This window comes from Microtus oregoni, unplaced genomic scaffold (assembly GCF_018167655.1).
Source record: "Microtus oregoni isolate MIOR12 unplaced genomic scaffold, Mior012 000005F_ref0000423, whole genome shotgun sequence".
NCBI lineage: Eukaryota > Metazoa > Chordata > Mammalia > Rodentia > Cricetidae > Microtus > Microtus oregoni.
The window spans coordinates 32714122-32851906 of NW_024543064.1; the positions used below are offsets into that span (position 1 = coordinate 32714122).

Here is a 137785-nt window from a genome sequence, read left to right on the forward strand (position 1 = left end):
CCTCCATTTCTCCACATATAAAATGAGAAAGGCCATAAAATACACCAGAAGGGTCTTCATGCTTCTAATCCCTTCTGTGACCCTGTGACCTGCTCTCTAGGATCGGGGTAACTGTCTGTGTCCTGGAGCACATGCGTGAAGAGTCACATGAGCCTCATTGTGTGTGTGTGTGTGTGTGTGTGTGTGTGTGTGCTGGGAGGAGGGGAGGCCCCAGAACAATGTCCTGCCTCCAAACCTCCTCAATAGGCGGAAACTACTGGCTTCCTCCCTTTCCTGTCTCCGGTGCTCCAGCAAAACAGATGGAAGGGACAGAGGGGATGGGAGAAACCAGTTCAATCATCCCCAGATCTGTCCTTGTCATAACACACACACACACACACACACACACACACACACACACACACCCCTCAAGTGGCCCCCTTCCAGGAACTTCCAAGACACACCCATCCCCAGGCTGTGGGGGCTGGGCTTGGGAGGACGATAGGGTGGGAAGCAGAATGAGGCTTTCACCCCTCACCCCTGCCACCCTGCCACCCCTCCCACCCCAGCCATCATTTCCTCTTCCTCCCCAGCACCAAAGCACACTAAGCCTAACAGGCTGGGCACTCAGACCGACAGCAACTGACCCCAGGCCCAGCTGGCCTTGGCTGGCCTGGATCAGCCTCCGGAGTATGGTCTGGTGGGGGTCCCCTTTCCTATTCCCCGTTCTCTTCTTGGCCTCTCATGTTGGTAAGTCTGCCCTGGGTGCCTCCCCAACCCCTGATTTCCAGCTCTTACTCCCAGCCCTCCCCCAAAAACCCCAACATAGCATAGCGATGAACCTCACAATAGGGTGACTGCCATGGGTTGGCGGAGGGGAAGCAAAGTTGTTGTTTAATGGTTGTAGCATTTCAGTTTGACGAGATGAAAGAAGTTATGGAGTGTACTCCTTTAATCCCAGGCCTTGAGAGGCCAGGCTGGATTACATAGTGAAGTCCGTGTTAGTCACATAGTGAGACCCTGTCAAAAAGGAAAACAAAAGGAGCTGTGGAAATGGGTGGTGATGTTTACACAATAATATGGGTGTATTTATTAACACTGAATTCAATGTTTACAAATTGTTCTTCTGAGGGTAAATTCTAGGGTGTGTGTGTGTGTGTGTGTGTGTGTGTGTGTTTTGGTTTTTCGAGACAGGGTTTCTCTGTAGCTTTGGTGCCTGTCCCAGAACTAGCTCTTGTAGACCAGGCTGGCCTCGAACTCCCAGAGATCTGCCTGCCTCTGCCTCCCGAGTGCTGGGATTAAAGGAGTGAGTCACCACCGCCCGGCTGGGTATATGTATTTTAACACAGTTTAAAAATAGGAGGGAAAAATAGACACTCTGTCACCCTCATCATCACTATCATCATCATCATGATTTTGATCCATCAAAAAAATGAGATCAGGGTGGGGAAAACTCAGGCAGGTGCTAGAAACCACTGCCTGTGCGTGGGGGAGAGCAGAAGACCGCCATTGTTTGGGACCTTGGAAGTAACCCTTAGTCCATAATTCATTGACAGCTGGGCATGGAGGCTTCAGTCACAACACTCAGGAGGTGGAGGCAGGTGGGTCCCTGTGGGTCTGAGGACCCTGTCTCAAAATAAATAATGACAATAAGAGTAATTATGATGATGATGATGATGATGATGATAATGATAATAATAATAATAGTAATAAATCAAATGTGGCATTCTATTAGCAGAGTCTCTGGAGACTCCTAAACCTGCTCAGTGGAAATTAAATGATGCTGGCCTCCCGGTGGATATATTTGCTGTTTAAATGGAGTTGTGTGCAGAAGGCTTAGAGGAGGTTTCTGAAAATGGGTGACAGACCCTTTCGGTCTGCTGATTAGAGGACTAGAAGCCAGAGCTGCCTTCAAGTGATTCAGTCTAGCGGAGAGCACAGACCAGGGCAAGGGCCTAACAGAGACAGACGTAAAGAACTTGAGGAGCATTGACAAGAGAGAGCCTGCTTGCTCTGCCTCCTGTAGTAGGCCAAGAAAACAGGAAGGATTTCTTTAAGAGGGGTAGCTGCCTGAAGAGTAAGTGCAAGCTTAGGAGGCATGGAAGTCCATGGGAAAGAGGGCTCTGGAGGGAAAGCAACTGGGGGGCTAGTGTGTGCCACACAGATGCTCAGATTGTATGAATTACCCTGAAGGTACCTGGGAATCATGGGGCATTGTAGGCAAATGAGTCACAGGGTGTTTTTGAGTCTCGGTGGCATCACTTTGGAGAAGGAGCTGGAAAGGAAACTGTGGCTTCTGAAATGGTCTGAGTCAGTAAAGACAAGGGCTGAACCACGGTGGTGCGGAAGACAGGGATGGCCAACAAGGTTTAGGAGAAAAGCTATAAGAGTATGTGCCATGGGGGCTGGAGAGATGGCTCAGCGGTTAAAAGCATTGCCTGCTCTTCCAAAGGTCCTGAGTTCAATTCCCAGCAACCACATGGTGGCTCACAACCATCTGTAATGAGATCTGGTGCCCACTTCTGGCCTGCAGACATACAGACAGAATATTGTATACATAATAAATAAATAAATGTGTCTTTTTTTTTTTTTAAAAAAAGAGTATGTGCCAGATTGGGAGTTAAGCAACGAGGAGTTGAGACTTGGATAACCTGACTCTGCTGGTTTCTAACTGTATGACCTTGGGCAAGTCTTAAGCTTTTGTTTCCTGGTCATAAAATGAGAATAATAACACCCACCTTCCAGAACAGCCAAACTGGAAAGGAAGAGTATATCCCTAAAGAGCCCGGTGCATAATTGACATCCAATAAACATTAATTATTATGACACTGGGAATGAGATGACTCTGAAGTCAGTGTCTCAGGTAATGGGCGTTGCCTCTGAGTCAGGGAACTTGGGAAAGATGAGGGCTTAGGAAACACGACTGGAAATGCATTTGGAGCTGAAAGGCCACACCAGAGCTCCTGACTCAGAGGTGACAGTCAAAGCCATGGGTGTAGACAAACCAAGGAAGCCTGAGAATAATTATTACAGCAAGGAAACCAACTTCACTGGAGGCCGTGAGGATGCCACGGAGAAAGGGCATTTGGTACCTGCGAGGCCACCAGTAAATGCCAACTTCTTTTGCTAACAATAGACCGCCAAAGATATGCTGAGTGGCATTTAAATTGATTGATGACTTGACAGTTAACAGGCAGGAAAGGGGCAGGGAATGAGGGGCCTTGAGAGGGCTGGGGTCCCGGATCTGAGGCAGGCTAATTAGTTAGGCTCAGCTCCTTGGTCTTGCTCATTCTGAGATGCAAATTCTGCGATCCAGTTCCACTGGCCCTGGGCAGCCGTCTCTCCACACGACTCCTTTCTCATTTCGTGCTTTACTCAGGCTGTTGGCCCACAGGATGAGCCTCTCCCCATCTCTGACCTTTCTCCTCCTGTTCCTCCTCATCCATGTACCCTGCCTTAGTTTTTCAAAAGCCCTTCTAATGAAGACCGGCTCCACATTCCCTCCTGTCATCTCCCCTCCCCTTCCCCACGCATGTTAGGTGTTCCTCCCGCTGCCCCAACACCTGGGAGGGATATCTATGTCTGGTCCTCCAGCTTTTCCAAAGTGGGACCCAGTCCCACCTGGGTCCGTGTCCCTCTGGGCCAGGTGGGGCTGGCACCTTCATTTCTACCCCTAGCCTATACCTTCGATCCCAGTCAATTGTTTAAGCGACAAGGAGGGTGTCTGCATGACTCTCCAGTTTGAGTGAGTCTTCTAACCTACACCTCCGTGGTAGGCCATGGACAAGTGGCTTAGGGATAGCCGTGGTGGAGACGGTTCAGAAAGGAGCCAGGGCAGGGACTTGACAGGGATAAAGGAAAGGAGACTGTGAAAGCTCTGCTGTCGAGGGCCCCATCTGTCTGGGGTCCCAGAAGGATGTGCACCTTTGTTTATGTTTTAGGATGAAGAGCCGTGAGGGCAAAGGGCGAGCATGTGTGGAAGGGAAGGGAACGGGGTGGAAATCCTTAATGAAGTGAGGTTTGCAGAGGGCACAGTGAAACATTAGCACCGGGGTTACGGGTGGAGCTGCGGGTTTCCGGGGCTGTTGAGTTGGCAGTCTACCATCGAGTCGCCGCTGTCCCGTCCCAGGTGCAGCTGTGGACTTGACGCTGCTGGCCAACCTGCGCATCACGGACCCCCAGCATTTCTTCCTGACTTGCGTGTCTGGTGAGGCTGGGGCAGGGAGGAGCTCAGACGCCTGGGGCCCACCCCTGCTGCTGGAGAAGGATGACCGCATCGTGCGCACCTTCCCACCTGGGCAGCCCCTGCACTTGGCACGCAATGGCTCACACAAGGTCACGCTGCGTGGCTTCTCCAAGCCCTCGGATTTGGTAGGCGTCTTCTCCTGCGTGGGTGGCGCTAGCACGCGGCGTACTAGAGTCCTCTATGTGCACAACAGCCCGGGGGGTGAGTCTGGCTTGCCAGGAGGGGGAGTGGCAGAGGGAGGGGCCGCTGTCCTGGATCGCTGACCTTACCTTTCATCCACAGCCCACCTGTTTCCAGACAAGGTCACACACACGGTGAACAAAGGTGACACAGCTGTGCTTTCTGCACGTGTGCACAAGGCAAAGCAGACGGATGTGATATGGAAAAACAATGGTGAGGGGGCATTTGGTTGTACAGATAGAGCCATGGTTGTGAAGCCCCAGGACCTCCATTGCCCTCTATATACCCAGCTCATCACTGTGATAGACCTGTTGTCCTCCAGGCCAGCCTCCAGAGTCCTCCCATTCACACACCTCCTGTACTAAGAGGGCCAGGAGCCTGTGGCCAGCTACCTCTTAAACCCTATGTTAAGACCTCATCTTTGATTCTCCCCTGGGAGTTAGCAGGTACTGTCACACGACCCGCCTAAGAAGAGCAGTGGTCCCCATGGGAAAGAAGACAGCTGATAACAAGTGCCCAGCACAGGCCAAGAGAAGTCTAACCTCTCTCAAAGAAGTGCCAAGTTCAGATCCTTGATGCCCAAGGCAGGCATGTGCTGGAGTCCACATAGATATGTGGGTCTCAGCTCTGTTCCTGCCCACTATGCTGTCCTTATCCATTCCACGGAAGGACTCCCCCCCCCCCCCCGCTCCCCGAGTAACTCCCAAAATGCCTGCCTCAGCCCCCTGATCTGCTGACTGACTCTTGGGTACTTGGCTTCTCAGGGAGAAGATCCTTTTCCTTGGAGGGAAGGCTTGGCACTAATAGGGAATGTAGAAGTGGGCAGGAGACCCAAGTCTTTGCAGTCTGATTAGAGTTCTAAGCAGCAAAAGAGAGCCAGGCAGGACTTGAACCCTTGTCTAACAGTATGGGTCCCAGACAAAGAGGCTGGGAGAGAGCCCTGAAAGGCAAGAGAGACATTCTTGGAGGCAGGGCTGACAAGAGCAAAGGCAAGGAGGTCTGAAATACCAGATGATTCTAGAAGGCAAACAAGCATTTAGAAATAAGAGAAGGTCAGGAGTCAGGCAGGGCGTGATGAGGTATGGAGCTGGAAGGGCTGAACAAACTGGTGGAAGGAACTGCAAAGGGTGGGGGTCCAGCCTGGTATGATGGACAGCTCTGAGAGCCTACAAGAGGAGTAGGGGATGGACGAGTCTATTATAAACGCATCTCACTGGCTATCCAGGGGGAGGGTAGGTGGGCACATAGGGCTAGCACGGAAGCAGAGAGAACCTAGAAAAGGCATGAGAAAATGGACAAATTGTAAAATAAAGAGGTGGGAGAGGAAGGACTCAGAAAGCCCGAAGAGGATGCACTTCTGCTTCCTGGCTTGGATACTATATCTGGTACGCTCCTTTCCCCAAGTCGAATCAATGTGCAAAGCCGCATTGGTGTGACCAGGGCAGAAAGAGGTAACACCAGCCCCTCATGTGATGCTGAGGGTCCTGACCTGATTGTGTTTCCCCCTCCCCAGGATCCTACTTCCATACCCTAGATTGGCACGAGGCCCATGATGGGCGGTTTCAACTGCAGCTCCAAAATGTGCAGCCACCATCCAGTGGCATCTACAGTGCCACCTACCTAGAAGCCAGCCCCCTGGGCAGTGCCTTCTTTCGGCTCATCGTGCGGGGTGAGGAGCAGAAGACAGAGGCCGGGTGGTATGGGGGGCTGTGAGTCTCAGGATCCACGAGGGCCGCAGAGCTACCCTTAGTCCTCAGCAGCTGTGGACAGATAGGTGAAGGTCACCTACTGAAAACATTTTCCTCCAGGCTGTGGGGCTGGACGCTGGGGGCCAGGGTGTGGTAAGGATTGCCCAGGCTGCCTGCACGGAGGTGTCTGTCATGACCATGATGGCGAATGTGTGTGCCCCCCGGGATTCACTGGTACCCGTTGTGAGCAGGGTAAGTAGGAGAGCTAGGAGCTAGGCAGAAGAAGTTGCCTGACTGGGAATGATTCTGAAACCATGGGGATGAAGCTCAGGTGTGAGGCCCTATGGGGTCTGTACACTCTGTATACAGATACCACCTTATTTTCAGCCTGCAGAGAGGGTCGTTTTGGGCAGAGCTGCCAGGAACAGTGCCCAGGCACAGCAGGCTGCCGGGGTCTCACCTTCTGCCTCCCAGATCCCTACGGCTGTTCTTGTGGATCCGGCTGGAGGGGAAACCAGTGCCAGGAAGGTATGGACTAAGCTGCCTCCTATGGGCTTAATTGTGCCAGACCCTTCACTATGGCCCTGACCTAAACATAAGCCCTCTAATGCCCTACCAGGGTCCCACCACCACCACACCAGCCTACTGGATAGCTTGTGCCCCATCTGTACCCTGATGGCCCTGACCTACCCATTTTAACTATATCTCCTCTATTCCTAGCTTGTGCCCCTGGTCATTTTGGGGCTGATTGCCGCCTCCAGTGCCAATGTCAAAATGGTGGCACTTGTGACCGGTTCAGCGGCTGTGTCTGCCCCTCTGGGTGGCATGGAGTACATTGTGAGAAGTCAGGTATGTGCCTCTGAACTCCTCAAGACAGGTGATCCTTCATCAAATGCATCTCTCTGCTCTTTCTTTGGTGGTGCCCAAGTCCTCCCCTCAGGGAGTTCAGGTGTGGTAGGTAGTTCACCACTCAGGCACTCACATTGTGAAGGCTGACAGCATTGGGGGGGTGGGCACAGGATCTAGAAGAGACCCTGGTCCGTGTGAGAGTCTTTGGGGGAGGAGTCAAGATTTGCAATTGAATGTGAAAGACACAGGGGATGTTTGGAGAAGAATGTGGAGAAAAGTCCAGGGAGTTGAGACCCTGCTGTGGACTGGGCCAACGAAGCTAGGGGCTAGGAGGAGTGTTCAGGTCAAGTGATGGGGCCTTTGAATAGAAGCCAACGGTTGCTACTTAACGTGAGGACCTGAATAGCAATTGTTGAAGGGTGTGTAATAGTCAGACTTGTGTTTGAGGAAGAACCGCTCGTTGTGGGTGGAGTCCAGAAGTCAAGGACCAGAAATGAAGGAGTTGGCAGGTCTAATGGCTCATGCCTATAATCTTAGTACTCAGGAGGCTGAGACAAGAGAATTGCCTGGAGTTCAAGACCAGCCTATGCTACAAAGTGAGTTTCAGGCCTACCTAGGCTATAGCATAGAAAGAGAGAGGAAGGATGAAGAAGGAGAGAGAGAGAGAGAGAGAGAGACAGAGAGAGAGAGAGAGACAGAGAGAGAGACAGAGAGAGAGAGAGAGAGAGAGAGAGAGAGAGAGGGAGAATTCAGCCTGAATTTGAGCTGGGCTGGTGACAAAGGGCCTGCCTCTGCCTCTGGGTCTTAGAAGATCCTAGGAAATGTGATGGGAAAAATGAGGGGGGTGAACCCTACATCTGGCTGGATGTGGTGCACCAGGGCCTGAAGGAACCATGCAGGACCTTGCTGGTTTTAGTTTTAAGTGGCAGGGCAGACAGTGGGATCCTCTCTGAGATGCAGAGTATAGGACTTTGGTGGTCACTTGGCTGCCTCAGGATTGTTCAGGATGGCTGTTCTCTCTCTCTCTCTCTCTCTCTCTCTCTCTAGACCGGATCCCCCAGATCCTTAATGTGGCCACTGAACTGGAGTTCAACTTAGGGACAATGCCTCGGATCAACTGTGCAGCTGCGGGGAATCCCTTCCCAGTACGGGGCAGCATGGAGCTCCGCAAGCCAGATGGCACCATGCTCCTGGTCAGCCCCAGTCACCCCACCTACCGTCATCTCCCCCGTCTCACCAGCTTGACAGTTCATTTCTTTGGGCCCCTAACCCCCTCGGAACTTGTAGGCTCAGCCCACCGGCCAGGCCATGGCTTAAATGTGGCAGGCTAACCTGTGAGGGGAAGTCCCTGGGTCTATGTTCCAGCAATAGTCAATGCTGACTCCTATCTGTCTCGTGGAACATACATTCTCTACTCATAGGCTCCCTCTCTTGTCTCTCTTAGTCTACCAAGGCCATTGTGGAGCCAGACAGGACCACAGCTGAGTTTGAGGTGCCTCGTTTGACTCTTGGGGACAGCGGGTTCTGGGAATGCCGTGTATCCACGTCCGGAGGCCAAGATAGCCGGCGCTTCAAGGTCAATGTGAAAGGTTAGTGGTGTTCTAAGGCTCCAGAGGATGAATGGTGCTCAGTATCAAGGCTGGGACCCAGCCTGGTCCCACCAGGTCCCACCTGGAAAAGCCTTCAGGAACTGGGGGTATCCTCCTGTCTCCTGCATATACATGTGCCGTCTGCCACTGCACCCAGGGTCCCTTTAACTCCACCTCTGAAGTGCTGTTCCTTTACCTGAGTCACCTCACATGGACACATGAGGACAGCAGACAAGCAAACCTGCTTGCCTCCTCAAAAGGGATTCATGCACAGGAGTCTGTTGGGTGAATAAGGAGAGAATGACCGAGCGCTCACAGCAAAGCACAGAGCACCCTCTCCATGGACTAGGCATTTTTTCACTTCATCACTATAAGCCTTGCAGCCCAGTACCCCAGGCCCTGCTCTCCTTCTGCCCCCCCATTGTGTTTTCACCTCTCTTCTCCCTCTCTTCTCGCTCCCTCTCCTCATTTTCTTCTTCTTCCCAATCCCTCACCATCTCCATCCTACTACCCCATCCACCAGATCCCACTTTTCTCTTCTCGTTCTTTTACCAGATCCAGGCTCCAGGCCTCCACTCGACTTGGATTCCAAGCCGCTCTCTAGCACCTTAAGCAAGTTACAGCCCCTCTGCTCGTTTCTCGCTGTGTAACAGGGTCTAGGCTGCTTGGGAAGACTAAACCAGAAGATGCATTTAAGTAGTTAGCACAATGGTGGGCAGAAAGTATACTTGATATAAAGGACAAATGCCGTTACCTAAAATGGCATCTGGTGCCAAGGTGCGAACCTTTCTCTGGTAGTACCACTGTGTTCTGCAGTCAGGACCCCTCTCCTGATGCCAGCCCTGCATGGTGGGGCATCTTCTGCGAGGTTCTGATCCCAGAGCCAATGTGGAAGTTCATGTGTGTGTGTGATTCAGGGGTCCACTATATACCAGTCACTTAGCCTGAACTCTGATCTCCTGCCACAGGCACCGGGGACACCTTAGGAGCCAAACTGGACACTCATCTCCCCCAGACCTGTACCTGCCAATGACAAACTGTTGCCCCCTGACACTCCTTCACCTCACCATCCTGCATCTTCCACACTCCTCAGCCTCCCTCCTCTACCCCTTCCTCCCTTTCCCTCTCCCTCTCTTTCTTTGCTTTATGCTTTCTGGGAAAGCCAAGTCAAGAAACCTATTTGGGCACTAATGCAATAATCTAGAGAGAAAAACTGAAGCCAGATTGGGGCGGCGGCTGGGGAGGAAACCAGGCAGAAACACAAATACTATTTTAGGGTAGAACTGATTGACTTGAGGCAGCCTGATCAGACAGAGCGAGCTCCAGGTCTCCTAGCTGTGTGTCCTTAGGCAAGTTGTATAATATCTCTGAGTCTCGGTTTCTTCAGTCATGACCCGAGGGCTGCGGGAATGATCAGTTATACACAACAAGCGCCAAGTGTGGAGCAGGTGCCGCATCGCTGGCATGTTTTGTCTTTAAAATAAATGAACAGACCGGTGGATGATGAAAGGAGGGAAGAGAGCACATGACACCTAGGTGGTCGCCGCCTTGCCTCCCAGCCTCTCTCTGCCCACTATTGCAAGAACAGAGAGCTGTTTCCCAACCTCCACTTGGCCACTCACACTCACCTAGCATCTTCTGAGACTCCTATGGCCTATGGTCAAGTCCCTATGGCCCAAGCGACCCAAAAACCAGGACTCTGACGTTGGCCATCCCAGGCACATGGTGAACTTGGTCCCCTCCCACCAAACTAAATAATCTCCAGATCCCAGAGTGCTCCCTTCTTCCTGGACTCTGACTCCTCCCAGTTTTTTGGCAGTACCCCCAGTGCCTCTGACCGCTCCTCGGCTCCTGGCCAAGCAGAGCCGTCAGCTTGTGGTCTCTCCGTTGGTCTCTTTTGATGGGGATGGACCCATCTCCTCTGTCCGCCTGCACTATCGGCCTCAGGACAGCATGATTGACTGGTCTGCTATCGTGGGTGAGTGGGGGCTGTGTTAGGGGGTAGAGTTTATGTAATAGTGAGGGGATAGGGTGGAAAGAGAAAAGGAGGGAGGGGTGATACCTAAAGAAGAGGAGGCTGAAGGGGAATGGTGGCTTCAAGACATGGTTGGGACCAAGCGATGTGTGTGGCACACCTCACCTGCAGTGGATCCCAGTGAGAATGTGACGTTAATGAACCTGAAGCCAAAGACAGGATACAGTGTTCGTGTGCAGCTGAGTCGGCCCGGGGAAGGAGGAGAGGGAGCCTGGGGGCCTCCTACCCTTATGACTACTGACTGTCCTGGTAAGATGCCAAGAGTCTTCCCTTCCTATTCCCCCAGGGTTTACTGCCATGCCCACCCAGAATATGTCTATATTGGTCCACCCCCAAAGAATCCTGCCTTTCCCAGTAGAAGTTGTCCCAACCCTACCTACTGGGGATTATTATCCCGTTTAGTCCCCAAGGACCCATTGGATGATTCTGACCTCTCCTGACCTCTGGCCACAGAGCCTTTGCTGCAGCCGTGGCTAGAAGGCTGGCATGTGGAGGGTCCTGACAGGCTACGAGTGAGCTGGTCCCTACCCTCGGTGCCACTGTTGGGTGATGGTTTCCTGCTACGCCTGTGGGACGGGGCCCGGGGACAGGAGAGGCGGGAGAACATCTCATCCCCCCAGGCCCGCACTGCCCTCCTGACTGGACTCACGCCTGGCACCCACTACCAGCTGGATGTGCGGCTTTATCACTGCACCCTCCTGGGCCCTGCCTCACCCCCTGCGCATGTGCTTCTGCCCCCGAGCGGTAGGCCCACTGTGGGAATGATGGGCTAGGGCAAAGGGAGGTTACTGCGCATGTGTCTCTACCCCCAGTGGTAGGCCCACTGTGGGAATGATGGGCTAGGGATAAGGGAGGTTACTGCGTATGTGTCTCCGCCCCCAGCGGTAGGCCCACTGTGGGAATGATGGGTTAGGGATAAGGGAGGTTACTGCGCATGTGTTTCCGCCCCGGAGCGGTAGGCCCACTGTGGGAATGGCTAAGGGAGGTTACCGCGCATGTCTCTGCCCCCAGCGGTAGGCCCACTGTGGGAATGATGGGCTAGGGAAAAGGGAGGTTACAAGAGAGTGGAGAGAACCCAGGATGCATGGGGAAGATAGAAGATACTAGGAGGACACGGTCCAGGAGCATGTGGGGTGGGAATGTATGAGGAAATTATGACTCATGTGAAGAGCAGGGCCATGTGGAGGAGGTGGAGGGGGGTGGGGGTGGGGGTGAGAGGGACGCTAAGCGACTGAGGACATGAAGAGGACTTGGGATGCAGGGTGACCAAGGGAAGAAGCAGCTTGGAGGTAGAGGTGACCTGGGGATAGTAGAATCAGTGAAAGGTAGCTCGTGGCTCCTGTGCTGGGACCACAGAGAAGAAAGTGTGCTAGAGCTATCGCGTCTGGACCTACAGCTAGACAGCCTCGTCCAATCCATCCCTTCCTTCCCACTCTTACCTCCCCAGGGCCTCCAGCTCCCCGGAACCTCCGTGCCCAGGCCCTCTCAGACTCTGAGATCCAGCTCACCTGGCAGCATCCTGAGGCTCCATCTGGTCCTATATCTAAGTACATTGTGGAGATTCAGGTGGCCGGGGGCTCAGGAGACCCCAAGTGGATGGATGTAGACAGGCCTGAGGAGACAAGCACCATCGTCCGTGGCCTCAATGCCAGCACGCGCTACCTCTTCAGGGTGCGGGCCAGTGTGCAGGGTCTCGGCGACTGGAGCAACACAGTAGAAGAGGCCACTCTGGGCAATGGTGAGAGAATGGGCCCTGCAGGATCCCTAGGCCTCAAGACTGTACTCTGCATGCGCCCCTCCACCTTCCCTCCAAGTTAGAGCTAAGGATCACAAGCCCTGACTTTCCGACCTCAGAAACTGTTCTCATTAACTCTAGTCGTCCATGACGCCTCCTCACAGCATGGTACCAGGCTCTCCGACCTCTCCCTCTGTGGGATCCCACATTGGCCTCTGGGTCCCCTGACCCAGTCTGTCCTTCATTGTGTCTAGGGCTGCAGAGTGAGGGCCCAGCCCAAGAGAGCCGGGCGGCTGAAGAGGGCCTGGATAAGCAACTGGTCCTGGCTGTGGTGGGCTCCATCTCTGCCACCTGCCTCACCATCCTGGCTGCGCTTTTAGCCCTGGTGTGCATCCGGCGAAGCTGTCTCCATCGGAGACGCACCTTCAGCTACCAGTCAGGATCGGTCAGTGTCCCGCGCCCACATGATACCGCCTGTTGTGTGTGTTTGTACCCACATACATGTAAGCGCATATGGGCCTGCACATGCCTGTTCACGCCACAAGTTTAAAGCTACATTCAGTGACCCTCTAGGGTACAAAAATAGAGCGTTCTTTAGTTTTGTTTTTCAAGACAGGGTTTCTCTGTGTAACAGTCCTGGCTGGCCTGGAACTCACTCTGTAGACCAGGCTGGCCTAAAACTCACTGAGACCACCTACCTCTGCCTCCCGAGTGCTGGGATTGAAAGTGTGCGGCACCAGCGCCCAGCCACCCCCCACCCCCACTTCTTTAGAACTGAACTCAGCTCATGAGCACATTCATATTAATGGTTGAATAATTAGCAGTCTCAGTTAAAAAGAAGACAGTTTGTCCATATTTCACCAGGTCTCATTCCAGGATTGGAAGCCACCATCTGGACTTGTCTTCTTTACTTAACCACCCTCTGAGGGTACTATCAGCCTGGATCACACAGCAATATCCTGGCCCACGCTGGCCTCCGTCCTTACTTGGGAGCCAGTTTGTATCTATACGCATATGTGGTTAGTGTCCTAAATCCTACTGACTGTGAGCTCTCATTCCAGCCTCCAGTCTCTTATCTTTCTTTTTCCTTTGTTGAGACAGGGTCTCTCTATGGAGACTCGGCTGGCCTCGAACTCACCGAGATGACCTGCCTCTGCCTCCTGAGCGCTGGGGTAAAAGGCATGCACCATTATGCAAGCCCTCCTTTGAGAAACTGTTCACCCATGATTATCCATACCCCTTGAAGGGCATCCGTGTGTGGTCATGCCCTCCACATAGCCAGCCTCTGACCCTCTGACCCTCTAGAAGTGTGCATGGCCTGCAGCCTCACCTGCCCTCCTGGGGGAGAGAGGCTCACTCTTCAAACTCGTGTGGGATTTTAGTCCTCTTACAGCCAGGCCATGCCCTCTGGCCTTTGGGCCTACACAGACATGGATGGGGAAGGGCCGCTGACATCTCCACCTATCTTGTCACGGCCATCCCCTGGCTTTCCCAGCTCTTCTGAGAACGACCCGCTCTGTCACTCAGAGTCAGAACTCTAGCCTCGGCCCATTCTGCTTGCGTCCTTGCTATTTAGAGTCATTTAAAAGAAATTCGGAGTTACCAAAAATGGCAGAAAGAAAAGAGAGGGAGAAACACCTCTCTCTCTCTCTCTCTCTCTCTCTCTCTCTCTCTCTCTCTCTCTCCCTCGGGCCAGCTCTTGTATAGAAAGTCCAGTGTTCAACTCTGGTGTCTGCTGTGCCTTTAAAAATCCCACTGAGAGTCCAGAGAGTCAACAGGCTTCCTTGTCTGAGCTGTGTTGACTTTGCCTCTGAGGCCAGTTCACACAGGAAGTCATCACTGCCATGGGAGGCGGGGAGAAGGGAGCAGGGACAGGTGCTGAGGCAAGGCAGTGAGAACGCAACCTTTAGTGGACATACGATCATTGCACATCTCAATAGAGTTGTCTGTTCTGTGTGCCTGCACACAGATGCTCATGTTCATGTTTGTGCCATATAGTGGTGCAGACGTGCATCCCGTGTATGTGTGCCTGCGTCCCTGTGCTGGCACGCCTTCAGGCCCTCGGGTGCATGTGTATCTCTGAATGGACAAATGCACCTGCATGTGACGCAGCCGCAAAATGCACGTTTATTCTGATGTATGCCTCTGCTGCACACGCTCCATATGAGTCCACGTGACCTGTGTCCCCAGCGCTTACCCGTCAAACTGGGCACCCGCTCACTTAGGAAGGCCACTGCTTGGTCCATCTGGACCTTGCTTCAGTTGCAACTCTTTACTCCTGTTCAGCTGCTGCCTTTTCCTGCCATCAACCCTGCCCAGCATAGCCCTGCTTCGTAGAGGAAGCTGGGCAGTCCCCTCTGTTACAGTCCTTGAGTCTTCGCCTGGGCTTAGAGCTGTGTCTAGACACCAAGTCGAGGGACAAAGATCATCTCTGCTTCTTCTGCTGTGAAGAAGAAAACCTGCCCACCTGCTCCCCACTTCTCAGGGCTTTGCACATAATAAACCCTCAAGAAATGCATCCGTGGAGGCACAAGTAAATGAATAACTAAAGCCTCGCTGTAGGGTTTGCACAATAATGGGAAGCTCACTTTTTCCCATTACATCTCATTGCAATTTTCCATTTAAATATTAGAATGTTTTTGGTCCGTTGACCTATCCAGGATTTGGCAACTTACCCACAAGCCCTGAGTTCCACCTTGTAGCAAGCCCCACACACTAGACCCTTAGGCTGATGCCACTGGATTTGTCTTCTTACACACCTGTACGCCGGAAACTCATCTGTGGCTCTGTCACCTGTGATTCTGTGCGCTGTCTGTCTCTGTAGGTGTGACTCTGTCCATCTGTCTAATCACTGGACCCTCTTTCTGTGTGCCTCTCTGGTCCTCCTTTTACCCCCACATCTCTTGTGTGGACTGGTGGTCTATTCATCCCATTCCGTGAAGGGCGAGGAGACAATCCTGCAGTTCAGCTCAGGAACCTTGACACTGACCCGGCGGCCAAAGCCACAGCCTGAGCCCCTGAGCTACCCTGTGCTGGAGTGGGAGGACATCACCTTCGAGGACCTCATCGGGGAGGGGAACTTCGGCCAAGTCATCCGGGCCATGATCAAGAAGGATGGGCTCAAGATGAATGCAGCCATCAAGATGCTAAAAGGTCCCTGGATGTGACTCCAGACCCCAGCCTCTTTCTCTTCCTAAGTCCCATGAACACCAGGCCTACCTAGCTCCCACCAGCATCTGACCCCCTCTCCGAGTTATCCATGGCAAAAGCTGACACTGATTTCTTTATGCAGAGTACGCTTCTGAAAATGACCATCGCGACTTTGCAGGCGAATTGGAAGTCCTGTGCAAACTGGGACACCACCCCAATATCATCAACCTCTTGGGAGCCTGTGAGAACCGAGGTGAGCCCCTAATTCATGACCTGCTCCTTCCAGCCCTCTTCCAGGCCATTACCTGTACCACATTAGTGGCTTGTGGGGATCCCTAGGTTCCCCATTCACCACAGAATTTTCCTGCATCCTGCAGGCTGTCTCTTAAAATCGGGCACTGCTCATAACAACACATGGCCTGTATCTAAACCATCACCATGTGTCTCCTCACCTCCCAGGTTACTTGTATATTGCTATCGAATATGCCCCTTATGGAAACCTACTCGATTTCCTGAGAAAGAGCAGGGTCCTGGAGACTGATCCAGCATTTGCTCGAGAGCATGGAACAGCCTCCACCCTCAGCTCCCGGCAGCTGCTGCGCTTTGCCAGTGATGCGGCCAATGGGATGCAGTACCTGAGTGAGAAGCAGGTGTGTGCAAGTGCGGTGGGCAACAGTGGGAGAGGGGGGAGGCCTCTGCACAAACCTGGCCAGATGGTCAAACAGCAGGCTCGAACAGTGAGGAGGAAGGACCCAGCGCCAGGTTCAGTGCCTGGTACCAACTGACTGCCAATGATACGCAGAGGGAGAAGAGGATAGGAGGTAGATAGGGAGAAGGTGTTAGATTTGGAGTCCCTGAGAGACATCCTGGGTGGAGGTGATGAAGGGGCGAAGTATAGATCCCAAACTCGTACTCAAGAGACGGGCCTGCGCTGGAGACCGTGTAGCACTGCCATTTCAGCACGGAGACTCCAGCAGGGAGGGCGTGGAAATCCACTGAAGAGGGTGAGGGTGGGCTCCCAGATGAGATGAGCCGGGGACAGCTGCCAGAGGGGTGCTCCAGCCTGACCAGAGGCATTTTACAGGCAGCAAAAATTGGAGTCTTTGAAAAAAGAGGGGCATCAGGGAGAGACTGATGGGCAAACATGTCTGAGGAGGATGGAGGACTAAGGGGAGGACCTGGAACATGAAGGCCACTTATGGATTTTCATCAATAAGGGAGAGGGGACAAGACAGTAGGGGAACTGGGACAGAGGCGTTGAAAGAGGAAGGGTAGGATGGATAGTTCCTCGGATCCCAGCTCTTGGAAGACAGACGTGGGAGAATCAAGAGTTCAAGACCAGCCTGGGCTACATAATAAGTACCAGACTAGCCAAGACTACATAGCAAGACTCTGTTGAAGTGAAGGGGGAGGGTGGAAGAAGAGAAAAAGAAGAACAGGAGAGGGAGGGGATGGAGGAGACGGCAGTAAATCAATTACACCTGTCCCAGAAAGAGAGCTGTTATCTGGGCTTGATTGTGGCTGAAGTTGGGGGAAGGAATGAGAACCAGCAATGACTTTGCTCAGACCCTTGTCAGCTGATCTGTGACTGAGGCATACGTGGGTGGGAAGCTGCTGGAGCTCCTGCTGGCCCCATGCTCCGGGCCCCTCAGCCCTCTAGTCCCTGACTTCTGACATTGCCTGCAGTTCATCCACAGGGACCTGGCTGCCCGCAATGTGCTGGTTGGAGAGAACCTGGCCTCCAAGATCGCAGACTTTGGCCTTTCTCGGGGGGAGGAAGTATACGTGAAGAAGACGATGGCAAGTCTCATTCCCACTTAGGGCCCATGCTTGGGCCTGCCCTTCGAGCCTCTCAAATAGCCCTTTCTTCCATCCTGGCCTCTGACCCTTTTCCTCACAGGGCCGTCTCCCTGTGCGTTGGATGGCCATTGAGTCTCTCAACTACAGTGTCTACACCACCAAGAGTGACGTGTGAGTATGGCAGGTGGGGAGGGGCAGAGGGCGTGGCCCCCAAGGACACTCGGGCAGCGCCTAGATGCACCTCAGCAATGTCTTGGGTTATCGAAGGCATGACTCAAGTGTCAACAGTAGAAGCCAGGCGTGCGACAGTGAGTTCTGAGAATGCTTTGGGAGTTTCTGCCATCTTGGAGGGAAGCTCTGAGGCTTCCTAATACCTAGAGGGATTTTCATCTTGGAAGTGACTTCGGTGGCAGGACTGGGGTAGGAAGTATTTAGGATTTTCTTTGTGTAAGAGACCAAGGAATTCTTCAATAAGACCCAGAAAAACTGGGTGGTCACTAGGGAGCGAGGAAGAACACTCAAAGAGCAAGCCCACCTTCCTGGCAGAAGGGTAAAGTCATGGCCACCTGAGGCTTTTACCTGTGCATGGCCCTTCAGACCCCTCTGTGCCTCACACACACAGGCATAAGCTTCTGCACACATGTTCTCTCTCACACACACACACACAAGCACACATGCACACAGACAAGCATGTGCTCTCACACACTGGCACATACTACACACAGAGGTACGCACATATACACATGTGCGCCCTCTCCCTCTCCCTCTCTCTCTCTCTCTCTCTCTCTCTCTCTCTCTCTCTCTCTCACGCACACACACACACAGGCATGTGCTCACACACACAGGCACACACGCACACACAGAGGTACGCACACACACACGCATGCACTCTCTGTCTCTCTCTGTCTCTCTCTCTCTCTCACACACACACACACACACAAATACACCAAATGTTACTACAATTAGTTGAGTCTGGGGACCAGGAGTTATGAACTGGCTTCAGTGGAATAGAGACAGCAACTGCGCAAGGCCAGACACTAGCAGAGAAGCCACGTGCAGGACCTGGTATGGTTACGCAGCTTGGTTACGGGGAGTTAGGCCATGTGTCTCCCACACGAGTCACTAAGTGCCCCCTTCTCATTTCAGCTGGTCCTTCGGGGTCCTCCTGTGGGAGATAGTGAGCCTTGGTAAGCCTACACCCAGTTCTCCAGAGCATCCCAACTTACCGTGGGGCCCCAGACTGAGGGAGTCTTGTACCCTCTGCAGGTGGCACACCCTACTGTGGCATGACCTGTGCTGAACTCTATGAGAAGTTGCCTCAGGGCTACCGTATGGAGCAGCCTCGAAACTGTGATGATGAAGTGTGAGTTCATGGCCCCTGGAGCTCTGGGACCTCAACTCTGAGATGAGTGGCCTAGGCTTTGAATCTGTGAGCTACCCCCTGTCAGTCCCTCACCTTACAGCACCCCCACTCCCATCCACAGGTACGAGCTGATGAGGCAGTGCTGGCGGGATCGTCCCTATGAGCGCCCCCCCTTTGCCCAGATCGCACTGCAGTTGGGCCGCATGCTAGAAGCCAGGAAGGTAAGAGCTTGGGCAAGGTGGGGATGGGCACTCTCCAAGCTCACGTATGAGGCCACTATGTCTCCCACCCTCACGCATTACCCAAACTCCCTCAGCTGGGGCTGTCACCGCAGCTGATTGGATTTAGAATGCAGCCCATGCCGGGTTTAGACACTAGGCCCACATCTATACTCTTTCCAGAACTCTTATTACTTAGTCTCAACAGCAAATCCCTCCTCTAAATTCCAGATGGCTAGTCTGTCTCCCTTCAAGCCATCATCAGCCCATTCTCTCCCGGGACCCCTCTTCTCACCTGATCCAGGGCCAGAGAAAATGTATGAATGGTCACCCAAAATGGAGGAGGGGCTGAATGATACAGGAAGGGCTAAATAAATAAGTGGAAATAGTGGGTGATACAATATTCATATGAATAAACATAATGTAACAATAGCTGAGTCAAATAGCCATGTGAATAGATGAATTATCAAGTTAAAATGAAAGAAGAAATACTGTAAAATGTATAAATATGAAAACGGGTTTTTTTGTAGTTTTTTTTTTTTAGTGTTTTGTTTTGTTTCAAGACAGGGTTTCTCTGTTAACTAATTCTACAGACCAGTCTGGTCTTGAACTCATAGAAATCCTCCTGTCTCTGCCTCCCGATTAAAAGTGGGATTAAAAGTGTGTGCCACCACCCAAGAAAATAATGAATTGATTAAATAACTACCTTAAGAAGGAAGGAAGCTGGATGTCTGTGATGTGTGTCTATGTCCCCAGCTCTTGAGAGATAAAGTCAGGAGGACTGAGTTCAAAGTCAGCCTGGGCTACGGAAGAAGACTCTTGTCTCTCAAGTCGGGCAGTGGTGGCACACACCTTTAATCCCAGCACTTGGGAGGCAGAGGCAGGTGGATCTCTGTGAGTTCAAGGCCTACAAGAGCTAGTTCCAGGACAGGCTCCAAAGCTACAGCAGCCAAACCCTGTCTTGAAAAACAAAAAACAAAGAAGGAGGAGAAAGAGAAGGAGAAGAAGAAGAAGAAAAGAAGAGGAGGAGGAGGAGGAGGAGAAGGAGAAGGAGAAGGAGAAGGAGAAGAAGAAGAAGAAGAAGAAGAAGAAGAAGAAGAAGAAGAAGAAGAAGAAGATCTAAAAGCAGGCTGGGTGCGATGGCACAAGCCTTCAATCTCAGAAGCAGAAGCAGGAGGATCATATGGCCTGGGGTGTAGTTCAGTTGAGTGCTTGTTATTGTGCACCAGGCCCTGCGTTTGAGCCCCAGAACCCCATAGGCAGGACGTGGTGGTACAGACCTGTAATCTCAGCACGGAAGCAGGATAAGAAGTTCAAATCCAAGGTCATCCTCCTTTCCTACAAAGCGTGTTCAAGGACAGACTGGCCTAGACTATCTCAAAAGAAGGGAAGGGGAGGGAAAGAAGGAGAGGAAAGAGAAGGGAGGGAAGGGTCATATATAATCACATATACAAATGATCAAACCATCAACAACAGCCTTATGAGAGATGGAATCAGCCAGCCTTTTTTTTTTTTTTTTGACAGTGTCTCACTGTATAGCCTTGGTTGGCCTGGAGCTTGTTGGGTTGACCAGGCTGGCCTTGAACTCACAGAGGTCTGTCTGCTTCTGCTCCACTAAGACTTGTTCTTCCCACAGGCCTATGTGAACATGTCGTTATTTGAGAACTTCACCTATGCGGGCATTGACGCCACAGCTGAAGAGGCCTGAGTTGCCCACACTCTGGAACCTGGCTCTGCTGGCCAGAGCAAACCCTCCCACCTGTCTGTGACTTCGGGCCCTTCTAACCACAAGACCCAAGCTGTCTCAAGAAAGTCTTTTAACTCAGAGGAAAAAAGAAAAGATCCAAGAAACATGGGCTGAGGGAAACAGGGGTCCCCGTTCTTGGCAGCTGCTCTCAGAGCCACCCTTTTTATCCTTCCTTCCTGCTCATTCTGTTCCTCCACGTGTGTGCTCCCCATTCTTCTGCTCCCTACACCCAAACCCCACTTCTGATCCTCCACCAAAAGCAGAATACATGCCACTAACACCCCGCTTAGCCGCCCCCACTCTCTGCTTGACCTCAGTAAAAATAAACATGCTGAGTAGCCATGTGTCTCCATTTTACAGATGATTGGTCCAAGGTGGGAAGAGGTAATCCCAAGAGCGAAAGCTGGACTTCTGAGGAAAGAAGCGCTGTCCTGCCGCGCTGCCCTTCGGGAGGGGTGCCAGGTGCTCTGGAGCCCCCACTGCCCACATGTGCCACCAGTCCCCACCTCTATCCCAGTTGCATTACCATCTCTCCTTGTTCCCTTTCCTGCTTCCCAGCCTTCTTACCAGCATGTCTCCCTGCATCTCTGAGGAGTCACCACAGCCTCAGAATCTTTGCTCTGCCCAAAGCAGTCCATGCCAGGACTGGCTGAACCCTGGCTCAGCTTGAAGCGACATCCTACCCCAGACAGATGGTGGCTGGACTTGGGGTCATTGTTCCCCTCTCGCACTTGGCTTCCAGGCAGCCTTCCCTGGCAGGTCACCAGCTTACAGCCAGCTAATTGGAAGGAGGCAGCGGCCCCTCCCAACTTCAGCCAGATGAGGTGGATTCCTCCATACTGGTGCTTGGGGAGGTGTTTCTCTCTTAGCTGAAAGGGTGTCCCATCCCCCGCCCCATCCATGATGTGTGTGTGTGGCCTCTGACTGGCTTTTCCTTTGACTGCTCAGGACTGTCCTCAGATGTCTCTCCCACTGAATCTTAGGAAACAAACGGAATTTTTGTTTTCAGTGAATCAGATGAACACCCTCCTCCCCACTAAGAAAAACATAAACCTGGTATGACAGTGTGGTCAACAACACAGATGCTAGAATTGCAGGCCTGGGCTCAAGAGTTGCAAGGCACACATTATCTGTGTGGCCTTCATCGCATCTTTTAACCTCTCTGAGCTTGTTTTTCTCCTCTGAGAAAGGAGTGGACTTTAGCTGCCTCGTTGTCGCTGGTACTAAATGAGCTCTTCCGCAGCCCTAGAACTGGATCTCGTGCATCCTTAAGTGCTGTCCGCTGATGGTGTAATATACAAAGACAGCAAGATCTGTGGTGAACAGGGCTGAATGGTCAGAGCCTGAGATGAATCAGGAGGAAGAAATCCATTGTAGTAAATGGGAAGCTAATGCAGGGTAGATGGAATGTGCTAGAATAAAACTTCAGAGCTACTCAATGATTAAGAACATGCACTACTTTTCCAGAGGGTGGGAGTTTGGATCCCACCACGTACATCAGACCCTTCACCAGTGCCTGTAACTCCAGCTCCAGCGGATACAACTCCCTCTTCTGATCTCCACAGGCACCAGCACCCACATGATACACCCCACCACCACCCTAGACACACACACACACACATACATACCTAATTTTAAAAATAGAATATATCTTTTTTAAAAAAGTTTGCTCAAGTCTGAGGATGTAGCTCAGTTAACAGTTCCAGCCCAGCACACGCAAAGCCCTGGGTGCAGTTCTCAGCGCTATAGAACTGGACGTAGTATTATAAACCTGCAATTCGAACACCACGGAGGTGGAGGCAGGAGAGTCAGAAGTTCAAGGTTGTCCTGGTCTGGTTTCCCAGAGATGGAACAAAGAGAGCCTTCTTCCATCAAAGTCGTGACAAAGGCCAGGCCATCCTGGGCTTTAGAGGCAACCTCAAGGACATGGTCGTTAGCAAGAGCAGCTAGTGCAAAGGCAAAAATAAATTAGTGCTGGGAGATGGCTGGGAGGACCTGAGTCAGACTCCCGACACCCACAGGCGGCTCAGAGCTACTGGAATGTCAGTTCTAGGGAATCCAATGCCCTCTTACGGCCTCTGTAAGCACCCAACATACACAGTTTACACACATATACACATAAATTTTTTAAAAAAAGCTTAGCCAGGAGGTGGTGGCACACACCTTTAATTCCAGCACTCAGGAGGCAGAGGCAGGTGGATCGCTATGAGTTTGAGGCCAGCCTGGTCTACAGAGTAAGTTCCAGGACTGACTCCATAACTACTGGGAAACACTGTCTAAAAAAAACCTAAATAAATAAAATCTTTAAGAGCTGTCAGTAAAGGTGTGTCTGGATCAGATTTGCATTTTATTTATTTTTATTATTATTGTGTGTGTGCGTGATATGTGCGTGGACAAGTGTGCCACAACGAGTATATGAAGGTCAGAGGGCAATCTTATGGAGCCATTTCTCTCCTTCCACCTTGTGTGGGTTCTGGGGGGGGGGACATGTGGGTTGCTAGGGTGGTGTAGCAAGTGTTTTTACCCGCTGAGCCATCCAGCTGGTCCAAGATTGGCATTTTTAATTTTTTTTGAAGCATCAGTCTGGCTACCCTGTAGCACATGGTTATATAGGGTAAGGGGTGAAGATGAAGCACACGCCTGTTAGATTTAACGGGAGATTTCCTACGAAGACACAAACCACAGACTTACAACAAGTCATGGATTTAATTAGTAATGAATTTCCAGCATCCCGTGCACCATTGTTTAAAAACCTAAAAAAAAAAAAAAGAAAAAAGAACAAGGTGCCGCAGATTCAAAGATAGGAGGACATTGGTGTCTGATGATACTACCCAGGTGATCTATAGACTCAACATTCTTCTAACTGAATCTCGGTTACTCTCTTCATAGAAATAAACAGACATATCCTAGAATTCATATGGAATTGCAACAAATCCAGGATAGTCAAAACAAAAAAGAAGAATCAAAATTGTAAGGCTTGCAATTTCAGATTTCAAAACTTACCATAAAGCAACAAAAACCAAGCCAGTGTGGTACAAATACAAGGACAGGCAGGGTACAAAGCTCAGAGAGCCCAGGGGGGCTTGCAGCACAAAGCCCGAGAACCTGAGTTCAATACTCAGCACCCACACAAAAGTCCAGGTGTAGCAGTATACATCACAACCTCCCCGCTGAAGAGGCAGAGACAGGATGGTCCCTGGGGCCTGATGACCAGCCAGGCAAGCCTTGTGGGTGAGCGCTAGGGCCAGTTAGAGAGTCTGTCTCCAAAAACTGAAGGTATAGAGGGGCAGTTAGATGGCTCCATGGGTAAAGGCACTTGCCACCAAAGCCTGGCCACTTGAGATCAATTCCTGGGTCTCACATGGCGAAGAGAAAGGACTCCTAAAAGCTTTCCTCTGACCTCCGGACCTGCACTGTGGCACATGTGTATGCCTGTGTATACAAACATAGATAACTGACTGTAATTACAAAAAGAATTAGAGAGTGACGGTAACGAGATTAGTGAAAGCAGATGTGCAGAGGACACGAGGCTATGTGGTCAGAAGGAGCCAGAAGAAGCACTTGTGGAGGAGGGTGGGTGGGGGCTGGCCATGAGAGTAGGAGCAGAGGGAGGAGTCTAGGACTGGATCCACGGCTACCACTAAAGGAATGATGCTTGATAATGGTTATGTGTTTCCGTGTCGGGTACCGTGCCAAGCATTCCGCGCACATTAAGTCTTCCGGTCTTCAACATGCTCACCCGGAGGTATTTCCATCACCCTTACTGTGTAGAAGAGAAGGGTCTGAGAGGGTAAGCAACTTGACTTAAAACCTGACGGTGAGTGGCAAGGCTGCCATTCTGAACTAGAGGCCCTGGCTCCGGAGGATCTCTCAGCTTCTTCTCTGGCGTAGAGAGAGAGCTGCTCTGGGCCCGGTACAAATTCACCACTAAGCCTGCAGCACATCTTAGGGTGTCAAGAAGGCACCTTTCTCCCATAGGAGAGTCCTACATTGTCCCTATGGACTCTAAGGACCACAGCCCCCACTGAGAAAGACGAGCACAGTACACAGCCATAAATTCTGTCTCAACTGCCCCACCCACTCTCGCTTAGTGTCCCTCTACTTCACTCCTGGCCCTGATCTCACAGGACGTGGCCTGGGCAGGAGTTGGGACAAGAGATGGAGCCAGCCGTGCTACCTTGATTCCAGAGAAGCAATGGGAAAAGCCAGGAAAAAAAAAAAAAAAAAAAAAAAAAAGCCTTATCAGACGGACCAAGACCCCTGGGAAAGGCGAGGCTGATGGGCACCTGGTCGAAGGGTCTCACCACAGTCCTGGCTGTAAAATACGGAAGTCAAACCAATTTGCTCTGAGTCATTCACTCCCTCTAGCCCTCAAGGAAGGGGACGATTTCCTGCAAGGCCTTCTGTGCGGCGCAGGCTCCTTCCGCAGGCCTGTGTATCTCTTATCTCACCCAGGCCTTCTTCCATTGGCAACCCGAAGCTTCTGTAGGGGGCCAGTCTCCTCTTTCTTTGGATTCCAGCCTTCGATTCAGAGGTGACAGAGCAGCCGCCTAAGTAGGGCAGCTCAGGAGCCAGAATGTCTCGCAGAGGACAGGAGGCAGCACAGACGACTGTCCGGGCTGCACCCCTCCAGCCGTCTCCCTTGGAGATACTCCTGGGTACTTCTCCACGTGCTAGCATCACAGCCCTTCGGAGGGGGTTTTAGACTCAGCCTCCAACTTCAAGAAGCCCCCATGCCCAGTACATGATTCTAGATGAATAAGGAGAGCACAGGAAAGTGCTACAAGGTGATCTTTGGCCAAGGAATCTGTGTAAGATTTTTTTCTTAATGGCCTTTCGGGACTGAAAAGATGGCTCAGCAGTTAGGAGCACTTGCTGTACTTCCACAAGACCAGAATTCTGTTCCCAGCATCCCCGCCAGGCAGCTCACAATTCCAGTTTGAAGGGATTCCCTGCCTCGGGCCTACTTGGGCGCCCGCATTCACATGCACACATCTATATGCAGACACACGTGTCCACACATAATTTAAAATAACATTTGTTGTTTTTTTTTTTTAAAAAAAAAATAGCCATTAGTCCGGGCAGTGGTAGTACACGCTTTTAATCCCAGCACTTGGGAGGCAGAGGCCGGGGAACTCTGTGAGTCCGAGCCTAGCCTGATCTACAAGAGCTAGCTCCAGGGCAGGCACAAAAGCTACACAGAGAAACCCTGTCTCGAAAAACAAAACAAAACAAACAAACAAAAAAAAAAGCCATCAGAGACAAACAGATCTCAATTCAAGTCTCAGTAGTCCCCTTTCACAAGGACTCTGGACGACTCCTTTACTCCTTCTGAACCCGGATTCCCTTCTGGAAAGAGGAGGACAGGGTGTCACAATAGAGCCGTGGGGTGATAAGTACATTGCCCTAGTGCTGTCAGGGAGAAGTGTTTGTTTCTGGAAGCTAGAGGATAAGAGAGGGAGTGACCAGGAAGAGCACACTCCACCCTTCTAACCCCGGGAGAGTCCCTTCTTGGGGATGTCCTCTAGCTAGGGTGGTGAGATAGTCCGGTTACTCGCATATCAAAACACCCCAGCAGGCAAGGAACACCAAATGGGTAGTGAAAAAATGATTGAAACCAGAAGCAAGAGGCACAGAGCACACGCCTCCCTCCCCCACAGAGGCACAGTTCTGCCAGGACACAAAAGGGAAAGATGTGTTCTCCAGGTTTTCAGGGCTAGAAGCTCTTTGGGGTCATTTAAAAAATTATATCCAGGGCTGTCGCCATGGCTCAGTGGCTAAGAGCACTTACTGCTCTTATAGAGGAACCAAGTTTGGTTTCCAGCACCTATATCAGGTGGCTTCCAACTGCCTATAGCTCTAGTTCCATGGGATCTGACACGCTTATCTGGACTTCATGAGCACACATACACACACATATACATAAATAAAAATCATTTTAAACTTTTATCTCATTGTTAAACAGGCAATGTACCTCAAACATGCAATGTAATCCGGACTGGCCTCTGAACTCAAGATTTTCCGCTTGGATCTCCTGAGCACCTGGGATGACCTATGTGAGGTACCACTCCCTGGCCCTCTGCTTTTACCAAAGCCCTCCCTGGGCTCACATCCTCATCATCCTCAACCTGAACTCATGCTCTCCCTAAAGTTTCCATGGCTGCCAACCTCTCAGCTCCACAGGTGCCGTGATGCCTTTTTTATTATTCCCAAGATGCTGAGGATGCAAGATTTTGGGATGGGATACCCTCACTGGACATGCTGGAGGGAAGCTAACAGTTGCAGAATAGAGAGTGAGCTTAATCTGAGGAGTGGGCACCACTGTTTAAAGGGTGGGGCTTCAACGAATGTCTCATTGCTTCCCGTCCTCCTCAGCCTGGCTCTCCCTCTCCTCTGTCCCCTGGTTTGGTATATTTATTTCTATTATGGCCTCCTAGCAAAACTATGGCTCCCCTCATTTTAGAATGAGACCCATCGCATTGCTCCTGGCTGCACAGAACAGGGGGACCATGAAAAAGGTGTGAACTTGAATCTCTCTTTTTAAAAGATTTTCTTTTTTATTCATTTGTACATGCCAGAAGAGAATACCAGATCCCTTGGAACACCCCCACGGTTTTTACCTACCACGTGGGTGGTGGAATCCAAACCCTGGTCCTCTGCAAGAGCAACAAGTGCTCTTAACTTCTGAGCTAACTCTATACACACACACACGCACACACTTTAAAAAAAATAACATTTATTTGTGGGCTCCCATTTTTGTGAGTCATAGTGGGCATGTGAAAGTCAGAAAGCAATTTGTGGGAGTCTGTTGTCTCCTTTGTGAAGCACGATTAATAAAAACTCAGAGATAGAAACTGGGTTCAACCTAAAGGTCAGAAAAGCAAAAGAGCCGGCCACTGGCTCTTACCTCAACCTCAGTCCGAAATGGCAATCCTGCCTCCAGGAATCTCAGAATGGGACTGAGATCTGTCTCCTCCCATCCTAAAACCCTTTTTAGGGCTGGGATTAAAGGTGTGCACTTCTGGGATTAAAGGCAAGCACCACCTGGTTTCTATGGCAACTAGTTGCTACTGGGATTAAAGGTGTGTGTTACACTGCCTGGTCTGTAAGGCTGACCAGGGGCTGTTTTACTCTCTGATCTTCAGGCAAGCTTTATTTATTAAAATACAAATGAAATGCCACCACATCTTCCAGCACTTGAGCCCTAGGGATCTAATTCAGGCCCTCAGGTTTGTGACAAGTGCCTTCAACCGAGCCATCTTGCTTTCCCTCTTTTTTAGTTAGTCTGTTCCCTCATTACAAGCTGTTGGAAGATAAGAAAGGACTCCTAAGAGGCTAAACTTAAGAACGGGTCTAAAAACACAAAGAAAGTCCCTAGGAGCTGTTAAGTTGGGGAGGTTCTGTGCCTGGGGAAGCCGTGACAATGGGGGAGTCCTCAGTTTGGAACGGATTCCGGGACTAGAAAATAGCACATTAGGAGGGAGAGATCCCAACTATGGGAGATGCGAAGGCGAGAGGGCCCCAGGTTCCCTCATGGAAGGACAAGCCTAAGGACCATAAGGAGCTCTGAAAAGATTTTTTTAATTGATTTTTATTGAGCTCTACATTTTTTTTCTGCTCCCCTCCCTATCTCTCCCCTCCCCTTCAATCCTCTCCCAAGATCCCCATGCTTCTAATTTACTCAGGAGATCTTGTTTTTTTTCTACTTCCCATGTGGTTTTGATCCATATATGTCTCTCTTAGGGTCTCATTGTTGTCTAGGTTCTCTGGGATTGTGATTTGTAGGTTGGTTTTCTTTGCTTTATGTTTAACAACCACTTATGAGTGAGTACATATGAGTATATATGCCTTTCTGAGTCTGCGTTACCTCACTCAAAATGATGTTTTCTAGTTCCATCCATTTGCCTGCAAATTTCAAAATGTCGACATTTTTTTCTGCTGTGTGGTACTCCACTGTGTAAATGTACCACATTTTCCTTATCCATTCTTCTGTCAAAGGGCATTTAAGTTGTTTCCAGGTTCTGGCTATGATAAACAATGCTGCTATGAACATAGCTGAACACATGTCCTTGTGGCATGGTTAAGCATCCTTTGGATATATACCCAAAAGTGGTATTGTTGAGTCTTGAGGAAAGTTGTTTCCTAATTTTATGAGAAATTGCTACACTGATATCCACAGGGGTTGTACCAGCTTGCACTTCCCTGAAAAGATTTTAAGCAAGGAAAGAATATAAGGATATTTGAGCCTCAGAAAAGACACAAGATACCATTTGTAGATTATCAGAATGGCAAACTAAAAATGATGTTGCCTGGGCTAGGGAGATGGCTCGGTGGACAAAACCCTTGCCAAGGACCAGAGTGTCATTTCTTATATGCTGTCACCTTTTTTTTTTTACTGAGACATGGTCTGTCATTGTCCTGGAACTTGACAAGTAAGTCAGGCTAGTAGCCCAGGGATCTATTATCAATACATCTTTGGTACTGGGTTTACAAAGCATGCACATACACCATCTCACTCGACTTTTTCTGAATCTCTATGCAGTCCTGGATGTCCTGGAATTTGTTCTTCAGACCAGGCTGGCCTTAAACTCACAGAGATCTTACTGTCTCTGCCTTCCGAGTGCTGGGATCAAAGGCATGAACCACCACACCTGGCTCACCCACCTCCTCTCACAGGGAGTGTAAGGATGAAACTCGGGTGATCAGGCTGGCATGGCAAGCTCTTTACCGCCTGAACTATCTCCCCAGCCTGGCTTATGTAAGCCAAGCCTGCTGCTTTGTCCTGGGCCTCGGAGTCTTCAGGACTTTTTAATAAAGGGAGCAGAACTACATGACTTCCTGTGTCCTAGGCATGTGCCAACTCCTGCTTGATTTTCTACAGGAATGAAGTGTAGGCCCATATTTCTATATGATGTGGCATGCAGGCTCTAAAGCCATAGGTCCCACCTGAGGGTGGTCACGTTGTAGCCTACCAGACAGGCCCTCGCAACCTAACAAAAGGTCAGGATGTTGTTGCTCCTTCTTTATAACTTGGAGGATGCCTGATAGAAATGCTAATTCAAACCTATGTGACAGCTAGCATACACAGCAGACAGGTAGTTGTGGGTGTAACTGAAAGCCATTCACCTGGTTACCTAGGAGACAGAAAGCTAATGTATTTCCCCTAAGTTAAGTTTTGGTATAAAGAAAAATTCTTCAGGATGTGAACTCAGGACTTCATGAGGGACCACTGAGAATCTCCCTCCCGATAAAGCCATGAGAGCTGTGTCTTTATTTCTGCGCCTCCACGCCGGTCCAGGGAGAGATAGTTTATGTTGGGGTCTGGTCAAGAGAAATAATTGTGGATCTGGGCTAGCATTGGACCCTGACAATGAAGGACTGGGAACAGTAGCTCTTTCTAGTTGCACAAATGCAGAGGAAAAAGGACAATGACATCGACAGGTAGTTGAACATCCTCCTATGCAGGAACCAGAGGCCCCCATCTCAGCTCTCTGACAGTTATAGAGTCCCCAGTGGACTCTATGCTTAGTGTACCACCTCCCTTAGAAGTCATAGAACTTGGTAGGGCCTTGGATGCAGGAGTAGAGCGAGAAGGAAGATATAAGAATCACTGATGTGGGATGCCCTTCTGTATATGTATTGCTTTTATTGGTTGATGAATAAAGCTGTTTCAGCCAATGGCTTAGCAGAGTACATCCAGGCGGGAAATCTGAATAGAGATATATAAAGAGGAAGTAGGCAGAGTCAAGGAGATGCCATGTAGCTGCTGAAAGAGAAAGATGTTCGCCCAGAACCTTTACTGGAAGGCCACAGCCTCGTGGCGATACACAGACTAATAGAAATGGGTTAATTCAAAATATGAGTTAGCCAGGAATATGCCTAAGCTATTGGCCACATAGTATTTTAATTAATATAGTTTCTGTGTGATTATTCGTATCTGGGCGGCCAAGAACAAAGGAGCAGTCTCTGCCTACAAATCACTCTTGGGTTTCAGGCTCAGACGTCCAGTTAGCCCATGGGAGGTGCAAGAAATAAGAAGAGAGGCTCACAGGGCAGATGAGGGTAACAGTTCTGCTTGGGACCTGATGGGTTTGAAGTTCCAAGGAAGAACGAGCAGAGATAGATGTTCAATAGCAGCTAAGATTGATGAGGTCTTAGGAGTTACTGGTTTGTAGAAAGGGTTGAAGCAGTGTGATCACTCAGACAACACAAAGAGTCAAGCAAGGATACATGGGAACAGCAAGATTTAAGAGAAAAAGAAGGTTCAGGAGGACACAGAGAGAATGCTACAGGATGGAAAACCAAGAGAAGCTGACATTGTAGACCAGAAGGAGGAATACCACGTGCTGCAAACAGCTTGAGATGGACTGGGGGTAAGGCAAGAGCCACAATCAGGCTATGACAGCTGGTGGGATTGAAGAAGGAAACAAAAGGAGGTGAAGTTCAAGTCTGCACGTGCCCATTCGGCCGGGACCTGGTGTGCCATCAGGAGACATTTGCGGTGTATTCCAAATGCTATTGGGCACTTGTCCGGATATTTTAATGAGGAGCGAAGACACAGGATAGGCATGTGAAACATACCAGTCTGGGGCCAGTGAGATGGTTCCGCCAGCAAGAATGACTGGAATACTTAATGACCCGACTTCAAATGCCAGATCCCATGCTAGAAGGAGAGAACCAACTCTCAAAAGTTGTTCTCTGACCTGACATACATGCTATGACACATACATTTTATACTCACTAGCTAATAATAAATAAAACAACATAAAAATTCCTTTCTTTTAATTGCCCAAGGGTGATTCTCACTACAGCATCTGCCTGTCATGCTGACGTCTAGAGAAGGTTAAAGAGCGAAGCCAAGGACGTCAGTGCTGTGAGCCAAATATAGGATAAGGGGGTTGGAGGGGTTAAAAGTGTGCAGACTCAGATCACAGCACTTGCTAATTAATTGGGTGTAGGAAAGAATCAAGTACTAAAGTTTAGGGTTTAAACACTGAGTAGGTGGAGATGCCATTTACAAAGATGGTGAGATAGGGGAACACAAGGCACAGGGTTAGGGATAAGAACCAGAATCCAGACCTGGCTTGCTCCTTCCTTCCTTCCTTCCTTCCTTCCTTCCTTCCATCTTCCCTCCCTCCCTCCCTCCCCCTTCCCTCCCTCCCCGCCTCCCTCTCTCCTGCTCTCTCTCCCTTCCTTCTGAGACAAGGTCTCTCCATGTAGCCCTGGCTGGCCTGAAACTTACTTGTAGAACAGGCTGGTCTTGAACTCACAGAGATCCATCTACCTCTATTTCCCAAGTTCTGGGATTAAAGATGTGCTCCACTACACCAGACTTTGCCCCCCACCCGCCCCCATAAAGGCTCTTTCACTATGCTGCCAAGGCTAGTCTCAAACTCATGGGCTCAAGCAATCCTCCCTCTTCAGTCTCCCAAGTAGCTGAGATTATTGGCAAGCAGCCACTCGGAGTCTGGCCGTTTGTTTCCGTGTTTCGCTTTTAAAATAGGGTCTCCCCATGCAGTCAAGATTGATCTGGAATTCCTTATGCAGTCTAAGCGGGCCTTAAACTCACAATCCTCCTGCTCCCACCTTCTGTGCACTGGGCTTATAAGCATGCAGCACAGCTTGGGCATATTTAATATTATAGACACACAAGTAGAGAAGAAGCCAAATAAGCAGTTGGTTACCCAAATCTGGAGCCCAGGAGTGAAATCATAGCCGACTTTGAAGTCATCAGTATCCACCTCCTACCAAAAGTCTGGGACAGAAATTATGTGTGTCCCCTCTTATATGACTTGATTGAGCTTGGGTAGCTCTATATTTGGGAGGGGCATTTAAAGTGTGACCTCTGACCTTTGTAACCTGGGAGCTAATAGGACTAAGCCAGACTAACTGAATTGTTATAGCTGACAAGGAAATGGTGCCAGAAAAAAAAAAATGAAGACTGTAGAGGAACCCTAAAAGATTTCCCTCTTCCCATACCCAGCTCCTAAAATTTGATAAAATTAATTCACGAGGAAGAAGAAAGGAAGATGACACCGAGAACACTTAGTCTGCAGAGCCACCCCTGGGAGTCCAGATGAAGTCGAAGGGATAAGTGTGGGTGTTAGCATGGTCACTTGCTGCTCCCCTCTCATTCATCTCTCCCCTAAGCAGGAGCTTTTACACTAGTACAGGAACCACCATTGGTCCAGCATAGCCCAAAGGCCTGGCTCCCATGAAGAGAGCATATACCCTCCCCCGCTATGGCCTGAAGCAGGCACAACCGAAGAGCTGAGACCCAAGTCTTCCTCATTCTGAGCAAACCAGACAGAAATACTGAAGGCCCTACTTTCCAAACTTTACTGTGTACTGAACCATCTGGGGATTTTGGTAAATGCAGTGTTTGTGTGAGTCGAGGAAAGGGCCTGGGATTCTGCATTCCTGACACATTGCCAGGGCTTCTATCACTGCTGTCTATAGAGCACACACTAAGATTGCCGAGAAGACCACCTTTGATGGACAGGCCATTCCTATCCAGGAGCATGTGTTTGTTTATACACAGGGCCCCAGAACCTGCTAAGATGGAAATAGCCACCACCGGGCCTGTCTCTGAGGGAGACAGGCACCTCATGGCAGATCATCAAGAAGCGTGGCATGACTTCTTGCCATCACTCGGGTCCTGAAGTGTAATCTCCCGCACCTTCCATCTTCCTGGATATGTGACCTTGAGTAACCTTTTAACCTTGCTGTACCCCATCTTTCTCACCTTCCTGTTGGAAATAAGGCTACTGTATGGATGCTGAGTCACCCTGTGTAGCATGGTGAACACTGTCCCGATGACCATATGCTCTTCCACGGTAGTGCACGCAGCACCCACATGGTGCCTCCTTTTGAGTCACAGGCAAACACATACTACTATGTCCCTACCAAGAAAAGACTTGTCTTCTCTTTTGAATTCCTCTTTCCCTCCTGCCCACTCCCCCTCCCCTGGCCCCTGGCCCCAGTGTGGTCTGGAAGGGCCCCAGAGGGGCAGAGACAGGGACAGGACGTGGGGCTGTATCTGACAGGAACCTGAGGGGCTGGCCCGGGAGGGGATTGGGGCCCAGCTTCCTGAAGGGAGGATGGGCTAAGGCAGGCACACAGTGCGGGAGAAGATGCCCTCTTGGGCCCTCTTCATGGTCACCTCCTGCCTCCTCTTGGTCCCTCCAAACCAGGCACAAGTCACCAACCAAGGTGAGGTGTATAGAGGGTGGAGATTATCTATGCTTAGGCAAAGGGAGCCCTGGGAAGGGATGAAGAGCCCTGGGAGGGGATACAGGGTAAGAGACTCCCACTGGTCCCCTACTCTTACCCACAAACATGACTGGAAAAATCTAGAGCCCGACTCACCAACTGTTTCTCAGATGTCTTCTTGCTGGCCTTGGGCACAGAGCCCCTGAACTGCTTCTCCCAAACATTTGAGGACCTCACTTGCTTCTGGGATGAGGAAGAGGCAGCACCCAGTGGGACATACCAGCTGCTGTATGCCTACCAAGGGTAGGTTCTGGACTGAGCCCCAATCCCCATTTATCTGTCCCTATGTTTAGCTGAGTCACACTCTTAGCTTCCCTGTCTTTGGCCCTATCAGAGGATTACGCCAAGTGCATGCCCAATACATCACCACTCTATAAATGGGCCAGCTCAAGTCCCTATGGAATTCCTACCGCAAGCAGCAAGAAGAAAATGGCAATAGTGGAGACAGAAATTGGGCATAGGTTCAACCTGGGTTGTCGGGGATGAGCATGATGACTGTGTAGGAAGAATCTCTCCTGTGCCAACAGAGAGACGTCCCGTGCATGTCCCCTGCATTCCCAGAGGGTGCCCACCTTTGGAACCCGATACGTGTGCCGGTTTCCAGCCCAGGATGAAGTACGCCTCTTCATTCCGCTGCAGCTCTGGCTGAAGAATGTGGTCCTCAACCAAACTTTGACCCAGCGGGTGCTCTCTGTGGATAGTGTAGGTAAGGGTATCTCTACCACACTGTCCCTCCATTTGCTGCCTGTGAAAGCACCCAGAATCAGGCTCACCTGTAGTCTTTCGGGACAATGTGGGCACCTTCTTTGTCAGATTCCCAGAGGTATCTCAGAACCACCGCCCTTATTAATCCTTCCAGCCTTGGCACCCAGAACTAGATTTCTCTCATAAATCATTTCACATCAAGGATATCTTGCTCCTCTTATTAATATATATATATATATATATATATATATATATATATTCACCTGTTCAACAGTCAGATCACCGATGTGTGCCAGGCAACAAGGAGACAGGGATGGAAAGAGGTCCTTGCTTTAAGAGGCACAAATCTAGCAAACCATTACACCACAGTGAGCTCATTATTCTCAAGAGCCTAAAAGAGGACAGGCAGCTCCCTTTTTCCCCCTCCATGGGAATGAGAACCGGTGTCTTTTTTAGTTCAGGGTTGCTCTGTTCAGTCTTGCACAGCCCTCTCTGCGGTCCATGGGTTGAACCATAGACTGGCACTCAGCGATTTGATTGCCTTGTCTTGCCCTCAGGCCTGCCAGCTCCCCCCAGTATCATCAAGGCCAGGAGTGGAAGCCAACCAGGGGAACTTCAGATCCACTGGAAGGCCCCTGCTCCTGAAATCAGTGATTTTCTGAGGCATGAAGTCCGCTATGGCCCCGCGGACCCCAGCAACTCCACTAGCCCCTCGGTCATGCAGCTGCTCTCCACAGAAACCTGCTGCCCCACTCTGTGGATGCTGAACCCAGTTCCTGCTCATGACCGACCTCCATGTGTTCGGCCTACAGTGTCCCAACAGTACGGACCCATGAGGACCTCCCCAACTGGAGAAGTATTCTAGCTTTCTACTCCTCTTCCTATTTCCTACCCTAACATGTCCCCTGAAAAAGAAGGGTCATTCTTAGGGGACCCTGGGTAGGATTGGCCTTTGAGGGGCCACTGTAGACTCTGACTAGCCTTCAGGAGCCCTGTCTAGGAGTCCCCCACTTTGGATCATTCACGCTAACATAATAGAAGCCTTTCAGCCCTCCAAATCGAGACTTTGTAAAAATCCCTAAACACCACCCAAAATTTGCCAGCACAGTCCCTGCTTTGTGTGCGTATCTATCCAGCAAGGAGCAGAGGTTTGCACAATGGTTCAAATACAAGGTATGTGAGCCTTCTTAGCTGAGCAGCAAGCCTGGGATTTTTTCCCCCCAGGCTCCATCTCTGACAGTGAAGGGTGGAAGCTGCCTCATCTCAGGGCTCCAGCCTGGCAAATCCTACTGGCTCCAGCTACGCAGCCAACCAGATGGGGTCTCCCTTCGTGGCTCCTGGGGTCCCTGGTCCCTTCCTGTGACTGTGGACCTTCCAGGAGATGCAGGTGGGTCAGTAAAGGAATGAGGAGATGGGGAAGGGATTAAGACAGACCTCCAGGGAGACTTAAGCTGGGAATCATGGTCATTCCTGATGACCTCACACCTGGCATTGCACAGGACAGCTGTGCTCAGGCTGAGAAGAGGGGAGAAGGCTCTGCTGTGTGTGTGGAGACAGTTTAGGGACGCTCCTGAGTAAAAAGCCTCAGCCCTCTTCTTTGACCACAGTGGCAATTGGACTTCAGTGTTTTACCTTGGATCTAAAGAAGGTTATCTGCCAGTGGCAGCATCAGGACCACACTAGCTCCCAAGGCTTCTTCCACCACAGCAGGACACGGTGCTGCCCCACAGTCAGGTAAGACTGCAACTGTTGGGTGAGCCTGAACCTGCGGAAAGTCAACGTGGCTGTGGGTCCCCTCCAGGCCCTGCTCTGTTCTCTCGTACTCCAGTGAGTGTTTTCATTGTCTTTCTTCATTTCTGCTGGGAATGGCTTGCTTTTGTCAGACCTAATCATCTCATCTGGACTCTTGAGACGGCCTAGCAGGCTTGTCCAACATAGGACCCAAAGGCCACATGCGACCAAGGACAGCTATGACCTTGACCCAAATCAAAAACTTACTTACGACATGCAGTTTTTGTGTAACCTGATTATGTGGAGCTTAAGTTTGAATTTTTTATATAACCAGGTCATTTCACAATATCAAAAGGTCGGACACCCTTGGCAATTCTGTTTACCTTCAGCTTGCTCTCCATGATGCTAACCTCCCACATTGCAGAGCTTTGTGAAACTTACTGGTCACAACCTTCTGCTGCTCAAGTATGTACTGCAATATCCTGTGATCTGTGATCTAGTAAATCTATCCAAAACCCAACCTGGCCTTCAAGGACATCTACCAAAGGCCTCCCTGATCCTTCACCCTTTCTGAATTCAATCTATTACCATGTTGTTGGTTTTGCATACTAAGTGTTCCCAAAGTTGTGTCGCTGCCATTGCCCGATTACAACCCATCAGGTTGGGGAGAGAGAGTATTTGGTAAAGGGCTTGCCTGACATGCATACGACCCTGGGTTCAATCCCAAGTCCTGGGGGTGGGGGAGGAGGGTTATCATCTCCCACTTGTTCGCTGGAAAGAGTTCTTCACACAGGAACTGGGGAGCTCCAGAAGTTCAGAAATAAGCAGAACACCCCCTGCTTTAAAACCCTTGATAAGTTCCCACTGATCTTAACGAAGTCTGTCTGCTGTACCTGTGACTTCAGCTTCATCTTACGCTACCCTCCACTGATCTCTCTCTTCCAGCACAGGCTCCTTTCCTGCTCTGCTGACCTCTGATGAGCTGCTTATCTGGCCCTCTCTCCTCTTTACTGTCCCTTATCCTTCAGATCTCCGGAAGCAGCCCCTTCATTATTAGGTCCAATAGCAGAATTACGCATTTTTGAAAACCTTACTTACTTTGCCGCATGGGGTCAAAGGCACATCTGTGCCAGCATGAGTGTGGAGGTCAGAAGACAATGTAAGGGAGTCGATCTATTCCGCCACCATGTGGGTTCCAGGGATGGAACTTGGGTTGTAGGCTTGGCAGCAAGTGCCCTTACCAGTAGAGTCATCTTGCTAGCATGTTTATACATGCTTGTTGTACTATGTAACTTTCCTTGTTTTGTTGTTTCTGTTTTTGTGAGACAGGGTTTCTCTGTGCAATGTCCTGAAACTTGCTTTGTAGATGAGGGAGGTCTTGAACTCACAGAGGTCTGCCTGCCTTGTCTCCCGAGGGCTGAACCTAAAGGTGTGTACCACCACCCAGTCTCTCCTTTTTAAACACTAATCTCAGATGCAATTTAACATTTATCCTTGTTGTGATTATTTAATTAAAAATCTTAGTACGGGGCTGGAGAGATGGCTCAGTGGTTAAGAGCACCACCTGCTTGTCTAAAGGTTCCGAGTTCGGTTCCCAGCAACCACATGGTGGCTTACAACCATCTGTAATGAGATCTGGTGCCCTCTTCTGGCCTGCAGGCATGCATGTAGGCAGAATACTATATACACAATAAATAAACAAATCTTTTTTTTTGTTTTTTTGGGTTTTTTTGTTTTTTGTTTGAATTTATTTATTTTTTCCTTTTTTATTTTTATTTTTTTATAAATAAACAAATCTTAAAAAAAAAACCTTAGTACGGTGGTACATACCTATAACCTCAGCACTAGGGAAGTAGAAGCAGGAGGAACTGAGGTCAACCTTTGAATTTAAGGACACCCTGGGCTATATAAGATTGAGTCTTTTTCCAAAAACAGTAACACAAAAAGCTCTCCGTCAGATCTCTAGTCGAGAAACACTGACATTGACTATGTGTGACTCATGATGACAAAATCAGCATCCATCTTTCCTCACCAATACATTCTCATCACCTACCACAGTGGGCAATGAGCGAGGAGGGGGATGGCTGGATAAAGTCCTTGCCCTTCAACCAGATCCTTGGGGCCCATGCAAAGCTGGGCCCAGTCGAACACATGTGGGATCCCAGTGATACCACAGCAAGACAGAGAGACAGAGGATCTCTGGACATTCAAGGGCTAGCCTGCTGTACATAGCAGAGAAAAAGCCAAGAGATCCGTCTCAAACAAGGCGAACCTTGAAGACCAACACCCAAGCATGTCCTCTGATTCCGCATGCGCACTCACACTCACATGAATGTGCACACATACATGTACACACATACACAAGAACACATATGCAAGAAAAAACCCTCAACAAATGAATGAGAGTCACTCTGAAGAGTTTTGCTGTAGGTTGGGCAGTGGTGGCGCACGCCTTTAATCCCAGCAGATTAAAGGCAGAGGCAGGCGGATCTCTGGGAGTTCGAGACTAGCCTGGTCTACAGAGCTAGTTCCAGGATAGGCTCCAAAGCTACAGAGAAACCCTGTATCAAAAAAAAAAAAAGCTTTAGTGTATTCTCCAGATTTTTCATTGCATTTACATAGGTTTGTAAACAGTATTTAAGCTGGGCAGTGGTGCATGACTTTTAATCCTAGCTCTCGGGAGGCAGAGGCAGGAGGATCTCTGTGAGTCTGAGATCAGCCTGGTCTATAGAGCCAGTTTCAGGGCAGCCAAGGCTATAATAGAGAAACCCTGTTCTGAAAAACAAAGCAAATCAAAAACAATATTTAATTTTTAAATATAAATTATATCACACTATATATTCACGTTCACGGAATTTTTATTTATTTATTACCTATACTATTGATTGATTTTTGATACAGGATCTCACGATGTAGCTCAAGCTGGTCTGGAACTTGCTATGCAGCATGGGCTGACTTTGAACTTACCTGCTTCTGCCTCCTGAGTGCTGGGATTAACTCTGCCCAGCTCTGTTCTCATTTTTGTTTCTATGATGCTAAGGACAGGATCACAGGCTAAGCAAATACGGTACCACCAAGCTATTCCCCTTACAAACCTAAATGGGTCATTAGCTTACTTTTTTGCTTAAATGTTTGTTGGAATTCAGTCCAAAAGAAGTAGCTTGGCTGGATGGTGGTGGCACACACCTTTAATCCCAGCACTCGAGAAGTAGAGGCAGGGGGATCTCTGTGAGTTTCAGGCCAGCCTGGTCTACAGAGCTAGTGACAGGACAGACTCCAAAGCTACAGAGAAACCCTCTCTCAAAAAACAAAAAACCAACAAAAAAAAAGTAGCTATTCTTTTAAATAGTCGTACAGATTTTCATAGGGTGCAGCTCTAATCCATGGATGAATTTAAGGTGACAAAACCAAATTAAGCCAGGCATCGAAACACACACCTTTAACCTCACCACTGGGGAGGCAGAGGCAGGCGAATCTCTGCGAGTTTTAGGCCAGCCTGGTCTATAGAGCTAGTTCCAGGACAGCCAGGGCAAAACAGAGACTCTGTCTTGAAAAACAAAACAACAAATAAAATCGATTCTTCTTTTTACCCAAATTTTCTCTTGCTCTATTCTATCACGAGTCCATTTCCACACCTCAGTCGCCCTGGACTTTCCTCCTTCCTCTGCCCTTCAGGTCTAATCAGAAACAGCTGTGCTAAAACAGATGTTTTTTGCATCCTTTCACTCTGTCTCCACCTTCTTCTCGACTTCACTACTTTGCACAGGAAAATCCCGACAATGTCCTATTGGAATTCTCTGCTCCTCTCCCCTCCCAAGTCCTCTCCACAAACAGCAATTAGAAGAGTCTTCTGAGGTACAATGTGTTCGACCCTTCCCTGGTTATGATATTTGAGCGTTTTCCTATGCTCTAATCCCCATACTTAGGAAGCTGAGGCAGGAGGCTCACCTCTAGCTCCAGGCATGCCAGAACTAGGTAGTGTGAGACCCTCTTACCACCTCCCCCAAAAGTTCATGCTCCTTAAAGAGGCTGTCCATGACAGGGTCTGCAGTCCCATTTATCATTTCCTAGCAAGCTCTCGGTCCTAAAAACCACCCCTCATTCTAAACCATTTAGAATCTCCTACACAATTACCCCACCCCTATCACAAGTCGGGATGCAGAGGTGGATAGATCTCTGTGAGTTTGAGCCAGCCTGGTCTATGGAACAAGTTCCAAGACAGCCAAGGCTGTTACACAATGATACCCTGCCTCAGGGAAAAGAAATGAAAAATCACCCCACAGCACAATACTCCCTTTATGTCTGCAAAGCATGTGCCTGGAATAGCCAGTTGTCCCCCTCCCTAACCCATTCATAGTCTGAGCCTCAGTGTAAACACTGTCTCAGCCAGGAAGCAATCCTTGACCCCCCCCCCCCCAGTTAGATGCTCTGCTGTGATCTCTCCTGTCAGCCCGTACTTCACACAGAAGAACACGGCTGTTCGTGTTTGTGACTTGCTCTTTGACATGGAGGCACCTTTAAGATTACTTTTTATCTTTATAGTGTTCAGGCCTGGCACAATGCTTGGCACATGAGTATCAAGTATTTGTTGATTAAGTGGGTGGATGTGTGAATGCAAGAATGACCATTAGGGATGATAAGATCACCAAGGGATTAGAATCAAGAGGATTTGATTAAGAATTAAGAGCATTTGAGACCAGCCTTGCTATGAGTGAGACCCTGCCACAAAAAGCACACACCTTTAATCCCAGAAATCAGAGGCAAGTGCACGTCAAAATTCAAGGCCAGCCTGGCCTACTTAGCAAGTTCCAAGTCAATCAGGACTACATAATGAGACCCAGTGTTTTGTTTTTATTTTTTGTTTGTTTGTTTGTTTTTGAACCAGTCTTTTAAGAAAAAGAAAGAGGGAGGAAAAAAGCAGCCACATGCCCACCCATTAGAATTTACTTTAACCCACGCAAGCAATAATGGTGGCTTCACTTTACGTGGCAACAGCAAAGGTCAAACTGTGATATGTTCTGGGTGTTATTAACAAGTAATCAGTTTCGGGAAACAAATTCTGGAAGCAATGTCAGAAGGCTGCTGAATAAGAGCAAATTTAAAAATATAAATATGCTTGCTTCTAAAATGATCATCTCTTTCATCTTGGAAACAGCCTGCAAGGTAGGTATCAAAACAGTTCCTCAAAGGAAGGGAGCTAGAGCAGAGAGAAATCACGCCATTGGCCAAGGTCTGAACTAGGAGGCTGAGTGCTGACTCTATGTTCATGTCTTATTATTCTTGTTATCATTGATGCTGTTATTAAGCTAGTACACAGTGGCGGTTTCATCATATAACCACATTATTTTCACATAGCATGCCTGCCCTTTCCTCAAGGAAAGAGGCTAGACCTCATGGCATAAAGGCAGAGAGAGCCCTGGAGGCCTAAGGTACAGAGGGAGGACTTCAGTCGTGATCCATGCAGGACACAGTGCCCGTGTGTTGGGGAGGATGGAGAGGTGTCTGGGGCAAGCCTGACTCGGTGACTCTGTCGGATTGATTCTTAGAGATCCCACCTGGGAGAAATGTGAAGCAGAAGAGGAAGCAGAGCCATCACAGCCTGCGCTATTCTCCCGCTGCCACTTCAAGCCACAAAATGACAGTGTTATTCACATCCTTGTAGAGGTGACCACAGCCCAAGGTGACATTCACAGCTACCTGGGCTCACCTTTCTGGATCCACCAGGCTGGTAAGTATCCCCACATAATTCCCACCTTCACCAAGTCTAACTGGAAGGCTGAAACTTAAACTCTATAGACTGCATTCTTTTTTTTTTTTTTTTTTAAGATTTATTTATTAAGCATACAATGTACTGCTGGCAAGGAAGGCACCAGATCTCATTACAGATGGTTGTGAGCCACCATGTGGTTGCTGGGAATTGAACTCAGGACCTCTGGAAGAGCAACCAGTGCTCTTACCCTCTGAGCCATCTCTCCAGCCCTATAGACTGCATTCTTTCATCTTTGCTCATGTCTTTATATCTATTATTATTTAACATTTCTGACCCATGGCCCTGGTGGCATGAGGCAAAATACACAAAAGGGCTTAGCACAGTCCCTGTTGAAACCCCTGCAGTGCTCCTCCCTACCCCAAGCCTGCACTGGAGAGAGGTCTCCAGCGGGAGGCTGGAACTGCAGTGGCAGCACCAGACATCCTGGGCAGCTCAAGAGACCTGCTACCAGCTCCGCTATGCGGGAGAAGGCCACGAGGACTGGAAGGTACTTTAAAGCAACGCATGCCTGTGGACCACCACACATGGCATTCCCCATGCCAACACTGTCTCTGTATCAGTCTCTGGACTTGTCCATCTGTGTTGAACTGATTCAGCTGCTGTCTAACTCCCTCGTGGGCATGTGGAACCGTGGGCTACTCCACTTGAACCGTTCTCTCCCCATGCTGGAGGTGGATCTCAGTGGCATAACACTCACCTAGCATGCAGGAGGCCCAGGTTCCATCCCAGAATCCTTTCTGTGAGATGGTGGCCTCCCTCATCCTCCTCTCCCTATCTCTCTGATTGAGTTTTATCTCTTCTTCCCCTGACTCCCCCTTGTCTACTCTTTCATGAGACGAGTTGTTCTTACTAGTACCGCATCCAAAACGCTCTCTGCTAGATAAATGTCTGCTCCGCGTAGGTGAGTGGTTCAAACCCTATGGTTTCAATGGCTATGCATCAACTAAACATTAACAACCTCACATTCTCGACACCACACAGAAAGGGACTTAAGCACCACATGCAAATTACCTAAACTTTTGAAGTCTCCTCATTAGTGAAATGGGGAGAAAGCTACCTGTCTTGGAGTTGAATAAAAATTAACTATAAGGACTAGAGGGATATCTCAGCAGTTAGCAGTATTTGTTTCTGCAGGGAACCCAATGTCAGTTCCAGGCACCCACGTAACTCCATAACTCCAGTTTCTCCTCATGGAATCTGAGGGTACCAGACACACATCTGATGTACATATGTATATGCAGACAAACACTCATACAATTAAAATAAATCTAATATAAATTCCTAGCATATAGAAAGGTACTTAATACACATTGTTTTTATTCTCAGTTAGCATGTATATATATATATATGTACACATAGAGGTATGTGTACATATATGTATATATACACATGCATATATGTATATATACATACACACGCACACACATATGTATCTTCCTACCAGACAACTCTAGTAAACAACTTCATCTCCAACAGATCAGATGCACTGTATTGAAGCTAAATTCATTTTCCTCCCCAGTTGTACTTTGACTAGATATAGCTCATAAACAATAATGTATACAAACTTTAAATACAGCGTAAATTTTTCATGTGTATCCCAATTGTGTAGCCAATTTGTCAGTTACCCAGATCTACATATAAATACACAAAACTCCACTAGATCCTTATGCCTCCCACAGTGGCCCTGCGTAGTAACCAAAGCTGGCCACTATCTTGGCCATACTCATCTGACCATAGCTAAACTTTCTATAAAGTAGACCCATATGCAGTTTTTATTTTCAAGATTACTGCTCTCACCTCTTTGACCGTGGAGCCACCTTTTACCCAAGACCGGAGCCTAGAATCATCCTTGATTCCTCCTTTCACTTCCCCCTCTCCTACTTAGCAACAAGTAATTTGAATAACGTATTAAACACGCTTCACTCCTGGTTTTCCCATTGACCGTCCGTGTTCTTGGCATACTAAACTAGGCAGTATTGTTTCATTGTGCTCCCATGGTGCCTTGCACTAATTAATTGCGATTATCTGCCTACTTACTTCTTCAGATAAAGCTGCGCATTTCACTTACTTACCTTTGTCTCTAGCGCCTAGCTCAATGTTAGGCATTTCCTAAGCAACTCAAATGTTTGCTAAGTGTATCCTTGTTAGTGCAAAATAGTGTTTGTGGCCCCCGGCAGCTAGCGCAAATCTGGCGTCCTCTGCGCTTATAAAATTTGTGGCACTGTGTGGCCCTGAGGGTCCGAGCACGTCTCTAATCCAAGGCATGACCAGTGTAGGTGGTGAGCGCCCGTAGCGGGGTCCCCACATCTTGTGGCTGGATGCACAGCTTTGTGAGTGCCGGGGTGTGTTCCCAGGCGTGAACTCAGGCAGGGCTTTTGATCTTTTAATCCTGCACGCCTCGTGCGGAACTTGTGGCACGGTCTGTGTGGCTCTGAGGGTCCGCTCCACGCTTGTCCTCTCAGGTGCTGGAGCCGTCCCTCGGGGCTCGGGGAGGGACCCTGGAGCTGCGTCCCCGAACTCGCTACAGCTTACAGCTGCGCGCCAGGCTCAACGGCCCCACCTACCAAGGCCCCTGGAGCGCCTGGTCTCCCCCAGCTAGGGTGGACACTGGCTCCGAGACCGGTGAGGATGGGCGGGGCCGAAGCTGGTCTACGCTGCGTAGAGGGCGTGGTTCGGGACGATGGGCGGGCCTCGGAGCTCCGTGTGTCTCACGGTCTCAGGGTGGTGTTGGGCGCTTGGGAAGCTGGGGGTGGAGCCAGGGCTGGAGCCGGCACGCCCCTAGGCGGGGCCAAGGGTCGACCGAGGTCACACGCTTTTTGTCCCCCTAGCTTGGATCTCCTTGGTGACTGCTCTGCTCCTGGTGCTGTGCCTCAGTGTCCTCCTGGGCCTGGGGCTGCTGAAGTGGCAGTTTCCTGCGCACTACAGGTACCGCCCTGCCAAGAGGGTGATGGGGTGTGGTCTCTGCAAGGCCAGTGGCCTCTGAACAAGAATTCTAGAGTCACTTGATGACACTGCTCTCAGGACCAACAGAATATCCACACCCACCCTTTCAGCTGCTTCCACACTCCTCTGGGAGTGGCACCTTCTCTTTACACTCTAGCCTGGCCACTCTGTGGACACTTTCAACAGCCCCACCACCTAGATGCTCAGTGACCAGGGCTACTGTCCAACCTTGGCCCAAATCAGCATTCTTGCGGGCGTCTTCCCAGCCCCACCTCACCCAGTTGGCCTTGAGGCCTGGTCAGTCCACCTCAGGAAATGGATCCAACAATGCTTTCTTTCTCTAGCCCAGCACACTGCCTGGCTCATTGAAATAGTGCCTCTTCTCTCCTCATAAGCTTCTCTAAATACACATTAGCCTATGGTGTGACCTGCCTAACTCCTTCAGTACCTACCCAGGATAGAATCCAACAAAGCTCTACAAAATCTTTTACCCTGTATAATCAGCCTTGCCAAAGTCCTGTTAGGCTGTTTTACTGCTCAACGCCTTTGCACACAATGTCCCTGCTGCCAGGAATATCCTCTTAGGCTGACTATCCAGTCATCTTTAAATAACTTTCTTCACTAACTCTTAACCCCTCCTGGCCTTCCCTCACTGGCTGGTCCTTTGTGCTCCTGTAGTGTTTCCCTGCATTAGTCTATGTATTTGGTGTGAGGAGTATTTGGTGCGAGGAGTGTTGAACCCGGGGCTCATACACGCTAAGCCCGGCTTTGCCACTGCCCTACACGCACAGCCCAGCATTTGTTCCTTTACACGTCTTCCCCATCATACCTTTCTTGGTCATTTTTAAACCCTCAGCATAGTGCCTGCCAAGTAGAAGGCCCTTAAATCAATGTCATAATGAATGACTCATTTATGTGAGGGCTGGGGAGAAACTGTAAATCTAAAGATAAAATCCGCACCACCTCGGTCATTCAATTGGTTCGAGAATCTGCTGATTCTTGAACACCTAGCTCAGGAGTCAAAGTGTAGAGTGTGTGTTTTGGTTATAGGCTAGGCCAGGCGCCCTTCTCTGGAACTCAGGAGAAGTGCTTTGCTTTTTTTTTTTTGGTCAGGTTCTTACTTGTATCCCAGGCTGGCCTGGAACTCACTGTATGGTCCAGCATAACCTCAAGCTCCTGGCAATGGCAATCCTCCTACCTTGCCCCCCACCCTGCCCCACCCCGAGTCCTAGGATTACAGGCATGAGCCATCGTGCCTGACTTTCTTTGAATTTTTAATCTGCCTTTGTATAAGAGCAAACTAGAATGGAGCCTCTATTCAAGGTAGCCATATCTGACAAGAAAAAAACAATGTGGACAGAGAAGAGGAAGTGGTATTGCTAACAGGCACACAGGCTTTTTTTTTTTCCCTGAGATCAGAAAGCTACTTCTCCCAGGAGATGGGGGTGAAGGTCATGGAATAGGCCACACACCTTTGGCTGAAACCCTTGAACATGAAAATCTGGGGCCATCCAGTTGGAAGTTTCCACAGTACACCCTAATTGGTACTCTTCCCAGACAACCTTCTGCCGTCACATCGCAAGACACTCCACTGCTTTTCCTCCTTCACCGTAGCAATTTCTCAGGCACCTACTGTGGGCTCAGGGGATAGAGAAGTGGAAAACAGACAGTCTTCAAGCTCTCACAGAGTTTGTGTTCTGGTGGAAACATAAAAATACAGTGAATATCTAGTAAGTTAAGAAGAACAGCAGACCCCGAGAGACAGGGTGATGGGGAAGGAATGGTACTGATTCGGCAGAGCTCAGGGACGGCCGACATGCTCTGGCTACGCCTCCTCTCTTCAGGTTTACTTCTCTGCCTCACTTTGGTGCCCTCTTCATCACTCCCAACTCAATCCCGAGTCAGACTCCTTTCTCTTCCTTCTCTACAGAAGACTGAGGCATGCTGTGTGGCCCTCCCTTCCAGACCTACATCGGGTCCTAGGCCAGTACCTTAGAGACACTGCAGCCCTAAGTCCTGTAAGTACACCCCAGCCCTCCCTTCCTCCAGTCACCCCACCACCAATGACTCTTGTTCCCACAATGCAACTTGTTCAAGGTCTTTGCCGACATGTACTATCCCTAGGAGTTACCCCCGAGCCTAAATATTATTTAATCCAACCCATCCCATACCCTACCATCTGCTCCAATTCAGGCTGTCCTCAAACTCACAGAGATCTTCCTGCCTCTGCCTCCCAAGATGAATCTGCTGGGATTCATCTATCTCCTTTGGCTCATCTCTCTCTCAGCCTAAGACCACGGTTCCCGACACCTGTGAAGAAGTGGAGCCCAGCCTCCTGGAAATCCTCCCTAAGTCCTCAGAGAGGACTCCTTTGCCATTGTGCTCCTCCCAGCCCCAGATGGACTACCGAGGGCTGCAACCTTGCCTGCGGACCATACCCCTGTCTGTGTGTCCACCCGCGGCCGAGCCGGGATCCTGCTGCACTACCCACATTGCCAACCACTCCTACCTGCCACTCAGCTATTGGCAGCAACCCTGAAAGCAGTCTCCTTGCTACCACAGACCTAGGGCTCCCACATACACCCTTATCCATCCTGAACACCACCGCCATCCATCTGTTTACCCATCTCCTTGGGCTTTGTAACACTCATCTCTCCACACGACTACTGACAAATTCAGAGCCCTTTCTCCATATAGCCACTATAGGCTCATCTCCACTAGGCTCCTCTGGCTTTTCTTCTCTTGAGACAGGGTTTTATTATATACGCTGATGGCCTATAACTAGCTATATAGAAGAGGCTGGCCCCAAACTCACAGAGATTTGCCTGCTGGAGCTAAAGTTCCCATGGCCTATAACTCCTCTTGTATGGGAAAGTCTCTACTCCCCCACCTCCCATTGACCCTTTAGAGTGAGGTCCCCTACTGCCATGCTGCTAATGAAACTGTACAGGCCAAGTTCATGTCAAGCCTTTTAATTATGCCATCCAAGAGGGTCTTGTTAATCATTTATTTATTTGCTCTCTCGGCATTTCCCTCCACCCTGCCTCTCTGAACACACCAGCACTGGAACCAAGTCTGGAGCTAGAGCCAGGTTCCGTGCCTGTCTTTCACACCTGCTAGCTGTGCAAATTTAGGCAAAGAGCGGAAAGCCTTTGAGCCTATCCCTGTCATCTACAGAGCACGGACAGTGACAGAACCCCGCAGAGCTGCAGAAACAATTGAGGACACATTGGCAAAGATATGTTAAATACTCAACATACTTCAACTAAAGTCCTAATGATTTCTTTTCTATCTCCTGTTCTGGCCTTTATTGTATGATGACCATTAGAAGTTCCTGTCTCCAGCCCAGACTTCTACTATAGTGTCCATGATGCTTTATGTGACTTTTGACATGTGTGTTTCTTGCTACAGGCTGGTGAGCCGTGAGGCCAAGGATTTGTCCTTTCCCCCCAGCACCTTGAATACTATTGGGGGCATGATAGGCAATAGACCTTCAATAAATATTGCCTAAATTAAAGAAATCTTTCTGAATGATGTTGCCTTAATTCCATGCCAACTTCCTTCATATTTCAAGCCTTTCCTGTGCAATGGTAAATAAACTTGAACCACTCAAGCTACGGATTCCTCTAAGTCATCCAGTTTCTCAATCAGATGATACAATGTTTGGGTCTTTGCTAGCTCCAACTATACCCAATTTGTTACTCGGGGCCTTGTCAGAGACAGATGGACATACTGGGTAATTGGACAAGTTTATCTAATTTTTTTTTGTGGGGGTTGGTTTTTCAAGACAGGGTTCTTTCTCTGTATAGTGTTGGAGCCTGTCCTGGAACTCACTCTGTAAACCAGGCTGGCCTCAAACTCAGAGATCCGCCTGCCTCTGTCTCCCAAGTGCTAAGATTAAAGACATGCGCTACCATGCCCAGCTGGTTTTTTTTTTTTTCAAGACAGAGTTTCTCTGTGTAACAATCCTGGAGGTACTGGAACTCATTTTGTAGACTAAGCTGGACTTGAACTCACAGAGATCCACCTGTTTCTGCCTCCCAAGTATTGGGATTAAAGACATGCACCACCACTCCCAGACAATTTGACAAGCTTAATACAAGGCTCTTTACTAAAGGGGAGGGTGAGCTTTTGGAAAACCACCAAGGAATTGTCCCTTGTGGGGCTGATAACAAACCTGGTACCAACCCTAGACACCAAGCAGTACAGGAGACATCAAACCTAGGGGGACTAAGCCTCCTGCCTTTGGTAGGTGGGAGCAGAGGAATAAATAATTCAAATGCTTAGTTTTGAGTCTCTTGGAAAAGAAAGTCTTTGTAAACAGCGGGGTGGGGGGGGTGTGAATCACGCAAATGTATTGTGTTTCATCTATTGCCACAAGTTCATCTTTTTCCACCTCGATTCACAGACTTGATTCACAGGGTCTGCATCAGATGATTTCCCAGAGTTTTGGCTTCTGCTTGGGTTCTATGGAAAGATATTGGTAAATTGTATCCCCTGCTGGGCGGTGATGACACACACTTTTAATCCCAGCGCCAACTTCCTTCATATTTCAAGCCTCTCCTGTGCAATGGTAAATAAACTTGAACCACTCAAGCTACGGATTCCTCTAAGCCATCCAGTTTCTCAATCAGATGATACAATGTTTGGGTCTTTACAGAGTCGGGAGGCAGAGGCAGGCGGATCTCTGTGAGTTCCAGGCCAGCCTGATCTACAAGAGCTAGTTACAGGATAGGCTCCAAAGATACAGAGAAACCCTGTCTCAAAAAAAAAAAAAATTGTATCCCCTTTCTCCAAAATTCAGATGTTGAGGTCTCAAACCCAAGTACCTCAAATGTAATTCAAAAAAAAAAAAAAAGCTGGGCGATGGTGGCGCACGCCTTTAATCCCAGCACTCGGGAGGCAGAGGCAGGTGAATCTCTGTGAGTTCGAGGCCAGCCTGGTCTACAAGAGCTAGTTCCAGGACAGGAACCAAAAAGCTACGGAGAAACCCTGTCTCGAAAAATCAAAAAAAAAAAAAAAACCCATGGTTATTACACACAAAACTAGTCAAAATGAGTCAGTATGGCTAGTACTTGGGGGGGGGGGCAGAGTTTAGATATAGATAGTGGAAGGAGAAAGCCAAGAGAAGATGGCAAGGACATCAGGAAACACCACCAAACCACTGGAAGCCAGGAGAAGCACGGAACAGGTTCTTCCTCAGACGCCTCCAAAGGAGCCATCCCTGTCAATATCTTGGTCTGGCACTTCTAGCCTCAACTGTGAGTAAATCAGTAAATCACCTAGGACACCCAGTTTGTGGTCCTCGGTTAGAGCAGTTCTAGCACACTCAGAGGCTGGGCTCACGGTTGCCCCTGCAGACTCCACAGTCTGACTTGCTTTCTGCAAGCTCTTTTGAAGGGACCGCTAGCACTCAGTTCTCTCATCCTCCCCACAGAATCACCAGTGACTTGTTTCTCAAGTGGCCAGATCTTTCCCTTGCCTAGTTTATATCATAAATGGTAAGGTTCTGTTTTTGTTGTTGCTTTGGTTTGGTTTTTGGAGACACAGTCTGTGTAGACCTGTCCTGAAACTCACACTGTAGTGCAAGCTGACCTCGAACTCATAGAGATCCCCGCCACTGTCCCCAGAGTGCTGGGATTAAAGACATGTCAGCACTGCTAGGCTAGGTACTGTAAGCCTCTGCCTCAGGGTGCTGGGGCTTGGGCGCATGCTCACTTTCCAATACGCATGTTCACTACAGCTGTGCTCCTGTCTTCCCTCTCTGAAATAGCCACCTTAGCAAGGCACAGACAAAGCAAAGTGCTTGTCTTGCTTCCATGCTGAGTCTTTCTGCACAGGAACCTCCACTGGCAGATAAAAGTCAAACTCCTTAGCTTAACATGGAAGCCTGACACCAGGCTACCCTTTCCTACGTTTTTTTTTTTTTTTTTTGGTTTTTGCTTTTTTTAGTTTCAGGAACTCTAGGGCATTAAAACTCTAGCTTTCCATGGTAACTAGAAACAGAATACAAAAAAAAAAAGTGTTTCAGAGCTAGAGACGACAGTGAGTTTAGACAAACAGAGTCTCCCACCATCATGGGGTGACCTTAGGCTAAGGACCAAATGCACCCTTTTCTGACTTCTTCCTTAGGCAGTATGTTGTTGGGATTGCAAAGGGTGCCTTTGTTAACATCTATTACCTCATTCTAACCTAGTTTTTCTTATTTGTTTTGATTTTTGGAGACAGGGTCTCTCTGTTAAGTAGCTCTACCTGTCCTGGAACTCACAGAGAATCACCTGCCTCTGCTTCTAAGTGTTGAGATAAATGTGTAAAAGGTGTGTGCCACCATGCTTGGCTCTCTGACCTAATTTTTTTTTTAATGTAAAATGAAGACAGCTGATTTATCTGCCTAAGAGTTCAGGGAATTTGCCAGCTGCGGGAGCACATGCCTTCAATCCCAGTACTCCGGAGGAAGAGGCACCTAGAGCAGCCTTGTTTACAGAATGAATCAGGACAGACCAGGGCTACACAGGAACCTTGTCTGGCGTGAGGGTGGGAGGATTCAGGGTCATCCTTAACTACGTGGAGTTCAAGGCCAGCCTGGGCTACATGAGAACATATGTTTCCAAAAAAAAAATTATACAAACTGTTTTAATGCAATAGTTAGATGTTCCATTAGTGGTATCCATCAGTGTTTGTATCAGTGCTGTTTTACCTCTGAGCATCCATCCAACTCATTAGAGCCCTAAACTAAATGAGTCAGACTTGGATTCTGGATGTTTTCAAACAATTTTTTTAAAATTATTACTGGAGGGAAGAGGTGCACTATGGCATAGGTGTGGAGATCAGAGGACAACTTTTTTTTTTTTAACGTGCATGGGTGTTTTGCCTGCATGTATGTCTATGCATCTCATGCATGCCTGGTGCTGGTGGAGGTCAGAAGAGGGCATTGGATCCCCTGGAACTAGAATTATAGATAGTTGTGAACCGCTGTATGGGTGCTGGGGACTGAACCCTGGGTCCTCTGGAAGAGCATCCAGTTTTCTTAATCAGCTAAGCCATCTCTCTAGCCTCCCCCCCTCTTCAAAGGATTTTATTTTTATGCATGTGTGTGTGTGTCTGTCTGTGTCTGCATGAATGTATGCTACCTGTGAGCTAGGTTCCGGTGGAACCCATAAGAGCCAGTTGGATGCTCTGGAGATATAGTTGTGTGCTGACAAACCAAATTCCAGTCCTTGGAAGCAAGGCAAGTAGCCCTTAACCAAGGAGCTAACTCTCCAGGTCCCAGACCAGGATTCTTACCAACTTCTTTTATGACTGTGGGCAAATCCCACGCTTTGGGCCTTAGTTCTTCCGTCAACACAACCTGGTTCAGGATCCGGTGTGGCGACACACGCTTTTAAATCCCAGCGGATCTGAGTTCCAGGCCAGCCTAGACTGCATAGTGAGACCCTCATCTCAAACAAATGAAATGGAGCCGGGCAGTGGTGGCACGCCTTTAATCCCAGCACTCAAGAGGCAGAGGCGGGCGGATCTCTGTGAGTTCGAGGCCAGCCTGGTCTACAAGAACTAGCTAGTTCCAAAACTACAGAGAAACCCTGTCTCGAAAAACAAAACAAAACAAACAAACAAACAAACAAACAAAACAGAACACCAACATGTTTATTGCTTACTGACAGGTTGCATGCAACCCAGGTTAAGACAGAATCACTAAAATTCTCAAGACTCCAAAGCCCCACGAAAAACAGCCAAGGGCCGCTTAACCTAAGACCTAATCTTCACGACGGAAAAGGCCGGAATCCCAATCCTTTTTTTTTTTTTTTTTTTTTTTTTTTTTTTTTTTTTTTTTTGGTTTTTCGAGACAGGGTTTCTCTGTAGCTTTGGCGCCTGACCTGGAACTAGCTCTTGTAGACCAGGCTGGCCTCGAACTCCCAGAGATCCGCCTGCCTCTGCCTCCCGAGTGCTGGGATTAAAGGCGTGCGCCACCATCGCCCGGCTCTGTCTCACTTTGTTAAGCATCACACACGCATGCACATCTCCTCCTAGCAGGGTTTTTGGCTAGCTGGCTGCATGCCAACAAGCTCCTGCCCTTCCCATACAGGCTGCCACCTGCCCAAGGTCTCTAACCACTCGGCTCCTGGGGATCGCGTTTACCCTTGTCATATAACCTCTACCACCCACACCCAGGCTTCGGTGCGACCGTTCTCAGACTCTCAGGTCCCCACCAACTGCTCGCTCGGTCCCACCCGGAGAGACGTCCAGCGGTGGGCGGCTGCCGAAAACCGACAGGCAGCGCAAGCCCCGCCCACCACACTCCGCTCCGGGCTTGGACTCAGGCTCCGGGAGGTGGGTTCGGGATTTCTCCCGCAAGCTGAGCAGCCACACTCTCGTGAGACCTGAGAATCGTTCCCGGAAGACTCGCCCCTTTCCAGGGCAGCGACCAATGGGCAAGGGCGACGGTTAAGACGGTTGGGTTTTGAAGGAGCCAATGAGTGCTCGCAGCGGAGAGTTTAAGCACAACTGCCCGGCGTGCCTTTAGCTGGTCGGGAAAGAACGCGTTCTGTAGACGCACGGACTGACTGTGAGGACCTGGGGGTTAGTGCGTGGGAAGGCAGCGTACGGGGAGGTGCCGGTCTGGTGGGAGCTGTGGCTGGCGGAGCCCAGAAACCCCGGCAAGGTCCCGAGCTTGGTCGCCTCTCGTCCCCGTAGACGCTGCCATGGCGCAGTTCGTGTTCGAGAGCGACTTGCACTCTCTGCTTCAATTGGACGCGCCTATCCCCAATGCACCTGTTGCGCGCTGGCAGCGCAAAGCGAAGGAAACCAAAGGCCCAGCGCCCTCGCCCATGCGGGCCGCCAACAGATCTCACAGCGCCGGCCGGACCCCGGGCCGGACTCCTGGTGAGTTGGGGGCCGGGAGAGAGAGAGATGCAATGGCTGAGAATCGGCCTTCTAGCTCCCTCCAGGGGCCTCGACAGACTGTCTTCTCTCTCCCTGTCCCAGGCAAATCGAATTCCAAGGTTCAGACCACCCCTAGCAAACCTGGAGGTGACCGCTATATCCCCCATCGCAGTGCTTCCCAAATGGAGGTGGCCAGCTTCCTCTTGAGCAAGGAGAACCAGCCGGAAGACGGGGAGACGCCCACCAAGAAGGTATGATTGCCCAGGGGTCGTGAGTCACGAGACCTTATGTGTCCCTTGGATGATAGCGGTATGCCTCATTACCACCTATCTCTGCCAGGAGCATCAGAAAGCCTGGGCCCTGAACCTGAACGGTTTTGATGTGGAGGAAGCCAAGATCCTCAGACTCAGTGGGAAACCTCAGAATGCCCCGGAAGGTTGGTCCCAGTCCCTCCTAAGGGAGACGTGTGCCTGCTTTTCCTGCGTAAAGTCACAGGCAAGGGTGGTATCAGTTTGAAGGTCTAGACTCACTCTGTTGCCACAGGCTACCAGAACAGACTGAAAGTCCTCTACAGCCAGAAAGCCACGCCTGGCTCCAGCCGGAAGACTTGCCGATACATTCCTTCCCTGCCAGACAGGATACTCGATGCCCCTGAAATCCGAAATGACTACTGTAAGTGCATCACTGTTTTTGTCTGTGGATGGAGAAAGATGGCCTAAGGATGGACCAGTCCAACAGAGGACCTCATGTTCCATTCTTTCTGCCTCTGGCAGACCTGAACCTCGTGGATTGGAGCTCTGGAAATGTCCTGGCTGTGGCACTGGACAACAGTGTGTACTTATGGAACGCTGGCACCGGTGACATCCTGCAGCTGTTGCAAATGGAACAGCCTGGGGACTACATTTCCTCCGTGGCCTGGATCAAAGAGGGCAACTACCTGGCCGTGGGCACCAGTAACGCTGAAGTGCAGGTGAGACTGGTGCCTGCATTGTGGCTCTGTTGTCATCAGCCCTAGGGAAGAGCTAGCTCAGCTGCTAAGATGCTCGTGCCCAGCTCCAGTCTCTGATCCTGTGGTCTCACCTCTACAGCTCTGGGATGTGCAGCAGCAGAAACGGCTTCGGAATATGACTAGCCACTCAGCTCGAGTAAGCTCTCTAAGTTGGAACAGCTATATTCTGTCCAGGTCAGTGGGGTTTTTTGCTCGTCTGTAGCAGAAGTCTGATTCCTGCCTACTTCTTGCCAGAACTGAAGTGGCTCTGACTCGATTCTCTGCTGCCTCAGAACGAAATCTCTTTTCTTTTCAGTGGTTCACGCTCTGGCCACATACACCACCATGATGTTCGGGTAGCAGAACACCATGTGGCCACATTGAGTGGCCATAGCCAGGAAGTATGTGGGCTGCGCTGGGCCCCGGATGGACGACATCTGGCAAGCGGTGGCAATGATAACGTGGTGAACGTGTGGCCGAGTGGTCCTGGAGAAAGTGGCTGGGCCCCACTGCAGACCTTCACTCAACATCAAGGTGCTGTTAAGGTGAGGAAGCCTTGGAGCTGAGGTCTCTGCGGAGACTCTTAGAGAGAGATGACATGGTGGGGTTAGGCTGGGACACTCAGAGCTTCTTGACCAGCTCTACTGCCTCTCCATTGACCTGACCCAGCCTTTGTCCATCCCACCTAGGCTGTTGCATGGTGTCCCTGGCAGTCCAATATTCTGGCGACCGGAGGAGGCACCAGTGACCGACACATCCGCATTTGGAATGTCTGCTCTGGGGCCTGTTTGAGTGCTGTGGATGCCCATTCCCAGGTAGTTTTGTTGGGGCTCGATAGTGGTGATTCATGTTGTAACCTATTCCAGCCAATTCCACTCCGACTCTATACCTGATAATTTCTGAACTAACTCGGTTCATTCTTGAGTCACCATTTCCAAGTTTGGCTTATCTCCAACCCTAGGTCCCAAGTATCACCTTCTCCCTATATCCTGAATTAAGCTCGTCACTTCACCTTGTCTTCCTGATGTATTGTTCCTCTTGTACTGCTTCAGAATGGCAGATCTGCTGAGAGATCTGAGTCTCCTAGAATCTTTCAAGAGAATTGTTTTATCTTGGACTATCATTCACATCTGTCCTCTCATCACTGGGTCTTACTATCATTTATTTTTTTGAGACAGAGTTTTGCCCTGCCTAGCCTCAGACTAGAGTGATCCTCCTGTTTCAGCATTCCAAGTGTGCATCACCATGCCCAGGCTCCCTCTCTTCCAGTCTTTCCTCTCTATTTCAGTCTGAGTGGTATCTTACTGTCCTTAAGCCTATGAACTCCCACAACCTACAACATCCAAATACATTAGAACATTCGAGGCTCTTGCCATTGATGTGTGCCTTGCTGTAAACACTCCGGCCAACCCCGTTCATTTCCCTCACACTCAGCCTTCCCTGCAGGCATTGGCTCTGAAGTCATATACTTGGACTTACTTTGGGACAATTTATGGAACTTCCTACTGGTGGATTTATCTTCCATAAAATAGATATTTGTCTTATGGAACTACAGTAAGGACTGTGAACCATTACGGTTGCATCTGTAGCACATTATAGAATTCCTAATACTAGTGGACTCAATTCTGAGTAGCCCGGGCTGTGTGTCATGCCCATAACAACTCTTTTCCACAGGTGTGTTCCATCCTCTGGTCTCCCCACTATAAGGAGCTCATCTCAGGGCATGGCTTTGCCCAGAACCAGCTGGTTATTTGGAAGTACCCAACCATGGCCAAGGTGGCTGAGCTCAAAGGTAGGTGGCAAAGGGAAGCCAGGCAGAGAGGCTACATAGTGTATGATTTCATTTGTATGAAATGTTGAGAATAGGTAAATGTGAAAAGAGTAAAGGGCTTTGGAGAAGATGAGAAGTATGATTTAGATTGCTGTGGTACCAGCTGGAACATTGCACAGCCTTGTAAATACAGTAAAAGCACTGAATTATTTAAGAGGGTGAGATGATGGTATCAAGTTTTATTTCAAGGGGACTAACAATTAGAGGGTTGTGTGTCTACTCAAATGCACTGCTCTTACCCTAGGTCACACAGCCCGGGTCCTGAATCTCACCATGAGTCCAGATGGGGCCACAGTGGCATCAGCAGCAGCCGATGAGACTCTGCGGCTGTGGCGCTGCTTTGAGTTGGACCCTGCCCTGCGGCGGGAGAGGGAGAAAGCCAGCGTAGCCAAAAGTAGCCTTATCCACCAAGGCATCCGTTGAAAACAGACCCCTCTTGGTTTTTTTTGTTGTTGTTGTTGTTTTATTTTTTAATAAAGTTGTATCTTCCTTTCTTGTGTCCCAAGCATCCTTCCTAGGGGCTGCCCCTACTGTAATCAGAGCAAGAAATCTTGTGGGAACTTTCAGCCACATTTTGTTGTGGTGGTGGTACTGGGGATGGAATCCAGCACCTTACAACTGAGCTTCATTTATATTTTGAGACAGGGTCTAGGCTAACCTTGGACTTCTGAGCTTTCTGCTTCAGCAACCCTCCTCAGCTAGAATTACTGCCAGCACTACCATCCCTCTGTGCGCTGTATGCCCCACCTCCATTTATACATTGACACAATCTCAGTGGTTTCCTCTGTCACTTTAATTAAGACACAAATGAGTACACCGCCTGTATTGCCAGGCTTGCTGCCCATCCTGACCTTTGGCCCAGAAGCTCATGCTTCAATGTGTAGTGAAAAGGAGCCTGAGTCCATTGTGACAGATTATTGCTGACCTCTTCAGTGTGAGGAGAAAGGCCACAAGACCCTGGTGGGGGCCAGCCCTGAGTGTTCCTCTCCCAAGTTTAAGGCAGGGAGGGGGAAGTGTCCAGCCCTTTCAGCCTCCAGTTCCAGTGGCAGACAGCAGTGAGACCACATCCCTGGAGCTGGCTGGGAGAAGGGATGGGAACAGTAGTCCCTGTAGACCAGCTGTGGGGAGGGGAGTACCAGTCCTCCTACTCAGTCCTGACCACATGAGCCCTGGTCATAGGTGTAGGTGGAGAGGACACTGGTGGATGCTGCCCAAGGTGCAGTCCTGAGGCACTTAGGTGGGCAATAGCTAGGCCATGCTTCTCAGTTGGCCTTGACCTTGGTGATAGCTGGAGTTCCATTTTGCTGGACTGTGCGGGGCAGCCGCTTTCCCTTAGTGTAAGAGTGGTACCAGAAATTGGAGAAGAGCACGAAGAAGAAGGTACCGTATATCCAGATGAGGTGGATGATGAGAGGGTACTGGTAGTTGCAGCTGGGTATGAAGTAGTATTGGCTGATGTGCAGTGAGACCAGGACAAACTGGATCTGGGATAGAAAAAGACAAGGGTCAAAAACAGGTTTGGGAGGGAGGAGAATAGAAATAAAGGCTTTAGGGAAGGACGGTATGAGACTGGCTGGGCAAAAGAAGGAACTAAGGAATATTGGGGGTTTAGTTTTAGGCCCATCAGGCCCCTCACCAGCTGAATGGCTGTCATATGTTTTTTCCACCAAAGGTAGGGTTGAGCCACAGGACCAAGGGCAGACAATCCATAGTATAGGTACATGACAACATGTACGGAGGAGTTTATCATGGCATGGAAAGAGCCCATTCCTCCTACGATGGAAAAAAGCAAGAGTCAGGAAATGAGCCTCTGCTCCCAGTGGCCACCCTTCTCTCCAGTGGCCTCAACTGCTCACCTGGAGCAATGTTTATCCCCCACCACCAGCTCCAGGGAAGCACGGAATGATGGAAGACATGGAGGAAGGTCACCTGCCCGTCTTTCTTCCGGAGAATAAATATCACCTGCGAGAAGAGTGGAGGAAAGGCTGAGTGCCAGTGCCTGCCTTTCTCCCCCAGTTCTAATATCCATTGCTACTCACTGTGTCCATCAGCTCAATGACCTTGGAAAACATGAAGAGCCAGGCCACTCGAACCATCTGTAACAAGTTAGATCAGTCTTAATGCGTTTTACACAGTACCTAAACAGCCTCTGCTTACTGGCCAGCCACACATAGGACTTCTCTGAGTGCTCCTTTTATCTAGGTTGCTTACGATTTTCTACCTAAGGCTCTACTTACCCGAAGTGCCTCAGGGCTATTGGAAAAGTCTATAGGGTCACAGCGCCAGGTGTATGTAGTCAGCCAACCAGACATTAGGAACTAGGAAAAAATAAGAATTAGACCAGAGTTCCTCTCTCCCTGTAACTCCTCCCCTTCACCAAATGAACCTCTGGAAGGTAGACATGCCATGCACTGGCCCATGCCCTATGCCCTAACCCTTACCCTGCAGACAGAACTACAGCCCAGGCATTCCAGCCTACCTCATAGACAATGTAGAGGGAGAATATCACCAGTGAGAAGTTGTAGACAATCATGAAGCCACGAAGTTGGAAGGGCTTCCGATTAGCCATGATTCGAGGCCCAAGTGAGAGGACGAAGTATACATAGGTCAGAAGGATGGATGTTATTAGCAAAGGGGACCCCATCAGAGGGTATTTCTGGATCCGGGGATCTGTGAATAGGAGGTCAAAGGAGTTAGGGTCACAGGGTTCAAGATACCTTTCTAGGTCTAGTCATGAGATCAGGTCACAAAAGGATGAAATAGTTCATAAGGACTTCATTAGGATATCAACCTAGATCCTGGGGTCCCAGGGAAGGCGTGGCTATGGACAGCAGCTTACCTGCAAGCTTCATCAAGTCCTGATACCAGTTCACAACAGCCTCCATCCTGGCTAAGGACTCTGAGGAGGGATGGAGAGTGGGCATCAGATAGGGATCACTGCATGCCCCCGTCCTACTGTTGGTCCACAGACACAAGACAGCCTGCTTCGCTGCGACTAGAGCTCAGTGTACAGCACTTTCCTAGCACGCCATGGCCCCGAGTTTAATCCCAGCCATGGCGAGTGGAGATACAGTGGGAGAAAAGGCCATTCTGCTCCCCAAGCACCCTGCCTCCTGCAAAGAGCTGTCCCACCCTTCCTCTCCACACCTTCCCCTCCTCTCTGTCTACTCCTGAGTTTTCCTTCCTGGCCTCCCTCCCTTCCTCTGAGGCCGGTCTCCTGGAGTCTTCATCCTCACAGCACAGTTCATCTTCCCTCCTCACCCTTCAGTCTCATCTCCCCGGCAGTGAGGTGAGCCCTCCATCATCCTTCCTCCAGCTATTCCCCCCTCCAGCCTCTCCTCTTTTACTCCCCTTTCTCTCAAGTAAAGTCCTTCTCGTTCCTTCCCGAGACTCCCTTGCCAGGACTCCCACCTCCATGGTCTTTCTACCCCAGTATCTGAACAAACCTCTGTCTTCAGGGGCCCCTCACCTCCGGCCGCGGCTGCTTCCCAGTGCTCACCTTCAGACTCTCTCCTCCTCTTCTCACCCGCAAGCTCCCCTCTCTCTCTTCCACTCCTGGAGCCTGGCTCTTTGAGACTCCTGCCCTGGCGGCTCCACCTGTCTGACTAGATCTTGCAGCAGCCCCGCCCTCTGCCCGCCCCCGCTACCACGGGCATGGGGTGGAGGGTGGGTCCAGGCCACAGGTCAATGCCTAGAGGAGCAGGACCCACCAGAATTGAGAAAACCAAGGCTCCAAACTCGCCACCTTAGACCAGCCAGATAAGCTCTGGTCAGAAGATTGCTAAAAATACACACCCAGCATTCTCTCCCAAGCCAGCACGAATTCTCAGTTTGTACTACTTCAGAATGGGCATCACCCTTCCCTTCCAGGGAGGGCAAGGACACCAGTGGTATGTGAGGAGGTGGGAGAGTGGGGGAGATCTCAGGAATCTTCCCTCCTCTGGGAGGGTTCCTTGTGGGCTAGGCCCCTCCTCCTCAAAATTGGAAGGAATGTCAGAAGAAGGCTTACAGGGAGGGATTCAAAACCTACTAGCCTAGACCCAGGAAACCCCAGGACTCTGTCCCATAGGGATCAGGCGATTGCCCAACAACCTAAGTGCTCCAGGTGCCCTCCATCACTGTCCTTTCTCAGGGCTCAACTCTACCATTTCCATCTGCGCTCTCACGCTTATACACACTAGCCTCAGACCCCGAGATATACACCCTCTACCAGGGGCTAGCACACATCCACATACAGCCATGCAAATCTTGCTGACCACACCACCAAAACAGACATTCCCACTGGACTCCTAGATTTTACACCTGGCAGGGACTGCATTCACAGAGTGGCCCTCACACTTAACCAGGTATGGACACATGGAGAGGTGAGGGAACATGGCCTCACTCCCACCTCCCTCCTCCACACAGGGCTCTTGGTGAGCGACACTGATCATTTCTTCACACACAGTCACACTTTGGTTGGTGGCTTATGTTGGAGTGGGGCCTAGCACATGTGCTCTCACACACGGTTCCTCTCTGACATGTGAGCTTGCCAGCTCCTTATCTCCCTCAACCACCTCCTTCCATTCACTCCCCACTCAACACCACACACACCGGTAGTGGACAGCAGGGGGTCAGACTTCTGCGAAGGATCTCTCCCTAAGCTTGAGGGAAACCCGGGTGTGTACGGTGGAACACGGTCAGTTCCTTTAAAATGGATGGAAGTGAAAAAGGGCACCGGCGAAGGGAAGGGGAAGGGAGACGAGAAGACGGAGTGGGCAAGGCCAGGAGGTGCTGGAAAAGAACTAGGTGTGAGCAAATGGGGGTCAGGGGCCAAGGTGTCGGGGGAGGGAGCATGCTGGGCTGGTCCAGCCCCAGTAGCTGGGACCTCCCACCCACTCGCCCCAAGAACAGCCTCGCCCACAGCCTGGGCAGGGCAGGCGGCAGGGCAGGGCTAGCCTGGCCAGCCAGGCAGGGGGCGCTGGCACGTGGGGAGCCATGGAAGGTCCACACTCACCAGTGGGAACCAGGCGGGCAGCAGTGGAGGGTTCGGAGGGATCAGGGCCGGAGAGTAGTCCCAAGGGCCGCCTGCCGGCCACTTCCTCATCTGCTGGGCCGACTTTCTGTCACCAGAGGGGGAGGGGGCGGGCCGGGCGGGGGGCGCCTGCTGATTGGGCGGCTGGCCGAGGCAGGAGGGGCCGTCCAGCACCCGCCTGGTCGCCAGGGCGGGAGTAGGGGCGGGTCGCCAGATCCCCGGGCAGGAAGCACACCCAGCCCCAGCTCTCCACCCCTTCCTTCGCATCTCTCAGCCTGCCCCGCTGATGACTGTGGCTTGGCCTGCACCCAGCTCCTTCTTGACGTGCAGCCTGCGTGGTCTCATTCGCGGACCTCTGTCCAGTCCAGCATGAGGACCACTCATCTGCTGTCTGCGACAGGCACGCCTTAAGACGCCGGGGAAATTCCAGGGTTCAACCATTCCCTCAAGTGTTCTCCAGCAGGGGCAGAGGAGGGCCAGTTGTGCCTGCTAAGGGCTGATTGGGGTGGCGGGAGGCCTTAACGGGAGGCAGCAGCTTGCCACCACCGTACCTCTCAGAACCTATAAACTTGGATGAGTCCTAGCTTAAGGAGCCACGGAGAGCATTTCCTGGAATGGAGATGGGAGAATACAAGTGGCCCCAGGCAAAAACTGTGAATCATTGTCTAAACTAGCCTTCAAGGTAGTGAGTGGGGGTGGGGGAGAAGGCAAGTGAAATTGGCTGTGGTTCAATGTAGTAGATCTCAGAGGCCAAATGAGGCTGACTTTTATTCTAGAAGTAAAAGAAAACAAGATTTTGATGCAGCTCATCTCATTCATCAGACATACCGGCCATCTACCATGCAAAACCACATTAAGTTCTGGTCCTGTCACTTATGCAATTTACAGTTCAGGTACAAGGTACTAGAGAGAGACAAGGTGAGAGAAAACCTGGACCTGAAGAGGAAACTGATGAGACTGGGAAGGACAGGCATGGAGGTTTCTACTCAGTTGTCAGTTCAACACTACGTGCGCTCCCCCTCCCCCCCCCCCCATAGCCCAAACTATTAGACCAGGTTTCAGTGATATGAAATCACTTTCTCTTTGGCCTAGAATGATCCAGTTACAGCCTGGACACCTGGATGCTGTGTGTAAGTAGTGAGCTGGGGAATCCAGAAGAGGCAGTGGCAGAGAGGGACACTACATTGATAACTGGCGGCTGTAGCTACCCAGGCCTGGGCATCTTAGAGCTTGGTAAGAGGTGAAAGCCAGGGTACAGTTCTGAGCACACCGTAGATTACCTGTTAGAACCTACTCTTGACAAGAAACAGCAGAGAATTCTAAATCCAGTCTCCTTAGCACTGTCCCCTAAACCCCTGGCCTCTCTGGTCTTCTCACTCTGCCTATCTATGTCATTCTCAAGCCACAGCCTGTGCTTCAGCCGTCATTAATGGCCAGCATCTTTCCAGTGGGCATCCATGATGGCTGCTTATCCGAAACCTTCCAGTAGAGCATTCAGAATGATGCTCTGCGTGTATGCTTAGGAAAGACTTGTTAAATGAATGCTCGCAAATTCACAGACAAACATATATTGATCTATGGGACTGCCTCCAACTCTCAAGCCTTTCTCTTGGCTCAGCACAAGCTGCAGTTAGATCTCCAGGCAGATCCTGCCTCTGGCTTACTGTCATGCGATTTTCTGCATCTCTCCCAGCTCCCTTCTCCAGCGGGAGAAGCTCAGCTTTTAGTCATATCTCTTTCTCCATAACTGGGCCCACTGCCTGTCATTCAGTTGCCCCCTACACCAAGTGCGTTGATTAGATGTTAGAATGAAGAGGACAATGGAAGGAAGAGGGAGAAAGTCAGAGACCCAGAGCCAAGTGGGGAGAACAGTAAGAACTCACATCTTTCTATTTCCCTTGAGAGCAGTATTGAGCTAACTAACGCTTTCTGAGGTCCTGATATCTTTCATGTGCACTCAAACAGCTTTGAGGCCACACCTGTCTCTGAAGTTCTGAGTTTAAATGTCCAGTTAGTATGTGTGAGATCGTGTATATACTGTGGAATCTCTTAAAAATGGGAACAAATAGTACCTAGCTTTTGGAATCACTGCAAAGGTTAAAGGAGATGAACTCATGTACAGTGCTCAGCATTCTGCTTCACCAACATGTTTGCATATGAATTAATGAACACTCCTTTAACAAATCTTTTCTAAACAATGTGCTTCTCTGAAAGCCCTACTAAGAGATCTGGGGCTACATCTCCATTAGGAAAGCACACTGGAAACCGCTCATAACGAACTCTGGCAAAGCCCCAGCCTAGGAGAGCAGACATACGTACAAGTGAACAACAGAGTAGCATGTGAACCTTCCAAAAGAGAGACCCAGCGGCTTATGAATGCTCTGGGAAGTGGGGACCTCCATCAAAGGTGGGGGTTAGTTCTTAGAGGCTTCTCGGGAAGGACATCTGAGTTGAGCACTCAGGAACAGTTTCTCACAGTCAGGGAGGGCCTTTGAGACAGAGAAGCATACAATGGCCTAGAAGCAAATGATGTGGCATGTGTTGGAAACTCTTAATAGCTTAGTAGACCTCCAGCTCAGAGAGCACCCCTAGCCTCCCCTACACCCCACCCCCCGTGTGTGTGCACGCGCATTTTGAGACAGGCTCTCAGATGCCAGGTCCTCCTGCCCCAATCTGTCTCCTCAGTGCTATGATCACAGGAATGTGTGGCCATCCCCAGCCTCTATTTATAATTTTTGGCTCTGGATGCACACAGGAATCACCTGGGGGAGCTTTCAGAATCAGTGCCTGCCTCTCACTTCTAAATTGATGCTAATGGTTGTTTTCAATAGGAAAGGGCTGGAATTTGTTTATAGGCTGTATGGAAAGAAACAATGGGACCCACCAGACACACACACACACACACGCACACAGATTGGCCTTTGGCTAAGAAAAACACCTCACAGACTGAATGTGTAGACATGAAGTCTGTCAGTAGGTTGGGATGGAATTGAGAGAGTTTCATAAAGGAGGACTAAATTCTCTTCAGCCGAGGGTGAGGAAGGCATTCAGTGAGCATGAGCGTCAGTAATAGGAAACGGTACTGATGGCAGGCATTGGGCAGGCTTCTTGGGCACAGAGGACCCCACCCTGGAGACCGTGCATGGTGGCCTTCTTCATCAGAGACTCAGGTTTAGGGGTTTTGTTTTACTTTGTTTCTTTTATAAAGGTGTCTGTGAGTGTGTGTAGAGTAACACCAATCTTTTGCATTGGTGCTAGGAATTAAACTCAAGTCCTGTTTGGGTGGCAAGCACTTTACTGTCTGGGACATCTTCCTAATGCTGTCCCGCTGCCCTTTAAAGGTAGGCCCTTACTTTACAGCCCAGGCTAGCCTGGAATTCTCTATTTCTGTCTCAGCTCCCCGAGTGCTGAGACTGCAGGTATATATGAGCTCCAGTGAACTTAGGAGAGTGGACCTCTATGGGATAGGTTGGGATCTGCAGGGAAGCTACATGGAAGGCCTTGGAGGTGAGAGGGGAAGCAAACCAAACCAGAGCAGGCTGACACATTGGAAGATCTGAGCCCACAAGATAGATGAGAATGAAATCCCAGGGAAGTGGGGAAGACTGCCAGGTCCAATAGCTACAATCCCTTCCCTTAAAGGAGCCTTTCTGACACCTGGGAAGTGAAATGGCAGCTTCATTCTCAGTCCCACCCTGACAGACTCACTCTTTACTCACTGCTCTTGAAGGAAATGTTCTCTGTCCTCTTTCCCTAAAGCAGCGGTTCTCAACCTATGGGTCAGGACCCTTTTGGGGGTCGCATAGCAAATATTTACACTACAATTCATAACAGCAGCAAAATTACAGTTATAAAGTAGCAACAAAATAGTTGTATGTTTGGGGGTCACTACAGCACGAGGAACTGTATTGAGGGGTGATAGCATTAGGAAGGTTGAGAACCACTGCTCTAGGGGAAAAAGAAGCAATGACACTTTCCCTGTGGTTTCAGCCTGAAAGTCACCACCTGTATGAATTCTACCAACTCTAGTACATGAGTGAAGCTGTTTGGGCACAAAAGAAAAAAGTACAAGAAGGATCAGAGAGGCAGGAATGGCAGTGCCGAGTGGGAAAAGGTATACCAGATGTTTATGAGTGAGTGTAACAGTGGAGAAGACTGTGAGGGACTCAGGGTTCTCTAAGGCAGCCTCTTGAGAACTGTCAAGCTCCTACCTACCCCATCTTGTGAAAGACAAAGGGCACTTCTATAATACAGCACCAGACAGAAGCAGAGAGGGGGTTACACCTGTAAGGTATGGGGAGCAAATATGTGGGTGAAGGGTGTTCCAGTCAATCATTCTGCAGGGCCCTGGGCCCCAGCCAGATTTCTGGTCCCTGGCTAAGGTGGCCAGGACTAGAAAGGCATCTGATGACAAAAGGGAGAGACAGCATGCAAACACTCATCTTCATCTCTAATCTGAAAGTGTGCTCGAGGCCCTGGTTGGCGAGAGATGAGGTCTGATAGGCATGCAGCCAGTGCCATGTACTATGGGTTCCAATCAGTGTGCATGAAACTGAAGAGACTGGGGAGGAGAAGAACACTGAGGAGGAAGGAGAGGTTTTTTATTAGGGAGCAAACCAGAGCAGGTTATTAGGGAGGAAGAGAAAGAATTAGCAAGACCTGTGAGAAGGATCAAAAATGGCACAGAGAGATTTCCATTCTATTCAGTCCTTCCTCTGAACAGCCTGAGGCCAGGCGCTTCTCTTGTGCTCTTCTGGTTGAGTCCTGGAATGTCAGCATTGCCGTCAGGTCTTAGATGGAAATGGGGAGTTAGAGAGGTTGAAGACATAGCTCAAGGTTATGTAGTGAGCACCGCTGAGGAAAACATACAAAGGAATGGACCCAGGAAAGCACAGGACAGGCATAGGGAGCTGCAGGGACACTCTGTCTAAAAGATACGGTGAGTGACGTAGGTAAAAATGGAAGACTGGCCTGAAGTCATGAATTGTTTGGGATTTAAAAAAATAAAATGAGGAGCTGTTTGTGTAGAGATGCCCTTAAAGATTTCTGAGCAGAAGACTGACATGGTCCATCTAGTACTCTGATGGACAAACCTGCCGCAGTAAGTGTGTATCAGAAAGAAAGCAGAAGAAGGGAGTGAGACCGACGGGGACCTATTCAGAGGCACAGACGTGGCACATGTCTGACCTAAATCAGTGGTGGAGAGAACAGAGAGAACCCAGGCCTGATGTAGGTTATTCACCTATAACATGGGTGGAGTGGACGGAACATGAATGCAGTCTGGGACATTCCAAGGCTGAGATGAGGAGACACACATCACAGGCAATCTGAAGCCCAGTACTGTGAATGCAGAAAAATGAGGTCTAAGGATCTCTCTAGAGGTGGCACCTCACAAAGCATACAATGGCAGCTCCAGTTTGGGGCTGTCCCTGCTTTCACTTCTCTCAACACATTCCTTACCTACTACTTCTATGTCTTCCACAACATACCCCCAGATCCAAGCTATGCATTAACCCATCAAATCTTGAGTTTTTCCATGAGAGGGATCCCAATGAAGCAGAATGGAGAGATGCAGAGGCAGGGAACAAACTTGGAGACCCTAAGCCCATCTAAAAACCACACACAGCCCAAGTACAGGTGGGTCTCCTTCCTTCCTTCCTTCCTTCCTTCCTTCCTTTCTGTTTTGGTTTTTTGAGCTTGTGTAATTACGTGTATTTACGTATGTGGATGCATGGTCCTATGGGTGCACATATGGAGACAAGAGATCAATGTCTGGTGTCCTCTGCTATGGCTGGCTATTGTTTTTTAATTTTTGACTCTCTCTCTCTCTCTCTCTCTCTCTTTCTCTCTCTCTCCGTGTGTGTGTGTGTGTTGCTTGCACATATGTATGTACACCATACGCAGATCCCTGGAACTAGAGTTACAGGAAGTTGTGAGATGCAGTATGGGTACCAAGAATCCAACCCTGCTCTTCTGCAAAAGCAACAAGTGCTCTTAACCACCGACTCAACTCTCCAACTCTCTACCTTACTTTTTGAGAAGGGTATCTCACTGAACCTGGAGCTCACTGAATGACGAAACTGTTTGACTAGCAAGCTCCAGGGACCTTCCTACATCGACCTCACAACCTGTTGGAAATCCAAGTCCATACCCTCATGTTTGCACAGCTAACACTCTGTCCCACATATCTCTCTCTCTCTCTCTCTCTCTCTCTCTCTCTCTCTCTCTCTCTTTCTCTCTCTCTCTTCTTAAGTTAAAATAGTCTAATTGCAATGTTGTAATCAAAACTGTCTAATTAGGTAAAATTGACTTCTTAGGAGAGAGAATAAGAGAATAATAGCATTTGATTGCTATTTGCCTTAAGGACCTTGTATGTACTTGAAAGAAGGTTGGACTGTACCCTGTTGAAAAGTATAGCTATAGCTACTTAAAGGGTTAAACTTAAGTATACTTTGCTGAAAGTATCCTTCGAAATAAGTTCCTTTTTACAGAGGTGGCAACTGAAGTTCTTCAAAGTGAAACAATTTGTCTTAAGATTATACAAGGGGTGAGTGTCTAGGCTAGGATTTGAACAAGAATAGCTGCAATAAAATAAAAACTGCTCTAGTGGAATTGTGTAGAGGATATAAAAAAGGTTGCTTAAGGGTGGTCAAATGTTCAGGGGGGACACACTAAGAGCTTTTAGGACTGCAAGGATGAATTGCTCACTGCGTGAACAAGGAGTGGAGGCAGGAAGGAGGATGACATTCTGAGTGGGCAGAGCATGTTAAGCCAAGGGGGCAGTACCTACCCCCAATGTCCTGATGGCTACAGCTGAGAGCATTTACAGCAAAGTGGTGAGAATGGTAGAGGATGCCATGGACCAATGTCTGAAGAACAGTGGCCAGTGTGACGAGAGGGACAGACCCGGGACCATGGAGCTCTGGCTCTGATACCCAGTAATTCCCTTCAGCCCAGCATGTGCTTTGGAAGTATAGTCAATTGAAGCAGGGGCTTATCACAGCTGCTAGGAGAGGAATCTGAGTGATGACGAGCCCCCTTTAGAGACAGAAGACTGAACTGAGTTGTTAGCTGGTTCAGACAGGGATGAGACATCATTCAGAGACTCTGAAAAAGAACATCTTAGGTGAGGGAGCTTCTTCAAGGATATAATTCAGGACCACACTGGGGCTTCAGAAAGGAGTATAAGCAACAGCTAAGTGGGAGAAATAAGTCACAAAACTAGATACAAAATCGATTCACAGTATCAGTCAACTCAGTGTAAAAATGTTCCACTGCTAGCTCTGTACAGTTGCTAAGGAGACCCTGGGAATGAAACTCATACAAGGGTGTCTCTGAGGGCAGCTCTCTAGGCATAAGCATAGAGGAGTGGCACGAGGAAGAGTTTATGGCCTCTTAGAGGAATTGGTCAATCATTTATTCAAGTAACTTCAGGGAGCAGATTTCTAGTTAGGAATAGCTAAGATGTATCAAGGTTCTCCTGTTGTCAGACACCATTTTAAACAACCTTCTAGAATATCTACTGGAATAAGGAAACAGAACAAATTATTTATATACACAAATATACATATGTATATATCTGTACTTCTTATTTGTTTTTTTAAACAGTATTGCTGTGTAACTATGGCTTGCCTAGAACTTACAGCAATCCTCCTGCCTCTGTCTCCCAAGTGCCATAATTATTGGCATGTACCACCATGCTCATCAAAGTTATTTCATATTACCACTCCAAAACTGAATCATAATAGAACTAAAAGCAACACTTCCATACATGCTATGCGATACCAGAAATACATTATCGTCCCAAAGACCATGAAGTTCTCAGGTGGAAAAACTGTGGCTCAACTCTGACAGGTTAAGTTGACTTCAGGGTGCTTGACCTTGAAGGGCAGGCGGAACTAGAAGACGTCTGTACAAGGTACAAACGTGGAGCAGGGAGCAGAAAAGGAGGTAAGTGACCTTTCATGGTGGGAGTGGCACTAGATTGGGGATAAACTGGGGTGCTAAAGGCCTCATAGAGAGGTGACATTGGAGCCCAGTTTTAAAAATTGATTGGGAATTTGGCATGGTGATTAGGAGGCTGAGGTAAAAGGATTGCCAAGAGTTTTAGGCCAGCCTCAGTTGGAAGAGATCCAGTTTAATAACCCTTTCCCCAAAAAGAAACATGGCTGACTATTTATCAGACAGGATGATAAAGCAAAGTAGTAGGGGAAAAATGAAGGCTAGAAAGAACTAGCCATACCAGGCCATCTGTATAGCTTTTGGAATTAAGCAGCTGGCAAATCAACAAAATAAGCCAGAAGGCAGGCAACTAGGTCAAAGAGATTTGCTTGCCTTTCCACAAACTGTGAGCCACTTTTAAATAGCCCCAGGAAATCTGCCACGTAGCCTGAATCCCTTTAGTCCAGATTTCCTTGAAATCTCATTTTCTCTTAATAAATCTGACTGCCTGACTGGGCCTGTCAGTACAGGTTGGTAATCCCAGCTGCTTGGGAGGTTGAGGCAGGAGGATCTCAAATTCAAGGCCAGCCTAGGTAATTTAGTGAAACCCCGTACCAAAATGAAAGTAAAAAGAGAACTGGGAATGGAGCTCGGTACAGAACACTTGCCTATTATGCATGAGGCCCTAGGCTCAGTTCCTAGTCTCTCTGTCTCTCTGTCTCTGTCTCTGTTTCTCTCTCTCTCTCTCTCTCTCTCTCTCTCTCTCTCTCACACACACACACACACACACACACACACACACACACACACACAAGTTGCATTTCATTTTAAATTACCCTCAAGTAAAATGAAAATTCCAGGATAGCCAGGTGGTGGTGGCGCTGCCTTTAATCCTAGCACTCGGTAGAGACAGGCGGATCTCTGTGAGTTTGAGGCCAGCCTGAGTCTACAAGAGCTAGTTCCAGGACAGGCTCCAAAGCTACAGAGAAACCCAGTCTTAATAATAATAATAATATAATAAAAAATTCCAGGATAGTTTTATTCTATGGCTTTTTTTTTTACCAACTTGCTAGATGTGTGAACCCGTTTGAGAAATACCAGGGGTAAATGGTTAAAAAGATTTCAAGCAAGGGAATAATAGGATCAGATCTGTAATCTAGAAAGACCTGGCAGCTTCTGGGAAGAGAAGCTGTAGTTTCCAGATGTAGGGAGACTGTCTGAATAATATTCTCACTGGGAGTGGTTCAGAGGCTCAGCTGAGTGCGAATGAGTTAGGTGTTGTGGAGACACAAGCTGACAGAGCTTGGTATTGGACATAGGGGAGGTAGTTGGGAACACGTGGGAGAAATAGTTTAGGGTGGTCCCTTGTCCCTAGCTTAGATAATACCTAAGGAAACTAGAAGAAAAACAAGCGTGGAGAAAGAAGGATGACTGGATTTGGACACCTGGAACCCGTGGTAACTGTGGGTCAAATGGACCAGGATTACCAAAATAGCAACCTGCAATTCAGCAGAGATCTGAGCTGAAAAGGACACTTGCTTGAGCTGTGCACAAAAGGATGGTGGTCATATGGAAGGTAGGTAGCTTAAGAAGGGGTTATGGGCAAGTTGAGAAGAGGAGCAATCAAGAAGGCATAAGTTCAGAAGTCCCAAAGCTGCTGAGGAGGGCTATCCAGTGAGGCGGGAGAACAAGAGGCTGAAATCGAAGCCAGTGCAGGGAAAGAGACTTAAAGGAAATAGTCAGCATTGCCCAGTGCTACGGAGAGGTTAACCTAAGAACAGAGCCAGAGAAAGATTTCTACTATGGAAGACTCTTAAAACATCATTAACCAGGCCGTGAAAACAGGTGGACTCCAGAGAAACTAGCCTAAGGAATAAAAGATGATCTCCACGTAGACTGTGAGAAAACACAGCAATCCAAAGGACCACACACTAGGGAGGTAGGGTGAGAGCAAGGGAGACAGTGGAGAGGCAGGAAGTAGAAAGGCAAGCCACTCAGGGCACTGTATTTGGTTCAGGGGGTGAAGTTACTATCATATGGCGGAGGTAGCTGGGAACGTGTAAGAAAAATAGTTCATGGTACTCCCATATTCCTGGCTTATGTTACTTCCAGAAAAATTGGGAAACAGGCATGAGGGGAGGGATGACTGAGTTTAGACATACAGAACCTGTGTTAACTATCGGCCAAGTAGGTAGGGTTATCAAAGTTACACCAAATATAATCTGGACTGAAAAAAAAATCCTTCCATATATTTATCTTGTCCAGAGGAGCCAGACCCTTGAGAGTGGGAAGTTAACTTCGAATCCACAGCCACTTCACCACCTCTCTTTTGTTTGTTTGTTTTGAAACAGGGTCTCACTATGTAGCTCTGGCTATTCTAGAACTCATTAAGTAGACCAGGCTAGACTCAAAGTCAGAGATCCGCCTGCATCTGCCTCCCAAGTGCTGAGATTCAAGCCATGCGCCACCACACCCAGCTACCTCACCACCTCTTTGGGTCGTCTTCATGAGAAAGGCAGGAATGCTAGAGAAGAGCTCCAGGGACGAGGGCTAGAGCAGCAGGTCTTAACCTGTGTGTCAAGACCCTTTGGGGGTCGAACAATCCCACTGGAAAACAGATTTTACATGATTCTTAACAGCAGCAAAATTACAGTTAAGAAGTAGCAATGAAAATAATTTTATGGTTGGAAGGTCATCATAACATGAGGGACTGTATTAAAGGGCCGCAGTGTTAAGAAGGTTGAGAACCACTGCTCTAGAAGAAGGCTCATGACAGAGAATGTTAGAAGGAGCTGTTAGGGGTTTGAGGAATTTAGGAAATCTGCCCTATTTATGTGATACAGCTATTCAGTAAGAAAAATAAAACAAAAAAGAAAGCACACACAAGTGGCCTTTGGAGTCAACATCAACTGCCTGGCTAGAAAGATCACTGGGGTCTTTCGGGTGAGGTAAGGGAGGCGCAAGGAACACAACAGCCTTGGTCTCTGCCATGCTTGGGAAGTGTTCAAGTAGTAGCTCACATTCTGAGGGCATGTGGCTCTTAACAAAAGACCACATTAGAGGGACCAGGGCTCTGCCTCGGTGACACATGAGAGTCAGGCACAGGACAGACAGAGCCTGCTAAAGAAAGAAGTTTGTCCTGTGGACTAGAGTACATGTTGATGTCCAAGTGACACGATGGAGCACCATGGCCTGCCAGAAAAGTCACTTCCTGTCCCTATCATTTTCCAAGTGCTAGCCCCTGCACATTCCTGACTTTGAGGAAGCAATCACATCAAACCTCTACAAGTTGGTGCTTAACACTCAGGGCAGACCAGAAAAGGGAGCACAACTACTGGTCAGCGACAAGCCACAAAAGGCTCTGCTGCCACTCCAATCTGGAACACACAGGAAAAAATGTCCAACTCTTAGTTCTACTGGACATTGATCAGGAGCTGAGCAGGGTGGGCGTTTGGAAGGCTTCAGCCTCCGTCCTGCCTAGTGCTGGGATCAGCGCACACGGCTCCTGTGTCCACCAGGCACAGAGAATACATTGTCCATAAGGAGGATTATTCTGTACAAGAAACTCAGACAAAGGGAGAGGTTGTTTCCAGCTGCTTGGGGGAGGTGTGGAGGGGGTGGAAAAGGGCTCGGCCTCACATCGGGGGCATTCCTGCTGAGTTTAGCTTTTTCCTTTCAGCAGACTGAGGTAGTTCATCCTCTCTAGCCTGTACCTAGTGCTGGCACTCTGCAAAGCTACAAGGAACATTTGGCTACAACCTACCTATCTTAGCTATTGTCCCCAAAAAGCGGCTGAGTGTGGTGAGCCAGCTAAGTAGGACAGCAATTCTACAATGGAAGAAGAGAAAGAATAGGTGGCCAGGGCAATCAGCAATGGCTGAATCCCAGCCTCAGGGCAGAGCTAGAGAGAAAGGTCTTAGGTAACCTTGTCAGGCTTGACTTGGATTCCAAAGTGGGATGAACTGCTGTGGGAAGACGTGACGTTTCACACCTGCTGCTGCTTTCTCCATCCCAGAGCAAACCTGAGGGACAATGCAGCAGACCTCTGGCCAAGGGCCCCAAGCGCAGCAGACGATGGTTAGAAACAGGAATGCTAGAGCAGTGCATGTCATCTACAACCCAGATCTGAGCAAGTAAACAGTGTTCTTTTCCATAGGCAACTCCATATACATTCCTCCTGAGAGAGCAAATAGTAGGGGTTCCAGACATTCTTTCCATTGTGGGGTGAACTGGTATATGAGCCCCAAAGTGGGAGAGCAGCAGATTTGTATGCTGAGATGTCTGGGGCTCTGGAGGGAGGAGGCGGTGGAAATGACAGTATGTGCTACCAGAGCAACTAAGAGAGGTGTGGGTGCCTCCACCACCAAAGTGTTTGCTTAAGGGCAGGAGATGTAGGTGAGGCCCTGAATGCTCCTCTTGCAGCAGGAAGATATTCCTGTTCTTGGAGGACAAGGAAGCCATTTCAATAGTATGGGGGGAATGAAGTCAGTTTAGCTGGAACAACAAAGACTCTCAGGGTTGGTTACAGGTGGAGCAAAGGACAGCAGTCACTGGAAGATACTCTGAGAGTCTGGAAAAGACCAGCTAGAGTTCTATTCAATACCCCAGTTAGCCTTGACATTTAGTGGGAAGAGAAAAGATGAGAAGATAAACAACACCTGGATGGGCTAATGGCCCGGCCAATTTAAGTGGGAGAAAGGTTTGGCATTGCCTCAGAGCAGATGATAGGACTCCCCTGGTACAGTGTTCTGTGGTCAATTAGCTTTGTCAACACCACTCATGTTTCCACAGCCCAGCAACAGAGGACCACTTTTCCAGGCCTTTGCTGCCACAGCCTGGTAGAATGCTGTTTAACAAAGACCAAAGACCAAAGCATTAGTGTGTGGCAGGAGAGAACACCAACAGTGCAGCTGGAAGAAACTCTTTGGATCTTTAAATAAAAGAAAAATTAAAGATAAGGGAATACTTTAAGGTGAATTAGAATTACCGGGTAGATTGTTCATAAATTTGAATCAGACAACCCTGAGTCAGTGAACATCAATTTAAATAACTTTATTGAACAAAGAAACCCTTTGGCCCACTTCTGCTGACTTAATCCCTGCCCTTGCCCATGAAAGAATGCTGAGAAAGGCAACAAGGCTGCCTGTCCTTTTGGACAGTTCTTCACCTCTCCAAAAGCAGACAAGGTGGATGGGGCTGTGCCCTTCCTACTTTCAATCTGGATTTTATCTGAGCCACACACTGAGTGCCATGGAAGAGGACAGAAACAGGGAGTACTGACTGTGAGGACAAGGCAACCCTGACAAACGACAGTGTGAAGTACAATTTGTCTCAAAGGAGGAAGATGGTATTTCATCTGTGCTATTGCCTGACAGGGCCCCTTCCTAAGAAATCTCCCACCTACTGCTCCCTAGACATCTTCATAGGCAGGGTAGGGTAAAAGATGGGTACTTTTCCCTATTTTCCAGGTAAAAGCAGAACTAGTTTCACCAGACCTGGTGGAGGGTGTCCCAGCCCAGAAACCTCTTCACCTGCAGCCTGGATGGAGCCAACAGGATGGAACCTGGGCAGGAGAGCCTACAGCAAAAATATAACTTCAAGACATGCAGGCTGCCATGGTCTTTGGATTACTTGATCCTATCTCCATTAGCACACCACTGTCATGGAGCTGTATCAATCACAGCGCATTCTGGGTAAAGGACAGTAAGTAGCAGGGTGGAAAAGTAAAAAATAACTATCATTTATTCAAGATCCAGTATTTCATATACCATGCTAAGTGTTTTACATTCATTTTCTCATTTTAATCCTCACAACAACCCTATGAGGTAGGTATTATGACCATTTACAAATGAGAACCTGGGCTCAGAGTAATTAGGTCACTTTCCCAAGGTCGCACAGCTCTTCACAGAGGAGCTGAGATCCGTCTGTTGCTGAAAGCCTGTGTTCTTTACATTGTACCCATCTACATCAGCCTTGAGTAAAAGATAATTTCATTGCCCAACTCGGCACGGATCACCTGAGAGTGGAGGCTGCTGTCCACACTCACCGCTGGTAGGGATGCATTGAAGCCGACTTGATGTTGGTTTTTATCCCACTTGGCATTTTCCCTAAAAGTAACACAAAGAAAGGTAAACTTTCACAATAAATCAATCAGAAATGCAGCTTCTCAGAATCCTGTCATCTATTCTGTGACTTCTGACTCTGGATGGCAGAGATTACAGGTTGTGGCTCTTCAGCCAGTTCCCTCACTGAAGGTATCAGGATCTGAAGGTATCAGGATCTGAAAGGAGAGGAGGGTCTGAACAGTCACCCCCCGCCCCCCGTGGACTTCTGCTCATCCACCATCTACGTCTGGAAAAGACAGGCATGTAGCCTATGTGGACCCTATTTAATGTTACAAGCAGAGCACTGTGTTCTCTGCTATTTTAGTTGTCCTTTTCCCTAGGCAGCTGTTCCGTGAACCCCTCCAGACTGCTCTCACAGTAAGTAAAAATGAGCACGAGAGACAGCAGGAAACCAAGACCAAGGGACGGGCAAGGAAAGAATCCATGCAGACCCAGAAAACTGCCAGCTTGTTGATTTTTTTTTTTTCAAGACAGGGTTTCTCTGTAGCTTTGGAGCCTGTCCTGGAACTAGCTCTTGTACACCAGGCTGTCCTCAAACTCACAGAGATCCTCCTGCCTCTGCCTCCTGAGTGCTGGGATTAAAGGCGTGTGCCACCACCACCACACGGCATTGATTCTTGATTATCTACCAAACGGTCTTGATCAAGGTCTGGTCACTTATTTCTCTACCTAAGAGATACACACTAACATCCAGAATAAATAGGACAATTGAGACAAAAGTCTGAAATGGAAGTAAAAGGCAACACCAGTTTTTGCTATTCAAGTCCTTCTCTTCACTCTCTGGTACTTGTTGCAAAGCTTCCAAGTGTCTTCTAAGTAGCAATGAAAAGGAGGAAGATCTCCAGGTCCGGGGTTAAAGAAGGCTTATTCTAGCTCATTCCCACACTCCTGGATAGTTAACCCATGTCACCCTACCTGGTTGACCTGCTTGAGCCATCTGGACTCCACTGAGCATTGTCTGCTGCTGGTTTGGAGCACCTGCCATTTGAACTTGCTGTAATCCTGAGGCTCCTGCAAGGATTGGACCAGCTCCTGGCTGGCCGGGTTGGCCAGGACCACTGCTACCTGAAGGTCTCCAATTAGATAGCCCCTTCCCAAAGGCAACAGCTGCCACTAAGGCATTGGTGTCTGCAGGGTTGAAAGTCTGCTTGTTTGGCCGGAGACCTGAAGAAAAAGCCAAGAACCCTGAAGTGTGTATGTGGTTCAACTCTGGACTAAACCCAGCAGCTGGAGGGCCGTGATGACCACCAGTTCTGACTACAGAGACAACTAGAATTCCTACAACCCCAAAGAGCTATCTTTGTCCCCCAAAGCTATCTTTAATTTTCACTTTGTCCATTTCTCCCATTTGCTTTAAGGCTAGTCTCAGACACAAAACACTAACAGGATACAGACACTTTCCTTGCCAGTTTATTCTTCTTTTTTAAAATCACATTTATTTATTTTGTGTATGGTGATCAGAGGACAACTTGTTGGTTCTTCCCTCCACCATATTGGTCCCAGGGATCAAATTTAGGTCAGGCCTGGCAACAGGTGCCTTTGCCTACTGAGCCATCTTGCCAGGCCAAGCAGTTTATTTTCTATCCTTACTTCACCACTAGGCTGATTACTATTACTATTCTAGTGATCTTGTACAGCTCCCCCTCTGCTCTGCCAGCCATCCCTCCTTACCTCCACTCTCTGATTCTCGTTCTTCTTTGCTGATTTTCTCTAAAAGGTTTGAGCACATTTTATTCAAGCTCTGAATCTGCTTCTGTAACACATATGAATTGATATAGAGATTAGTAATGATTCTGGGGAAGCATCTTCCTTGTGCTCTTCCAGAGGCAGCCTAGCTGTAACCAACTACATACCCCTATTACACAGGCTTGGTAAAGCCTTGTTTCTTATGAAGGGATGGGGATGGGGCAGCAGGGCAGTGACTCAGTCTAACCTGCGCTGCATCAGCACCAATTCTGGCAGCATCTGTTGTCAGCTGCTTCTCCTGCTCTTCAACTTCAGGGTCAGGCTTGGTTCTCAAATGGTCAGGGACGACCTCATGGCTGAAAACAGGCACTCGTCCTTCAGTCTGACGCTGTAACACAGATTGTATTAATCCTATTTGCTATCCAAGTAAAGTTGACTCTAACCCAGTTTCCCTTCCACAAGAAACGGCATTTTCAGAGACAACACAACCTGAGGTACAAATGTAGCTTCCTACGGCACTGTCTTTTCACACACACTCTATCAGAACTCAGGCAAACTAAATTCCACACCATAACTTTCTTTTTGTTGTTTGTTTTGGTTTTTTGTGATTCCCCACCCTGACCCCCATTCTAGGACCAAAATCAGGACTTTGTTCTACCACTGAGCTAAATTCCCAACCCCACATTTTAAAGACTGATTGGACAAAGTCACAGGCAGGCAGAACAGCGCCCCCCCTTTTTTTTTGCCTGATATAGATGTTGGAAAAAAGGGTCATGGACTTGGTGACATGGGCCTTGGTTTTCACAGCATTGTTTAAGAGTGACTCCCACCTCCAGAAGAATAAAAAAGCAAGTCTTCCAGATGGCAGCCCTCACTTTCCATTGCTATACAGAGGATCCAATCAACAACTGTGCTCTAGACTTTCAGTTAACTTGATTTCCCAAGTTTAATCCTTTCTTCTTACCATGAGGTCTTCATCTCGATCTGGGGACAGCACCAGAGGGATGATGACCTGGTTACGAAACAGGGGTGTCTTCTCATGCTTTAAGACCTTGTTCAGAGTGTTCAGCTGTCCAGAGAGCAGTGCAAAGCTATCCAGGACAGAGGGCCTGGGGGTGGTAAGAAGTCATCAGAACTACTTTTCCCTATAAAGTAATCTCTAAAAGTTTCCAGTGCGGGAACACCCAGACTCACCCCTACAAGACTCACAGCCCTAGGACTGGCCTAGGCAAGAACCAGACTTGCTAGCAGAAAGGATGGAGTTAGGAAAGAGGAACACACTTTCAATTTCTGACATAGATGTTGAAAAAGGTAACTTGTCTGAATGGGATTGGGAGTGGTAGTAAACAGAAACTGGTTACACTGTGGTAACTGAAAACTCCTAAGGTGTATAAAAGCCTCCTAAGAGAACCCACCATTGCAGAGTAGGTTAGATCTCAGATTCAGCCACATCTGTGGAAGGACATACAGCATGAATATAGCTATAATGGTCCTCCACTGGGGGAATACCTCCTCACCAAAGTCAAAGCATAAGCATTAAAACCTAGAAACAACCTGGGTTGGGAAACTGGACACTTCTCTACTTCCTGGCTATGGAGGCCTTAAACCAAACTATACTTGTCAATGTTGGGCAACCTAGTTCTTTCCAAATCCAAAAGGATATTTGCAAACTGATAAATAGTTACATCACTGGAGATGTCCTGTCAGCCAGGGGGCTTGGCCCCACCACCCATGGCTCCCTCCCCAGCTTGTCCTGGCAGTCCTTACCAGGTGAGCCGGTCATACTCGTTTTCCAACTTGTAAATGAAACTCCCCAGTGAATTCTTCAGATCAGCCACTTGATTCAGCAGTGCATCTAATGATGCCTCAAGCTGCTTCTCCTCCCTCTGCATCAGTAGGACATTGGGTTACTCAGATACCAGGGAGTGTGACACAAAGAGAGGCTAAATTGTTTTCTATCTTGGTATTTGGGTTACTGACAGCATCAACCCTCAGACCTTTCAACCTGTTCACCTGGCCTGAGGTCCTCCTGCCAACTTGGTCCCTTCTATCCTCCTACACTATGGTCCTTCAATAAGAACATTGCACCAGGCCTAAATCCCTTCCGCTTATGACCTCATGGGTTTTTTTTTTTTTTATGCCTTCGAAACGAAATTGGCTTAGCACTGTATCCTTTACCCTTTATCTTTTCATTTCCATCCTCTTCTCCCAGCTCAGAAGGTTTGTCGCTCTTAAAAGCCAACCTTCTCTTGGATCTGCAGTAGGACATGCTCAAGCCCAATCTTCTTTCTAAGCCTAGCCCTTTTCTGGAAAATAGACAGAGTCTGCCTACCACACTCATGCTTGCTGTCATTAACGCTGCTTTCCTTGGGCATATGGAGAATCCTTATATTGTGTCACTTTGTGGGGTTGGTATTGCCACATTTCTTTCTTTCTTTTCTTTTTTTTTTTTTTTGGTTTTTCGAGACAGGGTTTCTCTGTAGCTTTAGAGCCTGTCCTGGAACTAGCTCTTGTAGACCAGGCTGGCCTCGAACCCACCTGCCTCTGCCTCCCGAGTGCTGGGATTAAAGGCGTGCACCACCACCACCAGGCTTGTCACATTTCTTTCAGAAGTTCAGTACATTTTAGAAAGGTCAGGCAATGTTAGCAGGGGTGCTATCGGTACTTAAGGTCAGAAGGAATTCCTGAAGTTCATTGTCCCATGGGTGCCTCTGGAGTCCAGGTACATACACCATTATTCTCTGCCTTGTGAACGCAGCTACTGTCAATGCCACAGTCTGGAGAATCTCACATTTTGCCTAGATGTGTGAGGCTTTCTCTGAATACCAGCTCTGCGGTCCCTCCCCAACGGGTCGTCTATCCTTAGCATTTGCTGAGTCAATGTGTGCTCATGGATGGCTGTGCCAGTATTCCAGTGTCTCTTTCGTAAACTCGGGTGACCCATAAACCCGCACTGTAGGATACAAAGCTGATTTGCAAACCCCACAATGTGACTGATGGGGTTAGATCCACCCACAGCCTCGGATTACAAACAGCTTAATTTTCGTCCTTGGCGGCCCACAATCTCTTCAGCCCTTCCGAAGCCTTGTTACGCCAGGGTCGAGGCCTGGGGTCAATCCACTACTTTCTCGACCCTTTCACACAGTCAAGCAAGTCGGCCTTGCCTCCCCCAGGTCTCTGACCCTCTCGCGTTAGCGGGCTCAATTCCCGCAGCTGTCCTCGTCCCTTCCTGTTTCGCCGTCTTTCCCCAAACAGCCGAGGCCTCTGCCCTCTCCTCACATCCCCAACTTCCCAGAGTCACCCTGTCCACCCTCCCAACCTGTGGCTAGGGGTTGGGAGGCCCAGCCCGCTTCTCACCTGCATTGCCACGGCCGGGCTGGCGCAACCACTTCCTCTTCCGGTTTCTCGCACTGCCGGCTGTGTCCACCAATCAAAAAGCTCAAAACGCGGCCCTCCCAACGACTTCCGGTTCCTGCCCGGTTCCGAGCTAGCTGGGTCAGAGGTCAGGAGTGGAGCAGCCTCCCTGGCCCGGGCCGGCGCGGGAGGGCAGTGTGATGGCCTCGGAGCGCCCGGAGCCAGAGGTGAGGGGCAGGCGGGCGCGGGGCCGAGGTCCGAGGGCAGGCGTGTACCAGCCTCCACCCTCCGGAGCCTCGAGGAGGCAGTAGCTGTTTACTCAAATGTCATCGTGGTCCACGTCTCCCACCCACAGACCTAGAGATAATGGTGCCGACAAAACTCGTGTTTGGGTTAATTGTTGCAGTTTTCATTGGTCACACCGAAGCTGACCGACTTTGCGGATTTTCGCATCTCATCAGCTGGAATGCAATCAGCACTAGTTGATTCCTCTCTGGCGTCCATGCTTTTGCAAAAGCCCTGCCACCATCGTAGCCGTCTTCACCTCACAGATCCTGTCTCCTTCTTTATAAAAATCTTTGTTCTGTGATGTGGCTTGGGGAGCACAAGTTAAGTCACATGAGGCACCTCTTAGATGCGAAGAACTCGTGTCAGGAATCTGGCATTTTTCATTCTCTTATACAGAGCAGAAAACCGAAAAATCAGAGCAGGCAAGGTGCCTTATCGTGCCAAGATACCTTAGGATTACTCATTCTAGCCGAATTAGAGGATCTGAGAAGGAAACGAAATCTTAGATTTGACTAGAATGTCCAGAACCACAGCAGAATACTTAGGAGGGAAGGGTGATGGATGTGTGTAATGATGCAAAGAGTAATGGCTGCTCGTATAATCCCCACTATGTGTCTGCCACCATTCTGAGCTCTTGAGTGTTACCAGTTCTTTCTGCCCTATAAGGTAAGCACCATTATCACCCCCCCCCCTTTCAGGAAACTGAGGTACAGCTATTAAAAAGGTATTAGGGCTAGAACTCCCAAATAGATGATCTAACTCTAGACCTACCAGTTGTCCTCTGACCCCCATGTGTGCACCATGACACGTGTGCTTTTCCATGTGTACACAGAGCATGTATATCTGCATACATATGTAGGAGTACGCACACGTGCATGGCTGCGTGAATGTGATGAAGAAGCTACACATGTGAAAAAAAAAAGAGCAGTCTAGAAGCAGAATGCCAAGAAGACAAAGCGATGTTTGGAGTTGTTAGGTTCCCAAGAGAGAGCAGTGCTGCTCTGGACCCAAAGTTGTGCTGCTGCGTGTTAGGTGGATGCAGAGTGTAAGACTGATCTCCTCCTAAGCTTTGAGGAATAAGTGAACATTGGGTCACAACGGGTGTGTCAGAGGAGCAAATGAGGATGTTTCAGGTTTAATGGCACATTTGACCTTCTTCTGTAAGCAGTAAGGTGGAACTCAGAAAGTTTAAGTTCTCTAAGTATCTAGTACAGGTACGATCCTTATGAAATAGTCAGTCTTGTTATCCCTGTTCACAAATGAAGAGACTGACAGAGCCAGCATTTGGTCCAAGGTGCTCTTAACACTTTGCTGCCTGCTTTTACTGTAGTGGTGGGTAAGGGAGCTGAGACTGGGGAGAGGGAAGTTCACGTGGAGCTCGTGCTAGAAGTTCAGGTTTATAATGGTGAGAGGCTTCAGGATAGGGAAGGATCTACATTACGTCGTAGGAAGATAGCACATGTTTTAGAAAGGGGTTAGAGGATAATTTGGCCCTTTATCTCAAAGATACAAGAGCAAAACCCGGGAAAAAGGAAGCACAGAGCCTGCAGCACTTTATTCAGGTTGGCATAAATGGTATGTAGAGTTCAATGAATGTTCTGAACAATGATAGCCTCCCTCTGCCATTGTACTTACCCTCCTGTTTGCAGTATCCCTACAAAGATATCCTTATCTTAATCTAGCTATTAAAAGAGATTGAAGCCTGGAAAAAATTTCAGTAACCTGCAAGGTCACATGCATAACATATTGTAGAACACGTTAGAATCTGGGGCTCTGATGCCAAACGCCTGCTTTGTCTTGTTTATCAGGCTATTTCATGCGCATCAGATTCCGGGAGGTTAGCATCAGATTCCGAGAGGTCTTGAAGCTCTGTATGAATGTGAATGCTACGAAACATAACTAATTAAAGCACTTCTCAAACAGTGATATGGAAAAATGCCCAGGGTAGCAAGTTCAGATGTGGATTCTCCATCTCCTTCAGCTCTTAATTCAGTTGGTCTCTGGTGGTACCCAGGAATCAAGTGTGCATTTTAATAAATAGCTCAGGTGATTCTGATGCAGCTGGTGTTCGAAGCCCACTCTGAAAAACATTCCAGCTGCTTAAATTAAGCTAGCCTTCTGGTGCTGATAAAGTACATATTGGATGTATGACACCTTAGGAGGTTTTGGAAATGTTTGAATCAAAGAATCACAGATAAAGGTGAGGTTTTCCCAGAAAGCTAGGCAGGCGTTCCTGGTTTCAAGATGGATTCTGTAAGAACTGACAGGTGAACCAGACTTCAGTTAAGCATTGGAGACATCAGTCATTCAGAACTGCATTGAGAGCAAGAGAAAGGTTACGAATTGTAAAGCTGAGTGCTCCAATGTGCCTTCAGTAATGCAGTGACTGGTTGCTGCCCTCCATCCGGAGTATCTCATGTAGTGAGCTCTACAGGACCTTCACCATCCCATCTTCCTAGGATCCTACACAGGAGCAGGCGGCTTTGTTTCTTGCTGTCATAAAACCACATTCTTTATCCATTAACAAGCTTATTCAGTTTTTAATGATATAATAGCTAAGGTAATTATTCAGTTTTTGTGAATGATAGGTAAGTCATTCTGCTGGGAGTACAGGTTTGGGGTGGTTGTGAAAAAAACAGGGGTGGAGGGGCTAGAAAGGCTACTGACCAAGAAGTCAAGCTTCTTAAAATTTACCACTTTGGCAAAGTGATCGGTTTCTTCCTGTGAGAGTACAGCTGCCATAGTGTATGTGTGGACGGAGGATGAGATGTCCAGACTCATCTTTGGCAGGGGTTTGTATAGTAGAAAAATAAGGATGCTGTTGGACTGACCACCTCTGAAGGCTCAGGGGAGAGAAACTAAAGCATTGGCAGTTGGTCGGCGTGTGCGTGTGCATGGAGAATGTGACCCACAGGACCTTGACATGAGTGAGCTATCACCTAGGAGGCTTCATTTGCTCAGGAATCTTAAACCATTCAATGAAGGCTTCTTCAGTGTCTGCTGTGGATAGGACTGAGGCGGTTACTGGCGAGTGTTCATGTAGCAGATCGGATACTTACTGGGTCTCATGTAAATGTTTGCCAAGCCCAGGGGCATACAAGCAGGACAAAGCACCTCTCCTACCTTTAAGAGCTTATGGTTTATAAGAGAAACTCATGCAAACATTTGTGAAAACACACCATAGAAGGTAAGTTCCCTTCATCGATGTGGTGGTCTGTGTCAGGAGCACTTTTCATGATGGCAGGGATAGCCATCAGCTCTGCTGCCTCTCCTCTTGCTGTGTAGGCTCCTTGGACAAGCTGCTTGAATGGGATGTGTATATACTGGGCACTCATTGTCCTCTTTTTTTCTCCTTTATCTCTCTCATTAGGTAGAAGAAGCTGGGCAGGTGTTTCTGTTAATGAAAAAAGATTATCGAATCTCCCGAAATGTTCGCCTGGCTTGGTTCCTTAATCATCTGCATCAAACTGTTCAGGCCACACCCCAAGAGTTCCTGGTATGTCCTAGTGACTGACAGGTGGGAGGTGAGGGCATAGCCCAGAAGGATCTCTCTCTTTCTTTTTTCTTTCTTTTTTTTTTTTTTTCTTAGAGCTCTAAGGCTGCGAGGGGCAGTGGCTTTTCCTGTGAAGTGCTTCCTTACGGGAAATTTGCTCATACATTTTCTAGCTAGTGCTGCAAAGGGTGTGAAAAAGTGGAGCCAGTGGAGGGTCATTTTGGATATAGGAGGCAGGTCTTGGAAGCATTCCTGTGCAGGATTCCCTTGGACGGCATAGCAGCACTTTTGGTTGGTGTTAGGATCGTGTTTGCTTTGCAGATGAGGAGACAGTGATGCTAAAGAGGTTGCAAACGTTCTCTGCAGCCTCACAGCTACAGCCGGACTGAATTGGGGTGCAGAGAAGAGAGGGAACTCTTCTCAGCCTTCTTCTTTTAACTTTTTTTAATTTTTCTGTGTGTGAGTGTATGTCACATGTACGTAGGTTCCTATAGAAAGCAGAAGAGGGCATTAGATGCCCTGGAGCTGGAGTTACAGGTGGCTGTGGGCCCCTGACACGGAGTTTTCTTTGAGAGCACAAGCTTTCTTGACCAGTGTGCAGTCATCCCTCCTGCCCACGACCCTTTCTTCCTCTTCTATCTTGTCAGCTTCAGTCTGAGCAGGAATTGGAAGTCCTCAGTGTTTTGCCCCCTGGATGGCAGCCAGATGAACCAGTGGTCCCAAGGCCCTTCCTTCTTGTCCCTTCCACCCGGGTCATCTTCCTGGCTTGGCAGTATCGTTTTGTTATTGAGCTGGACCTCAGCCCATCTACTGGCATCGTGGTAAGTAGTTTGAGGGAAATAGTAACAAGACAGGATGGGAATGAGAAGGAGAGAGAGCTGGGAAAAGTGAGCAACCTCAGCTTTATGGGAAAAGACAAGCCTGTGAGTGGACGGTGGGTGTTCGGAATGGAGCCTATTCTGTGTCCACGGGCACAGTCGGCCATAAGAAAAGGGTCCTGCTAGCCCTGGAAATATGCTTATTTCTGCACTCTGTAGAACCGCTTTGGACTCCCTTGTGAGATCTCTCTCTTCATTGCCCTCAGGATGATTCCACAGGGGAGATCTTGTTTGATGAAGTTTTCCATGCTCTGTCCCGTTGTCTGGGTGGGCTGCTTCGGCCCTTCCGAGTGCCTGGATCCTGTATCGACTTCCAGCCTGAGATCTATGTAACAATCCAGGCCTATTCCTCCATTATTGGCCTGCAGTCCCACCAGGTAGTGTATCTTTTTTCCCAGCTCAGACTTGCACACTGAATTTCTGACAGCCTGTTGAGACAAAGCCCTTATCCTGTCTCCACTGTTTGTGCCCAGGCACCAGGTTCTCAGTTTTTCTGTCTCCTCCTATCTCTTCCTCTCATACATTCAGTGTGTCTGTGTGACTTCACCTTGTTGGTGGACGTCAGAGGACAGTGTGTGGGAATCAGCTCTCTCCTACCATATGGGTACCAGGGATGGAATTCAGGGCTTCAGACTTGGTAGCAAGCATCTACCTGCCATCTCGCTGTCTATCTCCCCCCAGCTCTGCTCCCCCTTGGCAGAGTCACGTGTCACTCAGGCTGACCTTGAGTTTTCTGTATAGCCAAAGATGACCTTGAATTTCTGTTCCTACTACTTCCACTTCTCAAAGGCTGAGATTACAGGTGCGAGATGCCCAGGGCTTCGCGCATGCTCAAAAGTACTCTACCAATGGAGCCACAGCCCCGGCCTCTGCTGGCTTCTTGAGCCTGCATTGTATTTACTCCTGCAAGTCTCTCCCCTTGATTTGTTGCTCAGGTCTTAGAAGAGTTTCCTCTGGTGAGTTGGCATTGGTAGACACATGCTTCTCTACCCATCCTGTAAATGTCTTTGCCGCCTGGCCCTTGACTGTATTATTTGCTCTCCCCGTCCCACACCTGGTGAAGACCCCAGCTCCCCTCTCCCTTCAGCACTCCTTTAGTTCTGTGAAGTGACTTCTGTTCTGACTCCTGTCAGCAGCCCAGGACACAGTCTTTTAGGATCCTTTTGTGACTTTTGTTTTGTTTTGTTTTTGTTTTTCGAGACAGGGTTTCTCTGTAGCTTTAGAGCCTGTCCTGGAGCTAGCTCTTGTAGACCAGGCTGGCCTCGAACTCACAAAGATCCGTCTTCCTTTGCCTCCTGAGTGCTGGGATTAAAGGCGTGCACCACCACCGCCCAGCTACCTTTTGTGACTTCTGAGCTATTACAGCCCCCAGGAACCTCAGGAATGTAATTTAAGAGCAGAGAAGGGTTATTTTCTGAGGGCCCAGTGCACTGTCAGGCGTAATGCTGACTGCATAAGTAATGTAAAGGTTTCTCTGCCAGCAGTGCAGCCTATCACAAAGTAATCCTTTTGAAAAATGTCCAAGTCTATTACTGAAATACTGTTTTTGACTTAGATAAACACTGGCCCAATTTTCCCTCATCTACTCTTAGCCACCCTCAGCTCACTGAAACTGTCCCTAATGGCTATAGTATCACCCTCAGCAGTCAGATTTTCTTTGAGAGTTAGGTGCCAAGAACAGCACCTAAAGGTCTGAAGCGTCGGCAGAACAGTTGGTACTTGCCAGATCTCAAGACAGAACTGCTAGCCCTTTGCCCGAATTTCAGGTGTCTCCTAACACAGCCATGAACTGGTGGTTTTATGTTGTGTCTCCAAACAGAGGCCTGGCTTTGCAGACACTCATAGCCAAGTCAGGAATAGCATAGCTGTTAGGTAATCATTCAAATGCTATTCCTCTTGGGAAATACTGACCAGAGCCTGAGCTACGCCATGTCCAGGCTAAGTCCCCGGGTCACAGATTAACCAGATATTGTCTGTCCTGATGGAGTAGTTAAGAGCCTAGGAGGGAGACAGAGATTACAGGAGATAGTTTCAACTGAGTATGGTAAAGGCACTGATAGGTTTTAACATAGGTACAGTGAGAACGCCAACAGGAAACATCCACTAAAACCCAGTCTTTTAGACAAAGCTGCATTTAAACTGAGTCTCTTTTTGAGACAGGATCTTGCTAAATCGACCTGACTGGCCTGGCACTCTTATTTTCTGCCTCAGCTTTTTAGATAATAAGATTATATCATCGTGGCTCATGTATGGATGTATGGATGCGTGGATGGTACTAAGGATTGAACCTAGGGCCCCATACATGCTGAACTAATGCCCTACCCTGGAGTTATGTCTCCAGCTCTCTTTTTATACTTTGTATTTGGAGATAGCATCTGACCAGATTATCCATGGCTTGAAGTCACTGTATACCTTTGACCTTATGTATGATCCTTCTGCCTCAGTCTTCCAAATGGCTGGGGCTGTAAGCCTGCACCCACAAGTCATGGAGCATGAACTGAGGCATGAGGGAACAATAAAGGTTAATGAATGATTCAAGAAGGGGAAGTGGGATTTTCAGTCAGAGGAACCAGTAGTTAAAACAGTTAGCCATAGGGAGAAGGGAACCACAAAAGTTTTAATTTTTACAAAGGGAAAAGTCACCTGTGTGTGGCCAGTATAGAAGGTAGATTGGGGGAGAGCCTTAAAGAGGGGAGAACAGGCTGTGAAGACAATTGAAATATGGAGAAAGGGTGAGGCCTGAACAAAGACAGCAACCGTAGGCAAAGAGAGGTTGTTTCTCTCTGTAGCTGCTGCAAACAGTATCCTGCTATTCCAAAAGAAAAAAGAAAAAAAAAAAAGGGCCAGTGAGGGATCTCCGGTTAAATGATGCTTGCCACCATGCCTAAAATCCTTACTTTGATCCCAAGACCAACAGGCTAGGAGAGAACCAACTTCTGCAGCCTTCCAGCCCCCCAAAAAGGTTAAATACATTTTTTTTTTTTAAAAAAAGAAGCTTTTAAAAAGAAGTTAAAGGCCAAGCTGTGGTGGCACATGCCTTTAATCCCAACACTCAGGAGGCAGAGGTAGGCGGATCTCTGTGAGTTTGAGGCCAGCCTGGTCTACAAGAGCTAGTTCCAGGACAGCTAGGGCTGTTATACAGAGAAACCCTGTCTCAAAAAAAAAAAAAAAAGAAGAAGAAGAAGTTAAATCATGTTACTAATATGTCCCCTGAAGGAGATTTTAAAGCTTCCTTAAGAGAAATACCAAACCCTATCCATAATATAATACTCAAAAGGTACTGTTGTTAATGTTTTATGGACTTTGTAGTCTAAGTGTGTTAATCCTCCCTCACCGTATCTCTTCATCCAAAAGAGGAGGAAAAACCATGGTGTACCTTCCAAAATAGATGGCTCGTGTCCTGTTTTTATAAATAGAACATTATTCCATGCAAAAATAGGATTTTTAGTGACTTTATTTTTTGTGGGGGTATCTTTTGAGCAAGATCTCAGTCCAAGGTGGCCCAGTGCTCAACATGTAGCCCAGGCTGGCTTCAAACTCTTGATCAACTTGCCTTGTCTTCCTGCTGGGATACTTAGTATTATTCTTTCCAGATGTTGTCCTAATCGGTAGGAGCACATTCTCCTATTTCTGTGGTTCCAGTTCCTGACATTTCCTTCTGCTCACCATCTACAGACCTGGAGAGTGGGTCCCGAGTCCCTTACCCAGTTGAGAACAGGGGACAAAGAAGCAGAAGTAGTTATTTGGCAGGAGGGCTGGGAAGGATGACCGTGAGGGCCACCACAGGGACCATCTGCAGGTCCATCTGCAGGAGACACTCACTCACGGCTGAACTAGAAGAGCCCGCCGAGACTGAGTGAGACATAAAGGTCCAAGCTTTGGGAATGGTGCGGCTTGGATAGTATAAGGAACCACTGGCAATGGGGCCAGGATCTAACCCTAGTGCATGACCTGACTCTGTAGAGCCCATTCTTTATGTAGAGATACCTTGCTCAGCCTAGGCACGGGGCGGCGTGGGGGGAACCTTGGTCCTACCTCAACAAGGGGACGGGACAGTCTTCGTTGAGTTCCCAGGGAAGGCCTTAACCTCCCCGAGGAGCAGATGGGAGGTGCAGTGGGGGTGAAGGAAGGGAGAGAGAACTGGGATTGGTATATAAATAATAAATACATAAATTTAAAAGGGGGGGATTGGCTTTGGGAAAAAGAGGAGGAAGAGGAACCCTCTCTCCAAAGCCTTGAGGAAGAAAGAACAAGCTCGGGCAGGTGTTCATCTGTAGCAGTCTTCAAAGGGACATCAGTGGCGTGGGGGGTAGTGCATCCTCTGGGTCAGCGTGAGTTCCTAGTGGATGACTTACTTTCTCCCTGAAGAAGAGTGGGAATTATCTACTCCAGGTAAAAGGAAGAAAAGGATTTTTATTGAGGGGAATATGGATTTTGAACTTTAATCAGAGAAAGAGTCTTGAATGCGAAATATATTTAAGAAGAAAAGGGAATGAAATTAGAATAAGAAAGACTTTGCCAGGCAGGGAAGTAGAAGTTTACAGACAGCATCTATAGCCTAACTTGGAAGGCCCTGGAAGATTCTAGGGTTGCCTTGAAGGGGTAGGGAGTGAGAAGTCCAGAGTATAGGCCTGGGGACTTAGCGACACTATGACCCTAGAGTAAGTGGATAGTGACTCGAGCTCCTGAGCAGGACTGCAGGGTTTCTGGGTTGAGGGTGCTGAGTGGACTGAGGAGGTGGAACTGGATGTGAAGTTAGGTTCCGGGTGCCTGTTGGGTGAGAAGTCAGAACTCCCCAAAGGGAGATATGCAGAAGAATAGATGTGTGCTCTCAGCGCTCTGCCCACCCCATCTCAGCTCTTCCCTTGTGCTTCTCAGGTTCTGGTGCAGGGTTGCCTTTTGGACCCTTCCCAGCGGGAGGCATTCCTGCAGCAGGTGTATGAGCAGCTCTGCCTCTTTGAGGATAAGGTGGCCACTATGCTGCAACAGCAGTATGAGCCCCAAAGCCAGGTAAGTGGGAAAGAAAGCGGGCAGAAGCCCCTCAGAGAATCCATAAGAACAGAGGGTAAAGAGGAGCCATGGCCCACTAGAGAAGGGAGAGCAAAGGGCAGAGTGAGCCACGGCTGGAGCGCTAGTGAATAGGAGGACAGGCTCCCTGCTCACGGACTCTTGCTGGGAGAAAGGATGTTTGTTTGTTTTGCCTTTTCTTTCTTTTTTTCTTCTTCTCCAGTCCCAGATCTGGAAGTGACCATGGGCAGCTTTGATCTCTATTTAGCATTTTGCACAATCAGGATAAAGCTCTTTGACTTGCTGGTGTGTTCTGCCTTGTTACTTTGGAGACCTTAGAAGTGGCTGTGCAAATAGTGTTGGACGACTGCTGTGTATTTGCCTGGTCATGAATACTTGGGACCAGTGATGGGGAAATATGAAAAGGAGCCTTTCTTGGTGGAAGGTGGAGAGACTGCCTCAGTAGAGTCTGACTCTTGATCTGGCGCTTTGCTCTCTTCCTGTCTGCGGTTCAACATCTTCGCATATGCTGGGCATGGGCACACAGCAGAGCAGAGAATGGAACTTGAAGTACTTAGGATTGCACCTGTCTGACCTGGGTAGTACTGGGTTCTGAGTCCCAGTTTGAGGGCTGGGTGTAAACTCAATGGTAGACATGTGCCTGGCACATGTGAAGTCATAGGTTCAGTCTCGTGTAACAAACAAGAGAGACAGGGAACTCTGATACTGCTGTAGGTGGAGCAGCAGTGCTATCGGTCCCATTCCTCCTTTTCTGTAATTTTGGGCCAGGCAGAAGACCAGTCCCCAGAATCAGGGGAGTCCTTGGGCCGGAAGGTAGGCGTCTCCATGGTGACAGCTGATCTTGGCCTGGTCAGTATGATTCGTCAGGGCATCTTGGCGCTGCAGCTACTGCCCTCAAACTCCAGTGCAGGTCAGTAAAAGACCTATTGGTGTAAGTGGGAGATGGGTTCAGAAAGGGTAAAGGTTGTTGGCAACGACTGGGGTTTCCCCAGAACTAATGAACCCCAGGCCTTGTTTCCTTGTTTGCCAACTCCGAGCATACTCCCAGGACTCTCAGGACTGACAGAGACCTGATGGGAAGGACACCATCTAGGAGCACCTGCGGGAGGGCAGGAGGAAAGGGGAAGAAGAAAGGTGCTGGGAGTGGGTAAACTGCTGGTGGGCAGACTCTGAGGTCTCCAGGGCTCGCTCTTCCTGTCTCAGGTATCATCGTGATCACAGATGGGGTCACCAGTGTCCCTGATGTTGCCGTGTGTGAGACACTACTGAACCAGCTCCGCAGTGGCACTGTGGCTTGTTCCTTCGTGCAGGTGAGGGTTTTCTAGGAAGGAGGAGTGGGAAGTGGGGTATCTCACAAAGTCAGGAATGGCCGGTTACTGTTTTACAGGTGAGATTTCCCAAGTGAAGATGATGACATGGTTTCCTGGGGAGAAGGTACCAGGTCTAGAGCAGGGTAGGTGACAGTGGGGAAGAGAACTCTCATTGTTTTTGGTTTTCCTCAGGATTTGTCCCCTTTTCTTAACGTTGGGGGAAAAAATAGAAACTTTGAAATCCGAGTCAGTTCTAATCCCATCTGCTTTAGTTACACGGGTCAGAAAACCCAGCTCAGACTAGCCTAACCAAAGTAGGAAGGGGAGGGCCTATTCAGGACACTACCACTCATTTGATGGATGGTCTCGCAGGGCAGGGAGCAAGAGTGATGGGAAGCAAGGCCTGAGGATAGATGTAACCAGGGCATGAATAACATATTCTGCTTTGTAAAGAAGGTTTGAGTATAATCCACTGAGTGATGAAGGTATGTGGAGGGAAAGTCGGGCTTGTATTTTACAAGGATAGTTTACTAATGATAAAGACAAGATGGCAAATTCAAACCTGTGCATGTGTTAGATGTGCCCATAGTCCACCGCAGAGCAGTGAGGTGCATTGCCTTTAGAATTAAGCCTGCCAAGTTGAACCTTGACATTGTTTATTAGCTCTGTGACATTTGAGTACATGGCTTTCTCTCTAGGTGGGATTCATCTGTCAAAGGAGATTGTAAGAGTGCCTACTGATGGGCTAGATGATGCACTTAAAGTGCGTAGGGTGCCCACATGTGGGTAATAAAGGGCAGCTCTTTGTGGCAGATGGATACACAGATCCTGATGCTGAGGAAACAGCAGGAGTTGAGAGGTCTCAGGAGAGCCCAGGGAACACCAGCAAGGAATGAGAGGCAGTGTGATGTCAGAAGTCGGAGGTTTGGAAGGAAGGGGTGGTTCACTTAGTGAGAAACAGCAGAAAGATCAAGTAGAGCGAGGAATGAAAAGTACCCCTCGGACTTGTTGATCAGGAAGTCACACGGAAAGTTTTCAAGCTATTTCAGTGAAGAGGTGATACAGGAAGTGTGGATTACAGTGGACAGAAGAGGAACATGTGAAGATAAATGTTGAAGTGAGAAATTTGCCTGAAGTGAGGAACAGGAGACGCTAGTAGCCAAAAAGAAATAAAGGGCATTTTGTTTTATTTTGTTTTGTTTTCTGTTTGGTTTAGTTTGCTTTTTAAGGTGGACACTCAAGCGTGGTTCTTTTATCTAACTGGCATATATTCGTTGCATAGTAATAAGTTTTATAGACATTGTCATACAAGTAGGTATTTCATCTGCTGTGGCCATACTTACTCCTGTACCCTCACTTTCTCCCACCTCTCGCTTATCCTTTGTTCCCTCAGTGTCCTCTCCTTGATGCTATCATAGATAGGCAAATAATTTTATCTGCATAAAATCTAGGATCTACAAATGAGAGAAATGAAATATATGCTTTCTGAGTCTGACTTTTATTTCACTTAATGTGATTGCCTTCTGGTGATCAGTGTTCCTCCCACAAGCAGCATGATTTAATTCTTTATCACTGAGTAAAGCTCCATTGTGGGGACTGGAGAGATGGCTAAGTGGTTAAGAGGACTCAGGTTCCCAGCACCCACATGGCAGCTCCCAATTGTCTGTAACTCCAGTTCCAGGGGATCCGATACCCTCACATAGGCATACATACAGGCAAAACACCAATACACATTAAATAAATAAAAATTCCATTGTGTACATAGACCACATTTTTTATTCATCTTTCATTGGACACCTAGGCTGATCATCTAACTTGGCTGTTGTGACTATGGCTGCAGTAACCATAGATATGTAGGTATCTCTGTGGTGTGCTGACCTATTTAGAGTTCTTGGGGCACATCCCGGAGTTGTCAGGCTGGGCCATATGGGAGTTATACTTTTAGTGTTTTGAAGACCCTCCATGCTGATTTCCATAGTGGCTGAAGCAATTTACATTCCTGCCGGCAGTATGTAAGGGTCCTCTTCTCTCAGCATCCATACTGGCATTTGAGGTTTTCTTAACAGTAGCCATTCTGACTGGGAGAGAGAATTTCTGTGTATTTTAATTTCCTTTTTTGTTTGCTTGTTCATAGTTCTAAGGGGTCATGCTGTCTGAGAGTGGTTTAAAAATTAGGGGGATAAACAGAAAAAGGATCTGGTAGTGTAAATCTCCATACTGACAGGGAAACATTATGTCTAGAAACAGATGAAACAATTCTTTATGAACAAGTCTCTCTCTCTCTCTCTCTCTCTCTCTCTCTCTCTCTCTCTGAGACTGACTTAGAAGTTAAAATGCAGATAAATTCTGTCAAGGGTCTCTGCTTCCTCTCAGCAGTAGACAATAAATTCATAAGGAGGGAAGAAGGATTGATTGGAGGACAGTCCTGAAGATGTAGCTGGGTGGGTGTTGTGTTTTGACATAGAGCAGCCTACACAGTTCCTTCACTAAGGCATTAGTGTGGACACTGGTTGGGGTTTGGGGGGTAAGAAGAAAATAAGGGGGCAGATACTTGACAGTGATGATTTCAGAGTGGCTTGATCGCAGGGTCGAGGCTGGGTTGAGTAATGTGGGTCAGGATGGTCTGGAGAGACTCAGATAACAGAGGCCAAAGACCTGGCAGACAATCTCAATGAGGTCAAAGCACAGCAGGAAGAGGGTGGAAAGAAGCTAAAGGGGTATTGTACCATGGGATGTGGCAATTTGGAATTGCAAAGATGAATTCTTTCCAAGTGAAGCCAAGGGCCAGTGTGTAGACAGCTGCAGGTGTGTGGAATAGAGATGAAGGTTAGGAACTGAACGGCCAGGAAATTAAATGAGTCATGTAGAGCAGGCCTGCAGACATTTTCTGCAGAGGTCAGGCAGTGAGTATTTAAGTTTTGTGGGCCTTCTGTTTCGTAGCTGCTTGGCTTTGCTGTAGCAGTGTGAAAGCAGCCACAAAGTGCGAGATGAGTAGGTGCGGCTGTTCACAAACCCTCATTGACAAAAGATAGGTGGCTTTGGCCTATGGATTAGAAGTGGCTTGATCTCCAGCCGTGGTGCTGGTATTACCAAATCTTATTTTCAGTGCAGGCTCTCAGGCCCCACACCAGACATGTGCTTTAACAACATCCCAAAAAGGTTTTGTATGCAACCATAAAGTTTAAGAAGCACTTTGTAAGAAGTGAATTGACAGGAAGCCAGTGGAGCAGTTGCCAAAATCTGTAGAGAAGGGAGAAGAGTGTTTGGCCTGGAAGAAGGAGGGCATAGGACGGTATGGCCAGCTGGCATGGGTTTTCCATAGGCGGACAGGTACAGGGTGCTGGTCTGTCCTGGGAGCACTGTGGCCCACTGCCCCTCAACGTCTGGGATACAGAAGCAGGAGTTTCCCTCTCCTGCTCTCCCTTTCCTGGCCCTCTGGTGGAACAGGGTCTCCACTTGCTCACTCTCTCCAGGTGGGAGGAGTTTACTCTTACGATTGTAGCTTTGGCCATGTGCCCAATGTGGAATTGATGAAGTTCATTGCAATGGCGACGTTTGGCTCCTACCTGTCCACTTGTCCTGAACCCGAGCCAGGCAACCTGGGTCTGACTGTCTACCACCGGGCATTTCTGCTCTACTCCTTTTTGCGCAGTGGGGAAGCCCTGAACCCTGAATACTATTGTGGTAAGTGGGTGGGGGAGGACGGCTATAGAATGGTGTGGCCTTAGCTCTGGGAGGACTGCTAGTCCAGCTGGGGCTGGCTTCTCTGGTACTTTCTCTCATAGGGATTTTGGTGTAGCCCTCCCTGCCCATCCATCAGCTGACAGATCACCATTTTCCCTTCTCCATCTTCTTCATGGGTCCTCCAGGTTCTCAGCACCGCTTGTTTAATGAGCACCTGGTCTCCGCAAGCAGCAACCCTGCCCTGGCCTTGCGCAGAAAGAAGCACACTGAGAAAGAGGTGCCAGCTGACTTGGTCAGCACTGTGTCTGTACGCCTACGAGAGGGCTACAGTGTCCGAGAGGTTACGCTAGCCAAAGGTAAGGGTCACTAGACCCTTGTACAGATTCATAGGTTTCTGGTAACTTATGTGTGTGCAGACCTGCCAGATAAAGGGGGACACCCACCTACCACTCATCTAAGTGTCCTCATGAGAGACTCCGCTTGTCACTTAAGACAAGTGGGCTTTGAGGTGCTTTCAGGGCTGAGTTCTCTTTGCACGTAGTTCCCAGTTCCATCTCCTGCCCAAGGTAAAGAGCCGAGGGAGTGTGGTGTCTACACTGGATGGCAGGCTGTGGTCTGGAAATGTATGGAACTGTGTTTGAAACTCTGGCCAGACTTGAGTTCCATTAGATACATGAGGCTTTGAGTAGGACTCAGGCCTGAAGTCCTGCTTCTTCTAACCCCTGCTTGCCTTCCTGCCCCCTGCAGGAGGCTCCCAGCTGGAGGTGAAGCTTGTGCTGCTGTGGAAACACAATATGCGCATCGAGTATGTGGCTGTGGCACCCTGGCCCCTAGAGCCTGAGGGCCCTCGAGTTACACGGGTAGAAGTGACAATGGAAGGCGGCTATGACATTTTACATGACGTGTCCTGTGCACTGAGACAACCTATTCGCTCACTGTATCGTACTCATGTTATCCGCCGGTTCTGGAACACACTGCAGAGGTAAATAAGGCCACCTCTTCATGAAGAGTACCCCACTTGTAGAAGGACACATTTGGCAGCTGGGAGGAGGGACTCAGTGTACCAGGTTCATGTCCAGGGTTCTTTGAAGCCCCGAGGTTCCCTTCATCTGCCCCCAGCAGTTTGCTGTAGCTCAGGCTTGGTCCTTGTTCTGCAGCATTAACCAGACAGATCAGATGCTGGCCCACCTTCAGTCCTTCTCCTCAGTGCCGGAACACTTCACACTTCCCGACAGCACCAAGAGTGGAGTGCCCCTCTTCTACATTCCTCCTGGCTCCACCACCCCGGTAAGAGGTCCTGAAACTCCGTAGCCTCGTTCATGTGGTTTAGACTTGAGGCCAGAACCACCACTGTTCCTTCTCTCTCAAGTCTAAGGCACCCAAACCAGTTTTAACCTTGAAAGCATCTCTCCTCTTCCTGCATCCTAATGCCCTAGGAAAACTATTACTAGAAAAAGAGGGCCTGAACAGACAGACCATCCTAGCAGATGGACATTCTGCAGGATGTTTAGGTGATGGCATCCTACCATTGCCCTTATGCATCTCCATGCAGCCCACTTGGGCCTCCCTTACCTACTCATTACCTGTTTTCAACCACCACCAGCCATGAGAACTGAGTACTTCTTGAAGACCACAACTTTCGTTCTGGACTCTCTCCTACTCGGCCTACAGCTGGTAGCCTGGTACAGTGAACACAGAGACCAAAGGAGTGTACAGTGGCCTCGTCATTAGGCCTTGCCAACTCTCAGCAGTTTTCCTCTGAAGTCAGCAATATAAGATAGGCAGGTTCCATCCTCCTGCTGGGTCAGCAGGGCTGTCCAGTCCATTCCCTGGTCAGTCATCCTGACATATCCTTCACGCTGAAAACCAGTTTTTGCCTTTGTCCCAGACTGGCCTGTGTGCCTTAACCACAACCCAATTCTGACCCCCCTGAACTGGATTCAGCATAACTCTTTGCTACTCCGAGGTTGTATTCTACTTCTCTACAACTGTTTCCCAAGGGCTAATCTTTCTGTCCCCAGGTGCTTTCCCTTCAGCATAGTGGTTCCGACTCATCCCATGCCCAGTTTGCCGCCTACTGGAAGCCAGTGCTTTCCATGGATGCTAATTCCTGGCAGAGATGGCTGCACATGCATCGCCTGGTGCTAATCCTGGAGCATGACACGTGGGTACTCTCAGGCCTGGGCCTTGGCTCTGATGGAGGAACACACTGGGGAATGGGGCTGATGGGAAGAGTGCCAGCTGTGGCCAAGCCTTCCTGCTCATCAGCTTCCATGACCTCAGGGTCTAGAAGAGACTGAGGCTAGCACATCTGACCTCACTCTCCCACCCTGTCCCTAGACCACTCCCTAAGCACTTGCACACCCCGGGCAGCAATGGCCGCTATAGCACTATCCAGTGCAGAATCTCACACTCCTCACTGACCTCTCTGCTGCGGGACTGGAGCAGCTTTGTTCTGGTTGAGGGCTATTCCTACGTCAAGCTGCTCTCCAGGTGGGCAAAGTGGTGTTTCCTTACCCTTCTCCACACCTCTTCCCAGTCTCTCCCTCCAGCCTCAGAGCTCATCCATACTCCTGGAGACCATTTACTGTAGCTCAGGACTGCTCACCTAGTCCCATTTCTCCCCAGTGGCCCAGACCAGCCCCCTTCCTCCTTCTACATGGTTCGCATCATTTCCAAGACCCCATGTATGGTTCTTCGTCTGGGGTTTCCAATTGGCACACCAGCCCAGGCCCGGCATAAGGTAAGCTAGCCTCTGACTGCCCTGACTGACATCTGGCTGAGGAGTTCTGGCTGTTGATGACCTGTGTCCTCAGTCCTCCTAGCTCAGTGAGGAGAGGTGCCCCCACACCCAGGGAGGCTTGAGGACCATGAAAGGGCAGGTTCTCTCTCTGACTGTGGCTCCCTTCTCCCAGACCTAGAGGGCTTGGGAATCAGGGATTCTGATCACATTTCCCCACAGATTGTGTCAGGCCTGCAGGAAGAGATCCTGCGCCTTCGTTTCCCTCACCGGGTGCAAAGTAAGGAGCCAACACCCAAGGTGAAGCGAAAAGGACTAGGGGGCATTGGTGGTGGCAACTCTCCCTCCAAGTCACCCCCCACACTGGGGCCACAGCAGGCCCTGTCTGATCGGCCGTGTCTTGTAGTCCTTCATAAACCACTAGACAAGCTCCTTATCAGGTCAGTATAGAGAACAGGGAAGAAGCCTCGGGGCACGAGAGAAGACTGAGCAGAAATCCACTGGAGAGCTGCCCTGTTTCTCAGGTATGAGAAGCTACCCCTGGACTACAGAGCACCCTTCTTGCTGACACTGGAGCCACCAGGACCATTACCCCTGGTGTCGGGCCGCTCGGCCTCATCCAGCCTCGCATCGCTGTCACGCTACCTCTACCATCATCGCTGGCTGTGGAGTGTCCCATCAGGCCTGGCCCCAACCCTGCCGCTCAGCGCCATCGCCCAGCTCCTCTCTGTTCTCACCGAGTACGTCCGCAAGCCAGCAGGGCAGCTAGGGCAAGGAGAGAAATAAGTGTAGGCTCTGGGTTGGACAGTGGTCTAAGCCGGACACTTCCCATCTCCAAGAACCGTTATTGATCCAGAGTCCCTGCTGTTGCCTTCCCACTCTGTACTCCCCAGCTCTGCTAATTTTGGCCTCTGGTCCTTCTTAGACCTGAACACTCTAAGGAACTGCTAATCTCTGCAGGCCTCCAGTGGACTAGGTCACATGACAGCTCCTGGGAGGTGGGAAGTTGGAGCACTGAACTAAATTCCTCTTTCCTCATCTTTCTGCTCTGTCCTGTCTTTTTGTGGCTTCAGGGTCCGGCTTTCTGAAGGATTCCACTTTGCCTGTAGCGGAGAAGGAATCATCAACATGGTTTTGGAGCTTCCTGTTCAGGTGTGAGCCATCCCTCCTGAAACTTACAAGGACCATCAGAACCTTGGGACACTTGCCTTCAGTTGGGTGGTGACTGCTAGAAACTGCCTCACCAGATTAAGGGACCTAGGCTTCTCCACTGCCGGGGTTTTGCACAGGATCTTCCGTTTATCCACAGAATGAACCACTGGGGCAGGCTGCAGCTGAAGAGAAGCACACATGTGTTGTCCAGTACATCCTCTTCCCCCCACACTCTACCTCCACTAAAGACAGGTAGGTGAGGCTCTGACCTCTGAACCACCTCTGCAGAGTCCCCTCCCCCAGGTTACCTGGATGTCTGGCTACCATACTCTAATATGACCTCTATCCCAAACCAGAGCCGAGAGCTGCTGGTTTTAGATGATCCATGCTGGGGACATGCTTGTCTGAGTAGGCCGTGTGGCTATCCTCATCCCCCCTGCCACCAGCCGCCACTGGATTTCTTCCACAAGTAAACCCCCTCCTCTTCTAGCTTCTCAACAGATGATGACAATGATGTGGAGGTGGAGGCCCTAGAGGGGGATTCAGAGCTCAATCTGGTCACCGAGGTATGGGTGGAGCCTCAATATGGACGAATTGGACCTGGCCCTGAAAGCTGGAAACACCTGCAGGATTTGACCTACTCTGAGATCCCTCAAGCTGTGAGTGACCCCAGAACTGTCCTCTACTTCCTACCAGATTATACTGTGCTTGGAGACTGTAGCTATGCACTTCTTGAGACCAGAGGTGGGAAATTGGGTCGAATGGCACTATCATCTGGTGTTTCTCTCCTAGCTCCACCCACGGGATGCTGCCTGCATAGGTTCCCTGTTGACCTTTGAATACCTGATACAGCTGTGCCAGAGCAAGGAATGGGGTCCTGTGCCCCCAGAGCCACGGGTCTCAGATGGTCAGTGGAGAGGGTTTGCAGGGTAGTAAGATGGGAGAAGGCAGCCTCAGATAGGTCCCCTGGGTCTCACTGTGCCCTATTCTCTCCCTGTAGGACTGGACCAAGGAAGAGACTCCTGTGTTCATGAGATCCCTTTCCAGTTTGACCTGCTAGGGTTGTTGCCGCAGTGCCAGCAGCTACAGATGTTTCTCCTTCTGCTCTCCAGAGGTGGGTACACTTGGGAGCTACTTACCCCTACCTAAGGGGCCAGCAGACCTGGGCCCCTCAGAAGGTAGAAAGAGGGGCAGCCAGCATAGTGAGTGAGTGACAGGGCGGCTGAGGCTGAAGGAAGGGCTTTGCTGGTCAGGGTGGAGCCGGGGACATTGGCAGCATTGCTGAGCAGAGTGTGTGTCGGGCAGAGCCAGAGGGTGTGCCTCTCACCGAGGGGCCCTGTCCCACCAACGACATGGTGCTGTGCCTGCTGCACAGCTGCCTGGGGCAGGAGCTAAGTGACCGAGAGATCCCACTGACTCCCGCTGACCAGGCTGCCTTCTTGAATGAGATCCTGCGGCGGAGCTGCCTTGATTCAGGTGAGCTCTCCACTGCTTTCCTAATGCCACTCTTCAGCCCTGCCCTTCTTTACCCCGGGGTGGTGTCCGTCTTTGAGTTCTAGCCTCCTTCCCCACCCTTTCACCTCAGAGCCCTGCCTCTGTGCTGGTCCTGCCCTTTCCCACCATCTCTACCCTGTTATAGGTCCAGAAGGTCCTCTAGTGGGGGGCCACACGGCCCCGAAGGATCCAGCAGGCAACAGCCACCAGGCCACTGGAGACTCCGCCCTTCCTACCCCGGTCAGCACTGCTGCTTTTCCCTGAGTGCTTACCATGCTTACATCCCTCCATCACCACACACCTTTGCCCAGGCTCCTTTCGCCTTGGCAGAGTTCTGGCATCCCCTTCTCTCTGGACCTTTCACGCCATACCTAAGAGGAACCGGGTCAGGGTGGAAGAAGGGAATGGGACTTGGAATGTTCCCTTGTAAGTTGCTCTTGTTTTCTGTTTGTCTCTTACAGAGTGTAGGCATTCCTGGGGTTCTCAGGCCTTCCCCGTCTGCCCAGACCCCTCAGTGGCACTGCTATGCAAGGCTTCTGAGCCCCCAGCACGTGTTTCTGACTTTTCTCCCAGCTACCTTCACAGGTACCAGTGGCTGACCTTCCTCACCAATCCCAATGACACAAACCCTTGAGCTCCTCCCCACCCCACCAGAGAGCACTGATAGATAGGTGCCGCTCTTTTCCTCTTCAGATGTCCAACATCTGGCAGCCTATGGCCTGGAGGGTTCCTTTCAAGAAGAAACAAAACCTAAGTTTGGGGATTGGAATGCAGTTCCCAGCCTGAAAGACCTGGGCGGGACTGGACCTAAGGCTACAAAGTCCCAGGTTCCCATCCTCAGTGTAACACTTGCTAGTGGTAAGGCTGCCGCTTGGAGTCGTTGAGGTAGATTGGGGTTGGGAAGCCATAGCGGATATGAAGATCATGGATACCTCTCCTCACAGACAGTTCCCAGGACCCAGGAGAGCCAAGCCCGGCTTCCTGCCAAGACTTAACGGCTTACAGTGGGCGCCAGGCTCCTCAGACAGAGGGTGCAGATGGGCCCCGGACCCGGTGTCCTGTCTACATCTATAGCTGTTCTCTGGAAGCACTGAAGGAGCAAATGGTTGGCTTGCAGCCTCCTCAAGCACCACGAGATCTCATATTCCGGTGAGTGTACTCCATTTTGACTCTTGGCCTCCTCCAGCCAAGGCCTGGGTACACACTCAGGTGTAGACAGACTGTTGGTCATTCAGGAACTCAGCTTCTTAGCTGTATCGCCCAACAACAGATCACCAGACACTCCTTATCACGAATGCATTTGCTAAGGCTCTCTACATTCCTCTGGAGTTTGAATGGCTGATGAGGCCAAGGTATCATTTAGGGGAGTCTTCCAAGCTCTGTTTTCCCTCCCATTCCTAGGACTCAGTACCTGGACCACCCCTCATCCTCAGCCTGGATGGAGCCCAGATACAAAGAGGCAGCCACCCACTGCGCCTTGCTGCAGGAGCACGCACAGCGGTGCTATGTCCGCGGTGAGCAGGAATATCATGCAAGGAAGGAGTGGGCCTGAGGGCAGAACTACAAGGGTTACAGGGTTGGCACTGGAAGGACAATGACAGCTGACCGCTGTGGTCCATTCTACTTCCATTAGGGCTGTTCCGAAGCTTACAACAGTCACAGAGAGTGGCCTGCCAAGATTTGCTGACGGCTGTGGATGCCTGCGAGGAGCTACTACAGGAAGTGGACATCACCTCTTTTCTGCTGGCACTGTGTGGCCATACTTGGGGTTTGCCTCATGCACCCCCAAGCCCTGGTCCTCTCAGTCCAGGGCCCTTCAGCAGTAGCATCGAGGAAGGACCAGAGCCCCGGGAACGAGCTATCCTAGTTTCTGAGTCCAGGTTAGCATTGTTCCTGAGGGTTGTTAAGCAGGGTTGTAGGAGACACATTGACCAAGTCCCTACAAGCAAGACTCTGTCTTGTCCAGAGAAGTACACCTGAGAAACAGGTGCCTGGTCACTGGCTTCATTTTCAGTGAAGCTTTGTCACACTTGGCTTTGGCAACAGTCTCCCTCTCAGGCATGCCCCATCTCTTCTAACTTACGGTGTTCTGATTAGCTGAGTTAGGACTAACCCATTCCCAGAAGTGAAAGCAGAAATTTTTCTGATGTCTTCCATAATTGTCATGATTCCCTCAACTAACAGGAGTGTATCAGCTCAGCACAAAAGTATGTGTTGATTCCCGGGTCCCCACAGTGGCCTCCACAGCTCCACAGCTCCTTGCTGAAGGAGGCTAGAGGGAAGGACAAGGCAGGACGGTTGATGCTGTTAGCTTCTACAGTGTGTTGCTGTTGAGAAAAGAGCAACTAGAATACTGAGGGTGTCAAGGACTCCACCCCAGGGCTCTGGAGCCACAGACTCCCCATTTCCATGACCCCCTCTAAGTGAACACTCTCTTCCAACAAGCTTTGCTTCTCCTGGTCTCCACTTATACTGAATGATACCACCCTCCATTCGGTGATGGGAGTCAGAAGGGGGCACCATGTCTCTAAGAAAGGTGGAGGTTAGAGCCCAGAGGGAGAGAGGGGGTTGAGTCCCCTCATCACCTCCCACGCCATTGTTCTAGCATGCTCTAGAGAGAGACAGATGTTTGCTGCTCTAGCACTTGGTGGTTCTTGACAATGATCTGCTTCTTCCAACCCCAGTATAGAGACTGAGGACCTCAGTGAGCCCGAGTTCCAGAGCACCCGGGTCCTTGGGAATCCAGACCCTGGTCCGGAGATTTCTCTGACAGATGTCTGCCAGCTTAAAGGAGAGGCACATGATGCCCTTCATGGCCTCATCCAGGTGGGAACTTGGTAGAGTCCTGCTTCTGCAGCTCTCAGCTTCTTCCCTGGGTTGAGGATGGACTAGTGTCCTTTAAGGGTAGCTGACCTCATAGCCTCCTTCTAAACCCACAACAGGAGAAGTTCCTGGAGATCAGTCGCCTCCACTTCCGCACAGTGCCCTCCAATCCCCACTACTTCTTCTATTGCCCTCCATCCAGTCGGCGAGAGGTGAGAGTCTCTCTCTTCTTTTCCTTCCTCGTGCCCCAACCCAGAGCCCCAGAGGAACGCCCTAGCCCACCTGAGTCCTTTTGAATTTTGATTCTCTGATACCTGGATGTCTTGCTTTTTCTTCTCACAAGGATGAGGGACCTCGAGACACTGTAGACAGAAAAGTCAGTGACCTGGAGTTTTCAGAGGCTGAGCTCGTGGGAGAGGAAGGTGTGTGAGCAAGCGGGTCAAAGTAGAATGGCTGTTTCACGCCAGGATTGAGTGGTCCCACTGCTTTCTCTGCTGTTGACCACATGTCTTGTGTTGCTAGGGGACACGTCTGCCTGCTGTGTGGTCACCGAAAGTGATCCAGAGCTGGAGGTGGAATACCGTGAGAGCCGGGAACCAGACCAGGGGCCTGCTGGGCTAGACTCCGCATCTCTGTCAGATGCAGACACTGTGAACCCCGATGAAGACTCCTTCAGTATCTTAGGGGGTGACTCACCCACTGGGCCTGACAGCCTCATGCATGACCTGCCACCCCTCTTCCTACATCTCACATGCTCTGTGCGCTTGCATGGGCAGCACAGCTCAGTGCCTGTCTGCAGCCTGCCCACTTGCCTGGGTGAGTTTTGAGGAGCCAGGAGGAAGGCCTAAGGTCCCCATATGGCTGGTTTGCCTGCCTGCCCTTGAGAAGAAGGCAGCGGAGAGCCTGGGAGAATGACTTAGTGTCACTTGGAACTCGGGAAGCCACACTTTTTCCAGGACACACAGGAACCCCTGATTTTTCTTCTCTCATAGGCCAGGTACTCTCCAGTCTAGAGGGACCCCCAATTGGAGGCCGAGTCCCCTTGAGGGACCTCAGTATCACTCTTGATGTCTTTGTGTTGACGTTACCCCTGGAAGTGGAACTCCCCCCAGCCACGGACCCTCAGCACCATCGGTACGGCGGCAAGCTTGGCAGGCTCTGGGGCTTTGGGGAATAAGAAGACCTTGGGAAACCCTAGGAGGATAGTAGCTCCTGATCTTTGATTCTGCTCCCACCCTGCTTAGGTCGACATCTGAGAGCAGCACTTCATTCCCACGGTCCCCAGGGCAGCCATCATCTTTAAGGTCAGATGATGGCCTAGGGCCCCCACTACCACCCCCAGAAGAAGAAAGGTACATCCTTATCTCCCTCTCAGTATCTTACTCCCCCTCAGTTTCATTCTTAGGAAGCTAGTTTATAAACCTTTCTTCCACTTAGGCACCCAGGACTGTCCAGTCTGGCCACAGCCCACAGACTGGCTATTGAGAACACAATGAATGAGGTGAGAGCTTTCTCCCGTCAGTGTAAGCAGTAGCCTTCCAGCGCCGTACCTAATGTTATCCTAGGACTGAGGCAGAGCTCTCTTGGTCTGTAGGGCAGTCTATCTTCTGCTATCTTTTGGTTTGGGGTTGAAGATGTCCCACTAAGGACTTGCACCTGCATTCTGACTATAGATCCGCTGGTTGTTAGAAGATGAGATGGTGGGGGCACTCCGAAGAGGGGGCATGCCCCAGAGCGCTGCCCTACACCGAGCAGCTGCCCACATTCATAGCTCTTCAGGACGCTCTACCTGCCTTCGCCAAACTCCCCCTCTGAGTTTTGTGTTTGGGCCAGAACGCTCCCTCACGCAGTTCAAGGAGGTAAGCCACTCTCAGAACACTTAATGCTTTCCTGGGGGCTCGTCCTTCCTTGAATCCCAGAAAGAAAGACCCCATCTCTATTTGAATCCCCAGAATTTGATTCCTTGTCATATCATCTACTCCTCCCCCACTTGCCTGATAGCCCAGTTCCATGGACAGTAGACCCACCTTGTTATTGGGCCTGCTGAGTTTGGCCAAGTCACCTAACCTCTTCTTACCTCAGCAGTGGTGATGTGATGGTCAAAGCGTCAAATGAGAAATCCTGCCTAAACTATGATCTTGGCTCCTTCCCTAGGAGTTCCGACGCCTTCACCTCCCTGGCCATGTTCTCCTTGAGGATCCTGACAGTGGCTTCTTCTTTGTGGCAGCTGGCCAACAACCAGGTGGACTCCATGGGGAGTCCCCTTCAGCGGCCTGGGCTTGGCACAGCCATGAAGACAAGGCTGAAGATGCTGAAGGGGAGGTAAGTCTGACTTGAGGACCAAGAGCTGTGGCAGTTGGCATGGAGCTAAATCTCAGTTCTGATTTCTACTCTTCAGGTCTTGATAGCCAGCCCCCAAGTCCCTGGCTCCCTGGAGGATTCTGAAGGCATCCCCCTCATCAGCCTGCCTGGCTTGTCACAGGGAGGTAAGAAGATAGGCAGCATAGTCTGGGGGCCATAGCTGTCTCTCCCAGCTTCCATTTCTCCTGGCAGATCTGCCACAGGATCCAGAGACACACCAGGCATTTCTCTTTCTCTGTACAGGCAGTCAGCCTGGGCCTACCCGGGGACTAAGCCTTATGTCCAGTCAAGGCAGTGTGGACTCAGACCACCTAGGTAAGGTCAGAGTGGGGGTGGAGCACCCCAGGTTGATGATATATGGGCTTAGGGCTGCATAGGGGAAAGTATCAGGGGACTTACTTAAAAGAGACTGTTAAGCCTGATGCTCTTGAAAATCAGAAGACTCAGGCTCAGCTAAGGATGGGATGAATGTGAGCACATTTGACACAGGTTACGATGGTGGCAGCAGTGGCTCAGACAGTGAGGGTCCCAGTGAGACCCTTGGTGAGAAAGCCTCCTTCACACTTCGGACTCCACCTGGACCAGTACCTCCACAGCCTTCATTCTCAGGCCTTCCTGGGCCCTCCCTGCCTGACTTCTGGCTCATCGTCAGGATACTGCAGGATCGTGTGGAAGTGTATGCACATGCACGGTATGTAGAAGCCGTGGACTGCACCCTGATGATTTCAGCTTCTTGTGTCTAAAGGCACACACCTTTAACCCCAGCACTTGAAAGACAGAGTCAGAAGAGGTCAACCTGATCTTCATTGTCTGTTTCAGGTCACCAGGACTACAGTGAACCCCTGTGTTCAGGGGCGGGGGGGGGGGGGGGGGGAGCCTGAGAGCTGTGGTAGGATCTTCTGATACCTACTGCTGATCTTCCCTCATCTTCTAGGAAAAGCACATCATTTAAATTTATATTATTTATTCATTTGTTTTTGAGATAGAACTGGCCTGGAACTTTTATAGACCATGCTGGTTTCAAATTCATAGAGTCCCACCTGCCTCTGCCTCCGAATGCTGGGAGTAGAGGTGTGTGCCACCATGCCTGACACTCCTGTCTCAGTGGGGTTGAAAAGCTGATGGGGTTTATGTCATCTACCTGAGCCTTCAGAGCATCTACAGTTCACAAAAGTTTCAGAGGTTGATGGCTGATAGTTAACAAGTGTATGTAACATGTAAGTGCCTGTCTAGCCTGTGCAGGGATCTACATAACAACTCTATAATCTACAGTAGTATTGCCCTAGCAGTGTAGGTGAGGAAACTCAGTACAGAGAATTAAATACTTGCTCAGGTCACAGTAAGTGACAGCCAGGACTCACTTAAATACAGGCATCTGTCTAAATACCTATTCTTAGAGGTGGCCCAAGAGAAGGCCACATTTTGACCAAGCTTTAAAACTAAATAAGGGGCATGCTGGATGCTGGGAGCCTCAGTACAGTTCCATGAGGAGCTGGCAAGGCAAGCATAGAGCTTAGGTCTCCAAACTGCTGGAGATGTTCGTGTTTTCCCTTGCCAGCGAAGTTCGCTTCCTTTGTCCATATTTACCTCCTTTATTATGGTTTCCTTTGACCCAGCACCATGACCTTCCCTCCCACTTGGGACACCTAAACCTTCCTCCCACTGCAGTTCTCTGTCATATCCATCCTCCCTGCCTAGGAGCCTGATTCGGGATGATGGCGGGCCTGGCACTGAGTGTCGCCACCTGCAGCAGCTCCTGGTGAGGCGTGTTGGGGAGATCTGCAGAGAGGTCAACCAGGTAAGTCAGCCAGAGACAGGACTCAGACACTCGGGCAGAAGAGGAAGGAGTTTCTAGGAACCAAACTTTTAGAACCTGGTTGTCTGTGTCAGACTTAACAATGACAGAGACCTTTTCTTTGCACCTCAAGTTCTAGAAAACTGTTACTCCCTCATTCCCTACAAGCTGGAAGGCTTTCTTTTCATGCCAGTGACTCCCGAGATGTTTCCTGTCCTTCCGCTGTGCTAGCATCAAGAAATCACTGAGAACCAGACACAGGGACCCTAACTCTATAGTGCTCTTGTAGAAGAGGCCATGTAAACATTGAACAACTAAAACTAAAGTACATAGATGATTTCAGTGTCAGCTGTGGAGAATTATTCTGCAGCAGAAAAGCAGAGGCTGCTGGGAGAGCACGAGGCAGGGTTCTGACCCTGGAATATCTGGGAAGACTTCCTGGATAAAGCAGTTTTAATTGAGAACTGAAAGATGGTGACCAGATTCTCTGCTGGTGCCTTCCATTACTGGTACTCTCATTGGTGGTGCCCTCATTACTGAAACCCTTCATTGTTCACTCTTAGAAATTCAAAATTGTGTTTCTGACTCCCCAAGCTACCTGTCCCCACCATGGGCCATTGTTCTCTATGTCTGCTTCTCTCCAATCCAAACCCCCAGATCACCTTTTTCTCCATGTAGACTGAACAGTATCTGCAACTATGGGTTCTGTGTCTCCTTAATGAGAAGCCTGTTCTTGGCTTTCAGTTCTCAATGCCTAGAAGTAACCTTTCCATAGTTCTCAACACAGGCTGTTGTCCTGTGGCATGCAAGGCTGACCCGGTATTAAAGCAGATTGTCCTTGGCTGCCTCCTAGTCCTCAGTACATGCATGGACTTTTGTTTTTGATACAGTGTGTTATAGGTAGTCCAGACTAGGCTCCTGGTGTTCTTTTGACCTTGGACCTCAGCAATAGTGGTCATTCTCTGTGGCCTTTCCTCACCCACTTAGTAGGACGTATTTCAGTTTTCTGACACCTTGCTCCTTCTCCTAGCGACTGCTCCTTCAGGACCTTCATGACAGTCACGTTTGTAACTCCCTCTTGGTGGCCGAGAGTGAAGAAGATCTCTGGCGGAGTGAGACGCCTTTCCATTCCCGTCAGCGGGCACCCCTGCCCAGTGATGGTATGATGCGGGTACTCCTGCCCAGTGGTGGTATGATGCGGGCACCCCTGCCCAGTGGTGGTATGATGTGGGCACCTCTGCCCAGTGATGGTGTGATGTGGGCACCTCTGCCCAGTGGTGGTATGATGTGGGCACCCCTGCCCAGTGGTGGTATGATGTGGGCACCCCTGCCCAGTGATGGTGTGATGTGGGCATCCCTGCCCAGTGGTGGCGTGATGCGGGCACCCCTGCCCAATGGTGGTGTGATGCGGGCATCCCTGCCCAAGGGATGTTAGGTGTGGACGCAGCCAGGAGTCTCCCTCACAAGGCAGTGTCACTGCCTGTCCTTTTACCCATGCCTCATGTGAGAAGCAAAGCTAGAAAGATAGGATCCCTGCATTTGACCGCTGCTAGGTCGTCACTGACTTTAAAGAAAGCAGTTCAGTGAGAGATGGAATAGAAGCAGATGAAAGGGCTGAGTGAAGGTGGATAGCTGGAGCAGAGGGCAACTGCTCTTTCAAGTAGGTCACAGAGAAAATGGATATATGACTGAAGGAAGGTAGAGGCAAGGGAAGACCTTCAAATGAGGTACAGAATTGTGCTTGCTTGGGTTTAGTAGGGAGAAAGTGGTACTTGAAGAATGTTGAAGACTATTAGCTCCAGTCTGTGACCCAGCTTCATAATGGCACGCCTTTGCCTGTTCTTGCCTTAATACCCAAAATATTCATCTTAACATGTAGCTGGGTTTTTTTACTCTTACTCTTTGGGGGCCCACCACCCAGCTCCCAAGTAAATACATGGAGACTTATTCTTACTTATAAATGCCCGACCTAAGCTTGACTTGTTTCTAGCCTGCTTTTCTAACTTAAATTATTTTGTTTCTCTTTAACTATATTTTGCCCCTGGGCTTTTTAACCTTTCTTTAGTCTATATATCTTTCTTTCCTTCTTACTCTGTGGCTGGCTGAGTGACCAGGTGGCTGGCCTCTGGCATCCTCCTCTCCTCCTTTTCTCACACTTCCCCTTCCCTAGATTTCTCCTCCTGTTTATTCTCTGCCCACCAGCCCTGCCTTTTTCTTTCTCCTGCTTAGCTATTGCCCATTCAGCTCTTTATTAGACCAATCAGTTGTTTTAGGCAGGCAAGTAACACAGCTTCACAGAGTTAAACAAATGAAACATAAAAGAATACAACACATCTTTGCATCATTAAACAAATGCTCCATAGTATAAACAAATGTAACACATCTTAAACTAATATTCCACAACATTAACCCAGTAGGGGAATAGACAGGTGAGGAGTGTGACGGGGTGAGAAGTTGGCGGCCAGTTCTGCAGGGAGGAGACAGAGGGAGGAGTCTGAGACACTTTACAGAAAGTTGGTCTTCTGATTGGCTGTCCCTCCTAACAGACAGACATAGGGCTTCTTTGGGACTCCTGGGGTTTCTGGTCATGGGAAGGAAACACACTAATCTAATGGGGATAGTAATTAAAGCCTCAGTACTTGGGCTCCTTTTTCTTGCACCCCATAAGCACACATGCCAGCCCACAGAAGAGAAGCCCTGTCATGTCCTCTGCAGTTTTTCCTTCTGGTTTGAGAGGCCTCATTTTTAATATTCCCAACCATTTTTTTTTACCATTGTTAGAGGAGGATGTCTCTCTGTATAGCCTGAAATGTTTCCTGTATAGATGTAGAAATCCTATAATTAGGGCTAAACAGATGGCTCAGAGGTTAAGAGCACTGACTGTTCTTCCAGAGGTCCTGAGTTCAATTCCCAGAACCCACATGGTGGCTCACAGCCATCTATGATGAGATCCAATGCCCTCTTCTGGTGTGCAGGCAAAATGTAGACCGAACATGGTATGCACAATAAATAAATAAATCTCTAAAAAAAAAAAAAGAAAGAAAGAAAGAAATCCCATAATTAGCAGACTGCTATGGTTTTTCTGGTAGTTTCTGCACATGAGACTGAGCCTAGACAACTAAGCAGCGCCACACCAGGACTCACAGCAGCCTGGATGGAAGGCCAGGCAGAACCGAGGCACGGGTCTTCCTTGTTCCAATGTCCACATATTCTCTGGAGCCCGTAGGCCAGAATGTCCGGGTTCTGCGTAGCCTGCATGTTGCTGTCCCCTGACAGTGGTGTTTCTGGGAAATCAAACTGCTCCTTTACCCTTAAGAAAGTTCCTCGTTCACCTGGAAACATGACAAGGGTCAAACAGGGCACTGAGCTGCGCACATACCTTTAATTACTATACCAGCCTTTGGGGTCTCTCCTTCAAAGCACAGGAGGCTACCCCCACGTGCAGCTAATGTGCACAGCATCTGTACTTGTTTCTCAGTGAGGTACTGCTACAGCTCTTGGTGACGCCAGGGGCTACTGTCATGTGTTATCATAAGCCAGAATCATTTGGCATCGCCTTTAGGATTGCCTTTCTTGATGTCCCTCCTTAACACCTTCTAGTCTCCCGAAGGCAGTCCCAGAAGCCTCGGCACCATAGCCTGGCCTTCTCAGAATGTGCTTGTGCCTAGCTCTTCCTTGCGCCCCATGCTTACCTTTCCTTAGGAGAATGTTAGGGGTGAAGGATCAGAGGAAGAAGTCTAGGGTAAGGAGGCTGAGGCCTGGGTATCCTGTTTGTCACCCATACTGCCCGTCTCTGCAGATTACGCTGCCGATGAGAGCTGTGCTCCCCGAGGATACCTAGCAGCCACAATGCAGTTTGTCCCAGGCCATTTCTCCTGTGACGTTGTATGGGGAACTGTGATCCGAGTCCATTCACGCCTCAAGATGGGACCCAGCATGGGGGTTTCTCGGGGTATGTGATTGGCATGAGAGGGCGGGCGGGGGGGGGGAGGTGTGTAGGAGATCTAGAGAAAGAAGTTTCTTCACCCCATGTTATTATTCCAGCTATCCAGGCCCTGCGCTCTGTGCTCAATGCCTTCTCTGTAGTGAACCGGAAAAATATGTTTGTTTATCAAGAGCGAGCAACAAAGGCCGTGTACTATCTTCGGTACGTGACCCCTGAGAACATGGGTTACAGCCTGAATCAGGGATGGCGTGGGAGGAGACATACCAAAACTCCTTGCCTTTCTCTTCTAGGCTTCTGGAGACATCTTGCAGTGACCGACCATGGGAAGGGGATTCTCTGCCCCCATCCCTAGCTTTGTCCCGAAGCCAAGAACCCATCTCCTCTGAGGATTCATTGGTATGTGTCTTTCCACTGTCTGTTGCCCCCATGCACCCCTCACACTTTGCTTTTTGGAGCCAAACCCTGACCGTTGTTGTCCCTATAGGGTCCTCGCTCTCCTCTGGACATGGCTTCCAGCCGCAGTCCTGATGCTGTTCGCCCTGTGGGCCAAGTAGACAGACATATCCAGCTGCTGGTGCATGGCGTAGGGCAGGCAGGTAAGGATTCTAAGTATTTCTCTCTTGTCTGCCCCGGGCTCTATCCTCCAGTGCTTGCTATGCTCTGGGCTTGGCTCGAGTAGGAGCCGGGTGAGACAAAACAGCCGATTGAGGTATAGTGTGGAAGAGGAGCAGGATAGCTGCTGGGTCCACTGGCATGAGACCAGAGATAGGCTGGGTGAAGATGATGGGATCAGTTGGGGCTACACTGAAGCCGAGGTATCCAGGTAATGTGGACCAGATCACAGGCTAAGACTTCCATACTGTCCTAGTTTTATTCTGTTGCTGTGAAAAAACACTACCTAAAGCAACTTAGGAGTTCATGTCAGCTTACAGGTTACATCATCAGTGGAAATCAGAGCAGGAGCCCAACAGTAACTTAACGCTGAATCCACAGAGAGCACTGGTGCTGGCTCACTTACCGGCTCATGCTTACCTAGCATTCTGATGAGATCGGGCGCGTTCAGGGTGGTATAGCCGTAGACTTACCTAGTATTCTGGTGTTTTCCTCCATGACTCCCTGCCCAGAGGATGTCCTGGGTCCTCCTACAGTAATTACTAACCAAGACAGTCTCCCACAGATATGCTCACAAACCAATCTGACCCGGGCAGTCCCCCAACTGAGACTTCATTCTCAGATGACTCTAGGCTGTGTCGAGTTGGGTTAGAGCTAGTTAGCTAGGACACTTCTCTTTGAGGAATTTTGCACAGCTCTGGGATTGGTGGTATATGGGAATGGTATTACCATTCTTTGGGTAAGGACTTTGAGGATCTTAGGTAAAATTTATGTGTCCAGAATCATGTTGGACAGGCTGACAAATTCCATTTAGCTGCCATGTATGGTTATATCCAGTCCCATTGTTGTGGTCAGGGGCTTAAGGCCTGGACTCAGGATGGCTGAATCCTCTAACGATATCCCCCACCTTTCTAACATGGCTCTGTCAAGGTCCTGAAATCACAGATGAATTGGTGAGGGTTCTGCGTCGGCGTCTGGATGAGGCCACACTGGATGTCATCACAGTTATGCTGGTTCGGAACTGCAAGCTGACCCCAGCTGATGTAGAGGTCAGCTGCCTCTCTGACATCCTCTGTGGATCCAGCCGTGGTGTGCCGGGGACACGGGTGTGCCGGGACGAGTAGTCAAGAATCCATGCCTTCAGCTCTGTCTCTTCACAGTTCATCCAACCTCCTGGAAGCCTCCCCTCAGAGGTGCTGCATCTGGCCCTGCCCCCATCCTGCAGACCCTGGCTTCCTGCCTTGGCCTGGTACCTCCGTCAAAACTTACTCACCTTCCTGCATTCACCCAAGTACACAGACAGCAATAGCCGGAACCACTTCCAGGTGAGATTGCCCTACCTGTCCACATTCGGTACCCTGTTCCCTGCACATCAGACTTTAACTTTTCTACAGATACTTCCATCTCTGGTTTTGCCCATAGCCTGTGTACATCTACCTACCTATGTCTCCCTGAGCTCCCATGCATGCCTATACCCTCTTCGCCACTTAGCGCTCATGGCTGTTCTCTCCCCAGCATCCACTCCCACCACAGGGCAGCCTCCCCGACTTGGACATCTACTTGTATAACAAACCTGGTGGACAGGGCACTGGTGGCAAAGGTAAATTGCTGGGCTTAGGCCTTCGACTATAGGCAGGTGTGAGCAAGGGTTTTTACATCTTCAGGCCAAGGATGCCTTGCTGTTGAGGAGGGGCCTGGGAGGGGCTGTGTGCCTGTGCTAGATCTGAGCCTTCCTACGGATTTCTCTACAGGAGTTGCTTGCATCACTCTAGCCTTTGTGGAGGAAGGAGGAGCCCCCATCTCACTAGCACTGTGGCCCCCCTCTTCTCCGGGGCCTCCAGACCCCCTTCGAGAGGAAGAATTTGAGCAGCTGACTCAGGTCATTCGCTGCCCGAACATGTTAGATGGTGCTTCAGGTAAGACAGCCTGCTGAGGTGGAGTGTTCCCTCAATGCTGTGAGGCAGGAGTGGGGACAGGGTGGAATCCACCACAAGTGACCTCCAGCTTTCCCTCCAGCTCAGGATGGGTCCCCACGGCTTCGACTGGATGTGTGGGAAAAGGGGAACATTAGCATCGTACAGCTGGAGGAGAAGCTCCGGGCTGCAGCTCGCCAGGCCCTGGCTGACGCCATCATGGAGCTGAGACTGCTGCCGGCTTCACTGTGTACAGAAGATATACCTCCAGGTATGCAGATCAAGAGCCCAACTGCTATGCTGAATCCAGAGAAAGTCAGAAATCAAGGCAGAACCATGCGGTGGACAAGGGTGCAGACATGAGGTTCAGAGAAAGAAACAGAAGCCCATCACCTTGTCTGTGCCTCCTCAAGGTGAGGCAGTGGCAGAAGTGTATACACTCAGCTGCTCTGCCCCAGCACACACCTGAGGAAGAAGATACCCTCAGAAGCTCGTCTCTCAAGCATGTGCAGCTACACAGTTTTACCAGGCTGGGGGTGAGCTTTTCTATAAAGAGAGTCAGTGATGAGAGCCTGCAGTGTTTGGTGTCCACAGGAAGTCTCAGAAGCGGGCCATTGGAAACTAAGAGCCCTGCCTGCCGCGCCAGCACCTTTCCCTCTACGGCTGTGTCCGGGGAGCCTGTGACTCCACCCAGCAGAGCCAGCCGTCGAAGTTTCTGGGATATGCTGGTAATGGAAGGAAGTGGTGAAGCTGGCTTCTAACTGTCTGCCTCCTGGCAGCTCCAACCCTCCCCCCCACAACCCTGTCACTTGTCTTTTGAGATAAAACTGCTCTGTCCTTTGGATAACATATGAGGCTCCCCTTGCTAGAGAGTCCCAGCTTATCAACTGCCTTTATGTTTCAAATGGGAGCCCTCTAAACAATAGCACTTTTACCCACAAGGAAGATGAGTCAGGAAAGTTAAGTAACCTGCCCAGACCTTAGTTAACTGTTGACCCCAGGACTGAGCTTCAGTCCTCTAGCCCCTCTAGGCTCATTTCTGCTCCACAGTACCCCCATCTCCCCTTTCTTCTTCCTAATGGCTGCTCCTCACTCCCTGTGTTGTTGCTAGAGTAAAACAGAAGGTGGAGATTTGGGCTCCCCCAAAACAACTGATGATATTGTCCTGGATCGGCCAGAAGATACTCGGGGTCGGAGACGTCATAAAACTGAGAACGTTCGGACCCCAGGTGGATCTGAGCGGGCACCAGGCTCAGATTCCGGAGCCCAGAGACAAAGGTATGTGTGTGGTGTGGTGTGGTGTGGTATGGTATGTTGTGGTGTGGTGTAGTGTTTGTGGTGTGCGTGGTGTAGTTGGTATGGTATGTGTGGTGTATAGTGAGTGTGTGGTCTAGTATGATGTAGTGTGTGGTGTGGTTTTGTGTGGCGTGTGTGGTATAGTGGGGTGTGGGGGGGTACAGTGTGGTGTGTGTGTGGTGTGGTGTGTGTGTGGTGTGGTATCAGGGCGTGTCCAGGTGTGAAGTCCCTGAATGGTGCAGGTACCCATGTGTCCCATGAGTGGAGCATTCTAACCCCTATTCTGCCTTTAGACGCCGGACAACACAGCTAGAGGAGGGCGAGGTGGGGACTCTGCACCCTGTGTTTGCTCGTGTCATTCAGCGCTGGATGGGATTTATGGTTCAGATTGGTGAGACCCCGGTCCCTCTCCCATTCCTCAGTCCTTGGCCTGCTTTCCATCCTGCAGCCCAGCAGTGACGTCTGTCTTCCAGGGTGTGCCTCGGTGTCCAGGAGCTCCACGCACATGGTGTCCCGGTTCCTCCTCCCATCCATCCTGTCAGAGTTCACTGCCCTAGCCATCTCAATGGCTGGAGACACCAGTGTCCGTGTTTTTGAGCAGCATTTGTGAGTTTGAGATCTGGTAGGATTGAAATAGCCTTCCCCAGAGCCCTAAAAGCTGGCAACTGGAGTAAGCCAAACCATTAGGCACTGGGCTAGGAGAGGTGGGCACAAGGCCTTGGGAAGTATAGGCCAGACCAGAGAATGGGGCCAGGAATAGTTTCCCTCTTACCCATTCCTTCCTCCTAACAGAGGTTCTGAGCCGGATACCTTCAGCCCTTGTTCCCCAGGGCAGTTGGGCCCGGCTCCCCGCCCAGCAGTGGAGCGGCACCTGCTTCTTCTGGGAAGGAACTTTGCACAGTGGAGGAGACCAACCCAGCAGGGTGAGGGTGGGGGTGAGGCCCTGCAGGGGGAGGGTAGGATGGGGGCTCAGCCCTCAGCCCCCATCGTCTCCTCCCCTCCCTGTAGCTGCCAAAGCTGTGCAGCGCTTTGAGTCAGGAGGAGATGGAAGCCCAGGTCGAGGTGCTCCCCGGCAAAGGCTCTTACTGCTCGAGGTCATAGACAAGAAGGTAAGTGTGTGGTCAAGGGCTGGGGTAGGGAGGAGGAGCTCTGTAACCTCACTAATCCTGACCCCTGTCTCTAGCTACAGCTGCTGACTTACAACTGGGCTCCAGACCTGGGTGCGGCATTAGGTCGAGCTCTGATCCGCCTTGTGCAGTGGCAGAACGCACGAGCCCATCTCATCTTCTGTCTGCTCAGCCAGAAGCTCGGGCTCTTCCATCACTGTGGTCAGTTGGATTTTCCTGTGCGAGATGGAAAGGTACCTACTGCCTAGCTCCCACTGCTGGTTCTGGCCACTGAGTGACAGTTAAAAGAAGCAGGGAGAGGGAGACAGTCTGGGGACAGAGGTAGTACCAGAGGAAACCCCGATGTGGGAGGGAGGGTTCAAGGTCAAAAGGGCTTGAGCCAGATGTGATCCTCCATCCCTCTCAGGAACCAAACCCATTCTTGCTGCCGACCATGGACGTGGAGACCCTCATCCGGAACGCAAGCCCTCCACTGAGTCGCGAACAGGGCCGGCTCAGTGGGTGCTCTCGTGGTGGAGGTCCCCTTCCCCTGGACACATTTCCCTTTGATGAAGCCCTGAGGGACATCACAGCTGCTCGCCCCAGCTCCACGGTTGGTCCTGTGCCCAGACCTCCAGATCCTGTCACCTACCATGGGCAGCAATTCTTAGAAATCAAGATGACCGAGCGAAAAGGTGAGGAATGTGGGCCAGGCGATGGGGAAGGATCCTGTGGAGACTGGAAGGGAGAGGAGGTTGGCTGCCGCGGCTTCTACTGATGCCTCTCACCCCCAGAGCTGGAGCGCCAGATGAAGATGGAGAACCTGTTTGTAACATGGCAGCAGCGGTCTGCACCAGCCAGCATGCCCATCAGTGTGAGTAGCCCCCTCTGCGTTCTCCATCAACACCTCTGACCTTTCCTTGGCCACTGTCCCACTGCTACTGCCCTGTGTCCCCAGGCTGGGGAGCTGGAGACCCTGAAGCAGTCATCCCGCTTGGTGCATTACTGTGCGACAGCTCTGCTCTTTGACCCAGCTGCCTGGCTGCATGGACCCCCAGAGACTTCTGTGCCTGCGGAGGGGCAGGTGAGCCCTGGCTTTCTCCTCAGAGACCCATGCCCAGCAGTGACCTGTACTTCATCCCTACAGTGTGGTCAGTAGATAAGAGCCTTAATTTCCATTCCTGCAGCGGCGACATCGCCCTGAGTCAGGATCTGGGGGTCGAGAGGGTCCCACAAGCTGCGAATCCTTGGATGTGCCTCCCCCAGTAGCCCGAGAGGAGCCATGGCTGAAGGAGCTGAGCTTGGCCTTCCTGCAGCAATATGTGCAGTATCTACAGAGCATCGGCTTTGTGCTGGTCCCGCTTCGGCCCCCATCACCTACCCGCAGGTGAATCTGGTCCTTCTTCCCTAAGCACTTAACCCCCATGAGTGAGGCCCCACAGCCTTCCTTTCTTCATATGGCTCCTGCCTTGACAGCTCAGGCATAGTCCATGTTTTCCTTCGCTCACCACACTGGTACACATGTATGAAGACCTTAGACACGTTTCATGTGCTACTGCATGTCCTATAAACCTCATGCAGTTTGTGAAACTCAGAAACACATGCACAGACTGAATGTTCTCACCAAGCTGTGCCCACCCACACCTCATTCTTTTACATGTCTGCATATATCCATACATGCAGTTCTCACATTCACGCCTAAGCTTTTGAATCTGAGTCTTATTGATTCCTGTCTTGGTCTTCATGTTAACCTCTTCACCTCTGCCCATTTTCACCAAGGCACTCTGCACTGGTCCTACTTGTACCCCTGACTATGGCCTGTTCTTAGTCATGCTCAACTCTGGTTAGTACTAACAGCCTGAGTCCTGGAAGAAGCCAGTTGTCTCTCAGTCACTACATAGCATCAACCCTAAGCCTGGCAATTCTCTAACAACCTTTCTTGTCTTGGGCCAGATTCAGAGCCTGTATTTTTGGTTTTAATTTGTGTGTGTGTGTGTGTGTGTGTGTGTGTATGTACAAAGACTAGCATGACCTCTTTTCATGGTGTAGACCTTGGTAATCTATTCAAGGGTGCTTAGTCCAACTTAATAAACCCCAGTGTCCTTGAATGCTGACAGAAACACTGACTGCACAAATTGAGCTGGTATTTTCAAATCAGACCATGCAGTTTGAGCAGTGAGTGACTTCAGTACATCTGCAGGTGACCTGTCTTGTTCTCGGGTGGCCAATGACAGAGTTTCTCTGTAGCTTTTGAGCCCGTCCTGGCTGACCTCCAACTCACAGAGATCCACCAGCCTCTGCCTCCCGAGTGCTGGGATTAAAGGCTTGTACTACCACCGCCTGGCCTTGACACTAATTTTTTAAAAAATGTTTCTAGAACATAGTTTAAAGTCAAACATTCCCTTCTCAGCAGTTTTAGTGATGGCTCAGCCTCATAGTACTTCCTTGAGGATTAAGCAGAACATTTCTACCAGAAAGCCACGTCCATGGCAAAGATGCCCCGAGCAGCCCACTGCAGATGGTAGATAGTGACTGAATTGCCAGTGTTCTGAGTGGGGTACTGAGTTTACTGACCCTAGGGGAATCCTCCACACACTGGTTCAAGGCTGGTAAGCCCCTAACTTGTCCCCCAGTTCCCTTTCTTCAAGCATTGGCACTCCATTACCACCTACCAACACGGGCCTGGCATTTCTGCTCCTTGAAGCCACAGATGGGACACACCATCTCCTTCAGACTTTTCAAAGTCCTTCCCTGCTTCTCATTCTCCTTGGCTCTGAGTTAAGAACGAGAAGGAACTGGAGAGATGGCTCAGTAGTTAGGAGTTTTTGCTGCCTTCCTCAAGGCCCAGGTTCAGTTCCCAGTACCACATTAGACAACTTACAACTCCAGTTCTAGAGAATCTGTTGCCCTCTTCTGGCCTTCACAAGCAAGTGCAGACTTATCACATGCATATACTCACACACATACACAAAACGTATGAATTTAAAAAAAGAAATTAAAGATCAAGAACAGTGGGGCTGCCATTCCCCAATTAAAAGAAAACTGCCTTTCCCTCTTAGAGGACCTATCCATCTCCTAGTAAGGTTTCAGGCATGCCTCATCTTCTCCCTCCCCTCTGCAGATCTCTCTCCCAGGTAATGAAGAAAGATGCCTGGTTTCCTCCAGCCCTGTACCCACCCTGAACATAGCTTACTTGCCAGACAGCAGCAGCTGCCCTGCAGTCTGGACGTGGACTCTAGCCCCAGCCATGCTTACTGAGGCACTCAGAGCAAGTCATCCTTCCTCAGGCCTGACTCTTGCCTGTAAAACAGGTCCATGTGAGATGGCCTGGTACCAGAACTTTCAGTCCCTGGCCAGCCTCACTCAGCCTCTGTCTCTCTTCCTTTTCTGCAGCACCAGCCGGCTACGGGCTATGGCTGTCCTTGGAACAGAAGGTCGCGGCTCCTTCTCTTTCCCTAAAGCCAAGACTGAGGGGAGCCCTAAGGTAACTCATTGTCACATGATGCTAAAGTCAGCAATGGCCTGAGTTATGTTCCCATCCGTACCCAAAGTCAATGACTGATTAACTTACCATTTGGCTAATCCTAGACTACCAGTACTAAAACCTGTACTGATTGGCTGATTCCTAGACTACCAGTACTAAAACCTATACTGATTGGCTGTTTCCTAGACTATCAGTACTAAAGCCTGTACTGATTGGCTAATTCCTAGACTACCAGTACTAAAACCCATACTGATTGGCTGATTCCTAGACTGCCAGTACTAAAGCCTATATTGATTGGCTGATCCTAGACTAGGACTCCACTGTCTTGGCTTGAGGCTGGTAAGTCCTCAGAACATGTCCCCTTTTTCTTTCTTCAGAGCACTGGCACCCCAGCCACTACCTACCACCTGCAGCGGGCACTGCCTGGGGGCATCATCCTCATGGAGCTGACATTCCAGGTGAGAATGGGGAGCACTGAGTGGGAGAGCTTCCCCTTCCTCTCATACCCCCCTCATCTCATCTCACCCTCTCTTCAGGGCTGTTACTTCTGTGTCAAACAGTTTGCTCTGGAATGTTCCCGAATTCCAATGGGACAGGCTGTCAACTCTCAGGTATGTGATGGGGACAGGGTAATGTGGAGTGGACAGAGAACTCAAGTACACTCGTTGCCACACCATTGTATGGTGGGCCCTATGGTTTCATGACCCTTGTAGTGGACGTAGTGCTGACCACACCATTCTTCTGTCTGACCTGGGAAATCCAAAGCTACATTCAACTGTAGCACAAAGGCTATAGAGATGGTCCTGCCGTGTGCCAGCACATGTATGTAATGTGACGCCTCAGGTCAGGGCCGTGCAAGACCTGGTCTGCTGCAAACTGGGGACAGTCGACATTGCCAGTGTAGTCACCAACACTGGCACTTGATCATTGTTATGTCCTGTCAGTCTGCCTCAAGGCAGGCCCTTGATACCCTGGAGGGAAGCAGTCAGGAGTGTGCAGTTAGTCTAGGAGCAAGCCCTGGCTTGTCTGGTTTGACTCTTTGGGTTGCCAGAAATGTCACGACAGGGCCCATACCTTGTCATAAGTTCACATGTACCTCTAAGAGTAGGATCTAGTGGGACCCAGTGCAGTCAAGACTGCCTCCTCTCTATTATGGGAACCCCCATGCCTGGATGATTCAAACCAAACCCCAGATGGTTGCCTTTGCTTTGAGCATTGAGCATAGATACGTGGTCACGGTAGGTCACAGAGTAATACAACCTAGAAAAGCATAGTGCAGGAACCTTCCTGGACCAGAGTGCTCAAATGGAAGCTTTGGTTAGCGGGCCCTCACTGACACTTTTCTGAGGGGTTGGAGGTCTTCCTCCTAACTGCCTCTGGCTGCCTGTTACCTGATTTCCAGAGATGCCTAGGTTCTCTCTAATCTCTAACCCTGCTCAGGCTTCTGAGTTTGGGTTTTTGAGAAGGGTCTTATATAGCCCAAGCTGTCCTGGGCTCACTATGTAGCCAAAGATGACTCTGTACTCCTTACCCTCCTCTCTCCACCTCCCAACTGCTAGGATTCACAGGCCGTGAGGAGGGAAGAGCTGATCTTGTGCAAGTGTCTAAATTGCTTTAGGATGCCTTTATTTGTCAAATACCCTCTCCATGTATGAGAAAAAAAAATAGTTTATCCTAGGCAGGTGCTGAGCCTGAAGGTCACAGAAATTAAGTACTTTTGTTCTGGGATACACAACTCATCAATGGCAGACTTGGTTGAAGTCTAGGTTTCTGTACACTGATTTCAGCCTTACCTATTTCAGCTCATCACACTGCCCCTGACTGAGATCTGTGCATTATCTCCAAGGTAGGTCAGGAAGCTGACACCTAGAGACTGGTTTACCAGGACCACACAGCTAGTCAGCCCTCTTCTAGTGTTTGTTTGCTCTTCTATCAATTAATGCTCCCAAGGGTGTCCAGATGAAGTCTGCCATTCCAGCAGCACACACCCTGTTGTTAATGCTGTTGGTGGAGCAGACCATGAAGAGAGGGCTTTGCCTTATCTCTGCCTCGTTCCCTCTCTCTCATCCGTCTACCACATCATTCAGCCAGGCAGTCTCAGAGGCAGAGGAGGCCTACCCTGGCCTGGCCCTGCGTATCCCAGGGGAAGCTTTTTAGTGAACAGTAGTGTTGGGTGTCAGGCAGAGGAGCCTTCCAGGGCTCATAGGTACAGAGTGCAGAGGAGAGAGCGTACTGTCCTTGGGAAAGGTAGGTGAAGACTTTCTGATAGATGAACATCTGGCTTTCCTTGACCTTCACCTGATGTTCTGTATCTTCTAGTGCTTTGTAATTATTTATTCCACGTATTATCTATTGTCCCCATCCAGCTAACTTATATAAGCTTCTTGAAGGCAAGGGTCTGTGTCTGTTTCCCTACATTTAGAATGGTCACTGGCAAATACATGGGAGATTATCAGTCAGCCTCTGCTGCATTGCTGAATCTGTGTCAGACTTGAATTAGCTACCCGAGTGGCCCGGATCCATATGACCAGGGAGGAACAACACAGAGTGTTAAGGGGAAGGTTCCCCATAGAAGCTGCTCTGGCGGAGGGAGTTCTGGGTCCACAGCAACAGGAAGTGTTGCCAAACTTCCTCTCTGCCCAGGAGGGAAGAATGGATTGGACAGTGTGTGCTCCCACACCCTAACCCCAGCTCCTCCTCCTCCTGTCGCTCCCCAGCTGTCCATGCTCTTCACAGAGGAGTGTGACAAGGTCCGTGACCTGATGCACGTGCACTCCTTCAGCTATGACTTCCACCTGCGCCTTGTGCACCAGCATGTGCTCGGTGCCCACCTGGTGCTGCGCCATGGCTACCACCTCACCACCTTCCTGCAGCATTTCCTGGCCCACCACCCTGATGGACCCCACTTCGGCCGCAATCACATTTACCAAGGTCAGTGCCCAAGGGCAAGCCAGTGAGGCTAAAATTGAGCAATCACGTGGCCAGGCCTAGCCTGGTAAGGCCATGAATTGCTCATTTCCCTTGTACCATGTCCATTCTTTCGGCCTTTGTCTTTTAAGTTTTTCACAGCTGATTTCACACCAGAATGAAGGCCCTGTGTCTGGAGTTACTCTGCCCTCTCTTCTGGACATTTTATCCCATCTCAACAACATTCCACAGAACCTTGGGAGCTCCCCAAGGAAGCAAAACCTTAGTATTCCCATCCTCTGGCCTCCTCCCCCACCAGCCCAGCTTGCTTATCCCAGACTTAGTGTCTCTTTCTCCTGTAACTTGCCCCATAGGGACACTGGAGCTCCCCACCCCACTCATTGCTGCCCACCAGCTGTACAACTATGTGGCCGACCATGCCAGCTCTTACCACATGAAGCCATTGCGAATGGCCCGGCCCGGTGGCCCAGAGCATAACGAATATGCCCTGGTGTCAGCATGGCACAGGTAAAGCTAGGAGGCAGCTTCCAGCACACACCTGGTAGAGCTGAGGTTGGGGCCACAGTTGGAGTAGGAAGATACGTTTTCTTGGGTACAAGGGTTAGGACTAGTTTCATTAGAGCCTCGGAATTGACATCTCTCCACCCCAACTACGCAGCTCTGGCTCCTATCTGGACTCTGAGGGACTTCGCCATCAGGATGACTTTGATGTGTCTCTGCTTGTCTGTCACTCTGCTGCACCCTTTGAGGAGCAAGGAGAAGCTGAGCGACATGTTCTGAGGTCAGATCTCTTACCTCAAATGTACCCATTTCTCAGATTGCCATCTGCTCCTATCCAGAAATCCGTGGCTGTGACGCTCTCCCACTCTCCTGCCCCTTCCCTTCCCTAGGCTTCAGTTCTTCGTGGTGCTCACCAGCCAACGAGAACTCTTCCCAAGACTCACTGCTGACATGCGCAGATTCCGGAAACCATCCAGGCTTCCCCCTGAGCCAGAGGCTCCTGGGAGCTTGGTTGGTAGCCCTGGGGAGGCATCAGGGATTATGCTGACCCCAGGGCCAGCTCCTCTGTTCCCGCCACTGGCCACAGAAGTGGGTATGGCCCGGGCACGTCTGGCTCAGCTGGTTAGGTTGGCTGGTGGGCATTGCCGGCGGGATACCCTCTGGAAGCGCCTCTTCTTGCTGGAGCCAGCAGGGCCTGACCGGCTAAGACTCGGGGGGCGCCTGGCCCTGGCAGAGCTGGAGGAGCTCCTGGAGGCAGTCCACGCCAAGTCCATTGCGGACATTGACCCCCAGCTGGTAAGAGACCTCACTCCACAAGGGCCAGCATTGCTCTCAGCATTCCATAGGTGACTCGGTGGGAGGGAAGGCGTCTTGGGTGACTCTGGAGTGGTAGGCTTAGGGCTGTGACCCCTCCCCAGGACTGCTTCCTGTCCATGACAGTCTCCTGGTACCAGAGCCTCATCAAGGTTCTTCTGAGTCGATTCCCCCAAAGCTGCCGCCATTTTCAGAGCCCGGACATGGGAACCCAGTACCTGGTGAGTCCTATTGTCCTCACTCTACAGAGAAAAGCCGCAGAAATCCTCATCTGACATTACAGAACCATTCACACAGGCTCTTCCTTGTGTTGTTGTCTTGCTGGAGCTGGGCCACACTGATAGCCTTTAAAACCTCTGAGCGGTGGGTAGTGAGCCCGAGTGCATAATTGCTGGGAAGTGACACGCCTTGGCTTGAGGTCGCAGACACGAAGTGTGGCACTCAGCCCACTGAAACACAGGTGCTCACCCTCCACCACTGTCTGGGGATCTGCGTCTCAGCAGTATCCCAGAAGGTGGACACTGCGCACGCGGGTGTGAAGGCACAGCTGTGAAGGACAGGAAGCGAGAAAGCGACAGTGAAGAGTGTGTGCATGGGAAAGTAAAGAGATGAGAAGATGGCGCAGCTGTGGTTAGGAAGACCGCGAGTGAGAGGAGGAGGAGCGGGCCTGGAGCTAGACCACAGGTCATCCAGAGAAGCCAAGACTTCAGTGGGCAGCCAGAGGGGCGTTTGGGGTACCAGTGATGGGAGCGCTAGAGTGGGACAGAGGAAGGGTGATGAGTTCTTGGGGCAAGTTGAGTCTGTCATCCAGGAGGTGTGTGGACTTGTGGGATCAAGAGAGAGAGGCCACAGCCACATTGGTAGGTGGTGTAGAAGCCCCAAGGGGAAATCACCCAGTGGTAGATCCGGAGCTGAGTGCTAGGAGCAACCGACGTCAGGAGGCAGTAGGAGACCTGGAACTGCTGGAGGGTTGTACCAGGTGTCTAGAACTGCCCTTCCCTGATTGGCTTCCCTGCCATGTCCTCTAGAAGATCCTGACAGGGCTCTGACAGGCAGGGTTGAAGCCCAGTGTGGCAATACCATCCTGAGTGACCCAGGCTCGCAGATAGGCTCAGACGTGACAAAAGGAACCTCACCCTCCTGCCTCTTCAAGAAGCCCTGCAGAGGGTTCACACCCACTGGTTCGCCCCCTCTTCTTTTGTATCTGTTGCTTCAGGTTGTGCTGAATCAGAAGTTCACTGACTGTTTTGTGTTAGTGTTTCTGGACTCACACTTGGGAAAGACGGTGAGAACAAAGGGCAAGGGACTTCACGGGAGCTATACCCCAAGTACTCAAGTCAGCCCTCTAAGAGTAGGCTCCCTCCTGCAGCTAGCTCTCTGTCCCCCCACACGCCTCTCACCACTGCGCCTCTGTCTCGTTCCCCACAGTCTCTGACGGTGGTTTTCCGAGAACCTTTCCCGGTGCAGCCCCAGGACAGTGAGAGCCCGCCAGCCCAGCTGGTCTCTACCTATCACCACTTGGAATCTGTCATCAACACAGCCTGTTTCACCCTCTGGACCCGCCTCCTCTGAGAAAGTGGACTACTGACTTCATTGGTTGAACTGTGGATCTATAAGCGTGCCATTTGAGGCACGACAGACCGGCATTTATGAACCCTGAGTCCTCAGACACAGTGACAGCAAAGATTGTGACTGTGTCTGGGGGACTGCTGCTACAGTCTGGCAACAGGGACCACCCTCCTTCCTGCCCAGTTGGTGGGGCACCAGGAAGCTTCACGTGAACTGGCAAGCACTCACCCCTTAGAGCACCTGACTCAGAGCTGTCACTGTGTGCAACCTGCATCCTTGGCCCTCTGGTCTTTGCTCTCACTTGGCCATCACTGTTGAACATTACTCTTGCGATAAGACACTGGCTCTAATCTTGGCCCTGCCTCTCAGGCACCTGTGACCAGAGTTTACCTCCCACCCCCACTGGACCTTTGGTTCCTTGTCTGTAGATAAGGAGGGCTGAGAAGCTCTGTGTATACACAGCAACCCTGGCACCGACTGGAGGATTTGAGCTTGAGCTGTGTGTCCCTTCTCAGTAGGAGGGAATTAACTCAGACATTGAAGCATTCGACACTGTGTGTCCCCTGCCCCTGTAATATACACATGAAAATGCCCAGTGTGTCTTTAATTCAGAGGAGCCTCAGGACCCTCACCTGCTGCCCCAGGGCAGCATGCAGGTGCCTATCAAATCCTACTGGCCACTCCGTGGGTGGCCCCATCTGTCCCAGTATGAGCGTAGCCAGCTCAGACCCTCCACCGTGTCTCCTGCAATGAAAGAGAGGTAATGCCATCTCGACCCATAAGGAAAGGACAGCCCCCGTCCAACATCCGTCCCTCCAATGACCCCTTCCCCAAGCTACCAGGAGCCTCACCTTGAGGCCGATACTCGCAGCCCACAAATCCTTGGTAACCTTCATCTTCTAGCAGCTGGAACAGGTAAGAAAAGTCCAGCTCTCCTGAGCTGCCTGGCTCCCCTCGGTCTGGGACCTGTGCCACCTGCACATGCCCTGGGAACAGATGAGAAGGGACAAGGGATGAGAAAGGAAGCAATCATAAAAAACAACGTCAGGCAGGAGGGAGCTTGGTAGGGAGAGCCCTCACCAACAATGGGCAGGAACTTCCTGATATTTCCTGTCAGATTCCCATCCATGATCTGCCAGTGGAACACGTCCTGGGGAGAGAACGTCAAACCCGCAGGTGTCTGCCACAGTCTTCCCCAGACTGGAAGACAGGACCTGGAGAAGCACCTGTCTTCTACTCACCATTTGCAACTGAAGATTGGGTCTCCCAACCTTCTGCAGGATGGCTGCCGCTGTGAGGGAAAGCCAGGAAGAAAGCCATGAGGCTTTGGGACGTGTGAATTAAAGAAAGGGGGTGGCACAGGACTAGAGTCCTACCCTGCTGGGGTGTATCCAGGAAGTACTGGGGGTCCGTGATTCGGGTGTTAATGGGCTCCAGCAGTCCCACGAGGTTCTCCTAGAACCATGTTGGAGGCTGTCAAGGATCACTGGTAAACAACCTCATCTGTTCCTCTGACCTGTGCTCCTGCTCAGCTTTGTACCTCACCCAGTGTGCCCAGTCCCCACCGTGTACCCCCTTACTCTCTCACCTGAGCCAAAACCCCAGCCGCGTGCCTCAGGTTCTCCAGAAACACTGTCTCCATCTCCGCCTTGACTGCTGCTCGGTCAGCCCCGAGGGGTACTCGGCCAGCCATCAGGTGGATCCTGTAGAGAAGGTTGTGGGGAGGGCTCATGCCCTCAAGTCCCTGTGTGTCTTCTGGGTTCTCTCTGACTGTACCGGCCTCCCCCATCACCCAGGTCTTCAGACCATTTAAGGCATATGCCCAGACATCCCAGCAGCCTCCACAGCTGCGTGTCAGCCCAAGGCAAGTCACCCATGTCCTCTTGCAGTCAGCCCATGGGGCCTCTGCCTATCTCTGATTCCCTCCTGGACTCTTAACCTCGCCTTTCCCTTGTTCCTGCATAGCTCATAGCATGCCTGAGGTTCACTTTTCTTTTTTTCCACATTTTAAAAATTTATTTGTGTATGAGCGTCTTGCTTGCATGTATCTGTGTATACCATGTGTGTGCCTGGTGCTCTTGGGGTTGCCCCGCCACTTGATTGTGAGCTGCCATGTGGGTACTGGCAACCCAGCCCAGGTCCTCTGCAAGAGAACAAGTGTTCATAACTGCTGAGCCATCTCTTCAGCCCGGAGGCTTACTTTTTAAAGAGGATTTTAACCCTTGCCCCTTTTAGACAGTCCTTGTTGCTTAACCCTGCTTCACATCGTAGCCTCCTCCCAAATGCTTTCTGTCCCTACTGTTGACTGATAATGAGCCTCCTGCAGCCATTTGCTTCCCAGCACCTCTTGACCTCTGGGGTTTGACATTAGTCCCATTTTGAGGCTCCTCATCTCAACAACATCCAAATTCCCACAGGCCCTGCAGGCATCCAGGCCCTTGGAACTTAGTGTTCACCACCTCCGGCCTCATTAACTGAACTGGGCTCAACAACCGTCCTCTGGCAGGGACAGCCTCCTTGCCTGAAGAGTGGACCTCTCCCTATAAAGCGGATGTGTGGGCCTGCTAGTTTCATTACCTGCATCGCTATCTGCAAACCGCGCTGCCCCCCATCCTCACCCCCACACTTTCTCATCCTTGTTAAGCTCCCTCATCAGACCCCAGCACTCAGCATGTGAGGTGAGCCTGAAAGCGTGGTATACAGAATGACACACACGAAATACAAAAAGTAGTCTGCAAATGCCCTAGCCCACAGACGCGGGGCTTCTCCCGATCTGGCCCGAGGTCAAGGGAGGGCAGGGCAGGGTACCTGGGGCAGCCCAGAGCCTTGGCGTACAGCACAGCCTGCTCCAGCCCCTCTCGGAAGGCCGCCTGTCTCCCGGGGACAGCCCCCAGCCCCATCTCCCCCTTCTCTTGGTCTCCTGTGGAGAGAACCGGCGTTAGTGCGGGCTTGGCTCCCCGCAGCCCGGCCACTCCCCGCCCCCGTGCGCACCCCGCGGCGTGTTGATGAGCACCAGCCTTAGCCCCGCGGCCCGTGCAGCGCTTGCCAGCGCCTGGGGCGGCTCGGCGTACGGCCAGGCCACCTCGGCCGCCTCGAAGCCCGCACGGCCCGCGGCCTGCAGCCGCTCGGGCAGCCCGGGGAGCTCCGGGAACAGCCATGAAACGTTGGCCGAGAAGCGTAGCGGAGCCATGTGGGCGGAAGGCGGCGGCTTCGGGTCAGGAAGCTGGGTAACTGGCGAAGGGCGGAGCCAGGCCGCCCTAGCAGCGACCGTACTGGAAGCCAAAGTCCCAGTCCAGTTCAAACAAAGGGAGGTGGATGTCTGAACGAATCGCCTGGTGAAAGAAAAGAATGTATGTAGCTTTTCGCTAAGTAACGCTCGAAAGTTATGAGCAAATAGCTTTATTTGAGTCAGAGTCTCACTATGTCACATATGCTGATCCAGGTCTCCTGCCGTCATCCTCCTGCCTCAGCCTCCTTCTATGGGATTACAGGCCTACCTCCACCACACTCGGATCTTTATACCAGCAGTCTTCACACCGCCAGCCCTTTGGTTTTCCCTTAAAGACTAAACACTAAGTGAGCAGTTTCTTTTTCTGAGAAAATTCGGATCATGTTGTATATACTTTTATAGCCTATCTTTTTCCAAGCGACAGTCTATTAACATTCCCCCGTGTTCTTCCATACTCTTCAAAGTCGTGCCAATCGCTGTTTATTGTTGCACTGCACACTTAGACAGCCCATAATTATCTTCATGTCGTTGTGGATGGTGTGTGTGTGTGTGTGTGTGTGTGTGTGTGTGTGTGTGTATGCGCACTGTAGGAGCGCTTTAAAGCGCCTCTGGGTCCCCATCTTATTTTTAAGATTCCCTTTATAACAATGTCCATCACAGAGCTTGCCAGTTCTAGATGTTTGTCCATAAAAGAAACAGCTGTACCAGGGTAAGGGCAGTAAGCAGCTGGGGGTGAGGCAGTCTCCGCCTCCGCTGATTGGGTCACGGGAAGACATCCAAGGACAGCCAACCTGGGCCAATCAAGATTCCCTTATCTGGATTTGGGTTTGCCAGATGATTGGATATGTGGAAACTTAAAATAAAACCTTAAAAAAATAATTTTAAAAAGTGGAACAAAGGTAGAGCTCAGAAGAGCATAACAGAGTCCTTAAGTAAAAGCATCGGGAAAATCTGCTGTCCCGGTGCGGCTGCTCCACAGCTGGGTGCTTTCCCTGGCTGGGATGCTACGGTACCTGCAAAGCCTCCTGTGTTTCATATTTTCTTTTTTTGGATTTTCGAGACAGTAGCTTTTGGTTCCTGTCCTGGAACTAGCTCTTCTAGGCCAGGCTGGCCTCGAACTCACAGAGATCCGCCTGCCTCTGCCTCCCGAGTGCTGGGATTAAAGGCGTGTGCCACCACCACCTGGCTCCTGTGTTTCTTGAAGCAATTTGAACAAATCTCTTCCATCCACAGAAACCCGACTTACTTGCCGCATAGAATTATATAGTTCATAAGTGGAAACAGGCTTTTGTTTGTTTGTTTTATTTTTTTCTAGACTGTTTCTCTGTAGCTTTGGAGACTGTTCTGGAACTCGCTCTGTAGACCAGGCTGGCCTCAAACTCACAGAGATCCGCCTGCCTCTGCCTCCCGAGTGCTGGGATTAAAGGCATGCGCAACCACTGCCTGGCAATCTTTTTTTAAATTTATTTTATGTGTATGGTGGTTTTGCCTACTTATATGTCTGTGCAGTACATTCATGCAGTACCAACGGAGGCCAGAAGAGGGCATCAGATCTCCTGGAATTAGCTGCTAAGTAGGTGCTGGGAACTAGACTTGGGTCCTGTGGAACTGCACATCTTCTGCAACCACCCTTAAATTCTTGTTTTGTTTTTGTAATATGGAAAAAGGTCACCAGCCATTCAGGCTATACAAGAACATACAGCAACTAGCAAGCCTTTAGTGATACCAAGAACCCTACCTTTAAAATGGTTAACTGAGAAACCAGTATGGGTTAAGAAGTGGCCTCTAGCTGAAGATAAATTATCAGGAACAGCTGATATGAGAGCAACTAGATGCTCACCATATTGAAGAATCAGCCAGCCCTTGGAATTCTCCTGTGTTTGTTGTAAAAAAAGAAATCTGGTAAATGGAGAATGGTGGCAGATCTAAGAGCTGTCAACAGGGTAATTCAACCTATAGGTCCGCCACAATCTGGAATTCATTTGCCTTCTCTATTACCAAAAGGATGGCCTCTTATAGTTATTGATTTGAAAGATTGTTTTTGCACTATACCTTTACAAGAAAAGGATAGAGAAAAATTTGCCTTCACAGTGCCTACTTATAGTAATTCTCAGCCTACTAGGAGATATCAATGGACTATCTTCCCACAGGGGATGCTCAATAGTCCCACGTTGTGCCAATATTTTGTAAGTCAGCCATTGGAAATAATTCATAAGCAATTTCCTAAGTCTATAATTTACCATTACATGGATGACATTTTGTTATCTGATTCAAATGCAGATACTTTAGAAAGGATATTTGAAGAAGTAAAGAAAGTCTTGCCTAAATGGGGATTACAGATTGCTCCTGAAAAGATTCAAAGAGGAGATTTTGTTAATTACCTAGGTTACAGTATAGGTTTACAAAAAATTAGAACACAAAAGGCACAAATTAGGAGAGACCAGTTTCAGACTCTTAATGACTTTCAAACATTGTTAGGAGACATTTCCAGTCTATGACCAGCTGTTGGGATAACAACTGATCTAATAGTTCATTTAAATAAAACCTTAGATGGTGATAAAGATTTGAATAGTCCCAGAGAATTAACAGTTGAAGCAGAAAAGGAACAGACAATGGTTGAGGAAAAATTACAGGAGGTAGATGTGAATAGGGTGAATTCAAATCTTAGTTGTATCCTAGTCATATTGCCTTCCAGAATTTCTCCTACGGGAATTTTAATGCAGAGGGAAGATATTATTTTAGAATGGATCATTATACCACATAAACCAAGTTAAAAATTAAAAACTTATGTGGAAAAGTCTCTGAATTAATTATAAAAGGTAAACTGAGACTTTATCAACTAGCAGGAATAGACCCAGCAGAAATGATAGTGCCTTTTACTACTGAGGAAATAAAAAAGTTATGAAAAGACAATGAACCATGGCAAAGAGCTTGTGCTAATTTTTGGGGAGAAATTAATAGCAACTATCCCAAAAGTGATAGACTTAACCTTATAAAGAGAACTTCTTGGATTCTTCCCTGAATTGTACATGATGCACCAATAACTGGAGCCTGTACATTTTATACTGATGCAAATAAATCAGGGAAGGCAGGTTATGAATCAGAAGAATTGAGTAAGGTGGAACAAAGCCCTTATAGTTCTGTCCAGAAGGCAGAATTATATGCCATTCTTATGGTGCTGAGGGATTTTAAAGACCCTCTTAATATAGTGACTGATTAACAATATACAGAAAGAGTTATCTTACATATTGACTGCTGAATTGATACCAGATGATACAGAATTGACTTCCAGGTGCAAGACATAATCAGGAAAAGGCTTTGTCCTATGTACATAACATATATCTGATCCCATACAGGTCTGCCAGGTCCTCTAGCACAAGATAATGCAGAAATTGATCAATTATTGATTGGAAACATATTGCGGGCCTCAGAATTTCATAAAAAACATCACGACAATAGCAAAGGTTTAAAGAAAGAGTTTTTTATTACATGGCAACAAGCTAAGGAGATTATAAAGAGATGACCTACTTGCTCTTTCTATAATCAAACACCATTGCCTGCAGGAAGTAACTCAAAGGGTACTCAAAGGAATGAAATCTGGAAGACGGATGTGTTCCACTTTACAGAATTTGGTAAATTAAAATATGTACACCATACAATAGACACATATTCAGGTTTTCAATGGGCAACTTCCTTGAGAACAGAAAAGGCTGGTTCAGTAATCACACATTTATTGGACATTATGGCCATCATGGGTATAGCTGCACAAATAAAGACAGACAATGGTCCAGCATATGTATCTAAGAAAATGAAATGCTTTTTTGCTTATTATAAAGCACATTACAGGTATACCAAATAATCCTACAGGTCAGGCAGTTATAGAAAGGTCAAATTGTACTGTAAAGGATATGCTGAACAAACAGAAAGGGATGGAAAATATCCCCAGAAATAGATTGCATAATGCTTTATTAACCTTGAATTTTCTTAATGCTAATGAGAAAGGAACAACAACAGCAGAGAGGCATTGGATGATGGAAAAAAACTTCTGAGTTGAATCAACCAGTATATTTCAAGGATGTGTTGACCTCACAATGGAAAACAGGAGATGTACTCTGTTGGGGAAGGGGTTTTGTTCTTGTTTCCACAAGAGAAGAAAAATTATGGATACCATCAAAATTAATAAAGATTTGCTTTGAAAAAGAAAAAACCTTTTGAAAAAGAGAAATGATACCACATCCACAATAGTGACAATCATGTAGGTGGTAAGCAAAGCTCATAAGGGTCAGGGCAGGGTTCTGCTCTTATCTTTGCAGGAAAATACACATCATCAAAAATTCAAGAGACCATGGATGTTTGCATGCTGACAGAAGAAAAAATAACTATCCACTAAGAAACATCTAGAAAACAGAATATGGTTTATGAATCCAGGTATGGGTTGTACTTACATTTATACACACACACACACACACACACACACACATTAATATATTCATCTGGATTTGGAGTTGGACAATAGCTCTGTACTTCTCTAAATCCAAGCATGTTGTTAAAAGGAACATTCAGAGTTTCTGTCTCATATGGGGAGCCATCTGGTATGGGGCAGAAGAAAGACTTTAGGAAAAATTTTTATGTTCTCTATGCCCTTTTTGCCTATATCATATTCTCCATTGAATGTTTGTATATATGAATAATGTTTAAGTTTTTCATGATGAACAATAGATTTTCCTACAGACCCTTTTCCTGCAGTAATCTTTGAAGTTTCCAGGAAGAAGATGGGGCCCCACAGAAACAACTCTACCTAGTTGAGATGACATCGTGATGCAGACAGCACTACTATAAGACCACTTCTTTATTTGGGTACCAGCTGCTGAAATGGTGCACCTTCTCATGACTTTCTGGCCAGAACTCCAAATAAGAACTTTGGAAAAAAAACTATCAACTGCTCAGAAATTATATGCAACTATACTAGACAGTAAGTTTGAAACTTAACCATCACTTTAATTTTGCAGGATCCCATTAAGAGAATATCACCCCCATGACAGCGGGAAGCGATTCTATAAGATGACACCTCCATCCCCAAAAAGTTTGCCCATAGGATTGGGAACACTGTTTAGGGGTTGTTGGTTATTACTTGTATTAGATAGAGGGTTGGGGTAAAACTATGTTTGTTTAAAAAGGGGGAGGGATAGTAATAGAGGGTAATAGAGTGAATAGTTGTGAGCTATTATTCATGGATAATTTACATTAGTATAGTTTTTATATATTGATACAAGTTCAAATTATATTTGTTACTTTTGTTTATTTGCACACCTATACAAAGTTATTTTGTCAGATTGTATATATGTATGTTATTATCTCTGTTTTAGGACATTTTGTATATTGATACAACTTTTAGGATATATTTTCTTTTTTTTTTTTTTTCAAGACAGGGTTTCTCTGTAGATTTGGAGCCTGTCCTGGAACTAGCTCTTGTAGACCAGGCTGGCCTCAAACTTACATAGATCTGCCTGCCTCTGCCTCCTGAGTGCTGGGATTAAAGGTATGCGCCACCACCACCCAGCTAGGATATATTTTCATATTGCATTATATATTACTCCTACCTCCGATCAAGATACTTATATATTGTTTACATTTTGAGGTCATTGTCCTCATTTGATGGTTATTTAATATTCTGACATGAAGTTTTATTCGTTAAGTTATGCAGGTATTAATTATTATAAGTCAATAGTTGTTCATGCTTGCTGAACATACAGTCAGATCAATTAGGTTCTTTAGATACATAGAGATTGTATTCTGTCTAAATAGGTAATCTTCAACCACTTCAAGGAACTGTGGAACATGGCATTTAAATAACTTAGGGTTTTGTTGACATGAGAAATGATTGCTCCTGGCAGCACTGATCTATTCCTGAGAGAATGTTGAGCATCAAAGACACTCCACTTGGAGCCTGTTTTCTTCTTGGCAAAAACTGGCCTTTGGGCAAAGAAATGCCCATGCCTCAACCACTGACAAGATATAGTATCTGAAAATGGATAATCAGGACTGTCAAATCTTGCTAAGACAAGGTAAGACAGTTTTGAATTTTTTTCTTGGCTTTGAAAATGGTCTGTCAGTTATTCTAGGCCTTAGCCAAAGTTGGTTGCTCCAACGTTGCAAATGAGATTTTGGGTGATTGCCCAGGTAGCCAACTGTCTCTGTCATATACTGCTAGCTTTGGAAGCTGCTTGATTGCACTTCCTGCCTGCTCAAGTAATATTATCTCCCTTCTCAGGCTTTTGATAGGGTTGAAGATTAGATAGTCATAGTTACTGTCCTCTTATTATCTAGCCAAGCCATTTCCAATACAAGGCTTAGACTCCTTAGAATAGAATGTTTATTAAAACATTTAGCATATGTTCCTTGCTTAGTATTATTTATGTTGATTGTAATTCTAATCTTTTGCTTGATATCTGTTCTTCGTGTATATTGCTTTGTATCGGGTTTGGAACTCTCTTATTTAAACAAAAGGGGAGGTGCTACGGGAGCTCCCTCCGCTCCTTCAGCCAATAGCCTTTAAGATACCAGCCCACTTGGGCATGGTCTCTTTTGCTTTAAAAAGCAGCGGTAGCCCTGTGCTCTCTCTCTCTCTCTTTTGCTTCCAACTCCGCTTCCAGCTACTAGACTCCTTTCCTGGTCGCACAGAGGGCTGTTATTTAGGACGGTCATCTGTAAGTTTTCCCTTTAAATAAATAACCCTTTTATTAATCATAATTCCAAACTGGTGTGGGATTCTTTTGTGATTTACACCTTCATGTTTATTATGTATACAGTGTTCTGCCTGCATATGTCCTTGCAGGCCAGAAGAGGGCACCAGATCTCATTACAGATGGTTGTGAGCCACCATGTGGTTTCTGGGAATTAAACTCAGGACCTCTGGAAGTGGAGCCAGTGCTCTTAACCTCTGAGCCAGCTCTCCAGCCCCCGCCCAAAGTCTTGATAGCTGTGTGAGACTGACACAGAGGACACTGTGAGTTCAAAGCCAGCCCGAACAACATAGCAAAACCTTGTCTGAGAGAAAGGAAGGAGCTTTAAAACCTAAATTTATACCTCCCCCCCATAAGTAGAACTCATCTTAGCCTCCTTTCTGAGAGCTCCAAGCATACCCAGCTAGCTCCCACTGTTCTGCTCAGCCTCATCGCAAGTCCAGCCCACACAGACACTGGTCCAATCCCGTCCCATCCTTAAGCCACGTGCTTGGAGGTTCCACTCCTACAGCTCCATCTCAAGGACAGGCCCACCAGCTCACCTGACTTCGCCCATTTGCCGCTGAATTTTTCTCTTAGACCTTCGGCTCGTTGTGGAGTGTGTTTCTTGGCTAGAGTCCGATAAGGTTGTGGCCTCTTAACTAAGTTTAGCTTTTTAATCAATCAGCAGGTTTACAATCCAGAGTGACATCGAAAGAAAGAAATTCCTTTATCAACTCTTCACTGTAGATCCCTCACCCATACCAAGATAATTCTATTTAAACCCTAATAGCACCACCCCATCCCAAGTTCCAAATCAGGAACAAAATTCTCGGACCCACAGTAATCCGCAACTTCTTTCATATTACTTTATGGTGGCCGAGAGAGTGAGTTAGGTGGACATAACTCCCTTTTCCTCCCAATTCCCTTATGGCTTTCACTGAAATAAATACATAAGGAGCACCATGTCCGTGTAAAGCATCTTCCCTTTTGTTCTGTACTAGGGATTGAACCCAGCCGACCATACATGGAGAACATGCTTTTTCACTGAAACTGTAACCCAACCTATAAATTATTTTCTTCACTCATAACTTGACCATCTATAGTTTCTAGGACTCTGCGACATGGGGATCAGACTGAATTATTATTTCAAGTCACGACTGGGTTTAACTTTTACCCAGAGAAGCTGCATGGGAGTGGTGTTATTGCAGTATCAGCAACCAGTAACTATTAATGAGTGACAACTGACACTTGAGGGTAGAGTTCAGAGTTCAGGGTCTCATCTGGTCACATGATGGTATCCACCGGTGCGGACTTGAGACAGTCACAAGCCTGTGTACAATACAGATCAAACCCACAGTGAAATTCCACTCACCACCATCCAGACTGGCGAGAATGAGAATGCTTCCTCGCCGTTGGTGGGAATGTGAATCACTCTAACTACTTTGGAAAACAATTTGGCGCGGACTCTTACAGCCGAGACGCCCTTGATCCAACAGTTCCTCTTCCAGGTGTGTTCTCTGAAGAAGCGTTTGCCCCAGTGTGGCAGGGGCGAGCCCCATGATGTTCATAGCAGCACAGTTTACGCAGCCAAAGGACGAAACGAGCCAAATGTCCGTGGAGACACATGCAGATGATTTGTAGCACGGTCCCACAGGGTTGCACGGAGAGGGAAAGACAAAACAGGCGGTTCCGATGAAATACTGAGTTTGCTCTTGTACTGGAGCAACGTGAAGTTTGGTGGAGCTGAAGTTTGGCTTAAACTGAAAACATTAATGTGATGGTATAAAAAAAATCTCAG

At 49.3% G+C, this 137785-nt stretch overlaps 7 protein-coding genes across 16 annotated transcripts; 4 read left to right on the forward strand and 3 right to left on the reverse strand.

The window, feature by feature from the left end:
* Nucleotides 1-586: 586 nt before the first annotated feature.
* Tie1 (tyrosine kinase with immunoglobulin like and EGF like domains 1) lies at nt 587-20917 on the forward strand. Of its 2 annotated transcripts, XM_041651958.1 has the most exons (23): nt 587-729; nt 4109-4426; nt 4508-4618; nt 5919-6074; nt 6214-6345; nt 6481-6621; nt 6814-6942; nt 7990-8135; nt 8387-8531; nt 10351-10509; nt 10678-10815; nt 11020-11310; nt 12014-12304; nt 12556-12746; nt 15244-15454; nt 15594-15704; nt 15911-16101; nt 17138-17251; nt 17352-17422; nt 18398-18438; nt 18518-18614; nt 18736-18835; nt 20469-20917. In XM_041651958.1, the coding sequence occupies exons 1-23, from the start codon at nt 672-674 to the stop codon at nt 20538-20540; spliced, it is 3414 nt and encodes a 1137-aa protein (XP_041507892.1). In that variant the 5' UTR covers nt 587-671; the 3' UTR covers nt 20541-20917. The 2 variants fall into 2 exon arrangements, with proteins under 2 accessions (XP_041507892.1, XP_041507893.1); XM_041651959.1 differs by lacking the exon at nt 11020-11310.
* A 12795-nt stretch (nt 20918-33712) lies between these two features.
* On the forward strand, nt 33713-47539 carry Mpl (MPL proto-oncogene, thrombopoietin receptor). 3 transcript variants are annotated; one of them, XM_041652903.1, is made up of 12 exons: nt 33713-33791; nt 33962-34094; nt 34379-34557; nt 35114-35412; nt 35781-35943; nt 36164-36290; nt 41834-42015; nt 42402-42544; nt 44520-44679; nt 44886-44982; nt 46931-47018; nt 47288-47539. In XM_041652903.1, the coding sequence occupies exons 1-12, from the start codon at nt 33713-33715 to the stop codon at nt 47537-47539; spliced, it is 1902 nt and encodes a 633-aa protein (XP_041508837.1). The 3 variants fall into 3 exon arrangements, with proteins under 3 accessions (XP_041508837.1, XP_041508838.1, XP_041508839.1); XM_041652904.1 differs by having other exon boundaries at nt 35294-35412; XM_041652905.1 differs by lacking the exons at nt 44520-44679; nt 44886-44982; nt 47288-47539 and having other exon boundaries at nt 46931-46996.
* Nucleotides 47540-53435: 5896 nt separating this feature from the next.
* Nucleotides 53436-57189, forward strand: Cdc20 (cell division cycle 20). 2 transcript variants are annotated; one of them, XM_041652650.1, is made up of 11 exons: nt 53436-53563; nt 53692-53880; nt 53983-54131; nt 54220-54316; nt 54424-54552; nt 54654-54850; nt 54969-55063; nt 55185-55413; nt 55558-55683; nt 56543-56660; nt 56944-57189. In XM_041652650.1, the coding sequence occupies exons 2-11, from the start codon at nt 53700-53702 to the stop codon at nt 57120-57122; spliced, it is 1500 nt and encodes a 499-aa protein (XP_041508584.1). In that variant the 5' UTR covers nt 53436-53563; nt 53692-53699; the 3' UTR covers nt 57123-57189. The 2 variants fall into 2 exon arrangements, with proteins under 2 accessions (XP_041508584.1, XP_041508583.1); XM_041652649.1 differs by having other exon boundaries at nt 53468-53577.
* Nucleotides 57190-57474: 285 nt separating this feature from the next.
* Elovl1 (ELOVL fatty acid elongase 1) lies at nt 57475-61844 on the reverse strand. Of its 4 annotated transcripts, none has more exons than XM_041652652.1 (8): nt 61696-61844; nt 59539-59598; nt 59179-59369; nt 58937-59017; nt 58739-58795; nt 58556-58661; nt 58336-58472; nt 57475-58183 (listed from the first exon to the last, which is right to left on the reverse strand). In XM_041652652.1, exons 2-8 carry the CDS (start codon nt 59582-59584, stop codon nt 57962-57964), a joined length of 840 nt encoding a protein of 279 aa, XP_041508586.1. In that variant the 5' UTR covers nt 59585-59598; nt 61696-61844; the 3' UTR covers nt 57475-57961. The 4 variants fall into 4 exon arrangements, with proteins under 4 accessions (XP_041508586.1, XP_041508585.1, XP_041508587.1 ...); XM_041652651.1 differs by lacking the exon at nt 61696-61844 and adding an exon at nt 60199-60301; XM_041652653.1 differs by lacking the exon at nt 61696-61844 and adding an exon at nt 60169-60294.
* A 13530-nt stretch (nt 61845-75374) lies between these two features.
* Nucleotides 75375-80909, reverse strand: Med8 (mediator complex subunit 8). Its single transcript, XM_041651980.1, has 7 exons — nt 80823-80909; nt 79233-79351; nt 78430-78574; nt 77713-77853; nt 77451-77532; nt 76695-76943; nt 75375-75761 (listed from the first exon to the last, which is right to left on the reverse strand). Exons 1-7 carry the CDS (start codon nt 80826-80828, stop codon nt 75697-75699), a joined length of 807 nt encoding a protein of 268 aa, XP_041507914.1. The 5' UTR covers nt 80829-80909; the 3' UTR covers nt 75375-75696.
* Nucleotides 80910-80962: 53 nt separating this feature from the next.
* Szt2 (SZT2 subunit of KICSTOR complex) lies at nt 80963-127119 on the forward strand. Of its 2 annotated transcripts, none has more exons than XM_041651778.1 (72): nt 80963-81046; nt 84478-84603; nt 85248-85421; nt 85685-85855; nt 90357-90488; nt 91275-91416; nt 91710-91816; nt 95290-95500; nt 95686-95856; nt 96248-96482; nt 96658-96787; nt 97522-97664; nt 97841-97993; nt 98129-98243; nt 98463-98680; nt 98765-98980; nt 99314-99392; nt 99550-99644; nt 99883-100051; nt 100185-100299; nt 100393-100506; nt 100698-100868; nt 101032-101126; nt 101348-101471; nt 101580-101744; nt 101831-102035; nt 102288-102400; nt 102520-102766; nt 103571-103712; nt 103829-103921; nt 104053-104131; nt 104232-104525; nt 104702-104843; nt 104954-105061; nt 105147-105210; nt 105383-105568; nt 105864-106031; nt 106108-106195; nt 106314-106385; nt 106560-106761; nt 107769-107868; nt 108896-109025; nt 111665-111817; nt 111910-112012; nt 112102-112207; nt 112296-112407; nt 113354-113472; nt 113584-113748; nt 113939-114023; nt 114175-114339; nt 114440-114607; nt 114931-115064; nt 115448-115614; nt 115926-116023; nt 116106-116238; nt 116425-116555; nt 116641-116741; nt 116816-116992; nt 117166-117433; nt 117533-117612; nt 117697-117822; nt 117926-118125; nt 120132-120222; nt 120600-120680; nt 120759-120833; nt 122940-123153; nt 123504-123657; nt 123809-123931; nt 124041-124446; nt 124569-124685; nt 125681-125749; nt 125893-127119. In XM_041651778.1, exons 1-72 carry the CDS (start codon nt 81020-81022, stop codon nt 126034-126036), a joined length of 10296 nt encoding a protein of 3431 aa, XP_041507712.1. In that variant the 5' UTR covers nt 80963-81019; the 3' UTR covers nt 126037-127119. The 2 variants fall into 2 exon arrangements, with proteins under 2 accessions (XP_041507712.1, XP_041507713.1); XM_041651779.1 differs by having other exon boundaries at nt 120783-120833.
* Nucleotides 124779-129237, reverse strand: Hyi (hydroxypyruvate isomerase (putative)). 2 transcript variants are annotated; one of them, XM_041651780.1, is made up of 8 exons: nt 129025-129237; nt 128842-128953; nt 127622-127736; nt 127410-127488; nt 127275-127324; nt 127114-127183; nt 126885-127019; nt 124779-125011 (listed from the first exon to the last, which is right to left on the reverse strand). In XM_041651780.1, the coding sequence occupies exons 1-8, from the start codon at nt 129221-129223 to the stop codon at nt 124929-124931; spliced, it is 843 nt and encodes a 280-aa protein (XP_041507714.1). In that variant the 5' UTR covers nt 129224-129237; the 3' UTR covers nt 124779-124928. The 2 variants fall into 2 exon arrangements, with proteins under 2 accessions (XP_041507714.1, XP_041507715.1); XM_041651781.1 differs by lacking the exon at nt 124779-125011 and adding an exon at nt 126609-126777.
* Nucleotides 129238-137785: the final 8548 nt, after the last annotated feature.

Excerpts from the sequence above, each read along its gene's own strand:
- Tie1 (XM_041651958.1), top strand. The coding sequence starts at position 672 with ATGGTCTGGTGGGGGTCCCCTTTCCTATTCCCCGTTCTCTTCTTGGCC. Across the intron at positions 11,311-12,013 it reads TGTGCTTCTGCCCCCGAGCG|GGCCTCCAGCTCCCCGGAAC; the intron begins GTAGGCCCACTG and ends TTACCTCCCCAG. Across the intron at positions 16,102-17,137 it reads AGTACCTGAGTGAGAAGCAG|TTCATCCACAGGGACCTGGC; the intron begins GTGTGTGCAAGT and ends CATTGCCTGCAG.
- Szt2 (XM_041651778.1), top strand. The coding sequence starts at position 81,020 with ATGGCCTCGGAGCGCCCGGAGCCAGAG. Across the intron at positions 104,132-104,231 it reads TGAGCTCGTGGGAGAGGAAG|GGGACACGTCTGCCTGCTGT; the intron begins GTGTGTGAGCAA and ends TTGTGTTGCTAG. Across the intron at positions 124,686-125,680 it reads ACATGGGAACCCAGTACCTG|GTTGTGCTGAATCAGAAGTT; the intron begins GTGAGTCCTATT and ends CTGTTGCTTCAG.
- Cdc20 (XM_041652650.1), top strand. The coding sequence starts at position 53,700 with ATGGCGCAGTTCGTGTTCGAGAGCGACTTGCACTCTCTGCTTCAATTG. Across the intron at positions 55,414-55,557 it reads AACATCAAGGTGCTGTTAAG|GCTGTTGCATGGTGTCCCTG; the intron begins GTGAGGAAGCCT and ends CATCCCACCTAG. Across the intron at positions 56,661-56,943 it reads CAAGGTGGCTGAGCTCAAAG|GTCACACAGCCCGGGTCCTG; the intron begins GTAGGTGGCAAA and ends CTCTTACCCTAG.
- Mpl (XM_041652903.1), top strand. The coding sequence starts at position 33,713 with ATGCCCTCTTGGGCCCTCTTCATGGTCACCTCCTGCCTCCTCTTGGTC. Across the intron at positions 36,291-41,833 it reads CGGTGCTGCCCCACAGTCAG|AGATCCCACCTGGGAGAAAT; the intron begins GTAAGACTGCAA and ends ATTGATTCTTAG. Across the intron at positions 44,983-46,930 it reads CAGTTTCCTGCGCACTACAG|AAGACTGAGGCATGCTGTGT; the intron begins GTACCGCCCTGC and ends CCTTCTCTACAG.
- Elovl1 (XM_041652652.1), bottom strand. The coding sequence starts at position 59,584 with ATGGAGGCTGTTGTGAACTGGTATCAGGACTTGATGAAGCTTGCAG. Across the intron at positions 59,018-59,178 it reads CCCTCTACATTGTCTATGAG|TTCCTAATGTCTGGTTGGCT; the intron begins GTAGGCTGGAAT and ends ATTTTTTCCTAG. Across the intron at positions 58,473-58,555 it reads GGGGATAAACATTGCTCCAG|GAGGAATGGGCTCTTTCCAT; the intron begins GTGAGCAGTTGA and ends TTTCCATCGTAG.
- Hyi (XM_041651780.1), bottom strand. The coding sequence starts at position 129,223 with ATGGCTCCGCTACGCTTCTCGGCCAACGTTTCATGGCTGTTCCCGGAG. Across the intron at positions 128,954-129,024 it reads GCTCATCAACACGCCGCGGG|GAGACCAAGAGAAGGGGGAG; the intron begins GTGCGCACGGGG and ends TTCTCTCCACAG. Across the intron at positions 127,489-127,621 it reads CGGCTGGGGTTTTGGCTCAG|GAGAACCTCGTGGGACTGCT; the intron begins GTGAGAGAGTAA and ends ACATGGTTCTAG.
- Med8 (XM_041651980.1), bottom strand. Across the intron at positions 77,854-78,429 it reads ATCGAGATGAAGACCTCATG|CGTCAGACTGAAGGACGAGT; the intron begins GTAAGAAGAAAG and ends TCTGTGTTACAG. Across the intron at positions 77,533-77,712 it reads TTGGTGCTGATGCAGCGCAG|AAGCAGATTCAGAGCTTGAA; the intron begins GTTAGACTGAGT and ends TATGTGTTACAG.